Below are 144,179 nucleotides of genomic sequence, written 5' to 3' on the forward strand. Positions count from 1 at the left end.
CTGAACATATGATCAAAAGACAATGTGGGACAAGAGAATTTGTAGCAATAAAATACCTTTATTGACAACAAGTGGTAAAGAGTAGCACCGTATACAAGAGGTGCTCGCACCATACAAAATAAAAACACATGTGGTAAAATAAAATGTTATTAAAAACCAGGGTAGCAAATGTATTATATGCAATCTATAATAAATATAAAATAGAACATACCGTGTGAAATAATATGCACAGATGTAAATGTGTATATGTAAATGTTTGCAGCAGCCAATATTGTGCCCCAGAAAAGGATCTAAGCTCAGAGATAAGACCAGGAATAAATAATATAGAGGAGATAACCATAAATCATAATAAAATAACTGATGGTAGGTATAGTTATGGTAAGTCAATAGAGCCCTGAGTTGACACCAGGGTAGAAAAATAGTGGCGGTGAACTAAATAATTTCTGTGGAGCTTTTGACAGGTAGTCAACAGCAGTGATAAACTTGCTATGTCTTTCAAGGGCATTTAAATTGGGAATAAAATACATCATTCACTTACACTGATTGTTGAATGTCACTAAAAACCATGCACAATCCTTACAGAATCCTAAAATCACACATAATTAATAGACTTTAAAAAATCCCTTTTTATGCTTAGACCTTAGGTACTCAACCAGTGCAATGTTAGTGGTACATGCTTCATTATTAGAAGTAATCGCAGAGTCTTCATGGATTTCGTAGATGCAGCACAATGTATAATTATAGTCTTGGGGTATAACATAGTAACATAGTAACATAGTTAGTAAGGCCGAAAAAAGACATTTGTCCATCCAGTTCAGCCTATATTCCATCATAATAAATCCCCAGATCTACGTCCTTCTACAGAACCTAATTGTATGATACAATATTGTTCTGCTCCAGGAAGACATCCAGGCCTCTCTTGAACCCCTCGACTGAGTTCGCCATCACCACCTCCTCAGGCAAGCAATTCCAGATTCTCACTGCCCTAACAGTAAAGAATCCTCTTCTATGTTGGTGAAAAAACCTTCTCTCCTCCAGACGCAAAGAATGCCCCCTTGTGCCCGTCACCTTCCTTGGTATAAACAGATCCTCAGCGAGATATTTGTATTGTCCCCTTATATACTTGGCAGATGTGACAACCTACATGGTGAGCTGCAGCATGTGCTACATGTTCACAGATCGACCAGAAGAAGAATCAAATTTCACCTGTCAGAAGTGTAGACTAGTGGCCCTTTTAGAAGAAAAGGTGCGGGGTCTGGAAGAAAGAATAGCAACTTTGAAACTCATCAAAGAGAATGAAGACTTTCTAGACAGAACAGAAGCATCTCTACTGGTCACAGAAGGTGAAAAAAGTGTCAGAGAACCTCCAAAAGCAGATGAGTGGAAGCATGTGACCAAAAGAAGCAAGAAGACCATGGAGAAATCACCAACCACACAACTAAAGAACCGATATCAAATCTTTGTAGAGGATGAAAATGGCACACCTAAGGACGAAGCAATACCAGCAAGCAAAAAAGAAAAGGGCACACAGCAACAAGTGACAGCTAAAAGTACAGCCAAGAAGCAACGAAGAGTGGTGGTGGTGGGAGACTCACTACTGAGAGGCACAGAAGCAGCCATCTGCAGACCGGACATAACTGCAAGAGAAGTATGCTGCCTTCCAGGTGCGATGATCAAGGATGTGACCGATAGGATACCAAAGCTCATTAGCTCCAAAGACGTCCACCCATTTCTTCTGATACATGTTGGCACCAATGACACGGCAAGGAAGGACCTACCGACAATCTGCAAAGACTTTGAAGAGTTGGGGAAGAAAGTAAAGGAACTGGATGCACAGGTAGTTTTTTCTTCTATCCTTCCAGTAGACGGGCATGGCACCAGGAGATGGAACAGGATCCTTGATGCAAACAACTGGCTAAGATGATGGTGCAGACAACAAGGATTCGGATTCCTGGACCACGGTGTGAATTACTTGTACGATGGACTCCTCGCCAGAGACGGACTACACCTCAACAAACCTGGGAAACACACATTCGCCAGAAGACTCGCTACACTCATCAGGAGGGCGTTAAACTAGAAGAAGAGGGGACGGGAAGAAAAACATTAGACTTGAACAAAGAAGATCCAGGAAAACATACTCAGAAGGGAGGTAAGAACATTTCTAAAACAATCCACAGTGAGGAGATTGGAACAAAACAAAATCCTCTAAACTGCATGCTCACAAACGCCAGAAGCCTGACAAACAAGATGGAAGAACTAGAAGCAGAAATATCTACAGGTAACTTTGACATAGTGGGAATAACCGAGACATGGTTAGATGAAAGCTATGACTGGGCAGTTAACTTACAGGGTTACAGTCTGTTTAGAAAGGATCGTAAAAATCGGAGAGGAGGAGGGGTTTGTCTCTATGTAAAGTCTTGTCTAAAGTCCACTTTAAGGGAGGATATTAGCGAAGGAAATGAGGATGTCGAGTCCATATGGGTCGAAATTCATGGAGGGAAAAATGGTAACAAAATTCTCATTGGGGTCTGTTACAAACCCCCAAATATAACAGAAACCATGGAAAGTCTACTTCTAAAGCAGATAGATGAAGCTGCAACCCATAATGAGGTCCTGGTTATGGGGGACTTTAACTACCCGGATATTAACTGGGAAACAGAAACCTGTGAAACCCATAAAGGCAACAGGTTTCTGCTAATAACCAAGAAAAATTATCTTTCACAATTGGTGCAGAATCCAACCAGAGGAGCAGCACTTTTAGACCTAATACTATCTAATAGACCTGACAGAATAACAAATCTGCAGGTGGTTGGGCATCTAGGAAATAGCGACCACAATATTGTACAGTTTCACCTGTCTTTCACTAGGGGGACTTGTCAGGGAGTCACAAAAACACTGAACTTTAGGAAGGCAAAGTTTGACCAGCTTAGAGATGCCCTTAATCTGGTAGACTGGGACAATATCCTCAGAAATAAGAATACAGATAATAAATGGGAAATGTTTAAGAACATCCTAAATAGGCAGTGTAAGCGGTTTATACCTTGTGGGAATAAAAGGACTAGAAATAGAAAAAAACCAATGTGGCTAAACAAAGAAGTAAGACAGGCAATTAACAGTAAAAAGAAAGCATTTGCACTACTAAAGCAGGATGGCACCATTGAAGCTCTAAAAAACTATAGGGAGAAAAATACTTTATCTAAAAAACTAATTAAAGCTGCCAAAAAGGAAACAGAGAAGCACATTGCTAAGGAGAGTAAAACTAATCCCAAACTGTTCTTCAACTATATCAATAGTAAAAGAATAAAAACTGAAAATGTAGGCCCCTTAAAAAATAGTGAGGAAAGAATGGTTGTAGATGACGAGGAAAAAGCTAACATATTAAACACCTTCTTCTCCACGGTATTCACGGTGGAAAATGAAATGCTAGGTGAAATCCCAAGAAACAATGAAAACCCTATATTAAGGGTCACCAATCTAACCCAAGAAGAGGAGCGAAACCGGCTAAATAAGATTAAAATATATAAATCTCCTGGTCCGGATGGCATACACCCACGAGTACTAAGAGAACTAAGTAATGTAATAGATAAACCATTATTTCTTATTTTTAGGGACTCTATAGCGACAGGGTCTGTTCCGCAGGATTGGCGCATAGCAAATGTGGTGCCAATATTCAAAAAGGGCTCTAAAAGTGAACCTGGAAATTATAGGCCAGTAAGTCTAACCTCTATTGTTGGTAAAATATTTGAAGGGTTTCTGAGGGATGTTATTCTGGATTATCTCAATGAGAATAACTGTTTAACTCCATATCAGCATGGGTTTATGAGAAATCGCTCCTGTCAAACCAATCTAATCAGTTTTTATGAAGAGGTAAGGTATAGGCTGGACCACGGTGAGTCATTGGACGTGGTATATCTCGATTTTTCCAAAGCGTTTGATACCGTGCCGCACAAGAGGTTGGTACACAAAATGAGAATGCTTGGTCTGGGGGAAAATGTGTGTAAATGGGTTAGTAACTGGCTTAGTGATAGAAAGCAGAGGGAGGTTATAAATGGTATAGTCTCTAACTGGGTCGCTGTGACCAGTGGGGTACCGCAGGGGTCAGTATTGGGACCTGTTCTCTTCAACATATTCATTAATGATCTGGTAGAAGGTTTACACAGTAAAATATCGATATTTGCAGATGATACAAAACTATGTAAAGCAGTTAATACAAGAGAAGATAGTATTCTGCTACAGATGGATCTGGATAAGTTGGAAACTTGGGCTGAAACGTGGCAGATGAGGTTTAACAATGATAAATGTAAGGTTATACACATGGGAAGAAGGAATCAATATCACCATTACACACTGAATGGGAAACCACTGGGTAAATCTGACAGGGAGAAGGACTTGGGGATCCTAGTTAATGATAAACTTACCTGGAGCAGCCAGTGCCAGGCAGCAGCTGCCAAGGCAAACAGGATCATGGGGTGCATTAAAAGAGGTCTGGATACACATGATGAGAGCATTATACTGCCTCTGTACAAATCCCTAGTTAGACCGCACATGGAGTACTGTGTCCAGTTTTGGTCACCGGTGCTCAGGAAGGATATAATGGAACTAGAGAGAGTACAAAGGAGGGCAACAAAATTAATAAAGGGGATGGGAGAACTACAATACCCAGATAGATTAGCGAAATTAGGATTATTTAGTCTAGAAAAAAGACGACTGAGGGGCGATCTAATAACCATGTATAAGTATATAAGGGGACAATACAAATATCTCGCTGAGGATCTGTTTATACCAAGGAAGGTGACGGGCACAAGGGGGCATTCTTTGCGTCTGGAGGAGAGAAGGTTTTTCCACCAACATAGAAGAGGATTCTTTACTGTTAGGGCAGTGAGAATCTGGAATTGCTTGCCTGAGGAGGTGGTGATGGCGAACTCAGTCGAGGGGTTCAAGAGAGGCCTGGATGTCTTCCTGGAGCAGAACAATATTGTATCATACAATTAGGTTCTGTAGAAGGACGTAGATCTGGGGATTTATTATGATGGAATATAGGCTGAACTGGATGTACAAATGTCTTTTTTCGGCCTTACTAACTATGTTACTATGTTACTTATACATGGTTATTAGATCGCCCCTCAGTCGTCTTTTTTCTAGACTAAATAATCCTAATTTCGCTAATCTATCTGGGTATTGTAGTTCTCCCATCCCCTTTATTAATTTTGTTGCCCTCCTTTGTACTCTCTCTAGTTCCATTATATCCTTCCTGAGCACCGGTGCCCAAAACTGGACACAGTACTCCATGTGCGGTCTAACTAGGGATTTGTACAGAGGCAGTATAATGCTCTCATCATGTGTATCCAGACCTCTTTTAATGCACCCCATGATCCTGTTTGCCTTGGCAGCTGCTGCCTGGCACTGGCTGCTCCAGGTAAGTTTATCATTAACTAGGATCCCCAAGTCCTTCTCCCTGTCAGATTTACCCAGTGGTTTCCCATTCAGTGTGTAATGGTGATATTGATTCCTTCTTCCCATGTGTATAACCTTACATTTATCATTGTTAAACCTCATCTGCCACCTTTCAGCCCAAGTTTCCAACTTATCCAGATCCATCTGTAGCAGAATACTATCTTCTCTTGTATTAACTGCTTTACATAGTTTTGTATCATCTGCAAATATAGATATTTTACTGTGTAAACCTTCTACCAGATCATTAATGAATATGTTGAAGAGAACAGGTCCCAATACTGACCCCTGCGGTACCCCACTGGTCACAGCGACCCAGTTAGAGACTATACCATTTATAACCACCCTCTGCTTTCTATCACTAAGCCAGTTACTAACCCATTTACACACAATTTCCCCCAGACCAAGCATTCTCATTTTGTGTACCAACCTCTTGTGCGGCACGGTATCAAACGCTTTGGAAAAATCGAGATATACCACGTCCAATGACTCACCGTGGTCCAGCCTATAGCTTACCTCTTCATAAAAACTGATTAGATTGGTTTGACAGGAGCGATTTCTCATAAACCCATGCTGATATGGAGTTAAACAGTTATTCTCATTGAGATAATCCAGAATAACATCCCTCAGAAACCCTTCAAATATTTTACCAACAATAGAGGTTAGACTTACTGGCCTATAATTTCCAGGTTCACTTTTAGAGCCCTTTTTGAATATTGGCACCACATTTGCTATGCGCCAATCCTGCGGAACAGACCCTGTCGCTATAGAGTCCCTAAAAATAAGAAATAATGGTTTATCTATTACATTACTTAGTTCTCTTAGTACTCGTGGGTGTATGCCATCCGGACCCGGAGATTTATCTATTTTAATCTTATTTAGCCGGTTTCGCACCTCTTCTTGGGTTAGATTGGTGACCCTTAATATAGGGTTTTCATTGTTTCTTGGGATTTCACCTAGCATTTCATTTTCCACCGTGAATACCGTGGAGAAGAAGGTGTTTAATATGTTAGCTTTTTCCTCGTCATCTACAACCATTTAATTTATTTAATTTATTTGAATAGGCATATTTCACATAAAACTATTGAGAAACTCTAACTTCAAACTAGGCAGAAAAAATAGCCTGAACACACAAACAATGGCCCTACATATAATTATAATCCTCTCATCAGCATCACATTATAACACATTTTATTAAAGCTTTAACAATGTGAAAAGTTACAATGTATTGATTGTAATGGATGATGCAGTCGTAACTTGACATCAGCCTCTCATCAGCTATATTGTTAACTGAATGGGAATAAAAGTCATACCATTGGTAGTAATTCTAGGCAGCAAAGTAATAGATAATTCATTCCTTTGTTAGATATACATCTAAGTGACATTCAACTTTACAAATTGATGACCTTTTTAACAAAGCCTGGTTCATTTTTCTTGATTGTCCCATAGCCAAGGTCCTCAACTCAAAGACCCACATAAAAGTACTCCAAAAATTATGATTATATGCGTTGCTATACCTATTGAAACGAAAATATGAGTTCAGTAGAAGTGACATGTTCCTCTTGGAGTCATGTAACTCAGCCTGGAAAGTTGACTTTTGTAGAATGTGATATTTTGTGGGGAAGTGAAAATTTCTTATATTTTACAAATATAAAAAGTAAAACAATATGCAAAGTTATTGAAAATGATGCATGAGGTATAACAAATTCTGCATAAATAGCTAGACATGATATTTATTTTTTTTCTTTCCAATTCTACTATATGCACCAAAAAATAGCACACATCTTTAATTCCTTCCAGAGATGCAAAATACATATACAGCACACATCAGGTGTGTGAATAAGACTGTCTTTACGAGCTCTTGAGAGCACTGCATAAACAATGGGTTTCAAGTGTTTTATATAGCTGACACATGGCTTTATCTGCCATGGTAGGAGCTAGCTATGATTATGGTAGTTTAACCACTTAAATGTCATGATTAGAAGTGAGTGTAGCATCTAGGTAGTCAGACAAGATGGAATCCCTCTGTCACCTCATTAGCTCCCCTCAACATAATCTTGAAGTGCCGATAAGTTGCCATGGCACATGATGAACTACTGAAGGCCTACTATGTGCTCCTTTGAGAATTTTATTGCTTTAAGTATAAGAATACATTCTCAAGGTTTCCTAATATGAAACATGTCTAGCTGGTAAGGTTAACTGGATGATAGCATTCTCAGTAACAATGAGCACAGAAAAAGAGGGCTACAAAAATTTAACTTGTTTCCCCAAAACCTTTGTAAACACTAGGGTAGTGTCAGTGTGTTAATATACTCATTGATAATAAATAATAATAGTTTTATTTACATAGCACCAATATATTCAGCAGCACTTTACAATTACTTTTAAAGTAATTAATTAATTAATTACAATTGATCATCATCTTCTCCTGTATCCACCACTGTCCTGGTCCTCGTCTGAGTCACATGATAACAATTCAGATTTTCTGGATCACACTGAGCTGTTTTACAATGTAAGATTATCGAGCCTTGTTCTGACGCTCCATATTCTTGCATTGTAAAATTCACTTCTGAGTCACATACAGCCCAGTGTGATCTGAAAAGTCTGAATTGCCATTACGTGACTCAGAAGAGGGACAGAATGGTGCTGGATGCAGGAGAAGATGCCGGAAGGTGAGTATATTAACACAATGACACTACACCACACTAACATTACATAGGTTTAGCGGAAAAAAGGTACTTTGAGTGCTTCTTTAAGTCACATAATGAAAGTTTGGTCCATAATTTTATGCATTTCAGAAAGCTTTGCTACCTTAATCTGATAATGGAGCTCATCAGGTTCTTTCTGTACAAGTGGTTAGGGATCTGGATCTTATCTGTTTATACTAGTCAAAGAGAATTTTTATAGATTATTTCTTGGTATTAGGCAGCAACTCTAGCAGAGCAGTAAATAAATAAAGCACTAAGGTGACAACACTCTCCTGATGACATGTATTTCCATTTTTATTGTATTCTCATAAGAATTTGCTTTTTAAATATATAGTAAAATATAAATGTAAAAAATAAATCTAGTTTAGTTGACGCTTTTCAGCAATTGTTTCGCCAATATTACATTCTACTGTCCTAATAAAAATAATCTTCCTAAATCAAAATAGATAGCCTGATTAGTGAATACCGTATGTTAATTTCTAAAAACACTCTGTACTCCAATTATCTGTAATTGAATTGTGTTTTTCTTCAGTTCTTCTTTACATTTTTGCTCTTAGGAAGCACTAAAGAGAGCACGCATACATTTCTCATGAAATAATAACTGCCAGGAAAACAATTTCCATTCCTTTAATATATTCTCATAGATGTTCAAGAGCAGCTTTATTTTCAAATACCATATCAGCATTTCACTCAAAAAACGATCAATTAACTTTATGGTTCACCTCTTGAAAAGTTTAACTTGGAAATGTATATTGCCAAAAGTAACTTATTGACTGATTTCTTAATATTTTATTTTGCTATCAAGAGACATGAGCTTTGGAAGACTAATCCAGAATGTGCTTGATCAAATGGATTTAGAATTAGTTTGTCAGAGGTTATTACCTGGGGAATAATCTCATCTCTAATGGAAGTATTCCAACATAAGCTGTATAATTATCACCACTGCAAGCTATTAATGTCATTGATTTCCTGTCATACAAAAACAACAAAACTCTTTAAAATTCAGCATGATGTGAACAATGTGCTTTCAAGTCACTTCATGGCTAATGTCTCTCTTGTCTATAGATCCTTAAAAAGTGTAATGGAAGAGCTGGATTCATAAACAGAAAAATATAGTGGACAAATACAAAACACCATTTTTTCATTGTAAGTGTACTGAGGAATTAACTAAAATATTGACAGTGAACATGAATATATTGCCAATATAAATGGTTCATAAACATTAAGTTAAAGGAAACATTTCATGATGATTTTATACCTCAAATACCTCAAACTAATGGTACAGAAATACAGTGATTTCCATGATGGTTAAATCCATACATTTATTTTAAATACAATATTTTTATTAGTATTATTATTTTTCGGGACTCATCGCCCGTGTATTCGATGAGTGGTGGCAGCGTGCATGAGCGGGTGTGTGGCCTGGGTCGGTGTGTGATTTATGCTCCCTATACAGCATAAGACAGAGGTTGAATGCTGGACTGAGAGTGGGGAGATAGATTAACCCTTGCAGGCACAACCCCAAGTCACGTGTGAGAGCAGGCACGTGACGAATAAGTGACACCATGGAGAAGGGATCCGTGACAATTGGCACGGATCCCATGGCAATTTGGCAATTAAGGGCAGCACGGTGGCTCAGTGGATAGAACTGCAGCCTTGCAGCGCTGAAGTCCTGGGTTCTAATCCCACCTTGGATAACATCTGCAAGGAGTTTGTATGTTCTCCCCGTGTTTGCGTGGGTTTCCTCTAGGTACTCCGGTTTCCTCCCACATTCCAAAGACATACTGATAGGGAATTTAGATTGTGAGCCCCATCGGGGACAGTGATGATAATGTGTGCAAAACTGTAAAGCGCTATGGAATATGTTAGCGCTATATAAAAATAAAGATTATTATTATTATTATTATTTTTTGGCAAAATCTGTTTTGTGGTTTCTGAGAAATCCAGCATTGAAATCAGATGAATATGAGCCAGAATTGTTTTTGGAAGGCATTTGCAGTTCTCTTGTCCTACCTCCCTATTCACACCACCTGCATCATGTGTCTGAGTGACAAGTCATCCTTGTTTCAAAAATATGCTTTTCCTTCTGAGATCAATAACAAGCGCTGGCAGTGCCTGTGCTGATGCATGCGCATATTGTTACACTAGGTTTAGTGGACCTTACTGTTAATGCAGTACCTCAGGCGCTGACAGTGCTTGCTCCAGATCTTGGTAGGGACTGCAGGTCACTGAAACAAGAAGGACCAGTCACACAGACACAGGAAGCAACCAGTGGGTGGGTATTATGGAGGAAGTGCAGGAGAGCTGCAAATACATTGTTATACACTGAAGCACATATGGTTCACTTACATATGAGTTCAATGCAGGATTTCTCAGAAACTACATAACAGATTACATGTACATAACTCATCCAGAGTGGATGAGTTTACGATGGTCAAGAGTAGAGATGAGGAAATATTTTAATGTTCGGTTTGTATTTCGATCTTCAATTTTGCAATATTTGCCAATTTCTTCTTTGAATATTCGCCGAACATAGCCGGACATCATTATCGTCCATGGGATTCATAAACAAATGCATACACAGCACCTTCAAATGGGACCAAAAGCTGTCAAAACATACCAAAATAGGGGCAGGCACCAGGAAAGTGGCCTCAATTCACCCACAGTTCAAAGTTTAGAATGGCACAGCAGCAATCAGCCATGCACGATGTATCATTGTGTAGGTCAGCATTTACAGCTTTAAATAGAACTTAAAATTAAGACGAGGTGGGGAGGTATCCGTGTAGGCCTGCTGTCCTGGGAGCCTGATACCACGTGCAACAGCTCAACCTGCTTTTATGCTCAGCCACAATCAGGTGGCATAAATATTAGTTTCACAGACTACTATTGTCAGAAAAATGTAAGGATAGTAATATGGGTAGATGACACTGAGGGAATGGAGGGCTGCCGGTCTCAGAGGCTTACTGTTACAGGCAACACACAAGAAGGACACCCAACCAGGAGTCTACACATTTCAAAAAATTAATGACAGACACTACCAAAGTGGCATTAATTTCATCAGAGTAGAACTAGTATAATGGGGGCTGACACGTCTTCCACTACAGCCAACCCAGCAGATAAAGGCTATAATGGGCGGCTAGGCTTTTACAGCCTGAAGGAGGAATGAAGAATGCAGACAGGCAGTGTAGGGACACTGGAGCCATGGGTGCACTTGGGACTGGTCGAGGAACAGAAAAGAACTGGCAGGTAAGGGCTTGACCGGGTGTTGTCATGTCGGACGCTATTCACACTAGGGCGTCCGACAGACAGCGGTAGTTCTGCATTCGTCCACTATTCGCTCAGTGGCGCCGGTTAGATTTTATCTAGGTTGTCCGGGGTTAATCTAGCTGGTACTTGGATTGGAGGCTGGGTCATGCCCACGGCCTTTAAATAGTTATTCTGAACTTTGGGCGTCGCCGATTATAGCTTGTGTCTTGTGCCTGGTGCTCTCGGTTCAGAGTGGTGGTCTTGGAGTGGAAATATTATATCTGGTGGTGTATGATCCTTTGTCATATTTCTCCTTCCTATATTTGTGTTTTGTTTTGCCCTGTGCACATTATAGTGTTTTCCTGAGTGTGTTTGCGGCGAGGTGCATTTTTGGTTTTCCCTGTCTGTGCTTTCTGTAGGGGTTGGTGTGAGGAATTATCACTGGGTGGAGGGTGGAGGTTTCAGATTAGTACTGAAACAGGAATCAGGGTCAGGCCTGGTGGCCCAGACAAGCACACCATCAGTGTAATCTCTGGGAGAGGGACAGACAGGGTTTCCCTAGTCTGAGGGATATCGCAGGGGCCTGGGTTATTAGCTTTAGCCTACCTAGGCTCCCCGTGACAGGTGTTGCACAAATGGGCACTGGCAGGTGCAGGCTGGACCGGGTGTTATGCAGATGGGCCTGCTGGACTGGGTCTCAGGAGAGCCTAGCAGATGTGGACTGGACCGGATGTTAGACAGATGGACCCAGGCAGGTGTGATATGCACCAGCAGTTAAACAGATGAGCACTGGCAAGTGTGATTTGGACCATCAGTTAAACAGATGAACACTGGCAGGTGTGGGCTAGACCAGCTGAGGAAAAGAAGAGCCCTGGCAGGTGCAGACTGGATTGGATGTTAGACAGATGGGCACTGGTAGGTGCGATCTAGACTGGGTGTTACATAGATGGGCACTGTCAGTAACAGTCTAGACTGGCTGTTACAGAGATGGGCACTGCCAGTTATGGTCTAGACCAGATGTTAGACAAATGAGCACTGGCAGATGCAATCTGGACCTGCAGTTGAACAGATGAGCACTGACAGGTGTGGTCTGGACTGGCTATTAGACAGATGGGTGCTGGCAATTGTGGACTGGACTGAGTGCTACACAGATGGACACTGGCAGGTGCGGGCTGGACCAGGTGTTAGACAGATGTTCACTGGCAGGTGTGGCCTGGACCAGGTGTTAGACAGAGCAACGCAAGAAGCTACAGGCTGGACCAGCTGATGGACAGAAGAGCACAGATGGGAAAAAGCAAATGAGTACAGGGTAGACAAGCAGATGGGTGTACCTGGGGAACCTGACAACTAGCAAGCATGCAAGGCAAACTAACAACATTGCTCAGGCACCTCCATGCTGGAGCAGGTGCCTTAAATAGAAGGTGTTGGCCAACTATAGGCTGGGAAAACCTTATGGTGATGTGCATGGTCACTTTAAGAGGGAGGGAGCATGCATGCGTGTCCCAAGCATAGTGCCCAAGCATACAACTGATCTTTGGGGGACACTGACACATAGAGTGAGTTGAGGAGAAAGTGTGTGAGTGGGAGACACTGAATGTCCTGTCTATTAGGTATGAGGAGATACAGCAGTCATTTTGTAACTTTAGTTTGTGCAGCTTCAGAGGAATGGTGCTGTCAGAAGCCATATGGTAAGCGGTCAAAGAAAGAAGACAAGGAGATGTGGGAGGACAGTTTAAAATGATGTGTTGTTCCTGTAGTTTGGAGACAAAGAGGAGAAGTGAGATGGGGCAATAGCTAGACACAGAGAGGATGGATCAAGGGAGGGTTTTCTGAGGATGTGTATGATTGAGGTATGTTTGTATAACGGAGGGAAGACACCAGTTCTTAGTGACAGGTTGAAGAGATGGGTTAGGCTTAGAATGAAGATTGTGGTAAGGTTTGGAATGAGGTGGAATGTTATTGGGTCAAGTTCACAGGTGGAGAGACTTGATTTAGAAAGTAAAGAGGAATGCTGATCTTCCATGATTTTGAAGTTGGTTTTGGAAGAGGAGAGTTGAGTATTTATGAGGAGGAGCTGTGGGGACTTGAAGCTAAAGTTTTACTTTACGTTACCAATGTTCTGCTTTAAGAACGAAGCAAAGTTTTCAGCTGAGATGATAGGAGAGGGAGGGAGAGCTGGTGGACAAAGGGAGAACTGAAAGTACTGAATAGCTGTTTAGGGTTGTGAGATGGGTATGAAATGAGAGATGAGAAGGTTTGTTTTGCTGCAGTGATCAATTGCTCTGCATATTTAATACTTCTGTTACTAGATGGGCTATTCCACTCCCTTTCTTTTACGGCCACTTAGGTGTATGTTTTGTAGATGATGGTCGTCAAGAAAATGTGCTCCAGTAGATGGCAAGTGCTGCATCAAGTGGCCTCTGCTCCTCTTCCTCTACCTTAACAGACACACAGTATAGCCCCCAGAGGTGGCACCCGAATTACCCTTGTTTTCCCCCACATCATAGCAACTCTCCAACCACATAACTGACTGTAGGGGACCACAGATGGCTGAGTCTGCAGATCTGTTCACACATACTATGCCATGGCCATCGAAAGTGTACTCCAAAGATTCACAGAGTCAAGAGGAGGAAATCATCTGCACCGATGCTCAAAATTTTTTGCAGTTTAATCCAGGGCTGGACGAAGTAGGGTCTAAGCAGAATTCAAAGTCAACTGGCACATACCCCAGGGGTTGGAGATCATCTTGATCAGACTCAGAAACTTGAGGTGCACGTGGACTGTACTGAACAGTCAGGGCAGGAAGAGGAGGAGGGTGACTCTCAGGGCAACAGAGAGTATGTTGAAGATGTAGTAGATCCAACTTGGAGTAAGCACAGAGGCAAGCAGCTGAGTAGCTCAGCATAGGAGGAGGAAGAAGACAAGGAGGTTACGTTTCTGCTTCCTGCAGAAACATAGTTATTCAACCACAACAAGCAATGCATCCCCAGCCCCAAATCTGGCAGTGGACAGCAGCATTTGTGGATCTGCAGTTGCCTAGTTTAGGTCTTTTTTAAGACCACCAAAAATGACAAAAATCACGCTATCTGCCAAATTTGTTACAAATGACAGAGTAGAGTTAAAAAATCCAATAATTTGAGTACTACATGCATGATCTGGCGCATGCGCGAACAAAATACATTTATAGGGAATCTCACTGTACTAAAATGCAGACTAGCGGGCCTCCCCAACTACCATCCACCCCATCAAATGTATCTCTTGTGATTCTTCCTTCTACCTCAAAGTGGCAAATGTTGTCACATAGGTCTCCGTCTGGATTGCCTCCACTTGTTTACCTGCTACAGGTCAGGGTGAGTGAGATCTGATACGGAATTGGACATTCCTGCTGTTTTTGACTGATCTTAGATACGAAGCACACCCCATCTTTCTCAATCCACCATAACATCTCCACCTGCACCTTTCTTACAGTCCAGCAGCTTGTCGTGTTCACCTTACTCCACCCTCTGTCAGAACAACAGCCAGCCTTCATTTGTGCAGTTGTGCCCACATAAAGGATTGTTTCCTCCTACATATTGTAAAGCTAAGAGCTTGATCTTCACCATCTTCAATCTACTATTAATAATAACATTTATTTATATAGCACAAACATATTTTGCCAAGCTTTACAAGTCAGCAGTTCATATAAAACAGTCGAAAGTTATAAAGTTTATGATAGTCAAATAATTAAAGCACAAATAATGACGTCCCTGCTCTTTAGAACTTAAAATCTACAATGTGGTGAGGGTATCACAAAGTAGAGGTGCTTATTTACAATGATGGTCCAACCATCTTGAGGAAGTGGGGGGTGAACAAAGGCTGCATGAGGCTTTTGCTTATGGTTGAGTTTGATGGCAAAATATGTTCAAAGAAGTAGAGAATAGGCTATATATATAAAAAGGACTTTGATTATGGAACTTGATAGGTCACCCTAGACAGATGTGTTTTTAGTGAGTGCCTAAAAATATGTAAGTTGTGATTATACTTCTAGTTTCATGGGGGAGAAAGGCTAAGAGGTGAGTTATCTAGGTAGGAGATTGAACTGAGCCGGATAAAGACCAGATCAGGGGTATTACTGCCAAAAATACCTTTTTTTACTGTGTAGTAGGTCAAATCACAGAACAATTTTACCACCACTAAATGACAATGTGGGATATGGCATGCTGTATCATGTTTAGCAACTGAAATAATAAGATTTAGAAGGGTCTATTCGTGCATGGTGCACAATAGAAGCAGTGTACAACACACTTGTATGAAATGTGCCCTGCTGTCTTTGTCTGTGGACTTCAGTAATGGCACACAAAAAATCTGCTAGAAGGTTGATTCCATAGCCACACAGGACACTATCTATGTAAACTCTCTGACTTAGAAACAATGTCTAGCTAACAAGCTAAAATCTATCAGCAACCAGGCGCAGCATGAGTAGCCTCTCTGTGCTGTGCTAGTGACAAAATGGTACTAGAATAAGATGTTCACTCTTACATAGAGAGGGACATGTGATTTCAGCAGCCAATGTCACAAGCTATTGTGTCAGGACATTGTGGCTGTTTCCTGCTCCCTGATTGGTTAGCTGTGACGTGCACACATAACAAGTTAGAAAAAACATTTTTACAAGCACAACGCTCCTCTGAGCTCCCCACCACTCCCTATCCTCATCAAACATGTGTCCCACTCTTATCATACACATCCACTATCCTAGCCAAAGTGCTCAAAATATTTTAGTGGCAGCACAAATATTTTCCCGCACTTTTTAACGAATGTTACCAATTTTTTCCAACTTTATAAAAATGTGCTCTTTTTTCAGATCACAAATCCAAATGTGCCATATTTGTGCCGAATTTATGTTTGTCTATTGTTTTTTAAACATATTCGCTCATCTGTAGTCAAATGATACATAGCTTACCCATGTGGTAGATTGACCTGTGTGCGTCCGTGGTGCCCAACGCATGTTTTGCATACACTTCGTCAGGGGGCTGTGTGGATTAGTGTGTGCGGTGGTGCCTTTTGTATATCTCCCTACAGGTGGTGTACTGACTTCCAGCTGCAGTAATCGAGTGTATAGGGCCGGGTCCCCAGCAGCGATCTATCATTTCTGGCAATCACGATGACAAAATGGGTAAAAGGAAATGTTTCTTGTGTTGTCATAGATCCACTTTGTTCCTTTTTGGATTCCTTAGGAGACATGAGCAGATCAGAGCAACGATGCCCATGTGCATCCAGCGACGGCCATTTTTGAACATGGAATAAGTGTGGGCAACCCAAGTGAGCACTGTGTGAAGATAAAATTGTTAATAAAATGATGAATGTAAATGAAATGTGAATGAAAACAGATATGTATTGAAAAGAGGTAAGTACAATAAGTGAAAAATCATTATAATCATAATAACTATATTAAATAAACAAGAATATGACAACAAAATGGGAAATGTGTCTTATAGACCAAATGCAGGCTTACCGGAGGTTTGCCGCGATGGTGGAGCAGAGTCCTTTCCTCAAGATGCTAGCTGCGGCAGAAGTGTGGCGATGCTGTGGGCCCAATGTCAGCCATAAGCAGAGCAAAGTGCATCATTGGTTTCCCAGCAACCATTTTGCTGAGGCTGTGGGATTCAGGGAAATGGCCACTGGTGTCCGTGTGTGCACAGATTGAGTTCTCGGTTTGGCAGAGATCCCATTTTGCGCCCGAGCCGCCTCTAGTGACCCACACCTTAAGGAAAATGGAGGCTGATAAACCAATGATGCACTCTGCCTCACCACGGACACCAGGCCCGCAGCATCGCACCAATGGGATACCTCCTTCTCCCACCCAGAACCCGCATCATTGCCTAACCTCTGCTGCCGGGTTCCTGAGGAAGGGACAATGCCTCCTGTGATCCCACTCCGCCACCACTGGCCCTCTGGTAAGATACATTAAATTTGGACTATAAAACAGAGCCACATCTGATAAAAATCTTGTTTTTCCTATTTTCCACTCCAAAATTTGGGTTACGTCTTATGGTCCGGTGCATCTTATATTCCAAAAAATACAGAACTATGTAGCTGGTACTACAAGAGATCTAAAATTTGACCTGGACTGGAAAGTTAAATCAGACTTGGGGGTGAAGGGGTTAATGTGAATATGTTTTTTGTTGTTTTTTTTACCGCACAGATTATGTACATTTGTAATAGAATACCAAATGCAGGTGTCTTATGTGGCAGAGGTTCTGTGGGCCATTTCAGGAAAAAGGGACCATGTGCATCTGCTGCCTCTCTATATCATAGAGCGTGTGATATTATATTTTCTTTTGGGTTACTCATTCTTTTCAATTGGTAATCATGCAGGATTTCCAGAATTATAATAATTCCTTTTATAATGTATACAAAAATATTGGCCAGTTTTCTACTTGATCAAAAAGTACATGGATGCATAAAATGTATAAGGGCAAATTGGCAAAACACAAATGAGTAAGGTTTGTTAACATTATTTATAGCGGAAGTGACAAATGAATATGTCAGCATAGCACCACCTATTATGTATGATAAAAGTATAATAGTAATCATATAATCTTCCTATCCTGATTAAAAAAAATCAAAGTTGCAAATCTATTTTACTTTACTTACACGACAAAAAGTCCTCTTTTTAGACTGTCTCAAATATTTGTAAACTCTGAACGTGCTTTGATAATTTTGCAATTTCTGAAATTCTATTTTATACATAAAAATTGATTGATTCCTTCAAACTTAATCAATACGTTTAAAATATAAAATAAAGCCAAATTAACAGAAAAAAATGTTCATCTCAAGTTAACATCAGACACTTATGCTCCAAAGCCAATATTTCAATAATATTAACTTTTTTCATGTTGACTACAACTGTCAATCATTTCTGAGTTCTCTTATGTCCTCAAGGAAGACTGAACACAATGGTTTAAAAAATTGATTGATTTGGAGAACTGTCAGCCATAAATATCATTCCTTCAAACAGATATTAGTTTTACCTTCTTTTGAAGTTATTAAACATTTTAGATACTTTGATTGATTTTATGATATAGAGCCTACACAAAAAAAAATATTCAGTGAGGTCAGATAGATGGGAAGCCACAAGGGGAATACAAATAACATGATCCAGGGGATGAGAAGATGTTTCCTGAGGAATGTTATTGTAGAGCTAAATGAAAATTTATATCAACATGGAGGGGAGACTTCAATGACATCTGAAGTTGCAATTTCACATAAAATATCACAGTTTAAAAGCTATAAATATACTATAGGAAACACAGATGGAATAAGCATCTAAAATGTGAAACAGCATTTCCATTTTATTCATAAAATATATTAGAAGTCATTTACGGTGATTAAGGGACATCCGTAAACCTAAGAAATATCATTCAACTCATTTAGAAGATTGTGTGTACCTTCTAAAATATGAAAAGCTGTCCTTGATAAAAAAGAACTGAAATATATTAACCCCTTTCTGACATCAGACGTACTATCCCGTCGAGGTAGGGTGGGCCCCTATGATATATGCGATCGGCAGCGCTCACGGGGGGAGCGCCGCCGATCGCGGCCGGGTGTCAGCTGCTTATCGCAGCTGACATCCGGCACTATGTGCCAGTAGCGGTCACGGACCGCCCCCGGCACATTAACCCCCGGCACACTGCGATCAAAGATGATCGCGATGTGCCAGCGGTACAGGGAAGCTTCCCGCAGGGAGGGGGCTTCCCTGAGCCCCCTGCAGCAACGCGATGTGATCGTGTTGCTGCGAGGGTCTTACCTCCTTCCCTGCCTGCTCCAGCCCCGGATCCAATATGGCCGCGGATCCGGATCCTGCAGGGAGGGAGGTGGCTTCACAGAGCCTGCTCAGAGCAGGCACTGTGAAGCCTGCAGCGCTGCAAGTCAGATCAGTGATCTGACAGAGTGCTATGCAAACTGTCAGATCATTGATCTGTGATGTCCCCCCCGGGACAAAATAAAAAAGTAAAAAAATTTTTTTCCAAATGTGTAAAAAAAAAATAAAATATTCCTAAATAATGAAAAAATATATATATATTATTCCCATAAATACATTTCTTCATCTAAATAAAAAAAAACAATAAGAGTACACATATTTAGTATCGCCGCGTCCGTAACGACCCGACCTATAAAACTGGCCCACTAGTTAACCCCTTCAGTAAACACCGTAAGGAAAAAAAAAAACGAGGCAAAAAACAACGCTTTATTATCATACCACCGAACTAAAGGTAGAATAAAACGCGATCAAAAAGACAGATATAAATACCATGGTACCGCTGAAAGCGTCATCTTGTCCCGCAAAAAACGAGCTGCCATACAGCATCATCAGCAAAAAAATAAAAAAGTTATAGTCCTCAGAATAAAGCGATGCAAAAATAATTATTTTTTCCGTAAAATAGTTTTTATCGTATAAAAGCGCCAAAACATAAAAAAATTATATAAATGAGGTGTCGCTGTAATCATACTGACCCGAAGAATAAAACTGCTTTATCAATTTTACCAAACGCGGAACGGTATAAACGCCTCCTCCAAAAGAAATTCATGAATAGCTGGTTTTTGGTCATTCTTCCTCACAAAAATCGGAATAAAAAGCGATCAAAAAATGGCACATGCCCGAAAATGTTACCAATAAAAACGTCAACTCGTCCCGCAAAAAACAAGACCTCACGTGACTCTGTGGACCAAAATATGGAAACATTATAGCTCTCAAAATGTGGTAACGCAAAAAATATTTTTTGCAATAAAAAGCGTCTTTCAGTGTGTGACGGCTGCCAATCATAAAAATCCGCTAAAAAATTCGCTATAAAAGTAAATCAAACCCCCCTTCATCACCCCCTTAGTTAGGGAAAAATAAAAAAAAATGTATTTATTTCCATTTTCACATTAGGGCTAGGGTTAGGGCTAGGGTTAGGGCTAGGGTTAGGGTTAGGGCTAGGGTTAGGGCTAGGGTTAGGGCTAGGGTTAGGGTTAGGGTTAGGGCTAGGGTTAGGGTTAGGGCTAGGGTTAGGGTAGGGCTAGGGTTAGGGCTAGGGTTAGGGTTAGGGCTAAGGTTAGGGTTAGGGCTAGGGTTAGGGCTAGGGCTAGGGTTAGGGTTAGGGTTAGGGTTGGGGCTACAGTTAGGGTTGGGGCTAAAGTTAGGGTTAGGGTTTAGATTACATTTACAGTTGTGAATAGGGTTGGGATTAGGGTTAGGGGTGTGTCAGGGTTAGAGGTGTGGTTAGGGTTACCGTTGGAATTAGTGTTAGCTGTGTGTTTGGATTAGGGTTTCAGTTATAATTGGGGGGTTTCCACTGTTTAGGCACATCAGGGGCTTTCCAAACACGACATGGCGTCCGATCTCAATTCCAGCCAATTCTGCGTTGAAAAAGTAAAACAGTGCTCCTTCCCTTCCGAGCTCTCCCGTGTGCCCAAACAGGGGTTTACCCCAACATATGGGGTATCAGCGTACTCAGGACAAATAGGACAACAACTCTTGGGGTCCAATTTTTCCTGTTACCCTTGGGAAAATACAAAACTGGGGGGCTAAAAAATAATTTTTGTGGGAAAAAAAAAGATTTTTTCTTTTCACGGCTCTGCGTTATGAACTGTAGTGAAACACTTGGGGGTTCAAAGTTCTCACAACACATCTAGATGAGTTCCCTGGGGGGTCTAGTTTCCAATATGGAGTCACTTGTGGGGGGTTCTACTGTTTAGGTACATTAGGGGCTCTGCAAACGCAATGTGACGCCTGCAGACCATTCCATCTAAGTCTGCATTCCAAATGGCGCTCCTTCCCTTCCGAGCCCTCCCATGCGCCCAAACGGTGGTTCCCCACACATATGGGGTATCAGCGTACTCAGGACAAATTGGACAACAAATTTTGAGGTCCAATTTCTCCTGTTACCCTCGGGAAAATACAAAACTGGGGACTAAAAAATAATTTTTGTGGGAAAAAATTTTTGTTTTATTTTTATGGCTCTGCATTATAAACTTCTGTGAAGCCCTTGGTGGGTCAAAGCGCTCACCACACATCTAGATAAGTTCCTTAGGGGGTCTACTTTCCAAAATGGTGTCACTTGTGGGGGGTTTCTACTGTTTAGGTACATTAGGGGCTCTGCAAACACAATGTGACACCTGCAGACCATTCCATCTAAGTCTGCATTCCAAATGGCGCTCCTTCCCTTCCGAGCCCTCCCATGCGCCCAAACAGTGGTTCCCCCCCACTTATGGGGCATCAGCGCACTCAGGACAAATTGGACAACCAATTTTGGGGTCCAATTTCTCCTGTTACCCTCGGGAAAATACAAAACTGGGGGCTAAAAAATAATTTTTGTGGGAAAAAAATTTTGTTTTATTTTTACGGCTCTGCATTATAAACTTCTGTGAAGCCCTTGGTGGGTCAAAGCGCTCAAAACACATCCAGATAAGTTCCTTAGGGGGTCTACTTTCCAAAATGGTGTCACTTGTGGGGGGTTTCAATGTTTAGGCACATGAGTGGCTCTCCAAACGCAACATGGCGTCCCATCTCAATTCCTGTCAATTTTGCATTGAAAAGTCAAACGGCGCTCCTTCCCTTCCGAGCTCTCCCATGTGCCCAAACAGTGGTTTACTCCCACATATGGGGTATCAGCGTACTCAGGACAAATTGTACAACAACTTTTGGGGTCCAATTTCTTCTCTTACCCGTGGGAAAATAAAACATTGGGGGCGAAAAATTAATTTTTGTGAAAAAATATGATTTTTTATTTTTACGGTTCTACATTATAAACTTCTGTGAAGCACTTGGTCGGTCAAAGTGCTCACCACACCTCTAGATAAATTCCTTAGGAGGTCTACTTTCCAAAATGGTGTCACTTGTGGGGGGTTTCAATGTTTAGGCACATCAGGGGCTCTCCAAACGCAACATGGTGTCCCATCTCAATTCCAGTCAATTTTGCATTGAAAAGTCTAACGGCGCTCCTTCGTTTCCGAGCTCTGTCATGCGCCCAAACAGTGGTTTACCCCCACATATGGGGTATCGGTGTACTCAGGACAAATTGTGCAATAACTTTTGGGGTCCATTTTCTCCTGTTACCCATGGTAAAATAAAATAAATTGGAGCTGAAGTAAATTTTTTGTGAAAAAAAGTTAAATGTTCATTTTTATTTAAACATTCCAAAAAATTCTGTGAAGCACCAGAAGGGTTAATAAACTTCTTGAATATGGTTTTGAGCACCTTGAGGGGTGCAGTTTTTAGAATGGTTTCACACTTGGGTATTTTCTTTCATATAGACCCCTCAAAATGACTTCAAATGAGATGTGGTCCCTAAAAAAAATGGTGTTGTAAAAATGAGAAATTGCTGGTCAACTTTTAACCCTTATAACTCCCTAACAAAAAAAATTTTGATTCCAAGATTGTGCTGATGTAAAGTAGACATGTGGGAAATGTTACTTATTAAGTTTTTTTGTGACATATCTCTGTGATTTAATTACATAAAAATTCAAAGTTGGAAAATTGCGAAATTTTCATAATTTTCGCCAAATTTCCGTTTTTTTCACAAATAAACGCAGGTAATATCAAAGAAATGTTACCACTGTCATGAAGTACAATATGTCACGAGAAAACATTGTCAGAATCACTGGGATCCGTTGAAGCGTTCCAGAGTTATAACCTCATAAAGGGACAGTGATCAGAATTGTAAAAATTGGCCCGGTCATTAACGTGCAAACCACCCTTGGGGGTAAAGGGGTTAATATCAGTATATAAGATAAAGATTTTTTTCTCTTTAGGAAAAAGAATATTATTGGGCTATGAATACCTTTGTTTCTGATTTGTGAATAATATAATCGACCTAACTAGTGCATTTACACCTACTTTAAATATAAAAAGATGCAAGGATCCAACTTATTACAATGACTTTGAATCATTTTCTGTCTTTTCTTCAACTACAAGGAGTACACAGGAGTAAGCGAAAGGATGGATAATGATAAAGCATAAAGCTTGTCTTGACTCTTTGTCTTGTTTATTATCTTTAATTAAATACAATGAAGGTAATGTTATGCGACAGAAGGGCGTTTCAGTCCTCATAAGTTCCAGAGATAGATGGATTTGATAACTACCTCTGAAACCTTTAGAGGTAAAACGTTGCAATATAAGAATTTGAACAACTTCCATTACTCTATCTATCTATCGATCTATCTATCTATCTATCTATCTATCTATCTATCTATCTATCTATCTACCTATCCACTGTACAGATATGCAAAATAATCCAATACAGTTGAAAGCAATGATGAAAGAGGGGGAATCAGCTGATGCTCTCTCCCCTGTCATTCTTCCTCGGCATCTGACATCTCAGCTCAGAGGGCACGATGATATCACTACATTGCACCCGCTGTGCAGTATACTAAATGGAGATGTATGAGGAGTGCATTATATTCTATGGAATACTATGAGGAATGCATTATACTATATGGAGGGAGGACAATGGGGAGTGCATATACTGTATAGAGGAAAATGGGGCATGCAGTATACTATATGGAGGACTTTGGGGTGCAATATACAATAGGCAAAGGGCTATATGTAATGCATTCTAGTATATGAAGTACTATGGGGTGTTACATTATACTATATGGAGGACTATGGAGTGTATTAATCTACATGAAGGACTATGGGGAGTGCCTTGCACTATACGGAGGACTATTGCTAGTACAGTATACTAAATGGAGGACTATGGGGACTGTAGTATACTATATGGGGAACTATATGGAGTGCAGTATACTCTATGGAGAACTATGGGAAGTTCAGTATACTACAGTCGGGAATATAAGCATTTGACACACTGCCGATTTTGCAAGTTTTCCCACCTACAGAAAATGAAGAAGTCTGTGTTTTTATAGTAGGTACACTTCAACTGTGAGAGTGTGAGAGACAGAATCTTAAAAAAATCAAGGAAATCACATTGTATGATTTTTACATAATTACTTTCCAATATTTATATACACAAGTGGGAAAATAATTGTTTGATTCACTTCCAATGTTGCCAGTTTTGCCACCTACAAAGGAAGGAGAGGTCTGTAATTTTTATTTTAGGTACACTTCAACTATGAGAGACAGAATGTAAAAATAAAAAACAGAAAATCAGATTGTATAATTTTTACATAATTGCATTGCATTTTATTGCATGAAAAAGTATTTGATCACCTACCAACCAGCAAGAATTCTGGCTCTGTTGTTTTTTTTGTTGTTTTTTTTAAGAAGTCCTCCTACTCTGCATTTATTTATTTATTATTACCTGTAATATCTGCACCTGTTTCAACTTTTTACCTGTATAAAAGACACACTCAATCACACTGCATCCTCTCCATGGCCGACACCAAAGAGCTGTCTAAGGACACCAGGGACAAAAAATGAAGACCTGCACAAGGCTGGGATGTGTTACAGGATAATAGGCAAACAGCTTGGTGAGAAGGCAACAACTGTTGGCACAGTTTTAAGAAAATGGAAGAAACACGAGATGACTGTGAATCTTGCTCTGTCTGGGGCTCCATGCAAGATCTTGCCTCCTGGGGCAAGGATGATTCTGAGAAAGGTCAGAATTCTGCCCAGAACTACATGGGAGGACATGGTCAATGACCTAAAGATAACTGGGACTACAGTTTCAAACATTGCCAATAGTAACACACTATGCCATCATGGATTAAAATCCTTCAGGGCACACAAGTTCCCCATGCTCATTCCAGCACATGCCCAGGCCTGTTTTAAGTTCACCAATGATCATCCTAATAATCCAGAAGAGGCTTGAGAGAAGGTCATGTGGTCAGATGAGACCAAAATAGAACCTTTTGGTATCAACACCTCTTGCCATGTTTGGAAGATGAAGAAGGATAAGTACAACTCCAAGAACTCCATCCCAACTGTGAACCATGGCAGGGGGAAACATCATGCTACCGGCTGTTTTTCTGCAAAGGGGAGAAGACAACTGCGGGATGGGATCTTGTGTTGCAAAATTTTGTCCAACCACCTATTCCCTCAGTAAGAGCAGTGAAAATGGGTTATCGTTGGATCTTCCAGCATGACAATGACCAAAAACACACAACCGGGGCAACTAATGAGTGGCTCCATAGAAGTATTTCAATGTCCTGGAGTGGCCTAGCCAGTCTCCAGACTGAACCCAATAGAAAATTGTTGGAGGGAGAGGAAATATTGCCAAGCAACACCCCCAAAATTTGAAAGGTCTGGAAAAGATCTCTATGGAGGAGTAGGCTAAAATCCCTCCTGGAGTTTGTGCAAACTTGATCAAGAACTATAGGAAATATATGACCTTTGTAATTGCAAAGGTTTCTGTACCAAATATTAAGTTCTGTTTTTCTATCATTTCAAATACTTATTTCATGCAGTAAAATGCAAATTAATTATGTAAAAATCAGACAAGGTGATTTACCTGGATTTTTTTTTTAGTTCTGTCTCTCACAGTTGAAATGTACCTACTATAAAAATTACAGACCTCTCCATTCTTGGTACTGTAGGTGCGAAAACTTGGAAAATAGGCACTGTATCAAATATTTATTTTCCTCACTGTACATGGATGATTTTGGGAAATGCAGGGTACTATACGGAACTGTGGGGAGTGCAGTATACTATATGTATGATTATGGTGGGTGCATTATTCAGTATGGAGGTCTATGGGATGAATTATGCTATATTAATGACAAAAAGGAGTGTATTATACTATATTGATATGTACTTGAAATTTTGCGCACACAGGGGCCTGCACCACTCCTGGCAGTTTAACCCACTAAATTCTGCAATTGCTAGTGATTGCTTGATTTAGAAGGCAGGCAGAGGGAGGGAGTCCGCTCTGCCCTCCGATTAGCACCCTTGATCGCTGCCATGGTGACCTGATGTACTAATGACTGCATCCAGTTCACCAGGCTCCAGCAAATTTGATAGATTATACTCAGTGCATGATCAAACAAGATTGTATGAGAGTATACTGTCAGTTCTAATGGGCAAAAAATGGGAAAAGGATTCATAAGTTGTGATGAGCGAATAGCATTGTTGATCGGGTCTCCCCTAGCATGCTTGGGTAATCTCCGAGTATTTGTTAAAGGGAACCTGTCACCTGAATTTGGCGGGACTGGTTTTGGGTCATATGGGCGGAGTTTTCGGGTGTTTGATTCACCCTTTCCTTACCCGCTGGCTTCATGCCGGCTGCAATATTGGATTGAAGTTCATTCTCTGTCCTCCATAGTACACGCCTGCACAAGGCAAGATTGCCTTCCGCAGGCATGTACTACAGAGGACAGAGAATGAACTTCAATCCAATATTGCAGCCAGCATGCAGCCAGCGGGTAAGCAAAGGGTGAATCAAACACCCGAAAACTCCGCCCATATGACCCAAAACCAGTCCCGCCAAATTCAGGTGACAGAGTCCCTTTAATGCTTGGAGATTTAGTTTTTGTCGTCTCAGCTGCATGATTTGCGCCTGCTAGACAGGCTGAATACATGTGAGGAATGCCTGTTTGTTAGGGAATTCCCACATGTATTTAGGCTGTCCAGCAGCCATAAATCATGCAGCTGAGGCGACAAAAACTAAATCTCTGAGCACTAACAAATACTTGGAGATCACCTGAGCATGCTCGGGGAGACCCAAGCAACAATGCTAATCACTCATCACTATTCATAAGCTGAATATGAATAAAATTTTATTTTTATTTCCGTCCATTAAAAGGGGAAAGTGTTGTCCAGACAGGTTAAAAAGAATCCAACATTCTAACTCATTTCTGGCTGTTGCCCTTAGTCGTAAAATGTAGCAATGTTAGACAAGGGAAGTAATATATAGAGGTTTTATCCCTTATGACATCATGGTATAAATAACATTATGCAAAGTGGTTATAATTAACATAAAAAGGGAATGCAAGCAAACATCACTAAAATTGTTTGCCAATAATACATATATTTGCTGAATAGATATGAAATTTAATCTGATAGTTAATATAAGAAAATGCTAGAACATGATGGGTACATAATAAAGATAAATAACCCCAAAAAGTTTGTGGCATCTGGTTTATGCAAATAATCAGAAATACATGATGGCAAAATTCAAAGGCATTGAGAATTAATGTCTTGGTGTATATAACTTGTCCATTTAACTCTAGGCTGATAGCTCAAGAGAGGTATGTACAGTAGAACAGTAACCCAACAGAGGTTGGTCACCTTGCCATAGTTGATGGGCATACATGTATTGGCTAATTTATGCACTAAAAACCTTCATTTTTGTAAGTACATCTTACTGAGTATAACATAGTTTAATTTCAATGTTTTCAGTGTCTACATATATCTTGGCTTATATAGAATGCTGCTGTGTTTTCTTTTTCTAGATAGATAGATAGATAGATAGATAGATAGATAGATAGATAGATAGATAGATAGATAGATAGATAGATAGATAGATAGATAGAAAAATGTTTTTTATTGGTATGTCAACTGTCAAAATTATATTTTTATTTGGCTATATTATGAATATTTAAACATTTAAAATCTAAAATGCTCATACTTTTCTCCCATATTTAGGCAACACTTTTTACTAGTTTTGAGTTATCAAATTACATGCTTAATGTGTAAGAGGTACAGGTTAGAAATATTAAGGCATTTCAATGCAAGGCACTAATGAATCAATTTGCTGTATGTCCACATGCATTTCACTTGCTGCCATCAACAATTAAGAAAGGCCATCATTAGGTCATTCTAAATGAATCCACTGTTTTTGTGTGCATGCAGATAGAACTAACACTGACTAATCACAAGAACGAATTAAATACTTTTTTGTATTGAAATATAAAACAAAAAGTTAATGATATATACAGTATATTTGTTTTTATAGAATAAATGGCTATATTATTTTGTTTATATTGGTAATATGCGTATAAAGGAAACTCTCAACTGGTTTCAGAGGAAGAATATAAAGCTGCTAGAATGGCTCAGCCAATAACCTGACCTGAATACAATAGAAAATGTATGTAATGAGCTAAAGCTCAGAGTTCATAGAAGGAGCCGATGGAACCTTAAGAGTTTTTGTGTGGAAGAATAGCTCAAAATCACACTTAAGCAATGCATGCGACTAGTTTCTCCATACAGGTGTCATCACCAGCAAAGGCTTTTGTACAAAATATTAAATACATTTCAGTAAGCATGTTCAATACTTTTTCCTGTGTTTGATTTTGTTGCCTGTGTGGATTGGATGGGTTGTTACCAACATCTGGTGAGAGTTTCACGTCAATAGCTGTTTTATAAATATATTTACTTTGAAAATTGGTTAGGAGTTCAATTCCTTATTGCTACATGTTTTTCCATTCTTCATGAATGACCTCTTTTGGAGCCTGGATATTCAATGAAGAGTAAAGCTCAACTTTTCTCTTTAGAATTTCCCATTGATATTTTGGTATTTTTGTTGGGTTCAGTTTGGGACTAGTGATGAGCGAGTATACTCGTTACTCGGGTTTCCCCGAGCACGCTCGAGTGATCGCCGAGTATTTGCTATTGCTCGGAGATATAGTTTTCATCGCCTCAGTTGCATGATTTACGACTGCTGGACAGGCTAAATACATGTGGGAATTCCCTAACAAACAGGCATTCCTCACATGTACTCAGCGTTTCTGGCAGCTGTAAATCATGCAACTGAGGTGATGAAAACTATATCTCCGAGCAATAACAAATACTCGGAGATCACCCGAGCGTGCTCGGGAAAACCCAAGCAACAAATACACTCGCTTATCACTATTTGGGACACATACTTAGCCACTGAATCACTTTCACACTGCATTTCTTCAGAAATGCAACATGTGTATGTTTTGTATCATTGCCATGCTGGAAAAGTAAATATCTATTAAGGACACAGTGTGATGGTAGCATCTTCTCTTTCAATACATAGCAGTACATCTGTGAATTCATGTTTCCATCAATGAAATTTAGCTTCCCGAACACAGGAGCACTCATGCAGCCCCATAGAACGTCACTGCTTCCACCATACTTCACTTTAGGAAACATACATTTAGAAAAACTAGAACATACATGGTGCCTACAGTGAAATATGGTGGTGACAGTGTCTTTATGTGAGGCTGCATGCATGCTTCTGTTGGAAGATACCTTTCATTGATGATATCTTGTTTCACATATGTACTTCTCTGAATTGAAAAATAAGTTGCTGCTATCAGTCTGTGTCCTTGGTATGCATGTCTGTTTCCAACATGACAATGATCCAAAACAAACATCTGTTGTATTTCTGAAAGAGAACAGGGTAATACTTAATCAGTGGCCAAGCATGTTTCCTGATCTGAACTCTACTGAACGCCTGGGTACAAAATTTGTGTTTGAGGGTGAAACCACTGGCCCTTCCCTTGTGTTAAGTGTTTCCCAATCTGTTGTCCAGGAAGAAGGTGCTGATGCCTCTTGCCCACAACCTACAGTTGCACAGACACAACAGTCAGCAAACACATCCAGTTCAGTTGTCCTTTGTCAGCACATATGTCTGTTCCCAAATTGGTAGTTAAATAGAGATTCAGGCTGAAAAAGCTTTATTGGCTCTCTCTCAGGGGCAAGATGAAGCAGAAATATATTGTCAGAAATTTCGGAAATGGTCGGTGCTTACTCAGTGGAATGAGTGCGCTCTGGCTGCAAAATTCAGAGATGGCCTTTCTGAGGCCATTAAAGATGTTATGGTGGGGTTCCCGGCGCCTACAGGACTGAATGAGTCCATGACTATGGCTATTCAGGTTGATCGGCATTTACGGGAGCGCAAACCTGTGCACCATTTGGCGGTGTCTTCTGAACAGGCACCTGAGATAATGCAATGTGATAGAATTCAGTCCAGAAGTGAACGGCAAAATTATAGGCGGAAAAATGGATTGTGTTTTTATTGTGGTGATTCAGCTCATGTTATATCAGCATGCTCTAAACGCACAAAAAAGGTTGATAAGTCTGTTGCCATTGGTACTTTACAGTCTAAGTTCATTCTGTCTGTGACTCTGATTTGTTCATTATCATCCATTTCCGTCGATGCCTATGTGGATTCAGGCGCTGCCCTGAGTCTTATGGATTGGTCATTTGCCAATGGGTTTAGTCTGGAACCTCTGGAAGTTCCTATTCCTTTGAAAGGAATTGACTCTACACCTTTGGCTATGAATAAACCTCAGTACTGGACACAAGTGACCATGCGTATGACTCCCGTTCATCAGGAGGTGATTCGCTTCCTGGTACTGTATAATTTACATGATGTCTTAGTGCTTGGTCTGCCATGGTTACAAACTCATAACCCAGTCCTGGACTGGAAAACAATGTCTGTGTTAAGCTGGGGATGTCAGGGGGTTCATGATGATGCATCTCCGATTTCTATCGCTTCATCTACTCCTTCTGAGGTTCCGGTATTTTTGTCTGATTATCGGGAGGTTTTTGAGGAGCCTAAGCTCAGTTCGCTTCCTCCTCACAGGGATTGCGATTGTGCTATAGATTTGATTCCTGGCAGTAAATTCCCTAAAGGTCGTTTGTTCAATCTGTTAGTGCCAGAGCATACTGCTATGCGGAATTATGTTAAGGAGTCCTTGGAAAAGGGACATATCCGTCCATCTTCTTCCCCTTTGGGAGCAGGTTTTTTTTTTCGTGGCCAAAAAAGATGGTTCCTTGAGGCCTTGCATAGATTATCGTCTTTTGAATAAGATTACAGTCAAATATCAGTATCCTTTGCCATTGTTGACTGATTTGTTCGCTCGCATTAAGGGGGCTAAATGGTTCACTAAGATTGATCTTCGGGGTGCGTATAATCTTGTGCGGATAAGGCAGGGTGATGAGTGGAAAACCGCATTTAATACGCCTGAGGGCCATTTCGAGTATTTGGTGATGACTTTTGGACTTTCTAATGCTCCTTCTGTCTTCCAGTCTTTTATGCACGATATTTTCCGTGAATATCTGGATAAATTTATTATCGTGTATTTGGATGATGTTTTGGTTTTTTCTGATGACTGGGAGTCTCATGTTCAGCAGGTCAGGAAGGTGTTTCAGGTCCTGCGGGCCAATTCTTTGTTTGTAAAGGGTTCTAAATGTCTCTTTGGAGTCCAGAAGATTTCTTTTTTGGGGTATATTTTTTCCCCTTCTACTATTGAGATGGATCCCGTCAAGGTTCAGGCTATTTGTGACTGGACGCAGCCTACATCTCCTAAGAGTCTACAGAAGTTCTTGGGCTTTGCTAATTTTTATCGTCGCTTCATAACTAATTTTTCTAGTGTTGTTAAGCCTTTAACAGATTTGACTAAGAAGGGTGCTGATGTTACTGATTGGTCTCCTGCGGCTGTGGAGGCCTTTCAGGAACTTAAGCGCCGGTTTTCTTCTGCTCCTGTGTTGCGTCAGCCAGATACGTCGCTTCCTTTTCAGGTTGAGGTTGATGCTTCCGAGATCGGAGCGGGGGCGGTTTTGTCACAGAGAAGCTCCGATGGCTCAGTGATGAAGCCATGTGCGTTCTTTTCTAGAAAATTTTCGCCCGCTGAACGGAATTATGATGTTGGTAATCGGGAGCTTTTGGCCATGAAGTGGGCATTTGAGGAGTGGCGTCATTGGCTTGAGGGTGCTAGACATCGTGTGGTGGTCTTGACTAGAGTTGAGCGACCTTGACCTTTTTAGAGTCGAGCCGGGTTTCGCGAAACCCGATTATCTCAAAAGTCGGGTCGAGTGAAATCGGCCGATTATGACGTAAAGTCGGGATCGACCGAAACACGAAACCCAATGCAAGTCAATGGGGCAGCATAGTCGGCAGTGAGTGGGGGCCAGGAAAACACCTAGAGTGCCCATTTTAATGTCAAAACCATCCATTCTTCTTAATGAAGCTTGTCAAGCGTAATTTACCTTATAATAATTGGAAGGCATTTGAAATTGGGGGTCATTTGGCTAAAGTTGTGGTGGGTAGGGCTGGTTCAAGTAATTAGTGGGCCCAGGAAATCTGGACCACGTCACGGCAGTGGAGCAGGGAGAGGTAAGTATTTCAACTTTGCAAGTGCTGTGAACCTGAGCAAGCAGGGGGGGCCCACTTATTGGCATTGGCACTGGCACAGGGCCCCTCAAAGTACAGCGGTGTGTTTGCACGGCGGGGGCGCCTCCCACCGGCAGCAACACTTTTGCGTACCATGAGAGGCCCTGTGCCAGTGACGTCGCCAACTAGTATTCCTCCCCCCACCTGATGAAGGAACCTGCACTTTCATCTGCACCTTCCTGTTTGTCCCCGTGTAAGGTGGTATGGTATGCGGGAAGGGGGACCTGACTTTCAGCAGGGTCACAATCTTGCAGTGTAGTGTGCACGGGAAATGTTGCGTTATGGGTCAATGTACCAGCAGACTCATCTATCACTGGCTGGGCAATGGGCAGGATGAGGAGGAAACACAGATATAGGCCCAAAGAATAAAGTGGGCTAAATGCAGTTCAAAATTGGTAACACAGGACTAATCAGGGGGCATTGCAGTGGAGGACAACTGGAATGAGAGGCTGACACAGAGAGTAGGCCCAAATCAGTAAGTAGTCGAAATGCAGTTCAAAATTGGCAACAGTAGTAAACAGGCGGCACAGCTTTGTTCAGTGGAGGAGAACAGCAAGGAGTGGCAGACACCGATAGTAGGCCCCAACCCAACTAGTAGGCCAAATGCAGTCTAACATTAACAACTACTTAACGAGCGCCTGAAAACGGAATTTCAGGACAGGAAACCAGGAGAACAGCAAGGAGCGGCAGACACCGATAGTAGGTCCCAAACCAACTAGTACGCCAAATGCAGTTGTTCCGTTTAACCACAATTTAATGAGAGCCTGAAGATAGAAGTTCAGGAAAGGCAACCTGGAGAACACCTTGGAGTGGAACACACCATCTCTCTACACCCCATACCCAATTTGTAGGTCTAATGCAGCGTAGTTTCCAACAACTACTAAACGAGAGCATGATGATCGAAGCATTGGCGAGGAAACCTGGGGAACACCTTGGAGTGGAACACACCATCTCTCTACAGTGGAACACACCATCTCTGTACACCCCATACCCAATTTGTAGGCCTAATGCAGCGTAGTTTCCAACAACTACTAAACGAGAGCCGGAAGATCGAAGCAATGGAGAGGAAACCTGGGGAACACCTTGGAGTGTAACACACCATCTCTCTACACCCCATACCCAATTTGTAGGCCTAATGCAGCGTAGTTTCCAACAACTACTAAACGAGAGCATGATGATCGAAGCATTGGCGAGGAAACCTGGGGAACACCTTGGAGTGGAACACACCATCTCTCTACAGTGGAACACACCATCTCTCTACACCCCATACCCAATTTGTAGGCCTAATGCAGCGTAGTTTCCAACAACTACTAAACGAGAGCCGGAAGATCGAAGCTCAGGAAAGGCAACCTGGAGAACACCTTGGAGTGGAACACACCATCTCTCTACACCCCATACCCAATTTGTAGGCCCAATGCAGCGTAGTTTCCAACAACTACTAAACGAGAGCCGGAAGATCGAAGCAATGGAGAGGAAACCTGGGGAACACCTTGGAGTGTAACACACCATATCTCTACACCCCATACCCAATTTGTAGGCCTAATGCAGCGTAGTTTCCAACAACTACTAAACGAGAGCCGGAAGATCGAAGCAATGGAGAGGAAACCTGGGGAACACCTTGGAGTGTAACACACCATCTCTCTACACCCCATACCCAATTTGTAGGCCTAATGCAGCGTAGTTTCCAACAACTACTAAACGAGAGCCGGAAGATCGAAGCTCAGGAAAGGCAACCTGGGGAACACCTTGGAGTGTAACAAACCCTCTCTCTACACCACGGAAGGGCTGATTCTTAGGAAGGAAGGCTGTCGGAAAGAAGCAGGGCGCGTCCGAGGGTGATTATATTCTTATTAGGTATATACTCACCCTCGGACGCGCCCTGCTTCTTTATTTGTAATGAATGTTTATTTGCAATGTGGTTTTGACTTACTCTATTTTTTTGGTAAATAATGATTTTATTATTTTCATTGTTTTGCATCTTCTTGGCAATAATATAAAGAAGACGCGACAGGACAACACTCGGTGGATGCCATATCTGTGTTTAAAATTGAAAAAACCTTTCAGTTAACTACTTGCAGGAGAAAGTTATTGTAGCTGGTGGCCATTTTTAGTACTGTACCAGATTTTTGTTGTATGTGTTTGTTTTTAATGTTAAAATGTCTGCATTTGATATCTCTCCAGTATTTTCTTTTTTATAAGCAAAATACTTATTTTTATATTTTCTGATGTTGGTTCCAGGGGTACACGGGCAGCAGTGGTGTGGTCAGTGGAGGCCTAGTGGAAGGAGTGACCGCAGACAGGCATCGAAGGCCTAAAATAATAACACATGGCTGTAGGCAATTTTAAATTGGTTCCAGGGGTACACGGGCAGCAGTGGTGTGGTCAGTGGAGGCCTAGTGGAAGGAGTCACCGCAGACAGGCATCGAAGGCCTAAAATAATAACACATGGCTGTAGGCAATTTTAAATTGGTTCCAGGGGTACACGGGCAGCAGTGGTGTGGTCAGTGGAGGCCTAGTGGAAGGAGTGACCGCAGACAGGCATCGAAGGCCTAAAATAATAACACATGGCTGTAGGCAATTTTAAATTGGTTCCAGGGGTACACGGGCAGCAGTGGTGTGGTCAGTGGAGGCCTAGTGGAAGGAGTCACCGAAGACAGGCATCGAAGGCCTAAAATAATAACACATGGCTGTAGGCAATTTTAAATTGGTTACAGGGGTACACGGGCAGCAGTGGTGTGGTCAGTGGAGGCCTAGTGGAAGGAGTGACCGCAGACAGGCATCGAAGGCCTAAAATAATAACACATGGCTGTAGGCAATTTTAAATTGGTTCCAGGGGTACACGGGCAGCAGTGGTGTGGTCAGTGGAGGCCTAGTGGAAGGAGTGACCGCAGACAGGCATCGAAGGCCTAAAATAATAACACATGGCTGTAGGCAATTTTAAATTGGTTCCAGGGGTACACGGGCAGCAGTGGTGTGGTCAGTGGAGGCCTAGTGGAAGGAGTGACCGCAGACAGGCATCGAAGGCCTAAAATAATAACACATGGCTGTAGGCAATTTTAAATTGGTTCCAGGGGTACACGGGCAGCAGTGGTGTGGTCAGTGGAGGCCTAGTGGAAGGAGTCACCGCAGACAGGCATCGAAGGCCTAAAATAATAACACATGGCTGTAGGCAATTTTAAATTGGTTCCAGGGGTACACGGGCAGCAGTGGTGTGGTCAGTGGAGGCCTAGTGGAAGGAGTGACCGCAGACAGGCATCGAAGGCCTAAAATAATAACACATGGCTGTAGGCAATTTTAAATTGGTTCCAGGGGTACACGGGCAGCAGTGGTGTGGTCAGTGGAGGCCTAGTGGAAGGAGTGACCGCAGACAGGCATCGAAGGCCTAAAATAATAACACATGGCTGTAGGCAATTTTAAATTGGTTACAGGGGTACACGGGCAGCAGTGGTGTGGTCAGTGGAGGCCTAGTGGAAGAAGTGACCGCAGACAGGCATCGAAGGCCTAAAATAATAACACATGGCTGTAGGCAATTTTAAATTGGTTCCAGGGGTACACGGGCAGCAGTGGTGTGGTCAGTGGAGGCCTAGTGGAAGGAGTGACCGCAGACAGGCATCGAAGGCCTAAAATAATAACACATGGCTGTAGGCAATTTTAAATTGGTTCCAGAGGTACACGGGCAGCAGTGGTGTGGTCAGTGGAGGCCTAGTGGAAGGAGTGACCGCAGACAGGCATCGAAGGCCTAAAATAATAACACATGGCTGTAGGCAATTTTAAATTGGTTCCAGGGGTACACGGGCAGCAGTGGTGTGGTCAGTGGAGGCCTAGTGGAAGGAGTGACCACAGACAGGCATCGAAGGCCTAACATAACAAAAATGTCAATACAATGGTATTGTCAGTGGCAGGCATTGAAGGATGTCAGCGCATAGACTAAACATTGGTGGAGCTGTGAGATAATTTTGCAAGTGGTAGAGCACTGTTTGAGCTGGGGTGGGGGGAAACTGTCTTGTGGCCGGCGGTACAGGCCCAGGGCCCCTCATATTACAACGGTGTGTCTGACGTTGGGTGCGCACCACCACCGCCAGAGACACTTTATTGTACTAGGAGGGACCCAGTGGCAGTGCCGTCGACCAAAAGCGGGCTCACCCACCTCTTCAGACAAACTGCACTCTCACGGGTGCTGTCGCCAAGTGTCGATACCACGGCCCCGTGTGGGGAGTTTGGCCATTTAGTGAGGTGTAAACATGTCGTATGCTGGACAATCAGGTGCAGAAAATTACGAGATTGGAAAAGGCATTCAGAATAGTCCACAGGCAAGACCTTTTCATAGGAAAGCTAGGTGTCAGCCGGGCAAGGTGGGGCAAAAGATTTCGAAATCCAGTTGTGGTTCATTTTAATGAAGGTTAGATCATCTACATTTTGGGTAGCCAGACAAGTCCTTTTTTCTGTTAGTATTGAACCTGCAGCACTGAATACTCTTTCTGATAGGACACTAGCTGCCGGGCAAGCAAGCTCCTGCAATGCATATTCTGCCAATTCTGGCCAGGTGTCTAATTTTGATGCCCAGTAATCAAATGGGAATGACGGTTGAGGGAGAACATCGATAAGGGATGAAAAATAGTTTGTAACCATACTGGACAAATGTTGTCTCCTGTCACTTTGAATTGATGCTGCAGTACCTGTCCTGTCTGCGGTCATAGCAAAATCACTCCACAACCTGGTCAGAAAACCCCTCTGGCCAACGCCACTTCTGATTTCTGCCCCTCTAACTCCTCTGGTCTGCTGGCCCCTGCAGCTCGTGTGAGAACGATCACGGGCGCTGTGTGCAGGGAATGCCAGAAGCAAACGGTCAACAAGAGTTGATTGTTTGGTTGCTAATATTAGTTCCAAGTTCTCATGTGGCATTATATTTTGCAATTTGCCTTTATAGCGAGGATCAAGGAGGCAGGCCAACCAGTAATCGTCATCATTCATCATTTTAGTTATGCGTGTGTCCCTTTTGAGGATACGTAAGGCATAATCCGCCATGTGGGCCAAAGTTCCAGTTCTCAAATCTGCGGTTGTGCTTGGTTGAGGGGCAGTTTCAGGCAAATCCACGTCACTTGTGTCCCTCAAAAAACCAGAACCCGGCCTTGCCGCGCCACCAATTTCCACTGGCCCCGGAAAAGCTTCCTCATTAAAAATATAATCATCCCCATCATCCTCCTCGTCCTCCTCCTCCTCTTCGCCCGCTACCTCGTCCTGTACACTGCCCTGGCCAGACAATGGCTGACTGTCATCAAGGCTTTCCTCTTCCTCAGCTGCAGACGCCTGATCCTTTATGTGCGTCAAACTTTGCATCAGCAGACGCATTAGGGGGATGCTCATGCTTATTATGGCGTTGTCTGCACTAACCAGCCGTGTGCATTCCTCAAAACACTGAAGGACTTGGCACATGTCTTGAATCTTCGACCACTGCACACCTGACAACTCCATGTCTGCCATCCTACTGCCTGCCCGTGAATGTGTATCCTCCCACAAAAACATAACAGCCCGCCTCTGTTCACACAGTCTCTGAAGCATGTGCAGTGTTGAGTTCCACCTTGTTGCAACGTCTATGATTAGGCGATGCTGGGGAAGGTTCAAAGAACGCTGATAGGTCTGCATACGGCTGGAGTGTACGGGCGAACGGCGGATATGTGAGCAAAGTCCACGCACTTTGAGGAGCAGGTCGGATAACCCCGGATAACTTTTCAGGAAGCACTGCACCACCAGGTTTAAGGTGTGAGCCAGGCAAGGAATGTGTTTCAGTTGGGAAAGGGAGATGGCAGCCATGAAATTCCTTCCGTTATCCCTCACTACCTTGCCTGCCTCAAGATCTACAGTGCCCAGCCACGACTGCGTTTCTTTCTGCAAGAACTCGGACAGAACTTCCGCGGTGTGTCTGTTGTCGCCCAAACACTTCATAGCCAATACAGCCTGCTGACGTTTGCCAGTAGCTGCCCCATAATGGGAGACCTGGTGTGCAACAGTGGCAGCTGCGGATGGAGTGGTTGTGCGACTGCGGTCTGTGGACGAGCTCTCGCTTCTGCAGGAGGACGAAGAGGAGGAGGAGGGGGTGCGAACGGCTACAGCCAATTGTTTCCTAGACCGTGGGCTAGGCAGAACTGTCCCAAACTTGCTGTCCCCTGTGGACCCTGCATCCACCACATTTACCCAGTGTGCCGTGATGGACACGTAACGTCCCTGGCCATGCCTACTGGTCCATGCATCTGTTGTCAGGTGCACCTTTGTGCTCACAGATTGCCTGAGTGCATGGACGATGCGCTCTTTAACATGCTGGTGGAGGGCTGGGATGGCTTTTCTGGAAAAAAAGTGTCGACTGGGTAGCTCGTAGCGTGGTACAGCGTAGTCCATCAGGGCTTTGAAAGCTTCGCTTTCAACTAAGCGGTAGGGCATCATCTCTAACGAGATTAGTCTAGCTATGTGTGCGTTCAAACCCTGTGTACGCGGATGCGAGGCTAAGTACTTCCTTTTTCTAACCATAGTCTCATGTAGGGTGAGCTGGACTGGAGAGCTGGAGATCGTGGAACTAGCGGGGGTGCCGGTGGACATGGCAGACTGAGAGACGGTGGGAGATGGTATTGTTGCCACCGGTGCCCTAGATGCAGTGTTTCCTACTACGAAACTGGTGATTCCCTGACCCTGACGGCTTTGGCCTGGCAAAGAAACCTGCACAGATACTGCAGGTGGTGCGGAAAATGGTGGCCCTACACTGCCGGAAGGGATGTTGCGTTGCTGACTAGCTTCATTGGCCGAGGGTGCTACAACCTTAAGGGACGTTTGGTAGTTAGTCCAGGCTTGCAAATGCATGGTGGTTAAATGTCTACGCATGCAACTTGTATTGAGACTTTTCAGATTCTGTCCTCTGCTTAAGGTAGTTGAACATTTTTGACAGATGACTTTGCGCTGATCAATTGGATGTTGTTTAAAAAAATGCCAGACTGCACTCTTTCTAGCATCGGATACCTTTTCAGGCATTGCAGACTGAGCTTTAACCGGATGGCCACGCTGACCTCCAACAGGTTTTGGCTTTGCCACGCGTTTCGGGCAAGATACGGGCCCGGCAGATGGAACCTGTTGCGATGTTGATGCCTGCTGCGGCCCCTCCTCCTCCGCTTCAGAACTGCTGCCGCCTGCACCCTGTTCCCCCAATGGCTGCCAATCGGGGTCAAGAACTGGGTCATCTATTACCTCTTCTTGTAGCTCGTGTGCAACTTCGTCTGTGTCACCGTGTCGGTCGGTGGTATAGCGTTCGTGATGGGGCAACATAGTCTCATCAGGGTCTGATTCTTGATCAGCACCCTGCGAGGGCAATGTTGTGGTCTGAGTCAAAGGACCAGCATAGTAGTCTGGCTGTGGCTGTGCATCAGTGCACTCCATGTCAGATTCAACTTGTAATGGGCATGGACTGTTAACTGCTTCACTTTCTAAGCCAGGGACGGTATGTGTAAAGAGCTCCATGGAGTAACCCGTTGTGTCGCCTGCTGCATTCTTCTCTGTTGTTGTTTTTGCTGAAGAGGACAAGGAAGCGACTTGTCCCTGACCGTGAACATCCACTAACGACGCGCTGCTTTGACATTTACCAGTTTCACGAGAGGAGGCAAAAGAGCTAGAGGCTGAGTCAGCAAGATAAGCCAAAACTTGCTCTTGCTGCTCCGGCTTTAAAAGCGGTTTTCCTACTCCCAGAAAAGGGAGCGTTCGAGGCCTTGTGTAGCCAGACGACGAACCTGGCTCCACAGCTCCAGACTTAGGTGCAATATTTTTTTTCCCACGACCAGCTGATGCTCCACCACTACCACTACCCTCATTACCAGCTGACAATGAACGCCCCCGGCCACGACCTCTTCCACCATACTTCCTCATTGTTTTAAAAACGTAAACAAACTAACGGTATTTGTTGCTGTCACACAAATTACACGGTGAGCTATAACTTCAGTATGATTTAGCTACCCCTTTACAGGTGAGTGAGACCACAACGAAAATCAGGCACAATGTTACACACTCTGTTGTTGGTGGCAACAAATGAGAGAGATGCCACACACGCAGGACTGTCACTGAAGCACAAATGTAAATATTAATCTCCCACTGATTTGATTTTTTTTTTTTTTTAAGGGAGACTTTAGGGAAAAAAAATAATAGAATAAAATGATTTTTTCAGGAAGAATTTATAAACCAAATAAATTGAAATGATTGTTTCAGGGAGAATTTAGAAAACAAATAAAACAAAAAAAGGCTTTCTATGGCCCACTGAGTGAGAGATGACGCACACAGGAGTCAGGAGTGGCACACAAGCCCAGAGGCCAATATTTATCTCCCACTGATTGATGTAGTGATTTTTTCAGGTAGATTTTGGAACCCAAATCAAGCTAAAAAAAATAATAGGCTTTCTATGGCCCACAATTGGAGAGAGAGAGAGAGATGGCACACCCAGGAGTCAAGACTGGCACACAAGCAGAAAGGGCAATATTAATCTCCCACTGATTTGTTTTTTTTTTTTTTTTTTCAGGGAGACTTTAGGAAAAAAAAAAATAGAATGAAATGATTTCTTGAGGAAGAATTTAGAAACCAAAGAAAATAAAATGATTTTTTCAGGGAGAATTTAGAAAAGAAATAAAACAAAAAAGGCTTTCTATGGCCCACTGAGTGAGAGATGACGCACACAGGAGTCAGGAGTGGCACACAAGCCCAGAGGCCAATATTTATCTCCCACTGATTGATGTAGTGATTTTTTCAGGTAGATTTTGGAACCCAAATCAAGCTAAAAAAATAATAGGCTTTCTATGGCCCACAATTGGAGAGAGAGAGAGAGAGATGGCACACCCAGGAGTCAAGACTGGCACACAAGCAGAAAGGGCAATATTAATCTCCCACTGATTTTTTTTTTTTTTTTTTTCAGGGAGACTTTAGGAAAAAAAAAATAGAATAAAATGATTTTTTCAGGAAGAATTTAGAAACCAAAGAAAATAAAATGATTTTTTCAGGGAGAATTTAGAAAACAAATAAAACAAAAAAAGGGCTTTCTATGGCCCACTGAGTGAGAGATGACGCACACAGGAGTCAGGAGTGGCACACAAGCCCAGAGGCCAATATTTATCTCCCACTTTTTTTTTTTTGTTCCAGGGAAAATTTATAAACCCAATAAAAAAAATAATAAATAGGCTTTCTATGGCCCACTATCTGAGAGACAGAGAGAGATGGCACGCTTAGGACTGGCACACAAGCCCAAAGGCCAATATTAATCTCCCTTTTTTTTTAAGGGAGAATTTATAAAACCAAAAAAAAATAAATAAATAGGCTTTCTATGGCCCACTATTTGTGAGAGAGATGGCACGCTCAGGACTGGCACACAAGCCCAGAGGCCAATATTAATCTCCCACTTTTTTTTTTTTTTTCCAGGGAAAATTTATAAACCCATTAAAAAAATAAATAAATAAATAGGCTTTCTATGGCCCACTATCTGAGAGAGAGAGATGGCACGCTTAGGACTGGCACACAAGCCCAAAGGCCAATATTAATCTCCCTTTTTTTTTAAGGGAGAATTTATAAAACAAAAAAAAAATAAATAAATAGGCTTTCTATGGCCCACTATTTGTGAGAGAGATGGCACGCTCAGGACTGGCACACAAGCCCAGAGGCCAATATTAATCTCCCACTTTTTTTTTTTTTTTCCAGGGAAAATTTATAAACCCATTAAAAAAAAAAAAAAATACATAGGCTTTCTATGGCCCACTATCTGAGAGAGAGAGATGGCACGCTTAGGACTGGCACACAAGCCCAAAGGCCAATATTAATCTCCCACTGATTGATTTATTGATTTTTTCAGGTAGAATTTAGAACCCAAATAAAGCAAAAAAAAAAAAAAAAGGGCTTTCTATGGCCCACTGAGTGAGTGATGATGCACACAGGAGTCAGGAGTGGCACGCAAGCCCTGAGGCCAATATTTTTCTCCCACTGATTGATGTAGTGATTTTTTCAGGTAGATTTTAGAACCAAAATCAAGCAAAAAAATAAATAGGCTTTCTATGGCCCACTGAGTGAGTGATGATGCACACAGGAGTCAAGAGTGGCACACAAGCCCTGAGGCCAATATTTTTCTCCCACTGATTGATGTAGTGATTTGTTCAGGTAGATTTTATAACCCAAATCAAGCAAAAAAATAAATAGGCTTTCTATGGCCCACTGAGTGAGAGATGACACAGACAGGGATGGCACTCTAGCAGAAATGTCAATCTTAATCTCCCACAAAAAAACAAAACAAAACAGGGAGTGTCCTTCAATTACTATCTCCCTGCAGTAATCTCAGCCAGGTATGGCAGGCAGCAATAAGGAGTGGACTGATGCACAAATTAAATAAAAAGTGTGTACAAACCAAAAAGATAGCTGTGCAGAAAGGAAGGAACAAGAGGATTTGTGCTTTGAAAAAAGCAGTTGGTTTGCACAGCGGCGTACACACAGCAATGCAGCTATCAGGGAGCCTTCTAGGGCAGCCCAATGAGCTACAGCGCTGAGGGAAAAAAAAAAAAAATGTAGCTTCCACTGTCCCTGCACACCGAAGGTGGTGTTGGGCAGTGGAAATCGCTACAGCACAAGCGGTTTGGTGGTTAATGGACCCTGCCTAACGCTATCCCTGCTTCTGACGAAGCGGCAGCAACCTCTCCCTAAGCTCAGATCAGCAGCAGTAACATGGCGGTCGGCGGGAACGCCCCTTTATAGCCCCTGTGACGCCGCAGACAGCAAGCCAATCACTGCAATGCCCTTCTCTAAGATGGTGGGGACCAGGACCTATGTCATCACGCTGCCCACACTCTGCGTTTACCTTCATTGGCTGAGAAATGGCGCTTTTCGCGTCATTGAAACGCGACTTTGGCGCGAAAGTCGCGTACCGCATGGCCGACCCCGCACAGGGGTCGGATCGGGTTTCATGAAACCCGACTTTGCCAAAAGTCGGCGACTTTTGAAAATGAACGACCCGTTTCGCTCAACCCTAGTCTTGACTGATCACAAAAATCTGATGTACCTTGAGTCTGCCAAGCGTCTGAACCCTAGACAGGCTCGTTGGTCACTGTTTTTCTCCCGTTTCAATTTTGTGGTTTCATACCTGCCAGGTTCAAAGAATGTGAAGGCGGATGCTCTTTCTAGGAGTTTTGTGCCTGACTCCCCTGGAAATTCTGAGCCCACTGGTATCCTTAGGGATGGGGTGATTTTGTCGGCTGTCTCCCCAGACTTGCGACGTGCTTTGCAGGAGTTTCAGGCGGAGAAACCTGATCGTTGTCCGCCGGAAAGACTGTTTGTTCCGAATAATTGGACCAGTAGAGTCATCTCCGAGGTCCATTCTTCTGTGTTGGCAGGTCATCCTGGAATATTTGGTACTAGAGACTTGGTGGCCAGGTCTTTCCTTGTCGAGGGATGTGCGTTCTTTCGTGCAGTCTTGTGGAGTTTGCGCTCGGGCTAAGCCTTGCTGTTCTCGGGCCAGTGGATTGTTGTCACCTTTGCCTATCCCGAAGAGGCCTTGGACGCACATTTCCATGGACTTTATTTCGGATCTCCCTGTCTCTCAAAAAATGTCCGTCATATGGGTTGTGTGTGACCGCTTTTCTAAGATGGTTCATCTGGTACCCTTGCCTAAGTTACCTTCCTCCTCTGAGTTGGTCCCTCTGTTTTTTCAAAACGTGGTCCGTTTGCATGGCATTCCGGAGATCATCGTTTCTGACAGGGGATCCCAGTTTGTGTCTAGATTTTGGCGGACGTTCTGTGCTAAGATGGGCATTGATTTGTCCTTTTCGTCTGTATTCCATCCCCAGATGAATGGCCAGACGGAACGAACTAATCAGACTTTAGAAACTTATTTAAGGTGTTTTGTTTCTGCTGATCAAGATGACTGGGTTTCCTTTTTGCCGCTTGCCGAGTTTGCCCTTAATAATCGGGCTAGTTCTGTTACCTTGGTTTCTCCTTTCTTTTGTAATTCGGGGTTTCATCCTCGTTTTTCCTCTGGTCAGGTGGAGCCTTCTGATTGTCCTGGAGTGGACATGGTGGTGGATAGGTTGCATCAGATTTGGAGTCATGTGGTGGACAATTTGAAGTTGTCCCAGGAGAGGGCTCAGCAGTTTGCTAATCGCCGTCGCCGCGTGGGTCCTCGACTTCTTGTTGGGGACTTGGTGTGGTTGTCTTCTCGTTTTGTTCCTATGAAGGTCTCTTCTCCTAAGTTCAAGCCTCGGTTCATCGGTCCCTATAGGATCTTGGAAATTCTTAACCCTGTGTCGTTTCGTTTGGATCTCCCGGCATCGTTTGCTATTCATAATGTGTTCCATCGGTCGTTGTTGCGGAAGTATGAGGTACCTGTTGTTCCTTCGCTTGAGCCTCCTGCTCCGGTGCTGGTGGAGGGTGAATTGGAGTATGTTGTGGAGAAGATCTTGGATTCTCGTGTTTCCAGACGGAAACTCCAGTATTTGGTCAAGGGGAAGGGTTATGGTCAGGAGGATAATTCTTGGGTGATTGCCTCTGATGTTCATGCTGCCGATTTGGTCCGTGCTTTTTATAGGGCTCATCCTGGTCGCCCTGGTGGTTCTCGTGAGGGTTCGGTGACCCCTCCTCAAGGGGGGGGTACTGTTGTGAGTTCTGTTTTTGGGCTCCCTCTGGTGGTTACTGATGGTACTGGGTGACTTGTGTTCTCTGCGGTCTCTGGTGTCCACCTGTTCCATCAGGTTATGGGAGTTTCCTATTTAACCTGGCTTTTTTGTCATTTCCTCGCCGGCTATCAATGTAATCAGCGTGTCTTTTTACCTCTGCTCCCTGCGTCTGTTATCTTCAGGACAAGCTAAGTTTTTATTTTCCTGTTCCACGTTTTGCTTTATTTTTGTCTTAGTCCAGCTTGCAGATATGTGATTCCTTGCTGCTGGTTGCTCTAGTGGGCTGAAATTACTCCTCATGTTCCATGAGTTGGCACATGAGTTCAAGTAATTTCAGGATGGTTTTTTGAAGGGTTTTTCGCTGACCGCGCAGTTTACTTTTGTATCCTCTGCTATCTAGCTTTAGCGGGCCTCATTTTTGCTGATTCTATTTTCATAACTACGTATGTGCTTTCCTCTCATTTCACCGTTATTACATGTGGGGGGCTGCTATTTCTGTGGGGTGTTTCTCTGGAGGCAAGTGAGGTCTGTGTTTCTTCTAATAGGGGAAGTTAATCCTTCGACTGGCACGAGACGTCTAGGAATCATCGTAGGCACGTTCCCCAGCTACTGCTAGTTGTGTGTTTAGGTTCAGGATCGCGGTCAGCTCAGGTTCCATCACCCTAGAGCTTGTTTGGTTTTTGTGCTTGTCCTTTTGTGATCCCCTGCCATTGGGATCATGACAGTGAACATATGCTAAAGGGGAGGTATAATTTTTTTTTTAATTATTTTTATTTTGCGCTATATACATGGAATTATGAAGGAAAAAATGTTTCTTAGCATTTTTCCCTTTAAAAATGTATTGGTTTGGTTTGATAGGTGTTCTTATAAATCCGTAAAATGCAAATCCGGCGCAATAGTATGACAACATTATTCCCAGATACCATATATGAGCCAGAAAGGCATGCAGGCATCTCCTCCAAGCTGTTCACATTTACTTTTTGCACTTTCTCATCCATTTCAACTTTTTTCCTAGGTCCCCAGACCTGTTTGTGGGGTAAATATTTAGGTTTCCCATTGACTTGCATTGGATTCGTTATTCAGTACAAATACACGGATATTAGAAATTATTTGTGCCGATTTTCCTGAATGCGAATATTTCAGTATTCGCTCATCACTAGTTATTAGGTATAGGTTGCGATCACTTTTTCACACTAGGCCCTGTAAGTATGGATTTCATTTTCTATTAATAATGAAAACTGCATTTTGTCTTTACTTGTGCTATCTTTGTCTAATATTTAAATGTTGTTGGTGATCTGAAACATTTATGTGTGACAAACATGTAAAAAAAAATAGGAACTTTTTCAGACAACTGTATATAGTTAGGTCCAGAAATATTTGTACAGTTACACAAGTTTTGGCTTGTTAGCTATTTAGTAGTGATGAGTGAATACGTTCGGCATTATTCGTTACTCTCACGAATAGTACGCTATTCGTGCTATTTCTTACGGTTCGGCGAGTAATTTGCTATTCACCTTGGGATATTCAAGTGACCCACCCAGCATGCTTGGCGCTTTATTTGCAACAACTGAACATGCTGGGCTTGCTTGTCAATCACAGTAACGCCAGCGCTAACTTTGGTGTGGCATTACTGTGATTGGCTGGCCTTAAAGCGTCATAGCGAATACAGTGGGGGAAATACGTATTTGATCCCTTGCTGATTTTGTAAGTTTGCCTGCTGACAAAGATATTAACAGTCTATAATGTTAAGGATAGGTTAATTTTAACATTGAGAGATAGAATATGAAAAATAAAATCCAGAAAATCACATTGTATAAATTTTATAAATTTATTTGCATTTTGCAGTGAGAAATAAGGATTTAATCCCTCTGGCAAACAAGACATAACCCCTTTCTGACCTCGGACGGGATGGTACGTCCGAGGTCAGATCCCCTGCTTTGATGTGGGCTCCGGCGGTGAGCCCGCATCAAAGCCAGGACATGTCAGCTGTTTTGAACAGCTGACATGTGCCCGTAATAGGCGCGAGCAGAATCGCGATCTGCCCGCTCCTATTAACTAGTTAAATGCCGCTGTAAAACGCAGACAGCGGCATTTAACTACCGCTTCCGGCCGGACGGCTGGAAATGACGTCATCGCCGACCCCCGTCACATGATCGGGGGTCGGCGATGCTTCAGAATTGTAACCATAGAGGTCCTTGAGACCTCTATGGTTACTGATCGCCGGCAGCCGTGAGCGCCACCCTGTGGTCGGCGCTTACAGCACACCTGATTTTCAGCTACATAGCAGCGAACAGCAGCTCGCTCCTATGTAGCAGACGCGATCGTGCTGTGCCTGCTTCTAGCCTCCCATGGAGGCTATTGAAGCATGGGAAAAGTAAAAAAAAAAAAGTAAAAAAAAATGTGAAAAAAAATGTGAAAAAAAATATAAAAGTTTAAATCACCCCCTTTCGCCCCAATCAAAATAAATCAATAAAAAAATATCAAATCTACGCATATTTGGTATCGCCGCGCTCAGAATCACCCGATCTATCAACTAAAAAAAAGCATTAACCTGATCGCTAAACAGCGTAGCGAGAAAAAAAATAGAAACGCCAGAATTACGTTTTTTTGGTCGCCGCAACATTGCATTAGAATGCAATAACGGGCGATCAAAAGAATGTATCTGCACCAAAATGCTATCATTAAAAACATCATCTTGGCACGCAAAAAATAAGCCCTCAACTGACCCCAGATCATGAAAAATGGAGACGCTACGGGTATCGGAATATGGCACTTTTTTTTTCTTTTTTTTTTACTTAGGTAAAAAATAACCTAGTCATGTTAGGTGTCTATGAACTTGTACTGACCTGGAGAATCATAATGGGAGGTCAGTTTTAACATTTAGTGAACCTAGCAAAAAAGCCAAACAAAAAACAAGTGTGGGATTGCACTTCTTTTTGCAATTTCACCGCACTTGGAATTTTTTTCCCGTTTTCTAGTACATGACATGCTAAAACCAATGATGTCATTCAAAAGTACAACTCGTCCCGCAAAAAATAAGCCCTCACATGGCCAAAGTGATGGAAAAGTAAAAAAGTTATGGCTCTGGGAAGGAGAGGAGTGAAAAACGAACACGGAAAAACGAAAAATCCCAAGGTCCTGAAGGGGTTAAAGGGAACCTGCAACCCCCCTCAGGCGTCTGTAACTAAAAGAGCCAACTTGTGCAGCACAAATGCTGCATTCTGACAAGGTGGCTCTTTTAGTAATGCTCCCTGCACACGCTGAAATAAAAGTTTATAAAATGCGCGCTTCATACCCTGAAATCGCCAGGGTGCAGCTCTTTCCTTCCTAAGCCAGATGCCTCCCAGCTGTCACTCCAGGCCTGTGCGTGCCGGGCACTGCCTCCTCTTGCTTCATTATCGTCCCCGGCGCCTGCATTGTAAGTACGAAGGGCTGCGTAACTGCGCATGCCCGAAAAACACTTAATGCGCAGGCGCCGGGAATGATAATGAAGCTAGAGGAGACGGCGCTCGGTGCGCACAGGCCCAGAGTGATGGCTGGGAAGCGTCTGGCTTAGGAAGGAAAGACCTGCACCCTGGCGATTTCAGGGTATGAGGGGGCACATTTTATAAACGTTTATTTCAGCATGTGAAGGGAGCATAACTAAAAGAGCCACCTTGTCAGAATGCAGCATTTGTGCTGCACAAGGTGGCGCTTTTAGTTTCAAACGCCTGAGGGGGTCACAGGTTCCCTTTAATACTTGGTGGCAAAACCCTTGTTGACAAGCATGGCAGTCAGATGTTTTATGCATGATGATGGTTTGGGCACATGTCAGGAGGTATTTTGGTCCACTCCTCTTTGCAGATCATCTCTAAGTCATTAAGATTTTGAGACTGTCACTTGACAACTCAGAGCTTCAACTCCCTCCATAAGTTTCTATGGGATTACGGTCTGGAGACTGGATAAGGCCACTTAATGTGCTTCTTTTTGAGCCACTTCTTTGTTGCCTTGGCTGTGTGTTTATGGTCATTTTCTTTCTGGAAGACCCAGCAACGACCCATTTTTAATGCCCTGGCTGAGGGAAGGAGGTTGTCACTCAGGATTTTATGGTACATGGCTCCATCCATTCTCCCATTGATGCGGTGAAGTAGGACTGTGCCCTTAGCAGAGAAACACCCCAAAACATAATGCTTCCACCTCCATGCTTTCAGTGGGGACGGTGTTCTTTGGGCAGCATATCTCTTCCTCCAAACATGGCAGGTTGAGTCAATGCCAAAGACCTCAATTTTTGTCTCATCTGCCCACAGCACCTTGTCCCAATCACTTACAGAATCATCCAGGTGTTCATTGGCAAACTTCAGATGGGCCTGCACATGTGCCTTCTTGAGCAGGGGGATGTTGCAGACACTTGAGTTTTTTTTGCATTTTTTCATGATAAATAAGCGATAAAACTGCTTTAGAAACTGCAGACATATGCATCCTATCATTTAGAATGCATTCTGTAATTGTTGTGCACATGATGCGTTTTTTTCGCGGTAAAAAAAGCAGCATGTTCATTAATTTTGCATTTTTTTCGCGTTTTTCCGGCTATTCTATGCATTTGAAAAAAACGCAAGAAAAAAACTTATCAAAAACGCATCAAAAACGCGCAAAAAACGCATCAAAAATGCGTAAAAAATGCAAAAAAAAATGCATGCGGATTTCTGGCAGAAATGTCAGGTTTTTGTCAGGAAAATTTCTGCCAGAAATCCTGACGTGTGCACATAGCCTTAATGTGTTAGCAATGGTTTCTTGGTGACTGTGGTCCCAGCACCTTGACATCATTAATGTAACGATCTATGTTTGGATCTGTGGCAGATCTGGTTTCCTTCAGACTAAAATGTTTTTTCCTTTCTGGTCATTGGGGGTTAATACAGTTTTCTTCCCCCGGTGGCCGCTGGTGATGTCAAGGTGAAAATATATATCTTTATACTCTTTTGTAATTTTATATATTCTTATGCTGTGAAACAATAAGTTTTTCCCTTTATGCTTGCTAATGCAAATTTAACTGTATTTAAGATGGCTGCCAGTATTCACCTTTGCCCCAGATTCGCTCTGCTGAAGAAGCAAGTTACACATTTCAGAAGGACAAGTATCATTTCTCTTGAAATGATACTTAAAGCGACGTGGAGAAAGGAAGATTCATCAGATGATGTCAGAGCCAACCAGAAAGACTGAATACTAGATACATTGCTTAAACCCTGCTTATCCCCGCCCTCTGCACACCTTCCCCCAATAGATCATATAATGTTGTGTATTAGAAAATAAAGTCAGTTGCTGTGACGTTGCTACACTACGTAGACACGAGCATGCAATGAGTTTGAACCAGCCTTTGTCTGACTCATTCTTATCCGGTACCACTGCTCTTATTCTGATTTGGAATGACTGGTGAAGGAAGGGTATTGTCGTGACGACCCCGACAATTTGGCGCAACCAACGTGGGGCGTGGCCGGCGATCCGAGACCCCCTGGACTCATGCCTGGACGTCCGTGGACGACACCCGTAGTGGCTGACCTCGAGGACTGATCACCCTCCAAACACGGTAAGTGGAGATCACATACTATGTATGTGTCACACTTGCTAGTGTTTCAGCCGTTATTGGTTAGTCTGTGGTCTCCTTGGGTCTGGGGAGTGACCGGTCGAGTGGTGAGACCGAGCGCGATCCTGTGCCACGCTTCGAACCAGCAACTGAGAGACGTCGCATTCTGTGCGTCCTCGTGTACACCACACCTCCTCCACCGGTCCTTGTACTCCATTCAACCACCCTACCCGTGACTATTGTCTAGTAGTGATAGAGTGAAAGATTGAAGAAGTTGTGGATTGGGGGCGGCTGAGAGAAAGGGATAGGAGACGCAGCCTCTGTGATATTGTACACATTGGTAATTAAGACGTCCCAAGTGGGGGGACCACCAGAATCACATTGGTAATTAAGATGTCCCAAGTGGGGGGACCACCAGAATCACATTGGTAAATAAGACGTCCCAAGTGGGGGGACCACCAGAATCACATTGGTAATTAAGACGTCCCAAGTGGGGGGACCACCAGAATCACATTGGTAATTAAGACGTCCCAAGTGGGGGGACCATCAGAATCACATTGGTAATTAAGACGTCCCAAGTGGGGGGACCACCAGAATCACATTGGTAACTAAGACGTCCCAAGTGGGGGGACCACCAGAATCACATTGGTAATTAAGACGTCCCAAGTGGGGGGACCACCAGAATCTCAGTGGAGGGGTCTCACTAGGAGACCGCCTCCCAACGTTTAGAATATCATGACAGGGCAGACTGTAATCACTGGTTTTCAGGTTAGGGAAAAATATCGAGCGTGAGGTTCTTTATTCATAACACGTCGAACGCGAGGCTCCGTGTTGTTTTTTTGTTGGGAATACAGTGTTGTTATTGCTGTCAGCGGCCTACTGCAGAAGGGCGTAGTATTCTGTGAGTCATGTTGCGTCTCTTATAGCAGAAGAAGTCCGTGCCCCATGAGTTAAGTGAGGATGCTGTGGAAGTCAAGACAATAGTAGAGTCACGGGAGGGCAAGAAGGCAGTCAAGAATGTTGAGAGGTTGTACAAGTATGTAGGATTGCCCTCGACAGGGAGATTGCAGCCGTCTACATGGCACCATCTCATAGAGAACAAAAAGGGCATATTGAAAGATAAAGGACTGTTAGAACAAGCACGAGTTGCGAGTTGCGCGAGGTTTAAAGAATGAGGAATGGAAAAAGGTTGATGGAGAGGAAAGATGAAAGGATGCAGAGCCCGTGTTTGGTTATAAAATACCTCAATCATTAGTTTTTCTAGGGTGTTCTGGTATATGAGTTGTGTGAAGGTTTTGTAGAAATTAATTAAGTCTGAGAACTGCTGTATTCCGTTACTCTGTGTGGTTTTCCGAGACGAGGGGTCAGACAGCTGCGCTGTGCCTTTCTTCTTTTGTGTTGAGGAATGCTGTAAATTCGTATCTCTGTGTTTCTGGTATGGAGGGGGCGAGGCCCTGCGTTCTCTCAGAATTTTCTATCCTTGTGTAGTATGCGCTATAGTACAATGTTGTATTGAATTAGAAAGAATTATTGTAAGTTTAAAGTGAAATGTGTTTTGTTTTAGGAGATTGTTTGGTTATCAGTGTAATTAAAAAATTGGTAAAAGATTCACCTGTTTCAAGTTGAATGGTTGATATATAGCAAATTAAGGATTAACAGAGAAAGTGAATTCGGATCTGTTTTGTTACGTTGAAAAAAAAAGGAAAGTTGTCTATTGCTATGACAAAAAAACTTGATGTTTTGTGGTGCAAGAAGGAACCGAGAAAGTGACTGAGATTAATGTGTTGGGAAAGCAAACAATAAGAAATTTGGTACAGGGGGGCTCCCTGTTAGGTAATATGGTCCCTCCCCAGGAAATTAAGTCTCTTCTCCCGACTGTAAGTTCCAGAAGAACTTAACCCATTCTGTATCAGCAGCTGCGCTCTCTAGCCCCCACCGCTCTCAGCCCCCCCCCCACAACTGCAAGGACACAGCTCCCTTCCTTATCAGTGGCCCAAGCAGAAGACTCCAGCTCCAGCCCCCCTCCATTACACAAATCCAATCTCATACTCCAATATTCATTTTAACCCTGTGTCTGGAAATCTCCCTCGCCATGTTAATTCTCAAACCAAGACAAGACAGATGGATTTGTAAATATTGCGGTCAGACAAACCCAGACTGGACAAATACTTGTATAATCTGTGCTGCAACCCAACCTAAGTGAATTACACTGAATCCTGTCCAAGACAGGACAAGACAAGATCACATGTAGTGAAATAAGAAGCTGACACAGGATTGTGGTTAGTGGGTAGTGGGGACATTAACTTTTGGGAGTAAGCTGACAGTAATCCTTTTGGGAAGGAGCTGTAGACCAGCATGTCATGTCACCCCCAACCGGTCATCATGTCACCCCCACCACCAGAGAACCAACCACATCAGGTAGTGTAAGACAGATACAGGAGTGTTATCCCTGGAAGCCCTCTGACTAGCTAGCTACGCTAAAATAATTGGCTGACCCTGAGAACAAACCTTTCCCATTTTACAGACAAAGATAATATGATGGACGTATAAGTGCACCTGAGCAGACCTAGAGAGTTGGTGAGCCAAGATGATGGTCAGATGGTCCTTACGTTATATAACCCCTATGTAGATGAACATAATGAGATGTGTATCTTACATGCCCTTTCCCAATCAGTTTGCAAAAAAAAAAAAAATATGGGAGAGTGTCTTTAACCTTGTCAGTTAGAATATCCTTATGTTATGCTGCTTCAGTATGTGGGTATTTTTTTTGTTTTGTGCACAGACAGAGCAGGAAGCCATTGTTGCCACTGTTAGTTTTCACAAGTATCTGGCAGATCTGAACTGTCGGGTTTCGGCCTCGAAACTTCGGTTCTGCCTTGGTCAAGTGATATTTTTGGGTCACTGTCTCCTTGAGGGTGCCAGGCACCTCACAGAAGAAAGAAAAATAGCCGTCAGCTACAAAAGATGTGACTGAGCTCCAGCGTATCCTTGGACTATGTACTTATTGTTGTCAGTGAATACCGGACACATCCCGCATAATGCTACCTCTCTACAAGGCCCTGAAAGACTGTTCAAGATATGCTGATGATTTTGGCAGATTCCACACAGGATACGCTGTTACTACGGAAGATACTGTAGTGCACGGAGCTGCACTCTCTCCCTCCCTGTCAGGACAAGAAGCAGAACGTCAGGCTCTGTCTACTGCATGTGTTCTGGCCAAAGACAGGCGGGCTAATATACACGGACTCACAGTATGCATTTGGTATTGCTCATGATTTCGGAGCCCTATGGGCCAATCGAGGGTTTGTTACTACCGCCGGGACTCAGTGAAGAATGTTGAAGCTGTTAAAACCCTCATGGACTCAATCGAATTACCTACTCAGGTGGCCATTATCAAAGTTAAGGAGCACGGTCCTAGGAACAGTCCACAGACTGGTGGTAACGCCTTTGCGGATATGCAAGCAAAAGCCGCTGCTCTTCTACCCGTTGAACTGACCATACCAGCTATGGTGACCACACGCTCTCAGCGTAAACAGTTACAAGAAACACTGACTCTACAGGAACCTGATGATCTATGCCAGACTGAGGTTTTCTGTCGGAACCCGCGAGACCGCTTAATGACGATGCAGAGAATGTCTCCAAAGGAAGAAGTGAAGCACAGGAAAGCTGATGGAGCATGTATGGACATGGTCGCTGGAAAAAGGACCAACTTGCGTGTCTCCCTAAGTGGATGTACCCTGCTATTGCCACGTGGGCGCATGGGCCCACACATCAAGGTATCTGTCAGACCTGCAATTCAGCCGTGGGAGAACCCACTAAAACTGATAAAAGATTACCCGACATTTTCACAAGATCTAAAGCTCTACGTACCCCAGTGGACCAATTGAAGGTAATCAACTTATCTAGATATGAATTATCTATGGCTGAGGTGAGACTCCTGGAGAGAGGTCTAACTTTTTCACCAACATGCCGGTTGGATCCTTTTACTGCAGTTCGTGATTTACACCTTTTCTCCAGGAAACTCATTCTCAAAAAATTCCATTATAAAAGTGACATCAATGATACATTTTCTACAGTGGAAGAAGAGCAAACACTGAGAAATCTTGAGGAGCTCCTACAGGAGAACGAGCCGCTCCAGGTAAGCAAATTCCCTCACAACCTATTTAATAAGTCTCGGAAATTTCCTCCAATTAACACATGCCCTGCCATTGACGTGTTTACGAGGGTCATTACAGCTGAGATTGAGTCTTTATCCGAAAAACCGGCCTGGTTTTCGAACCTTAATAAAGAGGAGAAAAAAGCCTTGGTCCATCTACAGTCATTAAACGACGTACTATTCAAACCAGCGGACAAAGGCGGTAACCTAGTAATATGGCCAATAGGCATGTATGAAAAACAAGCCTATAAATTACTCAATGCACCTGGCTGTTACAAGAAATTAGCATACAATCCCCTTCCCAAATATCATGCTGATCTCCTATTAATAATTGAAGAGGCCTTTGAACAAGGTATTATAACTAAAAAAATGGTAGAAACCGTCCAGAAACTACACCCTCGGTTACCCACTCTGTATCTAATGCCCAAACTCCATAAGGATCCGCTGGATCCCCCAGGAAGGCCTATCATCTCTGGAAATGGTGGCCTATGTGAGATCATTTCGGACTTTATAGATTTTTTTCTTAAGCCATTGGTATCCACTCTACCGTCCTATATTCAGGACACCACGTCGGCGCTCCAGAGACTTAACAACCTGTCTCTGGGTGACCACATGACTATGGTCACCGCCGACGTGGAAGCTCTATACACATCAATTAGGCATATCGATGGGCTTAAAGCAGTCGAATGGTATTTACAATCTAGTGACTTGGATAGAACAATTATTCCTCTCATTCTCACCCTTTTGGAATTTGTTTTAACCCACAACATTTTCACTTTTAATAAGCATACCTACTTACAGACGCAAGGCACTGCCATGGGGGCCTCTTGTGCCCCCTCTTATGCTAATCTTTTTTCGGGGGCCTGGGAAAGGGAAATTTTTCAAGGGGATTCTATCCCAGAGATACAGTGGGTTCAGGGGTGGATGCGTTACATCGATGACGTGTGGTTTATTTGGGAAGGACCACCCCAGGAACTCCAAAACCTCATGTCGAAACTCAACAACAATAATCGCAACATCTTTCTGACCTACAAGTCTGGACGGGATTTAGAATTCCTAGATATAAACATCAGAGTATCCAATGGCATGGTTTGTACAGATTTATACAGAAAACCCACGGCAACAAATTCGTTGTTACATACCAGCTCCTCCCATCTACCCACTATCATCAAAGGAATCCCAATAGGGCAATTTCTAAGAGCTAAACGCATTTGCTCAGAAAACTCTGATTTTGAAAAACAAGCAGCTGACCTTACCGGTAGGTTTCTTCAACGGGGATATAGCAAAAGAAACATTCGGAGAGGTTACAGAAGAGCTCAGAATACTCCCAGAGATTGCCTTCTCTATTCTTCACAAAAAAAGCCCAAAGAAACTAGGAACCAGGTAAGATTCATCACAACATACAATAATCACTGGAATGATCTTAAAACAATTTTCAAAAAACATTGGAACATTCTCCTAACTGACCCCATTCTCCAAAAGATCCTCCCTTCGGGTCCATCTATGGTGGCAAAAAGAAGTAGGAACCTACGGGACTTATTAGTACGTAGCCATTATGACCATATCCTTGAATCCCAGCATAGGCCACCTCAACAGGGATTTTTTCCATGTGGTATATGTAAAGCCTGCCTCAATATGAAAAAAGCCTTTTTCTTTACCAACGCAGAGGGATCCAAAAACCTGGAAATTCGCAAACATCTCACATGTTCCTCCACGGGTGTCATATACCACGCCACATGCCCATGTGGCTTAATATATATCGGCATGACTACCCGGGAGGTAAAACTTCGTGTACGTGAACATGTTAGGGACATAGAAAAGGCCAAAACCATTCAGGACCCATTCCTCTTAAAGACTCTACTGCGTCATTTTAAAGCCAGACACAACTGTAACCCTAAAGGTTTACTCTTTAAGGCCATTGATCAGATCAATTTGGGGACACGAGGAGGTGATTTGGCCAGGTCCCTGGCACAATTGGAAAGTAAGTGGATTTATAGACTTGGCACAATCACCCCACGTGGCCTCAACGAAAGCTTTGGCTTCAATTCCTTCTTATAACTGCATACCTTTATTTTAGGGACCGGTTTTTAGGTGTTTTTATATTTTTCTACATTTTTGTTTTTTAAGTGGTTTTAATACCCTTCTCTGGGGATTTTTTCTATGTTAGTGTATGTATTAATTGTGCCTTTCTTACCTTAGGTTGTTCTGTGTATGTGTGGCGTTGTTCACGCTCGTTGTGCCTTGTCGTCCTGGTTTTCCGTGTGTGCCGTCTTTGGATCCGGCTGGATGTCTTGTTCCGGTGCTTCAGTTCATTTTCGTTCAGACTGGATTCTGGTTGTTCCAAGTATGGCTGCATCTTTGGAAAGAAACGAGTGGATGGAGTTCCAATATTCGGACTATAAAGCACTTAGTTCAATATATCCGGACTATAAAGCACTTAGTTCAATATATCCGTTATTTCTCGGTGTCTTGCCATCTTTAATAATTTGTTATTATAATCACTTTGTTTTTGATTTATAGTCTCTATTATTGTATTTATATTTCTGGGCCTGAGCCCCTGGGCAGGTGTTTTTCCCTCCCCTCCCCCTCCCCTCCTTTTTCCTAAGTGCACTAATATTCATAGTTTTTACTCAGGGGCCTGAGAACCCTATTCTTAGCTTTCACCTTTATTGAGTATGGTTCTAGACCATACACTCTGGTCCCCGCCATGGTGGTACTATGTATCTTATTATCCTCATCCTCTCTACATTATTTCTGTTGCATCACTGTCCCCTTCACTTTTTGCTTCACTTCACGGTTTTTCGGATATTACTATTTCCGGTTCCATTCATTGGAATGGCCTTTTAATACTAATTAATATATTATATATGGTTATTACGTTTCTTTGTGCCCCCTCTCCCCCCCCCCCATTTCCCCCTGCCCATTGCAGCTCCACACCTGTGAGCTCTCTGTAGAGGCATGGGGGTATAAGTGGGTTTAGGTGAGTACATTTGTGCCTTTATATATGGCTATGTATGTATTTGGTCATGAGTATCATCTAATTAGCTCCACTCACTCTGCCCTTATGATGTTTCTCTTTTAGTCTCCCCATAGTTCACTTCTATTCCCTATAGTTCTGTCATGGGTACTTAGTTATATTACTATTTAACTAGCTCCACTTATTCATAAAATATGGCTATTTTCCCGGTATGTCACCTTTATCCACTTAGTTGTTAACCCCCTCTTCTCTTTTTTTACTCTAGTCCGGTATTACTGCCCGGTACATTCCTCTTATTTTATAATTTGTGTCCCGGTCCCCATAGGCATACTGATTTCGGTTCGTAGATGCGTGCCCGGCCCCCCTTCCCCATGGTGTACCTGGGAGTGGTACTGCGCACGCGCAGGGCCCGTTCTCTCCCCCTGACTCCCGAGGGGCGCCGATCACGTGACCGCAGTGCGCTCCACGGTGCGCACGCTCGGGAGTCCCTTTCGGTTGGTGGGACGGCCCCTGTGTGCGCGCGCAGTTACAACCCTCCCAGAACACTTGCTTTACCTCTCCCTCCATCTTTTTGGTTCCCGGGCGGCACGGCGCACGCGCGGGGTCCGTACCCTGCCTCTGACTTCCGAGGGGCGCGATCACGTGACCGCAGTGCGTTCCACTGCGTGTCACAGTGTGCGCAGACTCGGAAGTCCCTTTGGCTTTGGTGGGACGGCCCCATAACGCGCGCAATTAGAAGCTGCACAGGATACCTTCGGTTTAATCAGCGCCTCTCTCACACCATAAATAGCCCCTTACACCTCCTGAACCTTTGTCCTCGCCCCTATTGAAGAAGCTACGGCGAAACAGCGCTTGTCGGGCGCATGGGAACCGCGGCTGCACTTTCCCTCTTGCACTAGATACCATCGCATTTGATTACAGGTAATGTACTCCCTGGCTACTTTACCCTATTTTGGCAGGTTTTCATTGTTGCACCTTATAAAGGTAGTATTCGCCTTTACATTAGCAGGTCCTTTCTTGCCTTGTATTTGGGATAGATTGATACTTACCTGTTACCTGGTGCCTGGTTATTTCTATCCATTTATAGGATATTTCTATGCCTTAGGGGGTCGCACCTTGTACTACATCAAAATAACTTTGCATGAGGTCATCTAGTTTGCTCTATTTTCATACTTTATTACCATCTTATAGTACTGTTAGTGATCTAAACATTTGTCTAGTCCCTTTTGGGTCAGTGCAGTCTCGTTCTCTCTAGTCTGGTGGTTTAAACCCCCTCCTTCCCTTTGCGTTTTCTCCCCATGTCTAATGTTTTATATTACTGTTTAAATTGTGTTTCAATAAAATTACTACTTTTTTATAATATCATCCCCTTTTTTCATTTCGGTTTCTGTTGTGGTACTACACGATAGAATATGTGATTTATTTGAGTTTTTGAAGTGACTTATAGCCTGTGTTCTTGCTAGGACTATGATAACACAGACCTGCAATTCAGGTCAACTTCAACTTGTAACCCCGAAGCACCTTGCTAAGCCCGACTATCCTTTCCAAAAGTTCCAGGTGGACCATATTACGTTGCCTAAGTCTGGAAGGTATGAATATTGTCTGGTGGTTGTCGATATGTTCTCCAGTTGGCCAGAAGTATTCCCCGTTACCAACGTGATTGCAAAGACCACAGCAAAGAAACTGGTGACGGAAGTTATATGCAGATATGGTGTTCCAGAAGTTGTTGAAGGTGACCAAGACCCGGCCTTTCCTTCTCATGTGTATCAGGAGGTTCTGACAATGCTTGGATCCACTGTAGCCCTCCATACTCCGTACCATCCACAATCTAGTGGGAAAGTTAAGAGGCTGAACGGCACACTGAAGGGACAATTGACCAAAATGATGCAGGAGACTACGGCTCCATGGCCAGGGCTCTTACATATTCGTACTACCCCTATTGCAAAACATGGCCTGTCCCCATATGAGATATTGTTTGGTGCTAGGTTCTCAGTTGCAAATTTTCAGTCTCAGTAGTTGTCAGAAGAAACTTACCGTGCTGTTTAATATGTTATTCAACTTAGTAAAAATGTTGCTAACACCTATGTTTTAGTTTCTTCTTCCCTTCCAGATTCAGCAGAAACCGATATTGGTCACAATTTGAAGCCTGGTGGTTTAATGGTCGTGAAAAGCTATGTCAGAAAACACGGACTAAAACCCTTGTATGATGGTCCCTACCAAGTCCTCATTACTCCTATGTCAGTAAAGCTGGAAGGAAGGCCGACATGGATCCACGTATCGCACTGCAAGCTGGTCAAACAGACTAGTAGCAAATAAGGGGACATAATGTTTTAGTTTTTCGTATTTCCATATAATAATATTGGTAACCGCATGGGACAGTTTAAATTCCCCAATAACCTTGGATAATAAGTTTGTACAATATCATGAAAGATTAGTAGTACAGATGGGTATAGCCAATAAAATTGTCTGTTATACAAATGTGGGATAAATTGGTTAGGGCCACAGATTGTCCAGATGATCAAATTTGGGATATATTGGATATACTTAATACTACTGCCTGTGTTATGAATCTGTTGAAGGGTTTAAAGCCCACTGATTGCTCAGATTATGTCCCACTAATTCATGAAGCACCTAAACTAAAGGTCCCAGGAGGGATAACTGTGTTAGCTGATAATTATACCTGCTATAATACCCACGACACTACAGGTACACCAGTAGGGGTCTTTGAAACAGGTTTCTGCAAAGAGAACAGTTCCCTAGATACTGATTTGCTAGTTAATCATACACTGTATATGTACGACATTTATTGGTTATGTGGAGATGGTAAGCTCCGTCCTAGGTTGGCTAATGCCTGGACAGGTCAATGTACCCTTGTTAAACTAGCTATGCAGTTCAAGGTTTTACCTTGGGATCCGGAGACACCTGATGAATATACCAGAAAGAGGAGAAGTTTCGATCAGCTCCACATGAGTAATGAAGAAGATCCATTGATATATGTCGATGGCATTGGAGTGCCAAGGGGGGTGCCTGACCAATTTAAAGCCCAGAACCAGATCTATGCTGGCTTTGCTTCTTTAATCCACAAGTGAAGATTAATACAAATGTTGATGGGATCAATTATATATATATATTACAGTGAACAAAGGTTTGTCAATTTTATCTGTGATGCTTTCCAGGGTATAGTTGAGGAATTGAGCCCTAACACTAGAATGAGCCTCCAAAACCGACTTGCCCTTGATATGATCTTAGCTGAGAAAGGAGGAGTCTGTGGGATGGTGGGAGAGGAGTGTTGTACCTATATCCCTCAGACCTCTGGGGTAAATGGAAAGACCATGATAGCCCTTAAAAAGATAAATGGGTTAGCAGCAGAATTAAAAACTAATGCTGGAGTAGACACATCTTTCTTTTCCGGTTGGTTGGGTGGGCTCAAAGGATTCCTTCAACAAGCTTGTCTGGTACTGATTGCTCTCCTTGTAGTTGGATCGATAATTCTCTGTTGTGTTATTCCCTTGTAAAAAAGGGTTATTGCTGAAGCAACTCCGACTGTCACCTTCCTCAACCAAGATGTAGACCCACCAGAGTACGATGGCACTGATCCAGGGGAGATCCCTGAGCACGTCCCCCTTAAGAAATTAGACAAAACCCCTTATTCTCAGATGTTGCTAAGAGATTTAGTCTAGGGACAGCGGGAGAACTCCATGTGAAGCTAGTGAAGGGTTCAGCTGCCAGGAGGCCTCTCACAAGGGGAGAGCTTCTGAGGTGTCTGGATGAAGAAATCCACCTCCCCTTTCCCCATCACATGGACAGTCTCGAAGGATCTTTATTTTAGGGAAAAACTTAGTGTTTAGGGGGGATTGTCAAGGTGAAAATATATATCTTTATACTCTTTTGTACTTTTATATATTCTTATGCTGTGAAACAATAAGTTTTTCCCTTTATGCTTGCTAATGTAAATTTAACTGTATTTAAGATGGCTGCCAGTATTCACCTTTGCCCTAGATTCGCTCTGCTGAAGAAGCAAGTTACACATTCCAGAAGGACAAGTATCATTTCTCTTGAAATGATACTTAAAGCGACGTGGAGAAAGGAAGATTCATCAGATGATGTCAGAAAGACTGAATACTAGATACATTGCTTAAACCCTGCCTATCCCCGCCCTCTGCACACCTTCCCCCAATAGATCATATAATGTTGTGTATTAGACAATAAAGTCAGTTGCTGTGACATTGCTACACTACGTAGACACGAGCATGCAATGAGTTTGAACCAGCCTTTGTCTGACTCATTCTTATCCGGTACCACTGCTCTTATTCTGATTTGGAATGACTGGTGAAGGAAGGGTATTGTCGTGGCGACCCCGACAGTGATATTGCATTGCATTGCTGCTGGGTCAGCTGAAGTTTGTTACCACTCCCACCTTCCTTTAAAAGGTCACCTGGTGCATCAGCTGACTGTTGGTTATACAGGTCCTTTGGATGCTGACCTTTCTGGAAGTGCAGCTTGCTAAGTTTTTTGGTTCTGCAGCTGAATCCTCATTCCTGGTGCCTTACTCTGCTGTGCGGTGCATTGCAGCAGAGAAAGCTAAGTGTGGTGTTATTGTTTCTTTGTCCCTTTGTTGTGTAACTTTCCTTGTGTTGTATTAGTGCAGCGGTGGGACCAGTGCTCTCACTTGCCAGTTCCCTACATAGGGATTAGAGCAGGGCAAGTGAGGGACAAGGTATCCTGGTCGGCGATGGGTTGAAAGAACCCGTATAGGGACGGTAGTAAGATCAAGGCACAGCCTCAGGTGAGTGCAGGAGTTGCCCATTCTCCGTTCCCTACCGTCAGGGCCCACCGATGTTAAAGTGTCCCCGGTGTACCCTTGTGTGTTCCGTCGTTTTGTGACCGACCCGTCAGGTCGTGTTACACCAGGACAGTCACTTTGAGACATTATAACCAACTAATACTTTTTTTCTTTTCAGCTATTGCTCAAATGCAGGCCTATGCCCAACTGCTTCAGACCCTCACCGACGAGTTTAAGGTGCTGCGTGTTGAGGTGGTGCAGCAGCTGCAGCAGTTGGTGGGGTTTTGGGCTTCGGCCCAGGTAAATGCTCAACCTGAGCCCAAGTTATCTTTTCCTGACAGGTTCTCTGGTGGGAGAGATAAATTTAGGGTTTTTAAGGAAGCCTGTAAGTTATACTTCAGGCTCCGCCCTCGTCCATCAGGGAGTGAGGAACAATTGGTGGGAATCATCGTTTCCCTTCTTAAGGGTGATCCCCAATCCTGGGCCTTCTCCCTGCCGACCGGTTCTCCATCTCTACGGTCAGTGGACAAGTTTTTTGCGGCTCTAGTGCTGGTGTATGGTGACCCGGATGGCGTCTCCTTGGCGGAATCCCGTCTCCGTAAGATCAAGCAGGGGGCTCGGCCGGCGGAGGAGTACTGTTCAGAGTTCAGGAGGTGGGCCACTGACACACAGTGGAATGACCCGGCCCTTAGGAGTCATTTTGTGCAGGGTCTGTCCCCTAGGTTGCAAGATACTTTGGTACAGTATGCCGCTCCCATGTCATCGGAGGCCGCCATGTCCCTTGCCATCCGGGTGGATAGACGTTTGAGGGAGAGGCATTCACCAAATGTGCCCCCGGTAGTCCTTGCTAGGGAAGAGGACACACCTGACCAGGTGGACGAGCCCATGCAGGTGGGAGGAGTTGCTTCCCAAACGGGGTTGTCTGGGCTTCGCCATGGTGTGGGGGCATGTTTTTACTGCAGGCAGACTGTTCATTTTATCAATGTCTGCCCAGCTCGCTCCAAGATATCTGTTCCATCTAAAAAGCCACGTCCCCCTGGTTGTGTGGAAGGAAGCGACCAGGGAGTGTATATTTCCTCCATTTTTTCATCTCAGTGTACCTTACCTGCTGAGGTGGTTGTAGGTGGGGTAACTGAGAATATTCCGGTGCTTGTGGACAGTGGAGCAGGAGTCAATTTGGTGGATGCTCATTTTGTCCAGAACCATGGCCTTATGAGTAGGACGCTAGCTAGACCCCTAAGCGTCCAGGCCATTGACTCTGCCCCACTCAGTCAGGGGAGCATAACCCAAGTCGTAGACAATATACATCTGCGTATAGGGGCTTGTCATAAAGAGTCCCTGTCATGCTACGTCTTGGAGGGCATACCAACTCCCATGGTCTTAGGTCTCCCTTGGTTGAAAAAACACAACCCGGTCATAGACTGGCGGTCCAGAGAAGTAGTCAGCTGGGGTCAGTCGTGTGAGGACTGCTGCCCAGGAGCTACGATCTCAGCCGTCCTTCTACAACCTACCCCTTCTTCTCCTGCGGGGGCAGTAGAGATGCTCGAAGGGAGTAGGGGCAAGACTCTACCCTCACTACGTTCTAACCCGGTATGTCAAAGACCTCTTACGAGGAAGGGTCAGAGGAGGGTGGTGGTTCCCTCGGTGCATAGTGGGGGGGTGAGTTTGGTGACACAGGGGGACGCCTCTGTTGTCGGTTCTGTAAAGAGTTCACCATTTTGTGACAGACGCATGCGTGAAAATAAACATTCAGGTCCGGACCTGTGTGTGAATGATTACGTATGGGTGTCCACCAAAAATATCAGGCGGAAGTGTGGAAGTGGAATCTGGAGTTCCAGGGTAATCGGGCCATATTGGGTGTCAGCCATTGTCAGTCCAAAGACTTACCAGTTGGAATTACCCTCTGTAATGCCCATACACAACTCATTCCACAAGTCGGCACTCTGGAGATTTGTGCAGCCTACGTTGTCATCTCCATTGTGCTGTGTTCACCGTAAACCTGTGGGTCAGGTGACTGAGGAGGTGAACTCAGATGAATCGAGACGTTCTCACTGTAGGTTGTTTACTGGTGAGTAGGGTTGAGCGACCTTGACCTTTTTAGAGTCGAGTCGGGTTTCGCGAAATCCGACTATCTCAAAAGTCGAGTCGAGTGGAATCGGCCGATTATCGCGAAAAGTCGGGGATCGACCGAAACACGAAACCCAATGCAAGTCAATGGGGGAGCATAGTCGGCAGTGAGTAGAGGCCAGGAAAACATGTACAGAGCCCATTTTAATGGCAAAAACATCCATTCTTGTTACTGAAGCTTGTCAATCTTAATTTAGCTTATAATAATTGTAAGGCATTTGAAATTGGAGGTCATTTGGCTAAAGTTGTGGGGGGTAGGGCTGGTTCAAGTAATTAGTGGGCCCAGTAAATCTGGACCACGTCACGGCAGTGGAGCAGGGAGAGGTAAGTATTTCAACTTTGCAAGTGCTGTGATCCTGAGCAAGCAGGGGGGGCCCACTCGTTGGCATTGGCACTGGCACAGGGCCCCTCAAAGTACAGCGGTGTGTTTGCACGGCGGGGGCGCCTCCCACCGGCAGAAACACTTTTGCGTACTATGAGGGGCCCTGTGCCAGTGACGTTGCCAATGAATATTCCTCCTTCCACCTGATGAAGAAAGGAACCTGCACCTTCATCTGCACCTTCCTCTTTGTCCCCGTGTAAGGTGGTATGGTATGCGGGAAGGGGGACCTGACTTTCAGCAGGGTCACAATCTTGCAGTGTAGCGTGCATGGGGAATGTTGCATTATGGGTCAATGTACCAGCAGACTCATCTACCACTGGCTGAGCAATGGGCAGGATGAGGGGGAAACAGATATGGGCCCAAAGAATAAAGTGGGCTAAATGCAGTTCAAAATTGGTAACAGGACTAACCAGGGGGCATTGTTTTGTTCAGTGGAGGACAACTTTAATGAGAGGCTGACACTGAGAGTAGGCCCAAATCAATAAGTATTCTAAATGCAGTTCAAAATTGGCAACAGTAGTAAACCGGCGGCACAGCTTTGTTCACTGTAGGAGAACAGCAAGGAGCGGCAGACACAGATAGAAGGCCCCAACCCAACTAGTAGGCCTAATGCAGTGTTGTTTTCAACAACTACTAAACGAGAGCCAGAAGATCGAAGCAATGGAGAGGAAACCTGGGGAACACCTTGGAGTGGAAGACACCGTCTCTACACCCCAGACCCAACTTGTAGGCCGAATGCAGTGTTGTTTTCAACAACTACTAAACAAGAGCTTTAAGATTGAAGCAATGGAGAGGCAACATGGGGAACACCTTGGAGCGGAAGACACCGTCTCTACACCCCAGACCCAACTTGTAGGCCGAATGCAGTGTTGTTTTCAACAACTACTAAACGAGAGCTAGAAGCTCTAAGCTATGGAGAGGAAACCTGGGGAACACCTTGGAGCAGCAGACACCGTTAGTAGGCCCTACCGAAGTATTAGTAGTAGCCCCAATGCAGTTTTCAAATTCCTATAGGCTGAAAACCAGACTATTGACGCTCAGCTTTTTTAAAAGGAGGACAGCTGTATTGAGTAGCACAGACAGACACAGGTAGTAGGCCTTAAACACAACATTTGGCTCATTGCAGTTTAAAAAAGGTTACAGGGTTACACAGGCAGCATTGGTCTGTTCAGTGGAGGACAATTTCAATTATGGACCACAGACAGAGTTTGTATGCCTACTATTAAAAAAAGGATGCTCTATGCAATTTAAAATAGGTTCCATGGGTACACGGGCAACAGTAGACAGGATACTGGAGTACTAGTGGAAGGAGGGACCGCAGACAGGCGTAGTAGGCCTAACATAACAAAATTTGGCTGTAGGCACTTTTAAATTGGTTCCAGTGGTACACGGGCAGCAGTGGTCTGGTCAGTGGAGGACTAGTGGAAGGAGGGACCGCAGACAGGCGTAGTAGGCCTAACATAACAAAATTTGGCTGTAGGCACTTTTAAATTGGTTCCAGGGGTACACGGGCAGCAGTAGCAGGACACTGGAGGTCTAGTGGAAGGAGGGACCGCAGACAGGCGTAGTAGGCCTAACATAACAAAATTTGGCTGTAGGCACTTTTAAATTGGTTCCAGGGGTACACGGGCAGCAGTGGTCTGGTCAGTGGAGGACTAGTGGAAGGAGGGACCGCAGACAGGCGTAGTAGGCCTAACATAACAAAATTTGGCTGTAGGCACTTTTAAATTGGTTCCACGGGTACACGGGCAGCAGTGGACAGGTCACTGGAGGACTAGTGGAAGGAGGGACCGCAGACAGGCGTAGTAGGCCTAACATAACAAAATTTGGCTGTAGGCACTTTTACATTGGTTCCAGGGGTACACGGGCAGCAGTGGTCTGGTCAGTGGAGGACCAGTGGAAGGAGGGACCGCAGACAGGCGTAGTAGGCCTAACATAACAAAATTTGGCTGTAGGCACTTTTAAATTGGTTCCAGGAGTACACGGGCAGCAGTAGACAGGACTCTGGTGGACTAGTGGAAGGAGGGACCGCAGACAGGCGTAGTAGGCCTAACAACAAAATTTGGCTGTAGGCACTTTTAAATTGGTTCCAGTGGTACACGGGCAGCAGTGGTCTGGTCAGTGGAGGACTAGTGGAAGGAGGGACCGCAGACAGGCGTAGTAGGCCTAACATAACAAAATTTGGCTGTAGGCACTTTTAAATTGGTTCCAGGGGTACACGGGCAGCAGTGGACAGGTCACTGGAGGACTAGTGGAAGGAGGGACCGCAGACAGGCGTAGTAGGCCTAACATAACAAAATTTGGCTGTAGGCACTTTAAAATTGGTTCCAGGGGTACACGGGCAGCAGTGGTCTGGCCAGTGGAGGACTAGTGGAAGGAGGGACCACAGACAGGCGTAGTAGGCCTAACATAACAAAATTTGGCTGTAGGCACTTGCAATTCTCTTGCAGGGGTACGCAGGCAGCATTGGTGTTGTCAGCGGAGGCCGATTGTAATGAGTGTCTGCCAGTTAGTACTCCAAAAAAATAAATAGATATTAATGTCTCGCATTACAACAAAACCACAACACAACACAAAAGGGTGGAATACTTAGGTACAGGGGTGGGCTACTCTACTGAGTTTTAGACCTAGTAATTTGGCGCTAATTATTTACTGGTGTAAATATAGGACACTGCCCCTGACTATTTTAAGTACCATCATACATGTCAACACAATGGTATTGTCAGTGCCAGGCATTGAATGATGTCAGCGCATAGACTAAACATTGGTGGAACTGTGAGAGATAATTGTGCAAGTGGTAGAGCAATGTTTGAGCTGGGGGAGGAACTGTCTTGTGGCCGGCGGTACAGGCCCAGGGCCCCTCATGTTACAACAGTGTGTCTGACGTTGGGTGCGCACCACCACCGCCAGAGACACTTTATTGTACTATGAGGGACCCAGTGGCAGTGCCGTCGACCAAAAGTGGGCACACCCACCTCTTCAGACAAACGGCACTCTCACGGGTGCTTGCGCCAAGTGGCGAGACCACGGCCCCGTGGGGGGAGTTTGGCCATTTAGGGAAGTGTAAACATGTCGTATGCTGGACAATCAGCTGCTGCAAATTACGCGATTTGAAAAGTCAGTCAGAGTAGTCCACAAGCAAGACCTTTTCATAGGAAAGCTAGGTGTCAGCCGGGCAAGGTGGGGCAAAAGAATTCGAAATCCAGTTGTGGTTCATTTTAATGAAGGTTAGATCATCCACATTTTGGGTAGCCAGACGAGTCCTTTTTTCGGTTAATATTGAACCTGCAGCACTGAATACTCTTTCTGATAGGACACTAGCTGCCGGGCAAGCAAGCTCCTGCAATGCATATTCTGCCAATTCTGGCCAGGTGTCTAATTTGGATGCCCAGTAATCAAATGGGAATGACGGTTGAGGGAGAACATCGATAAGGGATGAAAAATAGTTAGTAACCATACTGGACAAATGTTGTCTCCTGTCACTTTGAATTGATGCTGCAGTACCTGTCCTGTCTGCTGTCATAGCAAAATCACTCCACAACCTGGTCAGAAAACCCCTCTGTTCAATGCCACTTCTGATTTCTGCATCTCTAACACCTCTGGTCTGCTGCCCCCTGCAGCTCGTATGAGAACAATCAAGGGCGCTGTGTGCTGGGAATGCCTGAAGCAAACGGTCAACAAGAGTTGATTGTTTGGTTGCTAATATTAGTTCCAAGTTCTCATGTGGTATAATATTTTGCAATTTGCCTTTATAACGAGGATCAAGGAGGAAGGCTAACCAGTAATCGTCATCGTTCATCATTTTAGTAATGGGTGTGTCCCTTTTGAGGATACGTAAGGCATAATCCGCCATGTGGGCCAAAGTTCCAGTTGTCAAATCTGCGGTTGTGCTGGGTTGAGGGGCTGTTTCAGGCAAATCTACGTCACTTGTGTCCCTCAAAAAACCAGAACCCGGTGCGGAAAATGGTGGCCTTACACTGACGGAAGGGATGTAGCGTTGCTGACTAGCTTCATTGGCCGAGGGTGCTACAACCTTAAGGGACGTTTGGTTGTTAGTCCAGGCTTGCAAATGCATGGTGGTTAAATGTCTATGCATGCAACTTGTATTTAGACTTTTCAGATTCTGAACTCTGCTTAAGGTAGTTGAACATTTTTGACATATGACTTTGCGCTGATCAATTGGATGTTGTTTAAAAAAATGCCAGACTCCACTCTTTCTAGCATCGGATCCCTTTTCAGGCATTGCACACTGAGCTTTAACCGGATGGCTACGCTGTCCTCCAACAGGTTTTGGCTTTGCCACGCGTTTTGGGCCATCTATGGGCCCGGCAGATGGAACCTGTTGATGTTGATGCCTGCTGCGGCCCCTCCTCCTCCGCTTCAGAACTACTGCTGCCTGCACCCTGTTCCCCCAATGGCTGCCAATCGGGGTCAACAACTGGGTCATCTATAACCTCCTCTTCTAGCTCGTGTGCAACTTCGTCTGGGTCCCCGTGTAAGTCAGTGGTATAGCGTTCGTGACGGGGCAACATAGTCTCATCAGGGTCTGATTCTGGATCAGTACCCTGCGAGGGCAATGTTGTGGTCTGAGTCAAAGGACCAGCATAGTAGTCTGGCTGTGGCTGTGCATCAGTGCACTCCATGTCAGATTCAACTTGTAATGGGCATGGCCTGTTAACTGTTTCACTTTCTAAGCCAGGGACGGTATGTGTAAAGAGCTCCATGGAGTAACCCGTTGTGTCGCCTGCTGCATCCTTCTCTGTTGCTGTTTTTGCTGAAGAGGACAAGGAAGCGACTTGTCCCTGACCGTGAATATCTACTAAGGATGCGCTGCTTTTACATTTACCAGTTTCAGAAGAGGAGCCAAAAGAGCTAGAGGCTGAGTCAGCAAGGTAAGCCAAAACTTGCTCTTGCTGCTCCGGCTTTAAAAGCGGTTTTCCTACTCCCAGAAAAGGGAGCGTTCGAGGCCTTGTGTAGCCAGACGACGAACCTGGCTCCACAGCTCGAGACTTAGGTGCTATATTGTTTTTCCCACGACCACCCGATGCTCCACTACCACTACCATCATTACCAGCTGGCAATGAACGCCCACGGCCACGACCTCTTCCACCAGACTTCCTCATTGTTTTAAAAACGTCACCAAACTAATGGTATTTGTTACTGTCAAACAACTTACAAGGTGAACTCTAACTTCTGTATGATTTAGATATCCCTTTATTGGTGGGTGAGACCGCAAGGAAAATCAGGCACGATGTTACACACTGTTTTCTGTGGCACCAAATGAGAGAGATGCCACACATGCAGGAATGTCACTCAAGCACAAAGGCCAATATTAATCTCCCACAGTTTTTTTCTTCAGGGAGAATTTAGATACCAAATTAAAAAAAAAACACTAGGCTTTCTATGGCCCACTATTTAAGAGAGATGGCACACTCAGGACTGGCAGACAAGCAGAAAGGCCAATATTAATCTCCCACGTTTTTTTTATTTTTTCAGGGAGAATTTAGATACCAAATTTAAAAAAAAAACACTAGGCTTTCTATGGCCCACTATTTAAGAGAGATGGCACACTCAGGACTGGCACACAATCAGAAAGGCCAATATTAATCTCCCACTGTTTTTTTTCTTCAGGGAGAATTTAGATACCAAATTTAAAAAAAAAAACACTAGGCTTTCTATGGCCCACTATTTAAGAGAGATGGCACACTCAGGACTGGCAGACAAGCAGAAAGGCCAATATTAATCTCCCACTGTTTTTTTTTTTTTCAGGGAGAATTTAGATACCAATTTAAAAAAAAAACACTAGGCTTTCTATGGCCCACTATTTAAGAGAGATGGCACCCTCAGGACTGGCAGACAAGCAGAAAGGCCAATATTAATCTCCCACTGTTTTTTATTTTTCAGGGAGAATTTAGATACCAATTTTTTTTTTTTTAAACACTAGGCTTTCTATGTCCCACTATTTAAGACAGATGGCACACTCAGGACTGGCACACAAGCAGAAAGGCCAATATTAATCTCCCACGTTTTTTTTTATTTTTTCAGGGAGAATTTAGATACCAAATAAAAAAAAAAAAAACACTAGGCTTTCTATGGCCCACTATTTAAGAGAGATGGCACACTCAGGACTGGCAGACAAGCAGAAAGGCCAATATTAATCTCCCACGTTTTTTTTATTTTTTCAGGGAGAATTTAGATACCAAATTTAAAAAAAAAACACTAGGCTTTCTATGGCCCACTATTTAAGAGAGATGGCACACTCAGGACTGGCACACAATCAGAAAGGCCAATATTAATCTCCCACTGTTTTTTTTCTTCAGGGAGAATTTAGATACCAAATTTAAAAAAAAAAACACTAGGCTTTCTATGGCCCACTATTTAAGAGAGATGGCACACTCAGGACTGGCAGACAAGCAGAAAGGCCAATATTAATCTCCCACTGTTTTTTTTTTTTTCAGGGAGAATTTAGATACCAATTTAAAAAAAAAACACTAGGCTTTCTATGGCCCACTATTTAAGAGAGATGGCACCCTCAGGACTGGCAGACAAGCAGAAAGGCCAATATTAATCTCCCACTGTTTTTTATTTTTCAGGGAGAATTTAGATACCAATTTTTTTTTTTTTAAACACTAGGCTTTCTATGTCCCACTATTTAAGACAGATGGCACACTCAGGACTGGCACACAAGCAGAAAGGCCAATATTAATCTCCCACGTTTTTTTTTATTTTTTCAGGGAGAATTTAGATACCAAATTTAAAAAAAAACAGTAGGCTTTCTATGGCCCACTATTTAAGAGAGATGGCACACTCAGGACTGGCAGACAAGCAGAAAGGCCAATATTAATCTCCCACTGTTTTTTTTTCAGGGAGAATTTAGATACCAAATTTAATTAAAAAAAACACTACGCTTTCTATGGCCCACTATTTAAGAGAGATGGCACACACAGGACTGGCACACAAGCAGAAAGGCCAATATTAATCTCCCACGTTTTTTTTTTCAGGGAGAATTTAGATACCAAATTTAATTAAAAAAACACTAGGCTTTCTATGGCCCACTATTTAAGAGAGATGGCACACTCAGGACTGGCAGACAAGCAGAAAGGCCAATATTAATCTCCCACTGTTTTTTTTTTTTCAGGGAGAATTTAGATACCAAATTTAAAAAAAAAACACTAGGCTTTCTATGGCCCACTATTTAAGAGAGATGGCACACACAGGACTGGCACACAAGCAGAAAGGCCAATATTAATCTCCCACGTTTTTTTTTTCAGGGAGAATTTAGATACCAAATTTAATTAAAAAAACACTAGGCTTTCTATGGCCCACTATTTAAGAGAGATGGCACACTCAGGACTGGCAGACAAGCAGAAAGGCCAATATTAATCTCCCACTGTTTTTTTTTCAGGGAGAATTTAGATACCAAATTTAATTAAAAAAAACACTACGCTTTCTATGGCCCACTATTTAAGAGAGATGGCACACACAGGACTGGCACACAAGCAGAAAGGCCAATATTAATCTCCCACGTTTTTTTTTTCAGGGAGAATTTAGATACCAAATTTAATTAAAAAAACACTAGGCTTTCTATGGCCCACTATTTAAGAGAGATGGCACACTCAGGACTGGCAGACAAGCAGAAAGGCCAATATTAATCTCCCACTGTTTTTTTTTTTTCAGGGAGAATTTAGATACCAAATTTAAAAAAAAAACACTAGGCTTTCTATGGCCCACTATTTAAGAGAGATGGCACACTCAGGACTGGCAGACAAGCAGAAAGGCCAATATTAATCTCCCACTGTTTTTTTTTTTTCAGGGAGAATTTAGATACCAAATTATTTTTAAAAAAAACACTAGGCTTTCTATGGCCCACTGTTTAAGAGAGATGGCACACTCAGGACTGGCACACAAGCAGAAAGGCCAATATTAATCTCCCACGTTTTTTTTTTATTTTTTCAGGGAGAATTTAGATACCAAATTTAAAAAAAAACAGTAGGCTTTCTATGGCCCACTATTTAAGAGAGAAGGCACACTCAGGACTGGCACACAAGCAGAAAGGCCAATATTAATCTCCCATGTTTTTTTTTATTTTTTCAGGGAGAATTTAGATACCAAATAAAAAAAAAAAACACTAGGCTTTCTATGGCCCACTATTTAAGAGAGATGGCACACTCAGGACTGGCAGACAAGCAGAAAGGCCAATATTAATCTCCCACTGTTTTTTTTTCAGGGAGAATTTAGATACCAAATTTAATTAAAAAAAACACTACGCTTTCTATGGCCCACTATTTAAGAGAGATGGCACACACAGGACTGGCACACAAGCAAAAAGGCCAATATTAATCTCCCACGTTTTTTTTTTTCAGGGAGAATTTAGATACCAAATTTAATTAAAAAAGCACTAGGCTTTCTATGGCCCACTATTTAAGAGAGATGGCACACTCAGGACTGGCAGACAAGCAGAAAGGCCAATATTAATCTCCCACTGTTTTTTTTTTCAGGGAGAATTTAGATACCAAATTTAAAAAAAAAACACTAGGCTTTCTATGGCCCACTATTTAAGAGAGATGGCACACTCAGGACTGGCAGACAAGCAGAAAGGCCAATATTAATCTCCCACTGTTTTTTTTTTTCAGGGAGAATTTAGATACCAAATTATTTTTAAAAAAACACTAGGCTTTCTATGGCCCACTGTTTAAGAGAGATGGCACACTCAGGACTGGCACACAAGCAGAAAGGCCAATATTAATCTCCCACTTTTTTTTTATTTTTTCAGGGAGAATTTAGTTACCAAATTTAAAAAAAAAACACTAGGCTTTCTATTGCCCACTATTTAAGAGAGATGGCACACTCAGGACTGGCAGACAAGCAGAAAGGCCAATATTAATCTCCCACTGTTTTTTTTTTTCAGGGAGAATTTAGATACCAAATTTAAAAAAAAAAACTAGGCTTTCTATGGCCCACTATTTAAGAGAGATGGCACACTCAGGACTGGCACACAAGCAGAAAGGCCAATATTAATCACCCACGTTTTTTTTATTTTTTCAGGGAGAATTTAGATACCAAATTTAAAAAAAAAACACTAGGCTTTCTATGGCCCACTATTTAAGAGACATGGTACACTCAGGACTGGCAGACAAGCAGAAAGGCCAATATTAATCTCCCACTGTTTTTTTTATTTCAGGGAGAATTTAGATACCAAATAAAAAAAAAACTAGGCTTTCTATGGCCCACTATTTAAGAGAGATGGCACACACAGGACTGGCACTCTAGCAGAAATGCCAATCTTAATCTCCCACAACTTATTTTTTTAGGGAGAATTAAAAAAAAAAAAAGGGACTGTCCTACAATTACTATCTCCCTGCAGTAATCTCAGCCAGGTATGGCAGGCAGCAATAAGGAGTGGACTGATGCACAAATTAAATAAAAAGTGTGGACAAACAAAAAAGATAGCTGTGCAGAAAGGAAGGAACAACAGGATTTGTGCTTTGAAAAAAGCAGTTGGTTTGCACAGAGGCGTACACACAGCAATGCAGCTATCAGGGAGCCTTCTAGGGCAGCCCAATGAGCTACAGCACTGAGGAAAAAAAATGTAGCTTCCACTGTCCCTGCAAACAAAAGGTGGTGTTGGACAGTGGAAATCGCTGCAGCACAAGCGGTTTGGGGGTTAATGTACCCTGCCTAACGCTATCTCTGCTTCTGACGAAGCGGCAGCAAGCAACCTCTCCCTATGCTCAGATCAGCAGCAGTAAGATGGTGGTCGGCGGGAACGCCTCTTTATAGCCCCTGTGACGCCGCAGACAGCAAGCCAATCACTGCAATGCCCTTCTCTAAGATGGTGGGGACCAGGACCGATGTCATCACGCTGCCCACACTCTGCGTCCACCTTCATTGGCTGAGAAATGGCGCTTTTAGCGTCATTGAAACATGACTTTGGCGCGAAAGTCGCGTACCGCATGGCCGACCCCACACAGGGGTCGGGTCGGGTTTCGTGAAACCCAACTGTGCCAAAAGTCGGCGACTTTTGAAAATGAACGATCCGTTTCGCTCAACCCTACTGGTGAGGTCCAGTGTTGAGGGTCCAGAGGCCCCTCATTGAAAGGGAGGTACTGTCATGATCTATGTTTGGATCTGTGGCAGATCTGGTTTCCTTCAGACTAAAATGTTTTTTCCTTTCTGGTCATTGGGGGTTAATGCAGTTTTCTCCCCCCGGTGGCCGCTGGTGATATTGCATTGCATTGCTGCTGGGTCAGCTGAAGTTTGTTACCACTCCCACCTTCCTTTAAAAGGTCACCTGGTGCATCAGCCGACTGTTGGTTACACAGGTCCTTTGGATACCGACCTTTCTGGAAGTGCAGCTTGCTAAGTTCTTTGGTTCTGCAGCTGAATCCTCATTCCTGGTGCCTTACTCTGCTGTGCGGTGCATTGCAGCAGAGAAAGCTAAGTGTGGTGTTATTGTTTCTTTGTCCCTTTGTTGTGTAACTTTCCTTGTGTTGTATTAGTGCAGCGGTGGGACCAGTGCTCTCACCTGCCAGTTCCCTACATAGGGATTAGAGCAGGGCAAGTGAGGGACAAGGTATCCTGGTCGGCGATGGGTTGAAAGAACCGTATAGGGACGGTAGTAAGATCAGGGCACAGCCTCAGGTGAGTGCAGGAGGTGCCCATTCCCCGTTCCCTACCGTCAGGGCCCACCGTTGTTAAAGTGTCCCCGGTGTACCCTTGTGTGTTCGGTCATTTTGTGACCGACCCGTCAGGTCATATTACACCAGGACAGTCACTTAGTGACATTTAACAAGTTCCCTCATGTAGTTTTAGGCTCATCTCTCACCTTCCTCATGATCAAGGATACCACATGAGGTGAGATTATGCATGGTGCCCCAGGACAGTATCGATTGACAGTCATTTTGCATTTCTTCCATTTGCTTACTATTGCAGCAATGGTTTTCTCCTTCTCACCCAGTGTATTATTTATGGTTTCATAGCCCATTCCAGCTATGTACAGGTATATGATATTGTCCCTGACATCCTTAAAAAGCTCTTTGGTCTTGTCCATGTTGTAGAGCTTAGAATCTGACTGATTAATAGAGTCTGTGGACAGGAGTCTTTTATAAAGGTGACTATGTAAGACAGCTGTCTTTAATGCAGGTAACAAGTTGATTAGGAGCATCTAACTGGTCTGTAGGAGCCAGAACTCTTAATTAGGGTTGAGCGAAACGGATCGTTCATTTTCATAAGTCACCGACTTTTGGCAAAGTCGGGTTTCATGAAACCCGATCCCTGTGTGGGGTCGACCATGCGGTAGGCGACTTTCACGCCAAAGTCGCGTTTCAATGATGCGAAAAGAGCCATTTCTCAGCCAATGAAGGTGGACGCAGAGTGTGGGCAGCATGATGACATAGGTCTCAGTCCCCACCATCTTAGAGAAGGGCATTGCAGTGATTGGCTTGCTGTCTGCGGCGTCACAGGGGCTATAAAGGGGCGTTCCCGCCGACCGCCATCTTACTGCTGCTGATCTGAGCATAGGGAGAGGTTGCTGCCACTTCGTCAGAAGCAGGGATAGCGTTAGGCAGGGTCCATTAACCCGAAACCGCTTGTGCTGTAGCGATTTCCACTGTCCAACACCACCTTTTGTGTGCAGGGACAGTGGAAGCAACATTTATTTTTCCTCAGCGCTGTAGCTCATTGGGCTGCCCTAGAAGGCTCCCTGAGAGCTGCATTGCTGTGTGTACGCCGCTGTGCAAACCAACTGCTTTTTTCAAAGCACAAATCCTGTTGTTCCTTCCTTTCTGCACAGCTATCTTGTTTGTTTGTCCACACTTTTGATTTAATTTGTGCAGCAGTCCACTCCTTATTGCTGCCTGGCATACCTGGCTGAGATTACTGCAGGGAGATAGTAATTGTAGGACAGTCCCTTTTTTTTTTTTTTTTATTACATCTCTTCAAGCCACTGTCTGCCACAGAAAATATACTCTAATACAGTGGCCCAGATTTATTCACTAGTCTCCCTGAATAAAAAGAAAAAGGGTGCAGATTAAAATTGGCAAATCTGCATCAGTGGCAGTCCTGTGTGTGGCATCTGTGTCTCATTTTCTGGCACAGAAAACATACAGTCTAACAGTGGGCCTGATTTCTTGCCAATTCTCCCAGAAATAAAAATAAAAATAGTGGGAGATTAATATTGGCAATTGTGCTTGAGTGCCAGTCGTGTGTGCCATCTCTCTCAAATTGTGGGGCACAGAAACTCTAGTGTCTAATACTGTTTTTTTTTTTTAAATTCTCCCTGAAAAAAAATAAATAGTGGGAGATTAATATTGGCATTTGTGCTTGAGTGCCAGTCGTGTGTGCCATCTCTCTCAAATTGTGGGGCACAGAATGCCTAGTGTCTAATACTGTTTTATTTTTATTTTTTAAATTCTCCCTGAAAAAAAATAAATAGTGGGAGATTAACATTGGCATTTGTGCTTGAGTTACAGTCCTGCGTGTGTGGCATCTCTCTCATTTTGTGCCACAGAAAACCTAGTGTGTAACATTGTGCCTGATTTTCCTTGCAGTCTCACCCACATATAAAGGGATATCTAAATCCTACAGAAGTTAGAGTTCACCTTGTAAGTTGTTTTACAGTAACAAATACCGTTACTTTGGTTACGTTTTGCAAACAATGAGGAAGTCTGGTGGAAGAGGTCGTGGCCGTGGGCGGTCATTGCCAGCTGGTAATGATGGTAGTGGTGGTGGAGCATCAGGTGGTCGTGGGAAAAGCAACTAAGTCTCGAGTTGTGGAGCCAGGTTCGTCGTCTGGCTACACAAGGCCTCAAACGCTCCCTTTTCTGGGAGTAGGAAAACCGCTTTTAAAGCCGGAGCAGCAAGAGCAAGTTTTGGCTTTCCTTGCTGACTCAGCCTCTAGCTCTTTTGCCTCCGCTTCTGAAACTGGTAAATGTAAAAGCAGCGCGTCATTAGTGGATGTTCACGGTCAGGGACAAGTCGCTTCCTTGTCCTCTTCAGCAAAAACAACAACCGAGAAGGATGCGTCAGGCGACACAACGGGTTACTCCATGGAGCTCTTTACACCTACCGTTCCTGGGTTAGAAAGTGAAACAGTTAACAGGCCATGCCCATTACAAGTTGAATCGGACATGGAGTGCACAGATGCACAGCCACAGCCAGATTACTATGCTGTTTCTTTGACTCAGACCACAACATTGCCCTCACAGTGTACTGATTCAGAATCAGACCCTGATGAGACTATGGTGCCCCGTCACGAACCCTATACCACCCGCTTACACGGTGACACAGACGAAGTTGCACATGAGATAGAAGAGGAGGTCATAGATGACCCAGTTGTTGACCCCGATTGGCAGCCATTGGGGAACAGGGTGCAGGCGGCAGTAGTTCTGAAGCGGAGGAGGAGGGGCCGCAGCAGGCATCAACATCGCAACAGGTTCCATCTGCCGGGCCCGTATCTGGCCCAAAATGCATGGCAAAGCCAAAACCAGTTGGAGGACAGCGTGGCCATCCGGTTAAAGAAGCTCAGTCTGCAATGCCTGAAAAGGTATCCGATGGTAGAAAGAGTGCAGTCTGGCATTTTTTTAAACAACATCCAAATGATCAGTGCAAAGTCATCTGTCAAAAATGTTCAACCACCTTAAGCAGAGGTCAGAATCTGAAAAGTCTAAATACAAGTTGCATGCATAGACATTTAACCACCATGCATTTGCAAGCCTGGACTAACTACCAAACGTCCCTTAAGGTTGTAGCACCCTCGGCCAATGAAGCTAGTCAGCAATGCTACATCCCTTCCCTCACTGTAAGCCCACCATTTCCCGCACCACCTGCAGTATCTGTGCAGGTTTCGTTGCCAGGCCAAAGCAGTCAGGGTCAGGAAATCACCAGTTTTGTAGTAGGAAACACTGCATGTAAGGCACCGGCAAGAATACCGTCTCCAACCGTCTCTCAGTCTGCCATGTCCACCGGCACCCCCGCTAGTTCCACGATCTCCAGCTCTCCAGTCCAGCTCACCCTACATGAGACTCTCGTTAGAAAAAGGAAGTACTCATCCTCGCATCCGCATACACAGGGTTTGATCGCCCACATTGCTAGACTAATCTCGTTAGAGATGATGCCCTACCAGTTAGTTGAAAGCGAAGCTTTCAAAGCCCTGATGGACTACGCTGTACCACGCTACGAGCTACCCAGTTGACACTACTTTTTGAGAAAAGCCATCCCAGCCCTCCACCAGCATGTTAAAGAGCGCATCGTCCATGCACTCAGGCAATCTGTGAGTACAAAGGTGCACCTGACAACAGATGCATGGACCAGTAGGCATGGCCAGGGACGTTACGTGTCCATCACGGTACACTGGGTGAATGTGGTGGATGCAGGGTCCACAGGGGACAGCAATATTGGGACAGTTCTGCCTAGCCCACGGTCTAGGAAACAGTTGGCTGTAGCCGTTCGCCCCCATCCTCCTCCTCCTCGTCCTCCTGCAGAAGCGAGAGCTCGTCCACAGACCGCAGTCGCACAACCACTCCATCCGCAGCTGCCACTGTTGCACACCAGGTGTCCCATTATGGGGCAGCTACTGGCAAGCGTCAGCAGGATGTATTGGCAATAAAGTGTTTGGGCGACAACAGACACACCGCGGAAGTTCTGTCCGAGTTCTTGCAGAAAGAAACGCAGTCATGGCTGGGCACTGTACATCTTGAGGCAGGCAAGGTAGTGAGTGATAACGGAAGGAATTTCATGGCTGCCATAGCCCTTTCCCAATTGAAACACATTCCTTGCCTGGCTCACACCTTAAACCTGGTGGTGCAGTGCTTCCTGAAATGTTATCCGGGGTTATCCGACCTGCTCCTCAAAGTGCGCGGACTTTGCTCCCATATCCGCCGTTCGCCCATACACTCCAGCCGTGTGCAGAACTATCAGCGGTCTTTGAACCTTCCCCAGCATCGCCTAATCATCGACGTTGCAACAAGGTGGAACTCAACACTGCACGTGCTTCAGAGACTGTGCAAACAGAGGCGTGCTGTTATGTATTTGTGGGAGGATACACATAAACGGGCAGGCCGTTGGATGGCAGACATGGAGTTGTCAGGTGTGCAGTGGTCGAAGGTACAAGACATGTGTCAAGTCCTTCAGTGTTTTGAGGAATGCACACAGCTGGTTAGTGCAGACAAAGCCATAATAAGCATGAGCATCCCCCTAATGCGTCTGCTGATGCAAAGTTTGACGCACATAAAGGAGCAGGCGTCTGCAGCAGAGGAAGAGGAAAGCCTTGATGACAGTCAGTCATTGTCTGGTCAGGGCAGTGTACAGGACGAGATAGTGGGCGAACAGGAGGAGGAGGATGAGGAGGATGATGGGGATGAGTATTTTTTTAATGAGGAAGCTTCTCCGGGGCCAATGGAAATTGGTGGCGTGGCAAGGTCGGGTTCTGGTTTTTTGAGGGACACAAGTGACGTACATTTGCCTGTAACTGCCCCTCAACCCAGCACAACCGCAGATCTGACAACTGGAACTTTGGCCCACATGGCGGATTATGCCTTACGTATCCTCAAAAGGGACCCACGCATTATTAAAATGATGACCGATGACGATTACTGGTTGGCCTGCCTCCTTGATCCTTGCTATAAAGGCAAATTGCTAAATATTATGCCACATGAGAACCTGGAACAAATATTAGCAACCAAACAATCAACTCTTGTTGACCGTTTGATTCAGGCATTCCCAGCACACAGCGCCCGTGATTGTTCTCACACGAGCTGCAGGGGGCAGCAGACCAGAGGTGTTAGAGGTGCACAAATCATATGTGGCATTGGACAGAGGGGTTTTCTGACCAGGTTGTGGAGTGATTTTGCTATGACCGCAGACAGGACAGGTACTGCAGCATCAATTCAAAGTGACAGGAGACAACATTTGTCCAGTATGGTTACTAACTATTTTTCATCCCTTATCGATGTTCTCCCTCAACCGTCATTCCCATTTGATTACTGGGCATCCAAATTAGATACCTGGCCAGAATTGGCAGAATATGCATTGCAGGAGCTTGCTTGCCCAGCAGCGAGTGTGCTATCAGAAAGAGTATTCAGTGCTGTTGGTTCAATATTAACCAAAAAAAGGACTCGTCTGGCTACCCAAAATGTTGATGATCTAACCTTCATTAAAATGAACCACTCCTGGATTTCGAATTATTTTGCCCCACCTTTCTCGGCTGACACCTAGCTTTCCTATGAAAAGGTCTTGCTTGTGGACTTGTCTGACTGAGTTTTCCAATCTCGTAATTTGCAGCAGCTGTTTGTCCAGCATACAACATGTTTACACCTCCCTAAATGGGCAAACTCCCCCCACGGGGCCGTGGTCTCGCCACTTGGTGCAAGCACCCGTGAGAGTGCCGTTTGTCTGAAGAGGTGGGTGTGCACGCTTTTGGTCGACGGCACTGCCACTGGGTCCCTCATAGTACAATAAAGTGTCTCTGGCGGTGGTGGCACGCAACCAACGTCAGACACACCGTTATAACATGAGGGGCCCTGGGCCTGTACCGCCGGCTACAAGACAGTTCCCCCCCAAGTTCAAACAGTGCTCTACCACTTGCAAAATTATCTCTCACAGCTCCACCAATGTTTAGTCTATGCGTTGACATCCTTCAATGCCTGGCACTGACAATACCAATGTGTTGACATGTATGATGCTACTTAAAATAGTCAGGGGCAGTGTCCTATATTTACACCAGTAAATACTTAGCGCCAAATTACTAGGTCTAAAACTCAGCAGAGGAGCCCACCCCTGTACCTAAGTATGCCACCCTTTTGTTTTTTGGTTTTGTTGTATTGCGAGACATTAACATCTATTTATTTTTTGGGAGTACTAACTGTCAGACACTCCTTACAATCGGCCTCCGTTGACAACACCAATGCTGCCTGTGTACCCCTGCAAGAAAATTCCAAGTGCATAGAGCCTACTTTTGTTATGTTAGGCCTACTAAGTCTGTCTGCGGTCCATAATAGAAATTGTCCTTCACTGACCACACCACTGCTGCCCGTGTACCCCTGGAACCTATTTTAAAGTGCCTACAGCCTACTTTTCTTATTTTAGGCCTACTAAGCCTGTCTGCGGTCCCTCCTTCCAATAGTCCTCCACTGACCAGACCAATGCTGGCCGTGTACCCCTGGAACCTATTTTAAATTGCATAGTGCATCCTTTTTTTAATTGTAGGCGTACTAAGTCTGTCTGCGGTCCATAACAGAAATTGTCCTTCACTGACCACACCACTGCTGCCCGTGTACCCCTGGAACCTAGTTGAAAGTGCATAGAGCCTACTTTTTTCTTTATTTTATATTTATAAAGCCCAGATGAACTACGCTGTACCATGGTACGAGCTACCCAGTCGACACTTCTTTTGCGAGAAAAGCCATCCCAGCCCTCCACCAGCATGTAAAAGTCCGCATTGTCCATGCACTCAGGCAATCTAAGAGTAGAAAGGTGCAACTGACAACAGACACATGGACCAGTAGGCATGTCCACGGAAGGTTACGTGTCCATTACGGCGCAATGGGTTTATGTGGTGGATGCATGGTCCACAGGGGACAGCCTACTAAGTCTGTCTGCAGTCCCTAATTCAAATTGTCCTCCGCTGACCACACCAATGCTGCCTGTGTACCCCTGTAACCTTTTTTAAACTGCATTGAGCCAAATTTTTTGTTTAAGGCCTACTACCTGTGTGTTGTGAATTCTGTTGTTAAGCTCCCTCCTGTGGTCATGAATGGTACTTCGGCTGGTTCTGTCCATGGGCTTCCTCTGGTGGTTGTGAGTGGGGCTGCGGCTTCTGAGGTTCCTTCCACAGGTGACGAGGTTAATTCGTTAGCTGGCTGCTCTATTTAACTCCACCTAGATCATTGCTCCATGCCACCTGTCAATGTTCCAGTATTGGTCTAGTTCGCTCCTGGATCGTTCTTGTGACCTGTCTTCCCAGCAGAAGCTAAGTTCCTGCTTGTTTTTCTCTGTTTGCTATTTTTTCTGTCCAGCTTGCTATTTTGATTTTTGTCTTGCTTGCTGGAAGCTCTGGGACGCAGAGGGAGCGCCTCCGCACCGTGAGTCAGTGCGGAAGGTCTTTTTGCGCCCTCTGTGTGGTCTTTTTGTAGTTTTTTGTGCTGACCGCAAAGTTACCTTTCCTATCCTGTCTGTTCAGTAAGTCGGGCCTCACTTTGCTAAATCTATTTCATCTCTGTGTTTGTAATTTTCATCTTAACTCACAGTCATTATATGTGGGGGGCTGCCTGTTCCTTTGGGGAATTTCTCTGAGGCAAGGTAGGTTTTATTTTTCTATCTTTAGGGCTAGCTAGTTCCTTAGGCTGTGACGAGGCGCCTAGGGAGCGTCAGGAGCGCTCCACGGCTATTTCTAGTGTGTGTGATAGGATTAGGGATTGCGGTCAGCAGAGTTCCCACGTCTCAGAGCTTGTCCTGTATTATTAGTAACTATCTGGTCATTCTGTGTGCTCTTAACCACCAGGTTCATTATTGTCCTCACCACCAGGTCATAACAGTACAGGTGGCCAAAAGTATTAATGCATCTCAATAGAGGGATAAGAGAAGTTCTGAGACCATTTTTTTTTCTTTGCAGTGTGTTTTGTCTCTCTTTTCCCCTTTACCTCTGGGTGGTTCAGGATACAGGTGTAGATATAGACATTCAAGGTCTGTCCTCTTGTATGCATAATCTCACTGCAAGGGTACAAAACATTCAAGATTTTGTGGTTCAGAATCCGATGTTAGAGCCTAGGATTCCAATTCCTGATTTGTTTTTTGGGGATAGATCTAAGTTTCTGAATTTCAAAAATAATTGTAAATTGTTTCTTGCTTTGAAACCTCGCTCCTCAGGTGACCCTGTTCAACGGTGTCTGCCGCTCCAAGGTGTTCTCCTGGTAGCATTTCCTGAGCTTCAGTTTTCAGGCTCTCGATGAAGAGTTTTTTAATTTAAAAACTGCAGTGGGCCCACTTGTTTGGTTGGGTTCTAGAAACGGTGTCTGCCGCTCCAAGGTGTTCTCCAGGTTGCCTTTCCTTAGCTTCAATTTTGAGGCTCTCGTTAAATTTTGTAATATAACAATGCATTTGGCCTACTTGTTTTGTTGGCCCTACTAATGGTGTCTGTTGTGAATTCTGCTCTTGGGCTCCCTCCGGTGGTTATGAGTGGTAGTGCTGCGGTAGTTGGATCGCAGCATTTATCAGGTGTATCCATTTTTTGTAATTTGGGCTGGGCTATTTGAGTCCTGCTTTATCCTTTGTCAGTGCCAGTTGTCCATTGTTTTTGGAGGATTCACATCCATTCTTGGTCTCTCCTGGTCTGCTGTTTATTTCTTATACTGACCGCATAGTACTCTGTCCTATTCTTCCTTTTTAGCTAGTATGGCCTCCTATGCTAAATCCTGATTTCATGTCTGCGTATGTTATTTCCCTCTCCTTTCACAGTCAATATTTGTGGGCGGCTGTCTATCCTTTGAGGATTTTCTCTGAGGCAAGATAGTTTTCCTGTTTCTGTCTTTAGGGGTAGTTAGTTCTTAGGCTGTGTCGAGGGGTCTAGGGAGTGTTAGGTACCCCCCACAGCTACTTCTAGTTGCGCTGCTAGTTCAGGGTTTGCGGTCAGTAAAGGTACCACCTTCTCCAGAGTACGTCTCATGCTGCTCCTAGGCCACCAGATCATAACAGGTGTCTGACGCTCCTTGCTGTTCTCCACTGAACAAACCAGTGCCGCCTGTTTACTTCTGTTTCCAATTTTGAACTGCATTTAGCCTACTTACTGATTTGAGCCTACTTACTGTGTCAACCTCTCATTACAGTTGTCCTCCACTGAACAAAGCAATGCCCCCTGGTTAGTCCTGTTACCAATTTTGAACTGCATTTAGCCCACTTTATTCTTTGGGCCTATATCTGTGTTTTCTCCTCATCCTGCCCATTGCCCAGCCAGTGATAGATGAGTCTGCTGGTACATTGCCCCAGACCACTACATTCCCCTTGCACACTACACAGCCAGAATCTGACCCTGCTGAAATTTAGGTTCCCCTTCCCACATACTATACCACCTTACAAGGGGACAAAGAGTAAGGTGAAGATGAAAGTGCAAGTTCCATCATCAGGTGGGGGGGCATACTCGTTGGCGACGTCACTGGCACAGGGCCCCTCATAGTACGCAAAAGTGTCGCTGCCGGTGGGAGGCGCCCCCGCCATGCAAACACACCGCCGTACTTTGAGGGGCCCTGTGCCAGTGCCAATGCCAACAAGTGGGCCCCCCCCTGCTTGCTCAGGATCACAGCACTTGCAAAGTTTAAATACGTACCTCGCCCTGCTCCACTGCCGTGATGTGGTCCAGATTTCCTGGTCCCACAAAATACTTGAACCAGCCCTACCCCCAACAACTTTAGCCAAATGACCCCCAATTTCCAATGCCTAACTATTATTGTAAGGGAAATTAAGATTGACAAGCTTCATTAAGAAGAATGGATGTTTTTGCCATTAAAATGGGCACTCTAGGTGTTTTCCTGGCCCCCACTCACTGCCGACTATGCTGCCCCATTGACTTGCATTGGGTTTCGTGTTTCGGTCGATCCCGACTTTACGACATAATCGGCCGATTTCACTCGACCCGACTTTTGAGATAGTCGGGTTTTGTGAAAAGTCAAGGTCGCTCAACCCTACTTGTCACTTTTTTCCCCGAAGCCAGTGTCATCCGTAAAAAAATATGAAAATAACAAACAACCAATATACTCCCTGTCCGCAGAAATCCACGAGTGTGTCAAGTGTAAGATACAGTCTGTATAGAGTCTTGTGCGTGGGTGCCAGGAAACACAGAAGACACAGGCTTGTTTAAGTAGTTCTTTTATTACTTCATACAAGTAAGGGTTAACACAGTTGCAGGCAGGATACAAGACAGGCAGGAATAAACCTTAAGTCCATCTAGTTACAGAAACAGGTTAAAGATTCTCTCTCTACTTCCCTTGCCAATGTTGATGGTAAGCTGAGAGATTCCTGAGTCCACACATGTCCAAGGATCTGAAGTAGAAGGTGGTAGGATAATAAGTCCAAGTCTTCCAGGAGCAAGGTGTCAAGTAAACTGCAGACTTGATTCTGAAGCACTGATTAAACAGCTGATGCTGCTTAAAAGGGCAAGTGGCAGAGAACAGGGCGGAAACATTGAAACTGAGAACTCCATGCAGGTTAAGGGCAAAGTAGATACAGCAGAACAGAAAGCAAAATGGCCGACAGGAAAAACTTGGTTCTACAAAAAATAACAGCAGATATAGCAAATCGTCTAAAACCTTACATTACTCCCCTCTTAGGGACAGCCTCCGGATGACCCCAGACCCGGCTTGTCTGGGTACCTCTGATGGAACTGGCGAAGTAAGCGAGGAGCATTAATGTTATCAACCGGTTCCCATGAGTTGTCTTCAACTGAGTAGCCTTGCCACTTAATCAGGTATTGTAGCTGATTTCTATGCAACCTAGAATCCAGAATCCTTTCCACTACAAATTCCTCCTGACCATCAATCAGCACTGGGTCAGGATGAGGAGAAGAACGTCCAGGAAACATATTGGGTACTGCTGCCTTTAGTAGGGAAATGTGAAAAACAGGGTGAATTCTCATGGTTCTGGGCAGACGAAGACGACAAGCCACGGCACTTACAATCTTATTGATCCTGTAGGGACCAATGTACTTATGTCCCAATTTGGATGATGGAATCCTTAACTTAAGGTTCTTAGTTGACAGCCAGACCAAGTCTCCTACCTTGAAGGCTGGTGCGGGTTTACGAAATTTATCAGCTGCTCTTTTATATTTCTCCTGAGCCGATTCCAGATTCTCTTTTAGAAGATCGACATTCCGTTGTAGGGAAGCGATTCTGTCGGTCACAGCTGGCAGAGGCATATCTATAGGAAATCGAGGAATTATGTTAGGATGATAACCTAGATTAGCATAAAAAGGAGACTGCTTAGTGGAGGCATTCTGAGCGTTATTATAAGAAAATTCAGCCAAAGGAAGTAAATCCACCCAATCATCCTGTAGGTGGCAGATAAAGCAGCGGAGATACTGCTCCAGGGTCTGGTTGGTCCGTTCTGTCTGGCCATTTGTCTGAGGATGAAAGGCAGAAGAAAGATTTACTTTAATGTCCAATGCAGCACAGAAGTTCTGCCAAAACCTTGAAGTGAATTGCACCCCTCGATCAGAAATGACCTCATCCGGTAGTCCATGCAAACGAAACACCACTTGAATTATTAAATCTGCGGTCTGTTTAGCAGTGGGTAAGCCGCTACAGGGAATAAAGTGAGCCATGACGATCTCCCATAGAGAACGGCAGCATCAGCTGATGCGACCACTCTCTAGGGGCTCCAGGAACATAATGACGGGAGGAAGGTACCCTTCCGCACTGTATTCCTCTGCCGCTGTAAAAAAAATTGTCCCTAGTCTCACTTTTGGCATTGCTGTATGAAAAATTTTCCCACGCAGCAATTGCCATAAAGTGAGACTTTGTCCTAAGGTAACCCCTCAGTGATGCACTGCAGGAGCCATTGTCTCCTGTCAGTGTGTCACTGAGGGTCCTATAGAGCAGTGACATCACCCGATGTCACTGTTCTATAGGGGAGATCGTCGTGGGACACTCATTATTAATTGGACTACAGTGCGTGCCTGCCGGATCTCTGTGCGGGCTTGCCGTGGCTCTGTGCGGGCTTGCTGGGGCTCTGTGCGATCTTGCCAGGGCTCTGTGCAGGCTTGCCGGGGCTCTGTGGTGGCTTGCTGGGGCTCTGTGTGGCTAGCGGGGGCTCTGTGCGGGCTTTCCGGGGTTCTGTGTGGCTTGCGGGGGTCTGTGCGGCTTGCGGGGCCGCTGTGTGGGCTTGTGGGGGCTCTGTGTGGGCTTGCCGGGGCTCTGTGTGGGCTTGCCGGGGCTCTGTGCGGCTTGTGGGGGCACTGTGCGGCATACGGGGGCTGTTGTGCGGGCTTGCCGGGGCTGTTGTGCGGGCTTGCCGGGGCTGTTGTGGGGGCTTGCCGGGGCTCTGTGTGGCTTGCCGGGGCTCTGTGCGACTTGCGGGGGGCTCTGTGAGGGATTGCTGGGGCTCTGTGCGGGCTTGCCAGGGCTGTGTGCGGGCTCGCCAGGGCTCTGTGTGCCTTGCGGGTGCTCTGTGCGGGCTTGCCGGGGTTCTGTGCGGCGTGTGGGGGCTCTGTGCAGGCTTGCCAGGGCTCTGTGCGGGCTTGCCGGGGCTCTGTGCGGGCTTGCCGGGGCCCTCTGCGGGCTGCCGGGGTCTGTGCAGGCATCGTCTGATGGGACTACAAGTCCCATCGGATGATGCCTGCAACAGTGACAGTGATTGACACATTAGCCAATGATGGGAGAGTAGTAGTCCCATCATCCGGCTAATGTGTTCAATGTAAAAAAAAAAAAAATACTACATACATGCTACATACATGCTACATACATACTACATACATACTACAACAATACATTCATATATTACATACAATACATACATACAGACATACAGTACATTAAACACAGAGTTCATACTCACCATTACTTGACACTTTGATCCCCAAAGCCAGTGTCATCTGTAAAAAATGTGAAAATAACAAACAACCAACATACTCCCTGTCTGCAGAAATCCACGAGTGTCCCACGACGATTTCCCGTAGAGAACGGCAGCATCAGCTGTTGTGACCGCTCTCTAGGGGCTCCAGGAACACAATGACGGGTGGAAGGTATTTTTTCCGCACTGTATTCCTCCGCCGCTGTAAAAAAAATAGTCCCTAGTCTTACTTTTGGCATTGCTGTATGAGAAATTTTCCCACGCAGCAATTGCCATAAAGTGAGACTTTGTCCTATGGTAACCTCTCAGTGATGCACTGCAGGAGCCATTGTCTCCGGTCAGTGTGTCACTGAGGGTCCTATAGAGCAGTGACATCACCTGATGTCACTGTTCTATAGGGGAGATCGTCTTGGGACACTCGTTATTAATTGGACTACAGCAGACAGGTAGTATACGGTTTATTATTTTATGTTTTTTGCCGGCGCTGAAGTATGGTAAGTATGGTTAAATGAAGAATATTAAAATACTTTTTCCTACTTTTTTGTCTCCCCTATAGAACAGTGACATCGGGTGATGTCACTGCTCTATAGGACCCTTGGTGACACACTGACAGGAGACAATGGCTCCTGCAGTACATTACTGAGAGGTTACCTTGGGACAAAGTCTCACTTTATCGCAATTGCTGCATGGGAAAATTTTTCATACAGCAATGCCAAAAGTGAGACTAGAGACTATTTTTTTTTTACAGTGGCGGAGGAATACAGTGCGGAAGGATACCCTCCTCCCGTCATTATGTTCCTGGAGCCCCTAGAGAGCGGTCGCATCAGCTGATGCTGCTGTTCTCTACGGGAGATCGTGGGACACTCGTGGATTTCTGTGGACAGGGAGTATATTGGTGGTTTGTTATTTTCATAATTTTTTTACAGATGACACTGGCTTCGGGGAACAAAGCGACAAGTAATGGTGAGTATGAACTCTATGTTTAATGTACTGTATGTCTGTATGTATGTACTGTATGCAGCTTGTATGTAGTATGTATGTAGCATGTATGTAGTATGTATGTTTTTTTTTTCATTCAACACATTATCCGGATGATGGGACTACTACTGTCCCATCATTGGCTAATGTGTCAATCACTGTCACTGTTGTAGGCATCGTCCGATTGGACTTGTAGTCCCATTGGACGATGCCTGCACACAGGCACAAACCCCCGGCACGCCGCACAGAGCCCTGGCACGTCACACAGAGCCCCACACGCCGCACAGAGCCCTGCACACTGCACAGAGCCCCGGCACGCGGAAAAGAGCCCCGCACACTGCACAGAGCCCCAGCACGCCGCACAAAGCCCCGCATGCCACATAGCCCCAACACGCCGCACAGAGCCCCGGCACACACGCACAGAGCCCCGGCACGCCGCACAGAGCCCCGGCACGCCGCACAGAGCCCCGGCACACACACACACAGAACCCCGCACACTGCACAGAGCCCCGGCACGCTGCACAGACCCCCAGCAGGCACGCACTGACCCCCGAGAGGCCCGTACAGATCCCCGGCAGGCACGCACAGACCCCACCCGCACGCACAGATACGCACACACAGACACGCACAGTGGCCACCCACGCACCGCCCACACTCTTCTCCCACTCCGGTACCGGATGTAGAAGGACAGAAAGGGCTTATTTACATTCCAATATTTGTGTTCTATTGACTTGCATTGGTATCGGGTATCGGTATCGGCGATATCCGATATTTTTTGGATATTGGCCGATCCAATCCGATACCGATACTTCTGGATATCGGAAGGTATCGCTCAACACTAGTTATAACTGTACATAGAATATTTGAGGTTTGACATTATCTGGACTTCTTAACTGTTGTGAAGCTAATCTTCCTTGGTATTGTTTGCCTTGTATGTTTGTAGTATATTTTGTTCTTGTATTGTGAAATATCTTTTCAATCTGTACAGTGTAAAATAAATTTAATAAGGCATGAATACTTTGTGAAGACATGCTGACCAAAGAGGAATTGGCAGCTGAGCAGAAACTAAGGCTCAGTGGTTGTGACAAGCAATTAGAAAACAGTTCATAACAGATGTAATAGAATATATCATGAATTTGAGAATGTTTGATTTTGTTGTGTTATTATCCATTTACCAATAATATTTATTAGTTTTGTTTTTTACAAAAGCAAATGAAGCAAGGTCAGCCTATCATTTTCATTCTGTGATTAACAAGAGAAAAGCAAAGAAAAACAAAAACATGTCTGCAAAGGGATACACAAACGGCTTAGCCACTGATTCATTATTTGATTCATCACTTTTTTTGTCTTATAACACTCATCATTTTTGTGACAAATTCTTCAAAATATTGTGCATGGTTCATGAATTTTGCCAAATGTCAAAATGGTCTATATTTTTGTCTTTACTTTTTTGCAGCATTTAGGTTAAAAAATGTCTGGTTCTGCAAAATGTTGCAAAATGTATACAAAAATATCTGTTGCGTAAAAAAAAAAATCACTCCACATGAGGATTTGGAAGCAGAACTTGCAGAAAGTAACATAGTAACATAGTTATTAAGGTTGAATGAAGACTTTAAGTCCATCTAGTTCAACCCATAGCCTAACGTTACATGCCCTAAAATGTTGATCCAGAGGAAGGCAAAAAAACCCATATGGCAAAGAGTAAGCTCCACATTGGGGAAAAAAATTCCTTCCCGATTCCACATACGGCAATCAGACTAGTTCCCTGGATCAACACCCTATCAAGGAATCTAGTATATATACCCTGTAACATTATACTTTTCAAGAAAGGCATCCAGTCCACTCTTAAATTTAGGTAATGTATCACTCATTATCATTACAACATCATATGGCAGAGAGTTCCATAGCCTTACTGCTCTTACAGTAAAGAATCCATGTCTGTTATTATGCTTAAACATTCTTTCCTCCAGACGTAGAGGATGCCTCCTTGTCCCTGTCTCAGGTCTATGATTAAAAAGATCATCAGAAATGTCTTTGTACTGTCCCCTCATATATTTATACATTAAAATAAGATCACCCCTTAGTCTTCGTTTTTCCAAACTAAATAGCCCCAAGTGTAATAACCTATCTTGGCATTGCAGACCCCCCAGTCCTCTAATAGCCTTGGTCGCTCTTCTCTGCACCCGCTCCAGTTCAGCTTTGTCTTTCTTATACACCAGAGACCAGAACTGTGCACAGTATTCTAAGTGTGGTCGAACTAGTGACTTGTATAGAGGTAAAATTATGTTCTCCTCATGAGCATCTATGCCTCTTTTAATGCATCCCATTATTTTATTTGTCTTTGTAGCAGCTGCCTGACACTGGCCATTAAATGTGAGTTTGTCATCCACCAATACTCCCAGGTCTTTTTCATTGACAGTTTTGCCCAGAGTTTTAGAATTAAGCACATAATTATACATCTTAATACTTCTACCCAAGTGCATGACCTTACATTTATCCCTATTAAAGCTCATTTGATTGATTACCCTGCAGAGTTTAGTGTCCTCAGCAAATATTGAAATTCTACTCTGTATGCCCCCTGAAAGGTCATTAATAAATATGTTAAAAAGAAGAGGGCCAAATACTGACCCCCTGCGGTACCCCACTGCTAACCGCGACCCAGTCCGAGTGTGCTCCATTAATAACCACCCTTTGTTTCCTATCCCTGAGCCAGCTCTTAACCCACTTGCACATATTTTCCCCTATCCCTATTATTCTCATTTTATGTATCAACCTTTTGTGATTCAGTAACCACCATAGAGTTTTAATTAAGGAAGGTTTGGGATATATATTACACTCTTTATCAGGCACTAATGTCAGAGGTTGTACTTTGAGTAGTGATGAGTTTTACTAAGGAGAGTGCTGAGGTGTTTTCCAATGTACACTATGTCTGTATGAAAGAGTCTGAATTAACTAAAAAGTACATGTCTAGGAAAAAAATGTAAGAGAAAAATGGTTACTGAATAACATCTGCTATTGGCTACTGAAGAAACAAGAAAAGATGTTAAATGGCTTGACTGCCACCAAAATAGGATACTTTTCTTGCCATTTCTGTGCGGACAGACACCACAAGTCTCGTAAGGAGAGTGAATCCTAAAATGGTCTTCAGTACAAAGTGAATTGGCACTGACAACAACCTCACCCTGGTATATGAATGAAATACAGCAACCACTGTTATGACTGTGACTATCAGGCACAAGAGAGCCAGGTAGGTGGTAGCTGGAAAAACCTGTCTGCTGAGGCAAAGATAGCAAACAGCAATTATTGACCACGTTACCACTTTCGGTATTTGGTCAGTATTTTTCATTTGCATTGGTAAGCTAAAGCCAGGAGTGGATGAAAAATGCAGAAATGGTGATTAGGGTTGAGCGAAACGGGTCGAACATTTTCAAAAGTCGCCGACTTTTGGCTAAGTCGGGGTTTCATGAAACCCGATCCGACCCCTGTGCGGGGTCGGCCATGCGGTACGCGACTTTCGCGCCAAAGTCGCGTTTCAATGACGCGAAAAGCGCCATTTCTCAGCCAATGAAGGTAAACGCAGAGTGTGGGCAGCGTGATGACATAGGTCCTGGTCCCCACCATCTTAGAGAAGGGCATTGCAGTGATTGGCTTGCTGTCTGCGACGTCACAGGGGCTATAAAGAGGCGTTCCCGCCGACCGCCATCTTACTGCTGCTGATCTGAGCTTAGGGAGAGGTTGCTGCCGCTTTGTCAGAAGCAGGGATAGCGTTAGGCAGGGTCCATTAACCACAAAACCGCTTGTGCTGCAGCGATTTGCACTGTCCAACACCACCCTCGGTGTGCAGGGACAGTGGAAGTTTTTTTTTTTTTTTTTTTCCCCTCAGCGCTGTAGCTCATTGGGCTGCCCTAGAAGGCTCCCTGATAGCTGCATTGCTGTGTGTACGCCGCTGTGCAAACCAACTGCTTTTTTCAAAGCACAAATCCTCTTGTTCCTTCCTTTCTGCACAGCTATCTTTTTTGTTTGTCCACACTTTTTATTTCATTTGTGCATCAGTCCACTCCTTATTGCTGCCTGCCATACCTGGCTGAGATTACTGCAGGCAGGGAGATAGTAGCTGCCTGCCATACCTGGCTGAGATTACTGCAGGCAGGGAGATAGTAGCTGCCTGCCATACCTGGCTGAGATTACTGCAGGCAGGGAGATAGTAATTGTAGGACATTCCCTGTTTTTTTTTTTGTTTTTTTTTTGGTGGGAGATTAAGATTGGCAATTTGGCATTTCTGCTAGAGTGCCATCCCTGTGTGTGCCATCTCTCTCACATAGTGGGCCATAGAAAGCCTTTTCATTTTTCTGTATTTTTTTTTGTGGGGTGTATAAATTCTCCCTGATAAAAATACAGTGGGAGATTAATATTGGCCTTTGGGCTTGTGTGCCAGTCCTGAGTGTGCCATCTCTCTCACAAATAGTGGGCCATAGAAAGCCTATTTTATTTTTTTTGGGGTTTTATAAATTCTCCCTGAAAAAAAGGGAGATTAATATTGGCCTCTGGGCTTGTGTGCCAGTCCTGAGCGTGCCATCTGTGCCAGCCCTGAGCGTGCCATCTCTCTCACAAATAGTGGGCCATAGAAAGCCTATTTATTTTTTTTTTTTGTTTTATAAATTTTCCCTGAAAAAAGGGAGATTAATATTGGCCTCTGGGCTTGTGTGCCAGTTGTGAGCGTGCCATCTGTGCCAGTCCTGAGCGTGCCATCTCTCTCACAAATAGTGGGCCATAGAAAGCCTATTTATTTTTTTTTTTTGTTTTATAAATTTTCCCTGAAAAAAGGGAGATTAATATTGGCCTCTGGGCTTGTGTGCCAGTTGTGAGCGTGCCATCTGTGCCAGTCCTGAGCGTGCCATCTCTCTCACAAATAGTGGGCCATAGAAAGCCTATTTAAATTTTTTTTTGGTTTTATAAATTCTCCCAGAAAAAAAGGGAGATTAATATTGGCCTCTGGGCTTCTGTGCCAGTCCTGAGCGTGCCATCTGTGCCAGTCCTGAGCGTCCCATCTCTCTCACAAATAGTGGGCCATAGAAAGCCTATTTTATTTTTTTTGGGGGTTTTATAAATTCTCCCTGAAAAAAAGGGAGATTAATATTGGCCTCTGGGCTTGTGTGCCAGTCCTGAGCGTGCCATCTGTGCCAGCCCTGAGCGTGCCATCTCTCTCACAAATAGTGGGCCATAGAAAGCCTATTTATTTTTTTTTTTTGTTTTATAAATTTTCCCTGAAAAAAGGGAGATTAATATTGGCCTCTGGGCTTGTGTGCCAGTTGTGAGCGTGCCGTCTGTGCCAGTCCTGAGCGTGCCATCTCTCTCACAAATAGTGGGCCATAGAAAGCCTATTTAAATTTTTTTTTGGTTTTATAAATTCTCCCAGAAAAAAAGGGAGATTAATATTGGCCTCTGGGCTTCTGTGCCAGTCCTGAGCGTGCCATCTGTGCCAGTCCTGAGCGTCCCATCTCTCTCACAAATAGTGGGCCATAGAAAGCCTATTTTATTTTTTTGGGGGGTTTTATAAATTCTCCCTGAAAAAAAGGGAGATTAATATTGGCCTCTGGGCTTGTGTGCCAGTCCTGAGCGTGCCATCTGTGCCAGCCCTGAGCGTGCCATCTCTCTCACAAATAGTGGGCCATAGAAAGCCTATTTATTTTTTTTTTTTTTTTTATAAATTTTCCCTGAAAAAAGGGAGATTAATATTGGCCTCTGGGCTTGTGTGCCAGTTGTGAGCGTGCCATCTGTGCCAGTCCTGAGCGTGCCATCTCTCTCACAAATAGTGGGCCATAGAAAGCCTATTTAAATTTTTTTTTGGTTTTATAAATTCTACCAGAAAAAAAGGGAGATTAATATTGGCCTCTGGGCTTCTGTGCCAGTCCTGAGCGTGCCATCTGTGCCAGTCCTGAGCGTCCCATCTCTCTCACAAATAGTGGGCCATAGAAAGCCTATTTTTTTTTTTTTTTGGGTTTTAGAAATTCTCCCTGGAAAAAAAAAGGGAGATTAATATTGCCCTTTGGGCTTGTGTGCCAGTACTAAGCGTTCCATCTCTCTCTCTCTCTCTCTCAGTCAGTGGGCCATAGAACGCCTATTTTTGGTTTTATTTGTTTTCTAAATTCTCCCTGAAAAAATCATTTTATTTTATTTGGTTTCTAAATTCTTCCTGATAAAATCACATTTTTTTTATTATTTTTTTTTCTAAAGTCTCCCTGAAAAAAAAAAAAAAAAACAGTGGGAGATTAATATTGGCCTTTCTGCTTGTGTGCCAGTCTTGACTCCTGGGTGCGTCATCTCTCAGTCAGTGGGCTATAGAACGCCTATTTTTGGTTTTATTTGTTTTCTAAATTCTCCCTGAAAAAATCATTTTATTTTATTTGGTTTCTAAATTCTTCCTGATAAAATCATATTTTTTTTATTATTTTTTTTTCTAAAGTCTCCCTGAAAAAAAAAAAAAAAAAACAACCAAAAAAAACAGTGGGAGATTAATATTGGCCTTTCTGCTTGTGTGCCAGTCTTGACTCCTGGGTGCGTCATCTCTCAGTCAGTGGGCTATAGAACGCCTATTTTTGGTTTTATTTGTTTTCTAAATTCTCCCTGAAAAAATCATTTTATTTTATTTGGTTTCTAAATTCTTCCTGATAAAATCATATTTTTTTTATTATTTTTTTTTCTAAAGTCTCCCTGAAAAAAAAAAAAAAAAAACAACCAAAAAAAACAGTGGGAGATTAATATTGGCCTTTCTGCTTGTGTGCCAGTCTTGACTCCTGGGTGTGCCATCTCTCTCTCTCTCTCTCTCTCTCTCTCTCTCTCTCTCTCTCCAATTGTGGTCCATAGAAAGCCTACATTTTTTTTCCTTGATTTGGGTTCCAAAATCTACCAGAGAAAATAACTCCATCAATCATTGGTAGAAAAATATTGGCCTCTGGGCTTGTGTGCCACTCCTGATTCCTGTGTGCGTCATCTCTCACTCAGTGGCCCATAGAAAGCATATAGTTTGTTACATTTGTTTTCTAAATTCTCCCTGCAAAAATCTTTTTTTTTTTTTGGGGGGGGTTTCTAAAGTGTTCCTGAAAAAAATAAAAATAAAAAAAAAATAATAGTGTGACATTAATATTAACATTTGTGCTTCAGTGACAGTCCTGCGTGTGGGGCATCTCTCTAATTTGCAGCCACCAAAAAAAGAGTGTGTAACATTGGGCCTGATTTTCGCTGTGGTCTCACCAACCTGTAAAGGGGTAGCTAAATCATACTGAAGTTATAGCTCACCGTGTAAGTTGTGTGACTGCAACAAATAACGTTAGTTTGGTTACGTTTTTAAAACAATGAGGAAGTCTAGTGGAAGAGGTCGTGGCCGGGGGCGTTCATTGTCAGCTGGTAATGAGGGTAGTGGTAGTGGTGGAGCATCAGGTGGTCGTGGGGGAAAAAATATTGCACCTAAGTCTGGAGCTGTGGAGCCAGGTTCGTCGTCTGGCTACACAAGGCCTCGAACGCTCCCTTTTCTGGGATTAGGAAAACCGCTTTTAAAGCCGGAGCAGCAAGAGCAAGTTTTGGCTTATCTTGCTGACTCAGCCTCTAGCTCTTTTGCCTCATCTCGTGAAACTGGTAAAAGTAAAAGCAGCGCGTCGTTAGTGGATGTTCACGGTCAGGGACAAGTCACTTCCTTGTCCTCTTCAGCAAAAACAACAACAGAGAAGAATGCAGCAGGCGACACAACGGGTTACTCCATGGAGCTCTTTACACATTCCGTCCCTGGCTTAGAAAGTGAAGCAGTTAACAGTCCATGCCCATTACAAATTGAATCTGACATGGAGTGCACTGACGCACAGCCACAGCCAGACTACTATGCTGGTCCTTTGACTCAGACCACAACATTGCCCTCGCAGGGTGCTGATCAAGAATCAGACCCTGATGAGACTATGTTGCCCCATCACGAACGCTATACCACCGAACGACACGGTGACACAGACGAAGTTGCGCAGGAGGTACAAGAAGAGTTATTAGATGACCCAGTTCTTGACCCCGATTGGCAGCCATTGGGGGAACAGGGTGCAGGCGGCAGCAGTTCTGAAGCAGAGGAGGAGGAGGGGCCGCAGCAGGCATCAACATCGCCACAGGTTCCATCTGCCGGGCCCGTATCTTGCCCAAAACGCGTGGCAAAGCCAAAACCTGGTGGAGGACAGCGTGGCCATCCGGTTAAAGCTCAGTCTGCAATGCCTGAAAAGGTATCCGATGCTAGAAAGAGTGCAGTCTGGCATTTTTTTAAACAACATCCAATTGATCAGCGCAAAGTCATCTGTCAAAAATGTTCTACTTCCTTAAGCAGAGGTCAGAATCTGAAAAGTCTCAATACTAGTTGCATGCATAGACATTTAACCACCATGCATTTGAAAGCTTGGACTAACTACCAAACGTCCCTTAAGGTTGTTGCACCCTCGGCCAATGAAGCTAGTCATCAACGCAACATCCCTTCCGGCAGTGTAGGACCACCATTTAGCGCACCACCTGCTGTATCTGTGCAGGTATCTTTGCCAGGCCAAAGCAGTCAGGGTCAGGGAATCACCAGTTTCGTAGTAGGAAACACTGCATCTAGGGCACCGGCGGCAACAATACCATCTCCCACCGTCTCTCAGTCTGCCATGTCCACCGGCACCCCCGCTAGTTCCACGATCTCCAGCTCTCCAGTCCAGCTCACCCTACATGAGACTATGGTTAGAAAAAGGAAATACTTAGCCTCGCATCCGCGTACACAGGGTTTGAACGCCCACATAGCTAGACTAATCTCGTTAGAGATGATGCCCTACCGGTTAGTTGAAAGCGAAGCTTTCAAAGACCTGATGGACTACGCTGTACCACGCTACGAGCTACCCAGTCGACACTTTTTTTCCAGAAAAGCCATCCCAGCCCTCCACCAGCATGTTAAAGAGCGCATCGTCCATGCACTCAGGCAATCTGTGAGCACAAAGGTGCACCTGACAACAGATGCATGGACCAGTAGGCATGGCCAGGGACGTTACGTGTCCATCACGGCACACTGGGTAAATGTGGTGGATTCAGGGTCCACAGGGGACAGCAAGTTTGGGACAGTTCTGCCTAGCCCACGGTCTAGTAAACAGTTGTCTGTAGCCGTTCGCACCCCCTCCTCCTCCTCCTCCTCGTCCTCCTGCAGAAGCAAGAGCTCGTCCACAGACCGCAGTCGCACAAACACTCCATCCGCACCTGCCACTGTTGCACACCAGGTCTCCCATTATGGGGCAGCTACTGGCATACGTCAGCATGCTGTATTGGCTATGAAGTGTTTGGGCGACAATAGACACACCGCGGAAGTTCTGTCCGAGTTCTTGCAGCAAGAAACGCAGTCGTGGCTGGGCACTGTAGATCTTGAGGCAGGCAAGGTAGTGAGTGATAACGGAAGGAATTTCATGGCTGCCATCTCCCTTTCCCAACTGAAACACATTCCTTGCCTGGCTCACACCTTAAACCTGGTGGTGCAGTGCTTCCTGAAAAGTTATCCGGGGTTATCCGACCTGCTCCTCAAAGTGCGTGGACTTTGCGCACATATCCGCCGTTCGCCTGTACACTCCAGCCGTATGCAGACCTATCAGCGTTCTTTGAACCTTCCCCAGCATCGCCTAATCATAGACGTTGCAACAAGGTGGAACTCAACACTGCACATGCTTCAGAGACTGTGCGAACAGAGGCGGGCTGTTATGTTTTTGTGGGAGGATACACATACACGGGCAGGCAGTAGGATGGCAGACATGGAGTTGTCAGGTGTGCAGTGGTCGAAGATTCAAGACATGTGTCAAGTCCTTCAGTGTTTTGAGGAATGCACACGGCTGGTTAGTGCAGACAACGCCATAATAAGCATGAGCATCCCCCAAATGCGTCTGCTGATGCAAAGTTTGACGCACATAAAGGATCAGGCGTCTGCACCAGAGGAAGAGGAAAGCCTTGATGACAGTCAGCGATTGTCTGGTCAGGGCAGTGTACATGACGAGGTACCGGGCGAAGAGGAGGTGGAGGATGAGGAGGATGATGGGGATGAGTATATTTTTAATGAGGAAGCTTTCCCGGGGGCACGGGAAATTGGTGGCGTGGCAAGGCCGGGTTCTGGTTTTTTGAGGGACACAAGTGACGTAGATTTGCCTGCAACTGCCCCTCAACCAAGCACAACCGCAGATTTGACAACGGGAACTTTGGCCCACATGGCGGATTATGCCTTGCGTATCCTCAAAAGGGACACACGCATTACAAAAATGATGAACGATGACGATTACTGGTTGGCCTGCCTCCTTGATCCTCGCTATAAAGGCAAATTGCAAAATATTATGCCACATGAGAACTTGGAACTAATATTAGCAACAAAACAATCAACTCTTGTTGACCGTTTGCTTCTGGCATTCCCTGCACACAGCGCCCGTGATCGTTCTCACACGAGCTCCAGGGGCCAGCAGACCAGAGGTGTTAGAGGGGCAGAAATCAGAAGTGGCGTTGGCCAGAGGGGTTTTCTGACCAGGTTGTGGAGTGATTTTGCTATGACCGCAGACAGGACAGGTACTGCAGCATCAATTCAAAGTGACAGGAGACAACATTTGTCCAGTATGGTTACAAACTATTTTTCATCCCTTATCGACGTTCTCCCTCAACCGTCATTCCCATTTGATTACTGGGCATCCAAATTAGACACCTGGCCAGAATTGGCAGAATATGCATTGCAGGAGCTTGCTTGCCCGGCAGCTAGTGTCCTATCAGAAAGAGTATTCAGTGCTGCAGGTTCAATACTAACAGAAAAAAGGACTCGTCTGGATACCCAAAATGTAGATGATCTAACCTTCATTAAAATGAACCACAACTGGATTTCAAAATCTTTTGCCCCACCCTGCCCGGCTGACACCTAGCTTTCCTATGAAAAGGTCTTGCCTGTGGACTATTCTGAATGACTTTTCCAATCTCGTAATTTTCTTCACCTGATTGTCCAGCATACGACATGTTTCCACCTCACGAAATGGCCAAACTCCCCACACGGGGCCGTGCTATCGCCACTTTGCGCTTGGACCCTTGAGAGTGCTGTTTGTCTGAAGAGGTGGGTGTGGCCGCTTTTGGTCGACGGCACTGCCACTGGGTCCCTCATAGTACAATAAAGTGTCTCTGGCGGTGGTGGTGCGCACCCAACGTCAGACACACCGTTGTAATATGAGGGGCCCTGTGCCTGTAACGCCGGCCACAAGACAGTTCCCCCCCCCAGCTCAAACAGTGCTCTACCACTAGCAAAATTATCTCTCACAGCTTCACCAATGTGTAGTCTAGGCGCTGACATCCTTCAATGCCTGGCACTGACAATACCATTGTTTTGACATTTTTGTTATGTTAGGCCTTCGAAGCCTGTCTGCGGTCCCTTCTTTCTACAACTACTACACTGACCAGGCCACTGCTGGCCGTGTTACCCTGGAACCAATTTAAAAGTGCCTACAGTCAGCCCAATTTTGTTATGTTAGGCCTTAGAAGACTGTCTGCCGTCACTCCTTCCACTAGACTTCCACTGACCATACACTGCTGCCCATGTACCCCTGGAACCAATTTAAAGTGCCTACAGCCAGCCCAATTTTGTTATGTTAGGCCTTGGAAGCCTGTCTGCGGTCACTCCTTCCACTAGACTTCCACTGACCAGACCACTGCTGCCCGTGTACCCCTGGAACCAATTTAAAAGTGCCTACAGCCAGCCCAAGTTTGTTATGTTAGGCCTTGGAAGCCTGTCTGCGGTCACTCCTTCCACTAGGCCTCCACTGACCACACCACTGCTGTCCGTGTACCCCTGGAACCAATGTAAAATTGCCTACAGCCATGTGTTATTATTTTAGGCCTTCGATGCCTGTCTGCGGTCACTCCTTCCACTAGGCCTCCACTGACCACACCACTGCTGTCCGTGTACCCCTGGAACCAATTTAAAATTGCCTACAGCCAGCCCAATTTTTTTATTTTAGGCCTTCGATGCCTGTCTGCGGTCCATTCTTTCAACTACTACTACACTGACCAGGTCACTGCTGCCCGTGTACCCCTGGAACCAATGTAAAATTGCCTACAGCCATGTGTTATTATTTTAGGCCTTCGATGCCTGTCTGCGGTCACTCCTTCCACTAGGCCTCCACTGACCACACCACTGCTGCCCGTGTACCCCTGTAACCAATTTAAAATTGCCTACAGCCAGCCCAATTTTTTTATTTTAGGCCTTCGATGCCTGTCTGCGGTCCATTCTTTCAACTACTACTACACTGACCAGGTCACTGCTGCCCGTGTACCCCTGGAACCAATTTAAAATTGCCTACAGCCAGCCCAATTTTTTTATTTTAGGCCTTCGATGCCTGTCTGCGGTCCATTCTTTCAACTACTACTACACTGACCAGGTCACTGCTGCCCGTGTACCCCTGGAACCAATTTAAAAGTGCCTACAGCCAGCCCAAGTTTGTTATGTTAGGCCTTGGAAGCCTGTCTGCGGTCACTCCTTCCACTAGACTTCCACTGACCAGACCACTGCTGCCCGTGTACCCCTGGAACCAATTTAAAAGTGCCTACAGCCAGCCCAAGTTTGTTATGTTAGGCCTTGGAAGCCTGTCTGCGGTCACTCCTTCCACTAGGCCTCCACTGACCACACCACTGCTGTCCGTGTACCCCTGGAACCAATTTAAAATTGCCTACAGCCATGTGTTATTATTTTAGGCCTTCGATGCCTGTCTGCGGTCACTCCTTCCACTAGGCCTCCACTGACCACACCACTGCTGCCCGTGTACCCCTGGAACCAATTTAAAATTGCCTACAGCCAGCCCAATTTTTTTATTTTAGGCCTTCGATGCCTGTCTGCGGTCCATTCTTTCAACTACTACTACACTGACCAGGTCACTGCTGCCCGTGTACCCCTGGAACCAATTTAAAATTGCCTACAGCCATGTGTTATTATTTTAGGCCTTCGATGCCTGTCTGCGGTCACTCCTTCCACTAGGCCTCCACTGACCACACCACTGCTGTCCGTGTACCCCTGGAACCAATTTAAAATTGCCTACAGCCAGCCCAATTTTTTTATTTTAGGCCTTCGATGCCTGTCTGCGGTCCATTCTTTCAACTACTACTACACTGACCAGGTCACTGCTGCCCGTGTACCCCTGGAACCAATGTAAAATTGCCTACAGCCATGTGTTATTATTTTAGGCCTTCGATGCCTGTCTGCGGTCACTCCTTCCACTAGGCCTCCACTGACCACACCACTGCTGCCCGTGTACCCCTGTAACCAATTTAAAATTGCCTACAGCCAGCCCAATTTTTTTATTTTAGGCCTTCGATGCCTGTCTGCGGTCCATTCTTTCAACTACTACTACACTGACCAGGTCACTGCTGCCCGTGTACCCCTGGAACCAATTTAAAATTGCCTACAGCCAGCCCAATTTTTTTATTTTAGGCCTTCGATGCCTGTCTGCGGTCCATTCTTTCAACTACTACTACACTGACCAGGTCACTGCTGCCCGTGTACCCCTGGAACCAATTTAAAAGTGCCTACAGCCAGCCCAAGTTTGTTATGTTAGGCCTTGGAAGCCTGTCTGCGGTCACTCCTTCCACTAGACTTCCACTGACCAGACCACTGCTGCCCGTGTACCCCTGGAACCAATTTAAAAGTGCCTACAGCCAGCCCAAGTTTGTTATGTTAGGCCTTGGAAGCCTGTCTGCGGTCACTCCTTCCACTAGGCCTCCACTGACCACACCACTGCTGTCCGTGTACCCCTGGAACCAATTTAAAATTGCCTACAGCCATGTGTTATTATTTTAGGCCTTCGATGCCTGTCTGCGGTCACTCCTTCCACTAGGCCTCCACTGACCACACCACTGCTGCCCGTGTACCCCTGGAACCAATTTAAAATTGCCTACAGCCAGCCCAATTTTTTGATTTTAGGCCTTCGATGCCTGTCTGCGGTCCATTCTTTCAACTACTACTACACTGACCAGGTCACTGCTGCCCGTGTACCCCTGGAACCAATTTAAAATTGCCTACAGCCATGTGTTATTATTTTAGGCCTTCGATGCCTGTCTGCGGTCACTCCTTCCACTAGGCCTCCACTGACCACACCACTGCTGTCCGTGTACCCCTGGAACCAATTTAAAATTGCCTACAGCCATGTGTTTTTATTTTAGGCCTTCGATGCCTGTCTGCGGTCCATTCTTTCAACTACTACTACACTGACCAGGGCACTGCTGGCCGTGTTACCCTGGAACCAATTTAAAAGTGCCTACAGTCAGCCCAATTTTGTTATGTTAGGCCTTCGAAGACTGTCTGCCGTCACTCCTTCCACTAGACTTCCACTGACCATACACTGCTGCCCATGTACCCCTGGAACCAATTTAAAGTGCCTACAGCCAGCCCAATTTTGTTATGTTAGGCCTTCGAAGCCTGTCTGCGGTCACTCCTTCCACTAGGCCTCCACTGACCACACCACTGCTGCCCGTGTACCCCTGGAACCAATTTAAAATTGCCTACAGCCAGCCCAATTTTTTTATTTTAGGCCTTCGATGCCTGTCTGCGGTCCATTCTTTCAACTACTACTACACTGACCAGGTCACTGCTGCCCGTGTACCCCTGGAACCAATTTAAAATTGCCTACAGCCATGTGTTATTATTTTAGGCCTTCGATGCCTGTCTGCGGTCACTCCTTCCACTAGGCCTCCACTGACCACACCACTGCTGTCCGTGTACCCCTGGAACCAATTTAAAATTGCCTACAGCCATGTGTTATTATTTTAGGCCTTCGATGCCTGTCTGCGGTCCATTCTTTCAACTACTACTACACTGACCAGGTCACTGCTGCCCGTGTACCCCTGGAACCAATTTAAAAGTGCCTACAGCCAGCCCAAGTTTGTTATGTTAGGCCTTGGAAGCCTGTCTGCGGTCACTCCTTCCACTAGACTTCCACTGACCAGACCACTGCTGCCCGTGTACCCCTGGAACCAATTTAAAAGTGCCTACAGCCAGCCCAAGTTTGTTATGTTAGGCCTTGGAAGCCTGTCTGCGGTCACTCCTTCCACTAGGCCTCCACTGACCACACCACTGCTGTCCGTGTACCCCTGGAACCAATTTAAAATTGCCTACAGCCATGTGTTATTATTTTAGGCCTTCGATGCCTGTCTGCGGTCACTCCTTCCACTAGGCCTCCACTGACCACACCACTGCTGCCCGTGTACCCCTGGAACCAATTTAAAATTGCCTACAGCCAGCCCAATTTTTTTATTTTAGGCCTTCGATGCCTGTCTGCGGTCCATTCTTTCAACTACTACTACACTGACCAGGTCACTGCTGCCCGTGTACCCCTGGAACCAATTTAAAATTGCCTACAGCCATGTGTTATTATTTTAGGCCTTCGATGCCTGTCTGCGGTCACTCCTTCCACTAGGCCTCCACTGACCACACCACTGCTGTCCGTGTACCCCTGGAACCAATTTAAAATTGCCTACAGCCAGCCCAATTTTTTTATTTTAGGCCTTCGATGCCTGTCTGCGGTCCATTCTTTCAACTACTACTACACTGACCAGGTCACTGCTGCCCGTGTACCCCTGGAACCAATGTAAAATTGCCTACAGCCATGTGTTATTATTTTAGGCCTTCGATGCCTGTCTGCGGTCACTCCTTCCACTAGGCCTCCACTGACCACACCACTGCTGCCCGTGTACCCCTGTAACCAATTTAAAATTGCCTACAGCCAGCCCAATTTTTTTATTTTAGGCCTTCGATGCCTGTCTGCGGTCCATTCTTTCAACTACTACTACACTGACCAGGTCACTGCTGCCCGTGTACCCCTGGAACCAATTTAAAATTGCCTACAGCCAGCCCAATTTTTTTATTTTAGGCCTTCGATGCCTGTCTGCGGTCCATTCTTTCAACTACTACTACACTGACCAGGTCACTGCTGCCCGTGTACCCCTGGAACCAATTTAAAAGTGCCTACAGCCAGCCCAAGTTTGTTATGTTAGGCCTTGGAAGCCTGTCTGCGGTCACTCCTTCCACTAGACTTCCACTGACCAGACCACTGCTGCCCGTGTACCCCTGGAACCAATTTAAAAGTGCCTACAGCCAGCCCAAGTTTGTTATGTTAGGCCTTGGAAGCCTGTCTGCGGTCACTCCTTCCACTAGGCCTCCACTGACCACACCACTGCTGTCCGTGTACCCCTGGAACCAATTTAAAATTGCCTACAGCCATGTGTTATTATTTTAGGCCTTCGATGCCTGTCTGCGGTCACTCCTTCCACTAGGCCTCCACTGACCACACCACTGCTGCCCGTGTACCCCTGGAACCAATTTAAAAGTGCCTACAGCCAGCCCAAGTTTGTTATGTTAGGCCTTGGAAGCCTGTCTGCGGTCACTCCTTCCACTAGGCCTCCACTGACCACACCACTGCTGTCCGTGTACCCCTGGAACCAATTTAAAATTGCCTACAGCCATGTGTTTTTATTTTAGGCCTTCGATGCCTGTCTGCGGTCCATTCTTTCAACTACTACTACACTGACCAGGGCACTGCTGGCCGTGTACCCCTGGAACCAACATCAGAAAATATAAAAATAAGTATTTTGCTTATAAAAAAGAAAATACTGGTGAGATATCAAATGCAGACATTTTAACATTAAAAACAAACACACAACTAAAATCTGGTACAGTACTAAAAATGGCCACCAGCTACAATTACTTTCTCCTGCAAGTAGTTAACTGAAAGTTTTTTTAAATTGAAAACACACATATGGCATCCACCGAGTGTTGTCCTGTCGCGTCTTCTTTATATTATTGCCGAGAAGATGCAAAATAATGAAAATAATAAAATCATTAATTACCAAAATAATAGAGAAAGTCAACACCACATTGCAAATAAACATTCATTCCAAATAAAGAAGCAGGGCGCGTCCGAGGGTGAGTATATACCTAATAAGAATCTAATCACCCTCGGACGCGCAATGCTTATTTCCAACAGCCTTCCTTCCTAAGAATCAGCCCTTCCGTCGTGTAGAGAGACGTTGTGTTACACTCCAAGGTGTTCCCCAGGTTGCCTTTCCTGAGCTTCGATCTTCCGGCTCTCGTTTAGTAGTTCTTGGAAACTACACTGCATTAGGCCTTCAAATTGGGTATGGGGTGTAGAGAGAGGGTGTGTTACACTCCAAGGTGTTCCCCAGGTTGCCTTTCCTGAGCTTCGAAATTCCGGCTCTCGTTTAGTAGTTGTTGGAAACTACACTGCATTAGGCCTACAAATTTGGTATGGGGGAAACATTGGCGCATCTGCGGTCCCTCCTTCCTCTAGGCCTCCACTGACCTGTCTACTGCTGCCCGTGTTCCCCTGGAACCAATTTTAAATTGCCTACAGGCAGCCCAATTTATTATGTTAGGGCTTCGAAGCCTGTCTGCGGTCCCTCCTTCCACTAGGCCTCCACTGACCTGTCTACTGCTGCCCGTGTACCCCTTGAACCAACATCATAAAATAAAAAAAAAAGGATTTTGCTTATAAAAAAGAAAATACTGGTGAGATATCAAATGCAGACATTTTGACATTAAAAACAAACAAACAGCTAAAATCTGGTACAGTACTAAAAATGGCCACCAGCTACAATTACTTTCTCCTGCAAGTAGTTAACTGAAAGGTTTTTTAAATTGAAAACACACATATGGCATCCACCGAGTGTTGTCCTGTCGCGTCTTCTTTATATTATTGCCGAGAAGATGCAAAATAATGAAAATAATAAAATCATTAATTACCAAAATAATAGAGAAAGTCAACACCACATTGCAAATAAACATTCATTCCAAATAAAGAAGCAGGGCGCGTCCGAGGGTGAGTATATACCTAATAAGAATCTAATCACCCTCGGACGCGCAATGCTTATTTCCAACAGCCTTCCTTCCTAAGAATCATCCCTTCCGTGGTGTAGAGAGACGTTGTGTTACACTCCAAGGTGTTCCCCAGGTTGCCTTTCCTGAGCTTCGATCTACCGGCTCTCGTTTAGTAGTTGTTGGATACTACGCTGCATTAGGCCTTCAAATTGGGTATGGGGTGTAGAGAGATGGTGTGTTCCACTCCAAGGTGTTCCCCAGGTTGCCTTTCCTGAGCTTCGATCTTCCGGCTCTCGTTTAGTAGTTCTTGGAAACTACACTGCATTAGGCCTTCAAATTGGGTATGGGGTGTAGAGAGAGGGTGTGTTACACTCCAAGGTGTTCCCCAGGTTGCCTTTCCTGAGCTTCGAAATTCCGGCTCTCGTTTAGTAGTTGTTGGAAACTACACTGCATTAGGCCTACAAATTTGGTATGGGGGAAACATTGGCGCATCTGCGGTCCCTCCTTCCTCTAGGCCTCCACTGACCTGTCTACTGCTGCCCGTGTTCCCCTGGAACCAATTTTAAATTGCCTACAGGCAGCCCAATTTATTATGTTAGGGCTTCGAAGCCTGTCTGCGGTCCCTCCTTCCACTAGGCCTCCACTGACCTGTCTACTGCTGCCCGTGTACCCCTTGAACCAACATCATAAAATAAAAAAAAAAGGATTTTGCTTATAAAAAAGAAAATACTGGTGAGATATCAAATGCAGACATTTTGACATTAAAAACAAACAAACAGCTAAAATCTGGTACAGTACTAAAAATGGCCACCAGCTACAATTACTTTCTCCTGCAAGTAGTTAACTGAAAGGTTTTTTAAATTGAAAACACACATATGGCATCCACCGAGTGTTGTCCTGTCGCGTCTTCTTTATATTATTGCCGAGAAGATGCAAAATAATGAAAATAATAAAATCATTAATTACCAAAATAATAGAGAAAGTCAACACCACATTGCAAATAAACATTCATTCCAAATAAAGAAGCAGGGCGCGTCCGAGGGTGAGTATATACCTAATAAGAATCTAATCACCCTCGGACGCGCAATGCTTATTTCCAACAGCCTTCCTTCCTAAGAATCAGCCCTTCCGTCGTGTAGAGAGACGTTGTGTTACACTCCAAGGTGTTCCCCAGGTTGCCTTTCCTGAGCTTCGATCTTCCGGCTCTCGTTTAGTAGTTCTTGGAAACTACACTGCATTAGACCTTCAAATTGGGTATGGGGTGTAGAGAGAGGGTGTGTTACACTCTAAGGTGTTCCCCAGGTTTCCTTGCCATTGCTTCGGTCTTCCGACTCTCGTTTAGTAGTTGTAGAAAAGTACACTGCATTAGGCCATACAAAATGGGTATGGGGTGGAGAGAGATGGTGTGTTACACTCCAAGGTGTTCCCCAGGTTGCCTTTCCTGAGCTTCTATCTTCAGGCTCTCATTAAATTGTGGTTAAATGGAACAACTGCATTTGGCGTACTAGTTGGTTTGGGGCCTACTATCGGTGTCTGCCACTCCTTGCTGTTCTCCTCCACTGAACAAAGCTGTGCCGCCTGTTTACTACGGTTGCCAATTTTGAACTGCATTTCGACTACTTACTGATTTGGCCCTACTCTCTGTGTCAGCCTCTCATTCCAGTTGTCCTCCACTGCAATGCCCCCTGGTTATTCCTGTGTTACCAATTTTGAACTGCATTTAGCCCACTTTCTTCTTTGGGCCTATATCTGTGTTTCCACTTCATCGTGCCCATTGCCCAGCCAGTGATAGATGAGTCTGCTGGTACATTGACCCATAACGCAACATTCCCCGTGCACGCTACACAACAACATTGTGACCCTGCTGAAAGTCAGGTTGCTCTTCCCGCATACCATACCACCTTACACGGGGACAAAGAGGAAGGTGCAGATGAAAGTGCAGGTTCCTTCATCAGGTGGGGGGAGGAATACTAGTTGGCGACGTCACTGGCACAGGGCCTCTCATAGTACGCAAAAGTGTTGCTGCCGGTGGGAGGCGCCCCCGCCGTGCAAACACACCGCTGTACTTTGAGGGGCCCTGTGCCAGTGCCAATGCCAACGAGTGGGCCCCCCCTGCTTGCTCAGGTTCACAGCACTTGCAAAGTTGAAATACTTACCTCTCCCTGCTCCACTGCCGTGACGTGGTCCAGATTTCCTGGGCCCACTAATTACTTGAACCAGCCCTACCCCCCACAACTTTAGCCAAATGACCCCCAATTTCAAATGCCTTCCAATTATTATAAGGTAAATTACGCTTGACAAGCTTCATTAAGAAGAATGGATGGTTTTGACATTAAAATGGGCACTCTAGGTGTTTTCCTGGCCCCCACTCACTGCCGACTATGCTGCCCCATTGACTTGCATTGGGTTTCGTGTTTCGGTCGATCCCGACTTTACGTCATAATCGGCCGATTTCACTCGACCCGACTTTGGACATAGTCGGGTTTCGCAAAACCCGGCTCGACTCTAAAAAGGTCAAGGTCGCTCAACTCTAATGGTGATGTGTTTCTGTTATACTTTCCACTCCTAATTTTGGCTTACAAATACTGATGTAAAATACTGGCGAAATACTGAACGTGTGAACAAGGCCTTATATTGATGTACTAAGTGATCACAACGACAGGTATGAATAATCGTCTATACATATATGTGGTACACCAGTTCATGTTAAAAAGTTAATCATATATGCATGTTGCATGATATGCATTACATAAAATTTTCTCATTTTATTTTCTTTGGATTATTCAGTTACTACATGGTATCACTCATACTGCAACATTACCTTAACAAAAAAATAAGACAGTGTTTTTGTTACACTTGATTAAAACTACTGATGACAAATGTAGCTATGTAAATTAATAAAAGAAACCCAAAAAATACAAGAATACAGACACACACCAGTTATATTTGTTTAGTTTAATATAATTCTTTTGTAGCGCTTTCTAGCATGACTTCTAAGCCTTACTGTATTAAGCATGAAATCCAAATGATAATCATTAATCTAAAATGAAACAAATATGTTATGCTACTTAGTGAATATTTGCATATGAAATAATTTTAATGAATATTATTTGAATATATTAAGAAGTTATAAACTAGCTTGGATAATCTGATTAAATAAAAGATACCCCTGTGAAATCCTTTTTGCTACAGATGCACAAAATTGAATGGTATGTGTCCCGAAAGACCACATGAAATCACAAATACAGATGCATGTACTAGAAAAGAAAACTGGTTAAAATACAAACAAGTTCAAAAAAATTTATTTTCAGACACAGTGAATAGTAAAAAGATATTTGTTCATGTGGAAGGTAACACATTAATTTTAAAAGTAATTGTAGAGGATTAGACATAAATAGCTGGTAGTTTCCTTCAGTAATAGTGCCACTATTCACTAATGGCCATGTTTATATTACAATTCAGCCTCCAGTTACCAGAGTACTAAATGCTCTTCTTCGGTATATATCATTTGCTAGAAAAATATCAAGTTGTAAAATAAAATACTATTGTTCTCTTTATCACATCTTATGGCAGTCATCAGCCTATTGGATACATCAGGTAAGTGTAAATAACCGAAACTTTCAAAAGTAAGCAATTTCCTTGACAAGTGGGTAAGGCATGCGTATTTTTTTTTTTTGCATGATTTGTATGAGTACACATTAGAGATGATCCAATCAATTTTTTGAAATTCAAATTCACTAAGTTAGACAAATTTTCTCAAATGCTTCAATTTGTAATGTATTGATTTGCCACAAACCTCAATAATGCAAAGTTATTGACTTGAAAAAAATGTGTAACACTCTGAGGTCTCCTGGGTCTTTATTGAATTCCTTTCAAGTTCTTTAATTTAAACACAGTCTTAGAAATTTCCAAGAGAACATAATATATCGGATTAGGAAAAAACTGATGGCTTCTGGTGGTAATTAACAACTTACTACACTAACGATTTTTTAGACTTCTTCTATTGTAAAAAATGATTTAACAATTATCCCTTTTTGTGGGCAGAAGCCTGACTGGCTGCTGTTCATACACAGACAGTACAAACTTAGGGTGGTTTCACACTTGCGTTTTTGTCTGCAGCGTTTTTTGCACAAAAAAAGCATGCGTTTTTTTCCCTATATTTAACATTGAAAATGCATGTGTTTTTTTGTGTACGCGTTTGGTCGCGTTTTCAATCGCATGTGTTTTTTTTCTGCCTGCGTTCATTTTCAAAAATGCAACTTGTAGTATTTTTGAGAGGCGTTTTTTTGGGGGTCAAAAAACACATTGGAGTCAATAGGAACGCATGCGTTTTTTTGTGCATGCGTTTGCATGCGTTAAAAACGCATGCGTTTTAAAAAAAAAAAACATAAAAACACACTGATAAACCACCTCACTGTTGTGAATTCCGTTCTTGATTGTAAGTAGTATTTTAGTGAGTTCTGCTCTTGGGCTCCTCCTGTGGTCTTTAGTGGTATTGCTGCTTTTTGGATTTAGCTTCTCAGCTGTTTCCTTTGATTGTCTTTTGGGCTCAGCTACATTAGTCTGGCCTTAGCCCTCATTCAATGCCAGTTGTCAATTGTCTCTGCCTGGAGTCATTGCTCTTTGGATTGTCCTGACACTCTGACCTATTTCTGCTAAGCTAAGTCCTTTCATGTCCTTTGCAGTTCACTTATTGTGGACTTGTTGTTTTGTACTGTCTTGTTTTGCTCATTTGTCCAGTTTATCAGTATGGATCTATTTAGCTAAACTGGAAGCTCTGGGCAGCAGAGTTTGCCCTCCACACCTTTAGTTAGGTGTGGAGATTTTTGCATTCCTCTGCGGTGGACTTTTTCTAGTTTTTATTACTGACCGCACAGTGTTCTGTCCTGTACTTTTTCTATCTAGCCAGAAGTGGCCTCCTGTGCTTAATCTTGTTTCATACTACGTATGTCATTTCCTTCTCCTCTCACAGTCATTACATGTGGGGGGCTGTCTTTCCTTTGGGGATTTTCTCTGAGGCAAGATAGTTTTCATGCTTCTATCTTTAGAGGTAGCTAGCTCTTAGGCTGTGACGAGTTGCATAGGGAGCGTTAGGAGCAATCCACGGCTGCTTCTAGTTGTGTGTTTAGCTTAGGGTCTGCGGTCAGTATAGATACCACCTGCTCAGAGCTAGTCTCATGTCGCTCCATAATCACCAGACCATAACACCCCACACCATAAAATTGATAAAGGGATCCTACCCCTACCCCTAACCCTACCCCTACCCCTAACCCTAACCCTACCCCTAACCCTAATCCCTTTAAGGGTAGGGTTAGGGGTAGGGTTAGGGTTAGGATCCCGTTAGGGTTAGGGGTAGGGTTAGGATCCCTTTAGGGTTCGGGTTAGGGTTAGGATCTCTACCCCTAACCCTACCCCTAACCCTAGCTCTTTCTGTTTATAGTGGGTTTTTTACTTTATTTTGATGATTGGCAGCTGTCACACATTTATCTGCATGTGTTTAAAAAACGCAAACGCATGAAAAAATGCATGTAACGCGTCAAAACGCCGCGTTTTTATCACCACATGCAAAAACGCATGCGTCAAAAAAACGCAGCGTTTGCACGCGTTTACATGCGTTTTTTCACCATGCGTTTTTTTTAAAATGCATGCGTTTTGAAACGCAAGTGTGAAACCAGCCTTAAGGAACAGTTAATGATTTTAAACCCTTCGCCCGAAGCCTGTTTTCACCTTCCTGACCAGGCCAATTTTTACAATTCTGACCACTGTCAATTTATGAGGTCATTACTCTGGAACGCTTTAATGTGTCCAACTGATTCTGAGACTCTTTTCTTGTGACATATTGTATTCCATGATAGAAGTAAAATTTCTTTAATAAGACTTGTTTATTTATGAAAAAAAATGAAATTTTACAATTTTCACATTTTTTATTTTTATGCCCTTAAATCAGAGTCAAATCGCACAAAATGTTTAATAAATAACATTTCCAACATATCTACTTGACATCAGCACAATTTTTGAAACATCATTTTTTTGTTATGAACTGATGTGTTAACATTTGACCAGCAATTTCTCATTTCTCAAAATGCGGAATAAAACGTGATCAAAAAGAAAAATAAATAAAAATGGTACAACTGAAAGCAAAAAGCAATCCATCATACAGCTCCATCAGCAGAAAATAAAAAAAATATTGCTTTCATAATACAGCGATGCAAAAATAATTGCTTTTTAAATAGTTTTATTGATTAAAATGACGTTAATGACCAAGACAAATGTTTTGAATTCTGATCAGTGCCACTTTATGTTGTTATAAATGTGAAATGCTTCAACATATCCTACTGATTCTGGCATTGTTTTTTCATGACTTATTGTACTTCATGACAGTGGTAAAATTTCTTCTATATGACATGTGTTTAATTGTTAAAATATCAGAAATTTGCAGAAAAATTAGAAAACTTTGCCATTTTCAAACATTTAATTTGATGCCCTTAAATTAGAGAGGTATGTCACACAAAATAGTTCATAAATAACATTTCCCACATGACTACTTTACATCAGCACAATTTTTGAAACTTTTTTTTGCTCAGAAATTATAAGGGTTAAAGGTCTACCTGTGATTTCTCATTTTTACAACAAAATTTGCAAAACCATTTTCTTAAGGACCATCTCACATATAAAGTGACTTTGGGGCCTATATGTCAGAAAATATCAAAAAGTTAAATCATTCTAAAAACTGCACCCCCATGGTACTCAAAACCACATTCAAGAATTTTATTAACCCTTCAGGTGCTTCACAGGAATTTTTGGAGTGTGGAAGGAAAAAATAAACTTTACTTTTCTTACACTAAAAATTTCCTTTAGATCTAATATTTTTTTTACTTTCACAAGGGTCACAGTAGAAAATGGACCAAACAATTTGTTGTGCAATTTATCCTGAGCATGTGGATTCCGCATATGTGGGGGAAATCTACGATTTGGGCACATGGCAGGGCTTGGAAGGGAAGGAGCGCCATTTCACTTTTTGAATGTAAAATTTGCTGGCATATTTAGTGAACAACATCATGTTTGGAGAGCCCCTGATGTGCCTAAATAGTCTAAACTCCTGACAAGTGACACCATGTTGGAAAATAAACTCCTTAGGGAACTTATAAAGATTGTGTATTGAGCACCTTGAACCCACAGGTGCATCTCAGAAATTGATAACATTAAGACATGAAAATAAAAAAATCACATTTTTCCCAGATAAATAATAATAATTTTATTTCCATAGTGCCAACATATTCAGCAGCACTTTACATTTTAGAGGAGACTTGTACAGGCAATAGACATTACAGCATAGCAATAAACACATAGATCAAATCAGATACAAAGGGGGATGAGGGCCCTGCTCGCAAGCTTACAATCTATGGATAAATCATTTTAGTGCCAATGTTTGTATTTTCACAAGGGTAGCAGGAGAAAATGGACCCCAAAATTTGTTGTGCAATTTCTCCTGAATACAATTATGTCATTGAAAACTACATTTGAGGCACAGTGCAAAGCTCAGAAAGGAAGAAACACCAGATTACAGTGCAAATTTTGCTGCACTTGTTTGAGGGTTCCATGTTACATTGGCAGAGCCCATGAGGTGCCAACACAGTGGAACAGCCCATTAATGACCCCATTTGACAAACTAAACCTCTTAATGAATTCATCTAGGGGTGCAGTGATTATATTGACACCATAGGTGTGGCACACACTTTCATAACTTTGAGCAGTGAAGATAAAATAATTTACATTTTTACCACCAAGATTGTGTATTCGCCCCAAGTTCTAAATTTTCATACTGGCAAATGGGTGAAAATGGTACCAAAATGTGTCTCATAATTTCTACTGAACATTTTAATACCCCATATGTGGCTGTACAGTGCTACTTAGCCATACACAGAGATTCAGCAGTGGATGTTGTTGAGTGAAAATTGTAAACTCCTGTTGCAGAGACCAGTATGTTGTAGTGACCAGTAAGTTATTCAGTACCCAGCTCATGCTTCTGGAGACATGCACCCGTAAGTTAGGAGGGCCCTCATCACTACAGAAATGCCAAACATGCAGGCGCTAAATGTGGTTTAAGCACACTGGGGCTCAGAAGGGTGGGGGGGGGGCATTTGGATTTGAGAGTGGAGAATTTGCTGAATTTAAGTTTTCCAGAGCCTATGTACTACCAATGATATGGAAGCTCCTATATTTTCCATTAACCTTAGTGAGGACTTGCTTTTTTGTGGTTTGAGTTGAAGCTTTTATTGGGAACTTTTTACATAACATTTATGATCACATTTATCAGGCACTCTACACTGACCAGTTACTTTGGGATTACCATCTAAATCTCTGAGTGATGCAATTCAGATGAAACCCCTGAGGGATCCATTCACTATAATGAGGCAGCAGAGTTACTCTGGACTCTGTCTATCCTCTGTTCAGCGGTGTTCTTCCTTTCAGAAGTGCACAAAACTGTGGCAGACGGCACTTTTATGCAATCCTAAAGAGATGGGCACCGCTGGATCACAGGTCAGATGGCAGCCACAGTGCCTCCATATGCCTCATTATAGGGAATCTTACACCAGAGGTTCCGTTTGAATCACATATTTCAGAGATATAAACCTTGATGCAAGAGCTCAGCGCAGAGCACAGGATAAATGTGCGCCGAGCCTTATGGCGATCTTTGGGAGGCAGAATGAAAAAAATCAACAGCAAGTGAATAATTGGTTGTATTTATTTTTTACACCATTCCTCGAGCAGTGTAAGTGATTAGGCGACTTTATTCTTCAGGTCGGTGCAATTACAGCGATACCAGATTTATATTGGGTTTTTATGTTTGGTGTCACACACTAAAAGATGCTTTTTATTGCAAAAAATAGTCTCTGCATTACCATATTTTGAGAGATATATTTTTTCCACATTTTGGCCAACAGAGTCATGTTATGACGTTTTTTTTTGTGGGACGAGCTGACGTTTCTATTGGTACATTTTCGGGCACATGACATTTTCTATACCGATTTTTGAGAGACAGAATGGACAAAAACCAGCAATTCAGAAATTGCTGTTTGTTCTTTGGGTTAGTATGATTACAGCTATACCTAACTTATGCCTTTTTTAAGTTTTGGCACTTTAATATAATAAAAACTTGTTTAGAGAACAAATAATTATTTTTGCATTCTTTATGCTTTATGCTCATTTATTCTGAGAGCTATAACTTTTTTCCCGCTGATGAAGCTGTATGGCAGCTTGTTTTTGCGGAACAGGATGACATTTTCACCTGTACCATTTTTATTTACATTTGTCTTTTTGATCGTGTTTCATTTACTTAAGGTACCTTCACACATAACGATATTGTTAACGATATCGTTGCATTTTGTGACGTAGCAACGATATCGTTAAGGAAATCGTTATGTGTGACAGCGACCAACGATCAGGCCCCTGCTGGGAGATCGTTGGTCGCTGAACAAAGTCCAGAACTTTATTTCGTCGCTGGATCTCCCGCGGACATCGCTGGATCGGCGTGTGTGACACCGATCCAGCGATGTCTTCACTGGTAACCAGGGTAAACATCGGGTAACTAAGCGCAGGGCCGCGCTTAGTAACCCGATGTTTACCCTGGTTACCATGCTAAAAGTAAAAAAAAACAAACACTAGATACTTACCTACAGCTGTCTGTCCTCCAGCGCTGTGCTCTGCACTCCTCCTGTACTGGCTGTGAGCCGGAAAGCAGAGCGGTGACGTCACCGCTCTGCTTTCTGGCTCACAGACAGTACAGGAGGAGTGCAGAGAAGCAGAGCGCCGGGGACAGACAGCGTTAGGTAAGTATGTACTGTTTGTTTTTTTTACTTTTAGGATGGTAACCAGGGTAAACATCGGGTTACTAAGCGCGGCCCTGCACTTAGTTACCCGATGTTTACCCTGGTTACCGGCATCGTTGGTCGCTGGAGAGCTGTCTGTGTGACAGCTCTCCGGCGACCAAACAGCGACGCTGCAGCGATCCGGATCGTTGTCGGTATCGCTGCAGCGTCGCTTAATGTGAAGGGGCCTTTACTTTATTTACTTTTTGTTCGACAGTATGATGATAAAGCATTGCTTTTTGCCTTGTTTTTTTTCTTTAACGGTGTTCTCTGAAGGGGTTAACTAATGGGTCAGTTTTATATATCGGCGTTGCTACAGACACGGCAATACCAAACACAATATGTGTACTTTTATTGTTTGCTTTTCTCTTACCCCATGACGGCACTAACGAGAGAGAGGGATCCGCCCTCAGGGACAGGAAACCCACAGGTTAAAAAGGCGGGACCTCTCCTCCACCTCAGTTCGGTTTCCTGTCCCCGATGGGGATCCCACAGCTCACCATCCAGGAGTCCAGGGACCATCGGGCCGAGTTCAGGCAGCGGGGGGCCCTGCCACGGTCTCAGGTGGATTCCTCCCTGAAGGCGCGTTCCGGGGTCGGCGGGCCTCGTGCATATGCGCGGAGGGGAGGCAGTGAAGAGGAGAAGACAGCCTGCCTCTTCCCCTTTCATTTACTTAAGGTACCTTCACACATAACGATATTGTTAACGATATCGTTGCATTTTGTGACGTAGCAACGATATCGTTAAGGAAATCGTTATGTGTGACAGCGACCAACGATCAGGCCCCTGCTGGGAGATCGTTGGTCGCTGAACAAAGTCCAGAACTTTATTTCGTCGCTGGATCTCCCGCGGACATCGCTGGATCGGCGTGTGTGACACCGATCCAGCGATGTCTTCACTGGTAACCAGGGTAAACATCGGGTAACTAAGCGCAGGGCCGCGCTTAGTAACCCGATGTTTACCCTGGTTACCATGCTAAAAGTAAAAAAAAACAAACACTAGATACTTACCTACAGCTGTCTGTCCTCCAGCGCTGTGCTCTGCACTCCTCCTGTACTGGCTGTGAGCCGGAAAGCAGAGCGGTGACGTCACCGCTCTGCTTTCTGGCTCACAGACAGTACAGGAGGAGTGCAGAGAAGCAGAGCGCCGGGGACAGACAGCGTTAGGTAAGTATGTACTGTTTGTTTTTTTTACTTTTAGGATGGTAACCAGGGTAAACATCGGGTTACTAAGCGCGGCCCTGCGCTTAGTTACCCGATGTTTACCCTGGTTACCGGCATCGTTGGTCGCTGAAGAGCTGTCTGTGTGACAGCTCTCCGGCGACCAAACAGCGACGCTGCAGCGATCCGGATCGTTGTCGGTATCGCTGCAGCGTCGCTTAATGTGAAGGGGCCTTTACTTTATTTACTTTTTGTTCGACAGTATGATGATAAAGCATTGCTTTTTGCCTTGTTTTTTTTCTTTAACGGTGTTCTCTGAAGGGGTTAACTAATGGGTCAGTTTTATATATCGGCGTTGCTACAGACACGGCAATACCAAACACAATATGTGTACTTTTATTGTTTGCTTTTCTCTTACCCCATGACGGCACTAACGAGAGAGAGGGATCCGCCCTCAGGGACAGGAAACCCACAGGTTAAAAAGGCGGGACCTCTCCTCCACCTCAGTTCGGTTTCCTGTCCCCGATGGGGATCCCACAGCTCACCATCCAGGAGTCCAGGGACCATCGGGCCGAGTTCAGGCAGCGGGGGGCCCTGCCACGGTCTCAGGTGGATTCCTCCCTGAAGGCGCGTTCCGGGGTCGGCGGGCCTCGTGCATATGCGCGGAGGGGAGGCAGTGAAGAGGAGAAGACAGCCTGCCTCTTCCCCTTTCAAGGAGTCGATCGGTAATAGGTAGCGGCGGCTACCTGGAGGTTTCCTCCGCCGATCCATAAGGCGCACAGGGGGTGGTGACGCCGGTCACCGACAAGCGGCAGATCGCAGAGAGCAGCAGCGGCTGCGGAAGCTCCGTCCCTCCTGTGAGCCGGTAACTAATGGGCGCGCGCGTGAGGTTCAGCGTCTTACTGCGCAGGCGCGGGGGGTCACTTCCGGGGCGGCGCAGGGTACCTCTGGGTAAACCGGAAGTTACCTGGCGCCGCTCTGTCAGTATATATCCGGAAGGAAAGGGGCATACCGCTGCTCAGTGATTACCGCCATGAGTGGAATAGAGCAGTCGGTGGAAGAAATTTCACAGGCCCCTGTGACAAAGAATCCGAAGGAGCGCCATTCGTCACGGAAACCTACGCAGCGCAGCAGCTCAGGATCCCAGCGCAGCAGAGGCTCTGGTGGATCCAGGAGGGAGACGGTGGTTCAAGTGGAGGAGGCATCCTCAAAGCCACAACCGGTATCTTCCTCACATTAGGAGGGTAAGTGACCTCCGTGAAAGTGTATATTCTAATAGGGGTTTATTGTTTCCTAGGGAAAGAAATGCCAAGGGAAAAGTAAACATAAAGTGTGCCCACTTTGTTCAGCAGATTTGCCAGATTCGTGGGTTAAAAAACTCTGTGCGTCATGTATTAGGAACACCATTAATGAGGAGACGCCGAGTTTTACATCTGAATTAAAAGACTTAATTAAAACCCAAGTGGCAGACGCACTAAAAAGCGTAAAAAATCGTAAAAGAAAACGAAAAGAAAAAACTCCAGATTACAGCTCCAGCGAGGGAGATAGCACGAGTGAGGATTCAGATAGCTCTACAGCTTCAGCATCCTCCTCCGTATCTTCAGAAAGCGGTCGCAACTGTTTCCCAATAGACGAAACGGATGCGCTGGTAAAAATGGTTAGGGCGACAATGGGTCTGGTGGACACTCGTTCCAAAAAGTCCGTACAAGATCTAATGTTTAGTGGCCTGGAACAAAAGAAGTACAGAGTATTCCCATTAAACGAAAAAATACAAGCCCTAATAAAAAAGGAGTGGAAAAGACCAGACAAAAAAGTACTGTTGACACACAAAAGGAAATACCCATTTGACGACCAAGCCTGCGCATCATGGGGAAAGGCGCCAAAATTAGACGTCGCCATTGCGAAAGCCTCCAAAAAATTTGCTCTGCCTTTTGAGGACATGGGAACCCTCAAGGATCCTATGGATAAAAAGGCCGATGTCTTTTTAAAGGGGTCCTGGGAGGCCGCCAGCGGGGGGCTAAAACCCGGTATAGCTGCTACTTGTACAGCAAGAGCTCTGATGGTCTGGCTAGATCATTTAGAAACTCAATTAAAAAATAAAACCCCGAGAGAGTCTATACTGGACTCAGTGTCAGCAATGAGAGGTGCCGCTGCGTATCTAGCAGATGCCTCAATAGACTCAGTTAGGCTGACGGCAAGATCAGCTTCTTTCTCAAATGCGGCTAGGAGAGCATTATGGCTGAAGTGCTGGCCGGGGGATCTGCAAACTAAAGCCAAGCTGTGTTCCATACCGTGTGAAGGGGAATATTTGTTCGGTACCACCCTAGACGATGTCCTCAAAAAAGCGGTGGATAAAAAGAAAGCCTTTCCAGGATTCTCAAATCAGTCTTACAGGCGGCCCTTTCGAGGGAGAAGGTTCACACAAAGACGCCCCCCAAAAAACCAAAAGGAGGGGTGGGAAGACAGAAAATTCAAAAAAGGAGGGTTTATGTTTAACAAACCGGATAATAAAAAACAGCCACAATGAGGGTGCGCCCCAGGTAGGAGGGAGACTGACTCACTTTCTTCAAACCTGGGAAAAAATTTCTGGAAGTGCCTGGACTTTAAACATCATAAAGACGGGCCTAAAACCAGCCTTTCACACAATGCCACACAGTCAGTTTGTGGTTACACCACAAAGAAAGTCGGAGATCGAGCAACTGAGTATCCAGAGGGAAGTTCTCAGTCTTCTGGAAAAGAAAGTCTTACAGGAAGTTCCACGACAGGAAGAGACGAGGGGATTTTATTCTCCACTTTTTCTTCGAACGAAGCCGGACGGAACTTTCAGGGTGATAATAAATTTGAAACAACTAAACAAATACCTGGTGATAGAGAAATTCAAAATGGAAACAATAAAATCATGTGTCAGATCCCTTATCCCGTCTTGTTTCATGACTGTAATAGACTTAAAAGACGCGTATTATCATGTGCCAATACATCCGGAGTCCCGAAAGTACCTCAGAGTGGCAGTGATGATACATGGGAGATTAAAACATTACCAATACAGAGCTCTTCCGTTTGGTCTAGCCATTGCCCCAAGGGTATTTAGAAAATTAATGGCGGAAGTAATGGCCCATATAAGGGAACAAAACATATTGATTGTGCCTTATCTGGACGACCTACTAGTGATGGGCAGTTCCTCTCTTCATTGCAGCCAGCAACTAGACAGAGTGATGGTAGCCCTATCAAATCTAGGATGGTTTCTGAACCTGGAAAAGTCCAGGCTTATCCCGTCTCAAGTGCAGCTGTACTTAGGGATAGTAATAGACTCGACAAAGCAAGAGTGTCGTCTACCAGAAGAGAAAGTATCCAATATGATACATCTAGTGAATCAGTTGAGTGTTTCTCCTCTGATCACTCTAAGGAAAGCCATGTCCATACTGGGATCAATGACATCTTGTATCCCAGCGGTCCAGTGGGCTCAGAGCCACTCAAGAGATATCCAGTGGGAAATACTAGAAGCAGTATCCCACGCAGGAGGAAATTTAGAGACGCAATTAAAAATATCCTCTCGAACAAAAACTTCCTTAAGCTGGTGGACAAATCCATCCAACCTCAGGAGGGGGGTTCCATGGGTGTGGCCGGTCTCGATAATCCTGACCATAGACGCAAGTCCTTGGGGGTGGGGGGCCCACCTAAACAGGCAAATTGCCCAAGGTCCTTGGTCAGGGGAAGAAAAAGACCTTACTTCGAAAATGAAAGAGCTTTTAGCAGTTCAGTACGCCATCAATCATTTTTTAACATCCCTCCGTTCCCACCACGTGAGAGTACTGACGGACAACAGGGTGGTAGTAGCATATTTAAATCATCAGGGAGGGACGAGGTCTCAATCCCTTATGAAAGTGACAAATTTCATCATGTCGCAAGCAGAAGCCAACTTGTCCTCCCTGACAGCCCTTCACATAAAAGGGTCAGAAAATCAAACTGCAGATTTTCTAAGCAGAACCCAATTAAAACAGGGGGAATGGGAGTTAAATACAAAAATATTCAAACGCATAGTGGATCTTTGGGGGGCCCCGGATATAGATCTATTTGCAAACAATCAAAATCGGAAAACGGAGGCCTTCTGCTCGATAGATCCTCGGGGGAGTCCAGTGGCTATAGACGCGTTGTTAATTCCATGGAAATTCCATCTAGCTTATGTGTTTCCTCCGATAGCTCTAATTCCCTTAGTCTTCAAGAAAATCAGGGAAGACAGAGCCAAAGTGATATTGATAGCTCCGTTCTGGCCGAAAAGAGTATGGTTCCCATGGCTACGCCTAATGTCCATAGCGGATCCATGGGTACTCCCAGATATCCCAGACCTTCTGCATCAAGGGCCAGTGAATCACCCACAAATAAAAAGTTTGCACATGACGGCCTGGCTTTTGAAAGGGAACTGTTAACAAAAAAGGGATTTTCTTCAAATTTAATTTCTACCCTGCTGGCCAGTAGAAAACCTATAACTACCAGAGCCTATGGCAAAGTCTGGAAAAAGTTCCTCTCCACGTCAGGGGTTATCCTATCAAATCAGATGCCAATTCAGGAAATTTTAGAATTTCTTCAAAAAGGATTAGAGAAAGGCCTAGCAACAAACACTCTGAAAGTTCAGATTGCCGCATTGGGTGCCCTTTACAACCAGGATTTGGCGGGGAATCACTGGGTAAAAAGATTTATTAGAGCATCTACTAGGTCCAGACCAGTTATACATCTCACCGCTCCTCCCTGGGATCTGAACTTAGTCCTTTCAGCACTAACTAAGACACCGTTCGAACCTTTATCTCAGGCTTCACTGAAAATAATATCTTGGAAAACCTGTTTATTGGTGGCCCTAACCTCAGCTCGCAGGATTAGTGATCTGCAGGCCTTATCAGCTTACCCACCTCTAACCCAAATATTAGATGACAGAGTAATCCTTAAAACTGACCCTTCTTACCTTCCCAAAGTGGCATCAAAATTCCACAGATCTCAAGAGATAGCGTTACCATCTTTTTGCCCCAATCCAAAAAACAAAAAAGAGGAGGCTCTACACACACTAGACGTAAAGAGATGTCTAACTGTTATGAAGGCAATCGAGTAATACAGTGTGCCAGTAATCAGAGCACATACAGTGATTTCACAAAAACCCAAAAACAATAGAACGAGCTCTGAGACGTGGAATCTCTGTAGACCGCAATACCTGAATCTATCCTACACACAACTTAAGGCAGCTGTGGATTGCGCCTGACACTACCTATGCAACTCGGCACAGCCTGAGGAACTGACTAGCCTGAAGATAGAAATACAAGCCTGACTTGCCTCAGAGAAATACCCCAAAGGAAAAGGCAGCCCCCCACATATAATGACTGTTAGCAAGATGAAAAGACAAAACGTAGGGATGAAATAGATTCAGCAAAGTGAGGCCCGATATTCTAGATAGAGCGAGGATAGCAAAGAGAACTTTGCAGTCTACAAAAAACCCTAAAGCAAAAAACCACGCAAAGGGGGCAAAAAGACCCACCGTGCCGAACTAACGGCACGGCGGTACACCCTTTGCGTCTCAGAGCTTCCAGCAAAAACGAATAGACAAGCTGGACAGAAAAAACAGCAACAAAAGCAAAGAAGCACTTATCTAAGCAGAGCAGCAGGCCACAGGAAAGACCCAGAAGCTCAGATCCAACACTGGAACATTGACAAGGAGCAAGGAAGACAGAATCAGGTGGAGTTAAATAACAAGGCAGCCAACGAGCTCACCAGAACACCTGAGGGAGGAAGCCCAGAAGCTGCAGTACCACTTATGACCACAGGAGTGAATTCAGCCACAGAATTCACAACAGTACCCCCCCCTTGAGGAGGGGTCACCGAACCCTCACCAGAGCCCCCAGGCCGACCAGGATGAGCCACATGAAAGGCACGAACAAGATCTGGAGCATGGACATCAGAGGCAAAAACCCAGGAATTATCTTCCTGAGCATAACCCTTCCATTTAACCAGATACTGGAGTTTCCGTCTAGAGACACGAGAATCCGAAATTTTCTCCACAATATACTCCAATTCCCCCTCCACCAAAACAGGGGCAGGAGGCTCAACAGATGGAACCATAGGTGCCACGTATCTCCGCAACAACGACCTATGGAATACATTATGTATGGAAAAGGAGTCCGAGAGGGTCAGACGAAAGGACACAGGATTGAGAATCTCAGAAATCCTATACGGACCAATAAAACGAGGTTTAAATTTAGGAGAGGAAACCTTCATAGGAACATGACGAGAAGACAACCAAACCAGATCCCCAACACGAAGTCGGGGACCCACACGGCGTCTGCAATTAGCGAAAAGTTGAGCCTTCTCCTGGGACAAGGTCAAATTGTCCACTACCTGAGTCCAGATCTGCTGCAACCTGTCCACCACAGAATCCACACCAGGACAGTCCGAAGACTCAACCTGTCCTGAAGAGAAACGAGGATGGAACCCAGAATTGCAGAAAAATGGAGAGACCAAGGTAGCCGAGCTGGCCCGATTATTAAGGGCGAACTCAGCCAACGGCAAAAAGGACACCCAATCATCCTGGTCTGCAGAAACAAAACATCTCAGATATGTTTCCAAGGTCTGATTGGTTCGTTCGGTCTGGCCATTAGTCTGAGGATGGAAAGCCGAGGAAAAAGATAGGTCAATGCCCATCCTACCACAAAAGGCTCGCCAGAACCTTGAAACAAACTGGGAACCTCTGTCAGAAACAATATTCTCAGGAATGCCATGCAAACGAACCACATGCTGGAAGAACAAAGGCACCAAATCAGAGGAGGAAGGCAATTTAACCAAGGGCACCAGATGGACCATTTTAGAAAAGCGATCACAGACCACCCAAATGACTGACATCTTTTGAGAAACGGGAAGGTCAGAAATGAAATCCATCGAAATATGTGTCCAAGGCCTCTTCGGGACCGGCAAGGGCAAAAGCAACCCACTGGCACGTGAACAGCAGGGCTTAGCCCTAGCACAAATCCCACAGGACTGCACAAAAGTACGTACATTCCGTGACAGAGATGGCCACCAGAAGGATCTAGCCACTAACTCTCTGGTACCAAAGATTCCTGGATGACCAGCCAACACCGAACAATGAAGTTCAGAGATAACTTTACAAGTCCACCTATCAGGGACGAACAGTTTCTCGGCCGGACAACGATCAGGTTTATTCGCCTGAAATTTTTGCAACACTCGCCGCAAATCAGGGGAGATGGCAGACACAATGACTCCTTCCTTGAGGATACTCGCCGGCTCAGATAAACCCGGAGAGTCGAGCACAAAACTCCTAGACAGAGCATCCGCCTTCACATTTTTAGAGCCCGGAAGGTACGAAATCACAAAATCGAAGCGAGCAAAAAATAACGACCAACGGGCCCGTCTAGGATTCAAGCGCTTGGCAGACTCGAGATAAGTAAGGTTCTTATGATCAGTCAATACCACCACGCGATGCTTAGCTCCTTCAAGCCAATGACGCCACTCCTCGAATGCCCACTTCATGGCCAGCAACTCTCGGTTGCCCACATCATAATTACGTTCAGCAGCAGAAAACTTCATGGAAAAGAACGCACATGGTTTCAACACTGAGCAACCAGAACCTCTCTGTGACAAAACCGTCCCTGCTCCAATCTCAGAAGCATCAACCTCGACCTGGAACGGAAGAGAAACATCTGGTTGACACAACACAGGGGCAGAACAAAAATGACGCTTCAATTCCTGAAAAGCTTCCACAGCAGCAGAAGACCAATTAACCAAATCAGCACCCTTCTTGGTCAAATCAGTCAATGGTTTGGCAATGCTAGAAAAATTACAGATGAAGCGACGATAAAAATTAGCAAAGCCCAGGAACTTTTGCAGACTTTTCAGAGATGTCGGCTGAGTCCAATCCTGGATGGCTTGGACCTTAACCGGATCCATCTCGATAGTAGAAGGGGAAAAGATGAACCCCAAAAATGAAACTTTCTGCACACCGAAGAGACACTTAGATCCCTTCACGAACAAAGAATTAGCACGCAGGACCTGGAAAACCATTCTGACCTGCTTCACATGAGACTCCCAATCATCTGAGAAGATCAAAATGTCATCCAAGTAAACAATCAGGAATTTATCCAGATACTCACGGAAGATGTCATGCATAAAAGACTGAAAAACAGATGGAGCATTGGCAAGTCCGAACGGCATCACTAGATACTCAAAATGACCCTCGGGCGTATTAAATGCCGTTTTCCATTCATCTCCTTGCCTGATTCTCACCAGATTATACGCACCACGAAGATCTATCTTAGTGAACCAACTAGCCCCCTTAATCCAAGCAAACAAGTCAGATAACAATGGCAAGGGATACTGAAACTTAACGGTGATCTTATTAAGAAGGCGGTAATCAATACACGGTCTCAGCGAACCATCCTTCTTGGCTACAAAAAAGAACCCTGCTCCCAGTGGTGATGACTAGAGTTGAGCGACCTTGACCTTTTTAGAGTCGAGCCGGGTTTCGCGAAACCCGACTATCTCAAAAGTCGGGTCGAGTGAAATCGGCCGATTATGACGTAAAGTCGGGATCGACCGAAACACGAAACCCAATGCAAGTCAATGGGGCAGCATAGTCGGCAGTGAGTGGGGGCCAGGAAAACACCTAGAGTGCCCATTTTAATGTCAAAACCATCCATTCTTCTTAATGAAGCTTGTCATGCGTAATTTACCTTATAATAATTGGAAGGCATTTGAAATTGGGGGTCATTTGGCTAAAGTTGTGGTGGGTAGGGCTGGTTCAAGTAATTAGTGGGCCCAGGAAATCTGGACCACGTCACGGCAGTGGAGCAGGGAGAGGTAAGTATTTCAACTTTGCAAGTGCTGTGAACCTGAGCAAGCAGGGGGGGCCCACTCGTTGGCATTGGCACTGGCACAGGGCCCCTCAAAGTACAGCGGTTTGTTTGCACGGCGGGGGCGCCTCCCACCGGCAGCAACACTTTGGCGTACTATGAGAGGCCCTGTGCCAGTGACGTCGCCAACTAGTATTCCTCCCCCCACCTTATGAAGGAACCTGCACTTTCATCTGCACCTTCCTCTTTGTCCCCGTGTAAGGTGGTATGGTATGCGGGAAGAGCAACCTGACTTTCAGCAGGGTCACAATGTTGTTGTGTAGCGTGCACGGGGAATGTTGCGTTATGGGTCAATGTACCAGCAGACTCATCTATCACTGGCTGGGCAATGGGCAGGATGAGGAGGAAACACAGATATAGGCCCAAAGAATAAAGTTGGCTAAACGCAGTTCAAAATTGGTAACACAGGAATAACCAGGGGGCATTGCAGTGGAGGACAACTGGAATGAGAGGCTGACACAGAGAGTAGGCCCAAATCAGTAAGTAGTCGAAATGCAGTTCAAAATTGGCAACCGTAGTAAACAGGCGGCACAGCTTTGTTCAGTGGAGGAGAACAGCAAGGAGTGGCAGACACCGATAGTAGGCCCCAACCCAACTAGTAGGCCAAATGCAGTCTAACATTAACAACTACTTAACGAGCGCCTGAAAACGGAATTTCAGGACAGGAAACCAGGAGAACAGCAAGGAGCGGCAGACACTGTTAGTAGGCCCCAAACCAACTTGTACGCCAAATGCACTTGTTCCATTTAACCACAATTTAACGAGAGCCTGAAGATAGAAGCTCAGGAAAGGCAACCTGGAGAACACCTTGCAGTGGAACACACCATCTCTCTCCACCCCATACCCATTTTGTAGGCCTAATGCAGTGTAGTTTTCTACAACTACTAAACGAGAGTCGGAAGAACGAAGCAATGGCAAGGAAACCTGGGGAACACCTTGGAGTGTAACACACCATCTCTCTCCACCCGATACCCATTTTGTAGGCCTAATGCAGTGTAGTTTTCTACAACTACTGAACGAGAGTCGGAAGACCGAAGCAATGGCAAGGAAACCCGGGGAACACCTTGGAGTGTAACACACCATCTCTCTCCACCCGATACCCATTTTGTAGGCCTAATGCAGTGTAGTTTTCTACAACTACTAAACGAGAGTCTGAAGACCGAAGCAATGGCAAGGAAACCTGGGGAACACCTTGGAGTGTAACACACCATCTCTCTCCACCCGATACCCATTTTGTAGGCCTAATGCAGTGTAGTTTTGTACAACTACTAAACGAGAGTCTGAAGACCGAAGCAATGGCAAGGAAACCTGGGGAACACCTTGGAGTGTAACACACCATCTCTCTCCACCCGATACCCATTTTGTAGGCCTAATGCAGTGTAGTTTTCTACAACTACTAAACGAGAGTCGGAAGACCGAAGCAATGGCAAGGAAACCTGGGGAACACCTTGGAGTGTAACACACCATCTCTCTCCACCCGATACCCATTTTGTAGGCCTAATGCAGTGTAGTTTTCTACAACTACTAAACGAGAGTCGGAAGACCGAAGCAATGGCAAGGAAACCTGGGGAACACCTTGGAGTGTAACACACCATCTCTCTCCACCCGATACCCATTTTGTAGGCCTAATGCAGTGTAGTTTTCTACAACTACTAAACGAGAGTCGGAAGACCGAAGCAATGGCAAGGAAACCTGGGGAACACCTTGGAGTGTAACACACCATCTCTCTCCACCCGATACCCATTTTGTAGGCCTAATGCAGTGTAGTTTTCTACAACTACTAAACGAGAGTCTGAAGACCGAAGCAATGGCAAGGAAACCTGGGGAACACCTTGGAGTGTAACACACCATCTCTCTCCACCCGATACCCATTTTGTAGGCCTAATGCAGTGTAGTTTTGTACAACTACTAAACGAGAGTCGGAAGACCGAAGCAATGGCAAGGAAACCTGGGGAACACCTTGGAGTGTAACACACCATCTCTCTCCACCCGATACCCATTTTGTAGGCCTAATGCAGTGTAGTTTTCTTCAACTACTAAACGAGAGTCGGAAGACCGAAGCAATGGCAAGGAAACCTGGGGAACACCTTGGAGTGTAGCACACCATCTCTCTCCACCCGATACCCATTTTGTAGGCCTAATGCAGTGTAGTTTTCTACAACTACTAAACGAGAGTCGGAAGACCGAAGCAATGGCAAGGAAACCTGGGGAACACCTTGGAGTGTAACACACCATCTCTCCCCACCCGATACCCATTTTGTAGGCCTAATGCAGTGTAGTTTTCTACAACTACTAAACGAGAGTCGGAAGACCGAAGCAATGGCAAGGAAACCTGGGGAACACCTTGGAGTGTAACACACCATCTCTCTCCACCCGATAACCATTTTGTAGGCCTAATGCAGTGTAGTTTTCTACAACTACTAAACGAGAGTCTGAAGACCGAAGCAATGGCAAGGAAACCTGGGGAACACCTTGGAGTGTAACACACCATCTCTCTCCACCCGATACCCATTTTGTAGGCCTAATGCAGTGTAGTTTTCTACAACTACTAAACGAGAGTCGGAAGACCGAAGCAATGGCAAGGAAACCTGGGGAACACCTTGGAATGTAACACACCATCTCTCTCCACCCGATACCCATTTTGTAGGCCTAATGCAGTGTAGTTTTCTACAACTACTAAACGAGAGTCTGAAGACCGAAGCAATGGCAAGAAAACCTGGGGAACACCTTGGAGTGTAACACACCATCTCTCTCCACCCGATACCCATTTTGTAGGCCTAATGCAGTGTAGTTTTCTACAACTACTAAACGAGAGTCGGAAGACCGAAGCAACGGCAAGGAAACCTGGGGAACACCTTGGAGTGTAACACACCATCTCTCTCCACCCGATACCCATTTTGTAGGCCTAATGCAGTGTAGTTTTCTACAACTACTAAACGAGAGTCGGAAGACCGAAGCAATAGCAAGGAAACCTGGGGAACACCTTGGAGTGTAACACACCATCTCTCTCCACCCGATACCCATTTTGTAGGCCTAATGCAGTGTAGTTTTGTACAACTACTAAACGAGAGTCTGAAGACCGAAGCAATGGCAAGGAAACCTGGGGAACACCTTGGAGTGTAACACACCATCTCTCTCCACCCGATACCCATTTTGTAGGCCTAATGCAGTGTAGTTTTGTACAACTACTAAACGAGAGTCGGAAGACCGAAGCAATGGCAAGGAAACCTGGGGAACACCTTGGAGTGTAACACACCATCTCTCTCCACCTGATACCCATTTTGTAGGCCTAATGCAGTGTAGTTTTCTACAACTAGTAAATGAGAGTCAGAAGACCGAAGCAATGGCAAGGAAACCTGGGGAACACCTTGGAGTGTAACACACCATCTCTCTCCACCCCATACCCAATTTGTAGGCCTAATGCAGCCTTCTTTCCGACAACTACTAAACTAGAGCATGAAGATCGAAGCTCAGCAAAGGCAACCTGGGGAACACCTTGGAGTGTAACACACCCTCTCTCTACACCACGGAAGGGCTGATTTTTAGGAAGGAAGGCTGTCGGAAAGAAGCAGGGCGCGTCCGAGGGTGATTATATTCTTATTAGGTATATACTCACCCTCGGACGCGCCCTGCTTCTTTATTTGTAATGAATGTTTATTTGCAATGTGGTTTTGACTTACTCTATTTTTTGGGTAAATAATGATTTTATTATTTTCATTGTTTTGCATCTTCTTGACAATTATATAAAGAAGACGCGACAGGACAACACTCGGTGGATGCCATATCTGTGTTTTAAATTGAAAAAAACTTTCAGTTAACTACTTGCAGGAGAAAGTTATTGTAGCTGGTGGCCATTTTTAGTACTGTACCAGATTTTTGTTGTATGTGTTTGCTTTTAATGTTAAAATGTCTGCATTTGATATCTCTCCAGTATTTTCTTTTTTATAAGCAAAATACTTATTTTTATATTTTCTGATGTTGGTTCAAGGGGTACACGGGCAGCAGTAGACAGGTCAGTGGAGGCCTAGTGGAAGGAGGGACCGCAGACAGGCTTCGAAGCCCTAACATAATAAATTGGGCTGGCTGTAGGCAATTTAAAATTGGTTCCAGGGGAACACGGGCGGCAGTAGACAGGTCAGTGGAGGCCTAGTGGAAGGAGGGACCGCAGACAGGCTTCGAAGCCCTAACATAATAAATTGGGCTGGCTGTAGGCAATTTAAAATTGGTTCCAGGGGAACACGGGCAGCAGTGGCCTGGTCAGTGTAGTAGTAGTGGAAAGAACGGGCCGCAGACAGGCTTCGAAGGCCTAGCATAACAAAAATTGGGATGTAGGCAATTTACAATTGGTTCCAGGGGAACACGGACAGCAGTAGACAGGTCAGTGGAGACCTAGTGGAAGGAGGGACCGCAGACAAGCTTCGAAGCCCTAACATAATAAATTGGGCTGGCTGTAGGCAATTTAAAATTGGTTCCAGGGGAACACGGGCAGCAGTGGCCTGGTCAGTGTAGTAGTAGTGGAAAGAACAGGCCGCAGACAGGCTTCGAAGGCCTAACATAACAAAAATGTCAATACAATGGTATTGACAGTGCCAGGCATTGAAGGATGTCAGCGCATAGACTAAACATTGGTGGAGCTGTGAGAGAAAATTTTGCAAGTGGTAGAGCACTGTTTGAGCTGGGGGGGGGACTGTCTTGTGGCCGGCGGGACAGGCCCAGGGCCCCTCATATTACAACGGTGTGTCTGACGTTGGGTGCGCACCACCACCGCCAGACACTTTATTGTACTATGAGGGACCTAGTGGCAGTGCCGTCGACCAAAAGCGGGCACACCCACCTCTTCAGACAAACAGTACTCTCACGGGTGCTGGCGCCAAGTGGCGATACCACGGCCCCATGTGGGGACTTTGGCCATTTAGGGAGGTGTTAACATGTCGGATGCTGGACAATCAGGTGCTGCAAATTACGAGATTGGAAAAGTCGTTCAGAATAGTCCACAGGCAAGACCTTTACATAGGAAAGCTAGGTGTCAGCCGGGCAAGGTGGGGCAAAAGATTTTGAAATCCAGTTGTGGTTCATTTTAATGAAGGTTAGATCATCTACATTTTGGGTAGCCAGACGAGTCCTTTTTTCTGTTAGTATTGAACCTGCAGCACTGAATACTCTTTCTGATAGGACACTAGCTGCCGGGCAAGCAAGCTCCTGCAATGCATATTCTGCCAATTCTGGCCAGGTGTCTAATTTTGATGCCCAGTAATCAAATGGGAATGACGGTTGAGGGAGAACGTCGATAAGGGATGAAAAATAGTTAGTAACCATACTGGACAAATGTTGTCTCCTGTCACTTTGAATTGATGCTGCAGTACCTGTCCTGTCTGCGGTCATAGCAAAATCACTCCACAACCTGGTCAGAAAACCCCTCTGGCCAACGCCACTTCTGATTTCTGCCCCTCTAACACCTCTGGTCTGCTGGCCCCTGCAGCTCGTGTTAGAACGATCACGGGCGCTGTGTGCAGGGAATGCCAGAAGCAAACGGTCAACAAGAGTTGATTGTTTGGTTGCTAATATTAGTTCCAAGTTCTCATGTGGCATTATATTTTGCAATTTGCCTTTATAGCGAGGATCAAGGAGGCAGGCCAACCAGTAATCGTCATCGTTCATCATTTTTGTTATGCGTGTGTCCCTTTTGAGGATACGTAAGGCATAATCCGCCATGTGGGCCAAAGTTCCAGTTCTCAAATCTGTGGTTGTGCTTGGTTGAGGGGCAGTTTCAGGCAAATCCACGTCACTTGTGTCCCTCCGAAAACCAGAACCCGACCTTGCCGCGCCAACAATTTCCACTGGCCCCGGAAAAGCTTCCTCATTAAAAATATAATCATCCCCATCATCCTCCTCGTCCTCCTCCTCCTGTTCGCCCGCTACCTCGTCCTGTACACTGCCCTGGCCAGACAATGGCTGACTGTCATCAAGGCTTTCCTCTTCCTCAGCTGCAGACGCCTGATCCTTTATGTGCGTCAAACTTTGCATCAGCAGACGCATTAGGGGGATGCTCATGCTTATTATGGCGTTGTCTGCACTAACCAGCCATGTGCATTCCTCAAAACACTGAAGGACTTGACACATGTCTTGAATCTTCGACCACTGCACACCTGACAACTCCATGTCTGCCATCCTACTGCCTGCCCGTGTATGTGTATCCTCCCACAAAAACATAACAGCCCGCCTCTGTTCACACAGTCTCTGAAGCATGTGCAGTGTTGAGTTCCACCTTGTTGCAACGTCTATGATTAGGCGATGCTGGGGAAGGTTCAAAGAACGCTGATAGGTCTGCATACGGCTGGAGTGTACGGGCGAACGGCGGATATGTGAGCAAAGTCCACGCACTTTGAGGAGCAGGTCGGATAACCCCGGATAACTTTTCAGGAAGCACTGCACCACCAGGTTTAAGGTGTGAGCCAGGCAAGGAATGTGTTTCAGTTGGGAAAGGGAGATGGCAGCCATGAAATTCCTTCCGTTATCACTCACTACCTTGCCTGCCTCAAGATCTACAGTGCCCAGCCACGACTGCGTTTCTTTCTGCAAGAACTCGGACAGAACTTCAGCGGTGTGTCTGTTGTCGCCCAAACACTTCATAGCCAATACAGCCTGCTGACGTTTGCCAGTAGCTGCCCCATAATGGGAGACCTGGTGTGCAACAGTGGCAGCTGCGGATGGAGTGGTTGTGCGACTGCGGTCTGTGGACGAGGTCTCGCTTCTGCAGGAGGACGAGGAGGAGGAGGAGGGGGTGCAAACGGCTACAGCCAACTGTTTCCTAGACCGTGGGCTAGGCAGAACTGTCCCAAACTTGCTGTCCCCTGTGGACCCTGCATCCACCACATTTACCCAGTGTGCCGTGATGGACTCGTAACGTCCCTGGCCATGCCTACTGGTCCATGCATCTGTTGTCAGGTGCACCTTTGTGCTCACAGATTGCCTGAGTGCATGGACGATGCGCTCTTTAACATGCTGGTGGAGGGCTGGGATGGCTTTTCTGGAAAAAAAGTGTCGACTGGGTAGCTCGTAGCGTGGTACAGCGTAGTCCATCAGGGCTTTGAAAGCTTCGCTTTCAACTAACCGGTAGGGCATCATCTCTAACGAGATTAGTCTAGCTATGTGGGCGTTCAAACCCTGTGTACGCGGATGCGAGGCTAAGTACTTCCTTTTTCTAACCATAGTCTCATGTAGGGTGAGCTGGACTGGAGAGCTGGAGATTGTGGAACTAGCAGGGGTGCCGGTGGACATGGCAGACTGAGAGACGGTGGGAGATGGTATTGTTGCCGCCGGTGCCCTAGATGCAGTGTTTCCTACTACGAAACTGGTGATTCCCTGACCCTGACTGCTTTGGCCTGGCAAAGAAACCTGCACAGATACTGCAGGTGGTGCAGAAAATGGTGGCCCTACACTGCCGGAAGGGATGTTGCGTTGATGACTAGCTTCATTGGCCGAGGGTGCTACAACCTTAATGGACGTTTGGTAGTTAGTCCAAGCTTGCAAATGCATGGTGGTTAAATGTCTATGCATGCAACTTGTATTGAGGCTTTTCAGATTCTGCCCTCTGCTTAAGGTAGTTGAACATTTTTGACAGATGACTTTGCGCTGATCAATTGGATGTTGTTTAAAAAAATGCCAGACTGCACTCTTTCTAGCATCGGATACCTTTTCAGGCATTGCAGACTGAGCTTTAACCGGATGGCCACGCTGTCCTCCAACAGGTTTTGACTTTGCCACGCGTTTTGGGCAAGATACGGGCCCGGCAGATGGAACCTGTTGCGATGTTGATGCCTGCTGCGGCCCCTCCTCCTCCGCTTCAGAACTGCTGCCGCCTGCACCCTGTTCCCCCAATGGCTGCCAATCGGGGTCAAGAACTGGGTCATCTATTACCTCTTCTTGTAGCTCGTGTGCAACTTCGTCTGTGTCACCGTGTCGGTCGGTGGTATAGCGTTCGTGATGGGGCAACATAGTCTCATCAGGGTCTGATTCTTGATCAGCACCCTGCGAGGGCAATCTTGTGGTCTGAGTCAAAGGACCAGCATAGTAGTCTGGCTGTGGCTGTGCATCAGTGCACTCCATGTCAGATTCAACTTGTAATGGGCATGGACTGTTAACTGCTTCACTTTCTAAGCCAGGGACGGTATGTGTAAAGAGCTCCATGGAGTAACCCGTTGTGTCGCCTGCTGCATTCTTCTCTGTTGTTGTTTTTGCTGAAGAGGACAAGGAAGCGACTTGTCCCTGACCGTGAACATCCACTAACGATGCGCTGCTTTTACTTTTACCAGTTTCACGAGAGGAGGCAAAAGAGCTAGAGGCTGAGTCAGCAAGATAAGCCAAAACTTGCTCTTGCTGCTCCGGCTTTAAAAGCGGTTTTCCTACTGCCAGAAAAGGGAGCGTTCGAGGCCTTGTGTAGCCAGACGACGAACCTGGCTCCACAGCTCCAGACTTAGGTGCAATATTTTTTTTTCCCACGACCACCTGATGCTCCACCACTACCACTACCCTCATTACCAGCTGACAATGAACGCCCCCGGCCACGACCTCTTCCACCAGACTTCCTCATTGTTTTAAAAACGTTACCAAACTAACGGTATTTGTTGCTGTCACACAACTTACACGGTGAGCTATAACTTCAGTATGATTTAGCTACCCCTTTACAGGTGAGTGAGACCACAACGAAAATCAGGCACAATGTTACACACTCTGTTGTTGGTGGCAACAAATGAGAGAGATGCCACACACGCCGGACTGTCACTGAAGCGCAAATGTAAATATTAATCTCCCACTGATTTGTTTGTTTGTTTTTAACAGGGAGACTTTAGAAAAAAAAAAATAATAAAAAAAAATGATTTTTTAAGGAAGAATTTATAAACCAAATAAAATGAAATGATTGTTTCAGGGAGAATTTAGAAAACAAATTAAAAAAAAAATAGGCTTTCTATGGCCCACTGAGTGAGAGATGACGCACACAGGAGTCAGGAGTGGCACACAAGCCCAGTGGCCTATATTTATCTCCCACTGATTGATTTAGTGATTTTTTCAGGTAGATTTTGGAACCCAAATCAAGCAAAAAAATAAATAGGCTTTCTATGGCCCACAATTGGAGAGAGAGAGAGAGATGGCACACCCAGGAGTCAAGACTGGCACACAAGCAGAAAGGGCAATATTAATCTCCCACTGATTTGATTTTTTTTTTTTTCAGGGAGACTTTAGAAAAAAAAAAATACAAAAAAATGAATTTTTCAGGAAGAATTTAGAAACAAAATAAAATAAAATGATTGTTTCAGGGAGAATTTAGAAAACAAATAAAAAAAAATTAGGCTTTGTAGGGCCCACTGAGTGAGAGAGGACGCACACAGGAGTCAGGAGTGGCACACAAGCCCAGAGGCCAATATTTATCTCCCACTGATTGATTTAGTGATTTTTTCAGGTAGATTTTGGAACCCAAATCAAGCAAAAAAATGAATAGGCTTTCTATGGCCCACAATTGGAGAGAGAGAGAGATGGCACACCCAGGAGTCAAGACTGGCACACAAGCAGAAAGGGCAATATTAATCTCCCACTGATTTGATTTTTTTTTTTTTTTTCAGGGAGACTTTAGAAAAAAAAAAAAATGATTTTTTCAGGAATAATTTAGAAACCAAATAAAATAAAATGATTTTTTCAGGGAGAATTTCGAAAACAAATAAAACAAAAAATAGGCTTTCTAGGGCCCACTGAGTGAGAGAGGACGCACACAGGAGTCAGGAGTGGCACACAAGCCCAGAGGCCAATATTTATCTCCCACTAATTGATTTAGTGATTTTTTCAGGTAGATTTTGGAACCCAAATCAAGCAAAAAAATTAATAGGCTTTCTATGGCCCACAATTGGAGAGAGAGAGATGGCAAACCCAGGAGTCAAGACTGGCACACAAGCAGAAAGGGCAATATTAATCTCCCACTGATTTGATTTTTTTTTTTTTTTCAGGGAGACTTTAGAAAAAAAAAAAAAAAAAAAATGATTTTTTCAGGAATAATCTAGAAACCAAATAAAATAAAATGATTTTTTCAGGGAGAATTTCGAAAACAAATAAAACAAAAAATAGGCTTTCTAGGGCCCACTGAGTGAGAGATGACGCACACAGGAGTCAGGAGTGGCACACAAGCCCAGAGGCCAATATTTATCTCCCACTGATTGATTTAGTGATTTTTTCAGGTAGATTTTGGAACCCAAATCAAGCAAAAAAAAAAATAGGCTTTCTGTGGCCCACAATTGGAGAGAGAGAGAGAGATGGCACACCCAGGAGTCAAGACTGGCACACAAGCAGAAAGGGCAATATTAATCTCCCACTGATTTGATTTTTTTTTTTCAGGGAGACTTTAGAAAAAAAAAATACAAAAAAAATGATTTTTTCAGGAATAATTTAGAAACCAAATAAAATAAAATGATTTTTTCAGGGAGAATTTAGAAAACAAATAAAACAAAAAATAGGCTTTCTAGGGCCCACTGAGTGAGAGAGGACGCACACAGGAGTCAGGAGTGGCACACAAGCCCAGAGGCCAATATTTATCTCCCACTGATTGATTTAGTGATTTTTTCAGGTAGATTTTGGAACCCAAATCAAGCAAAAAAATTAATAGGCTTTCTATGGCCCACAATTGGAGAGAGAGAGATGGCAAACCCAGGAGTCAAGACTGGCACACAAGCAGAAAGGGCAATATTAATCTCCCACTGATTTGATTTTTTTTTTTTTTTCAGGGAAACTTTAGAAAAAAAACAACAAAAAAAATGATTTTTTCAGGAATAATTTAGAAACCGAATAAAATAAAATGATTTTTTCAGGGAGAATTTCGAAAACAAATAAAACAAAAAATAGGCTTTCTAGGGCCCACTGAGTGAGAGATGACGCACACAGGAGTCAGGAGTGGCACACAAACCCAGAGGCCAATATTTATCTCCCACTGATTGATTTAGTGATTTTTTCAGGTAGATTTTGGAACCCAAATCAAGCAAAAAAATAAATAGGCTTTCTATGGCCCACAATTGGAGAGAGAGAGAGAGATGGCACACCCAGGAGTCAAGACTGGCACACAAGCAGAAAGGGCAATATTAATCTCCCACTGATTTGATTTTTTTTTTTTTTTCAGGGAGACTTTAGAAAAAAAAAATACAAAAAAAATGATTTTTTCAGGAATAATTTAGAAACCAAATAAAATAAAATGATTTTTTCAGGGAGAATTTAGAAAACAAATAAAACAAAAAATAGGCTTTCTAGGGCCCACTGAGTGAGAGATGACGCACACAGGAGTCAGGAGTGGCACACAAGCCCAGAGGCCAATATTAATCTCCCACTGATTGATTTATTGATTTTTTCAGGTAGAATTTAGAACCCAAATCAACCCAAAAAATAAATAGGCTTTCTATGGCCCACTATTTGTGAGAGAGATGGCACGCTCAGGACTGGCACACAAGCCCAGAGGCCAATATTAATCTCCCACTTTTTTTTTTTTTTCTCCAGGGAAAATTTATAAACCCAATAAAAAAATAAATAAATAGGCTTTCTATGGCCCACTATCTGAGAGAGAGAGATGGCACGCTTAGGACTGGCACACAAGCCCAAAGGCCAATATTAATCTCCCACTGATTGATTTATTGATTTTTTCAGGTAGAATTTAGAACCCAAATCAAGCAAAAAAATAAATAGGCTTTCTATGGCCCACTGAGTGAGAGATGGCACACACAGGAGTCAGGAGTGGCACACAAGCCCTGAGGCCAATATTTTTCTCCCACTGATTGATGTTGTGATTTTTTCAGGTAGATTTTGGAACCCAAATCAAGCAAAAAAATAAATAGGCTTTCTATGGCCCACTGAGTGAGAGATGGCACACACAGGAGTAAGGAGTGGCACACAAGCCCTGAGGCCAATATTTTTCTCCCACTGATTGATGTAGTGATTTTTTCAGGTAGGTTTTGGAACCCAAATCAAGCAAAAAAATTAATAGGCTTTCTATGGCCCACAATTGGAGAGAGAGAGATGGCACACCCAGGAGTCAAGACTGGCACACAAGCAGAAAGGGCAATAATAATCTCCCACTGATTTGATTTTTTTTTTTTTTTTTTCAGGGAGACTTTAGAAAAAAAAAATACAAAAAAAAATGATTTTTTTCAGGAATAATTTAGAAACCAAATAAAATAAAATGATTTTTTAAGGGAGAATTTCGAAAACAAATAAAACAAAAAATAGGCTTTCTAGGGCCCACTGAGTGAGAGATGACGCACACAGGAGTCAGGAGTGGCACACAAGCCCAGAGGCCAATATTTAGCTCCCACTGATTGATTTAGTGATTTTTTCAGGTAGATTTTGGAACCCAAATCAAGCAAAAAAATAAATAGGCTTTCTATGGCCCACAATTGGAGGGAGAGAGAGAGATGGCACACCCAGGAGTCAAGACTGGCACACAAGCAGAAAGGGCAATATTAATCTCCCACTGATTTGATTTTTTTTTTTTCAGGGAGACTTTAGAAAAAAAAAATACAAAAAAAATGATTTTTTCAGGAATAATTTAGAAACCAAATAAAATAAAATGATTTTTTCAGGGAGAATTTAGAAAACAAATAAAACAAAAAATAGGCTTTCTAGGGCCCACTGAGTGAGAGATGACGCACACAGGAGTCAGGAGTGGCACACAAGCCCAGAGGCCAATATTTATCTCCCACTGATTGATTTATTGATTTTTTCAGGTAGAATTTAGAACCCAAATCAACCCAAAAAATAAATAGGCTTTCTATGGCCCACTATTTGTGAGAGAGATGGCACGCTCAGGACTGGCACACAAGCCCAAAGGCCAATATTAATCTCCCACTGATTGATTTATTGATTTTTTCAGGTAGAATTTAGAACCCAAATCAAGCAAAAAAATAAATAGGCTTTCTATGGCCCACTGAGTGAGAGATGGCACACACAGGAGTCAGGAGTGGCACACAAGCCCTGAGGCCAATATTTTTCTCCCACTGATTGATGTTGTGATTTTTTCAGGTAGATTTTAGAACCCAAATCAAGCAAAAAAATAAATAGGTTTTCTATGGCCCACTGAGTGAGAGATGGCACACACAGGAGTAAGGAGTGGCACACAAGCCCTGAGGCCAATATTTTTCTCCCACTGATTGATGTAGTGATTTTTTCAGGTAGATTTTAGAACCCAAATCAAGCAAAAAAATAAATAGGCTTTCTATGGCCCACTGAGTGAGACATGACACAGACAGGGATGGCACACTAGCAGAAATGCCAATCTTAATCTCCCACAAAAAAAAAAAAAAAAAAAAAAAAGGAACTGTCCTTCAATTACTATCTCCCTGCAGTAATCTCAGCCAGGTATGGCAGGCAGCAATAAGGAGTGGACTGATGCACAAATTAAATAAAAAGTGTGGACAAACAAACAAGATAGCTGTGCAGAAAGAAAGGAACAAGAGGATTTGTGCTTTGAAAAAAGCAGTTGGTTTGCACAGCTGCGTACACACAGCAATGCAGCTATCAGGGAGCCTTCTAGGGCAGCCCAATGAGCTACAGCGCTGAGGAAAAAAAAAAAATTTAGCTTCCACTGTCCCTGCACACCGAAGGTGGTGTTGGGCAGTGGAAATCGCTACAGCACAAGCGGTTTGGTGGTTAATGGACCCTGCCTAACGCTATCCCTGCTTCTGACGAAGCGGCAGCAACCTCTCCCTAAGCTCAGATCAGCAGCAGTAACATGGCGGTCGGCGGGAACGCCCCTTTATAGCCCCTGTGACGCCGCGGACAGCAAGCCAATCACTGCAATGCCCTTCTCTAAGATGGTGGGGACCAGGACCTATGTCATCACGCTGCCCACACTCTGCGTTTACCTTCATTGGCTGAGAAATGGCGCTTTTCGCGTCATTGAAACGCGACTTTGGCGCGAAAGTCGCGTACCGCATGGCCGACCACGCACAGGGGTCGGATCGGGTTTCATGAAACCCGACTTTGCCAAAAGTCGGCGACTTTTGAAAATGAACGACCCGTTTCGCTCAACCCTAGTGATGACGATGGGCGAATATGTCCCTTCTCCAGGGATTCCTTCACATAACTGCGCATAGCGGTGTGTTCAGGCACGGATAAATTAAATAAACGACCTTTAGGGAATTTACTACCAGGAATCAAATTGATAGCACAATCACAAACCCTATGCGGAGGTAGGGCATCGGACTTGGGCTCTTCAAATACATCCTGATAATCAGACAAGAACTCTGGGACCTCAGAAGGAGTGGATGACGAAATAGACAAAAATGGAACATCACCATGTACCCCCTGACAACCCCAGCTGGATACCGACATAGAGTTCCAATCCAATACTGGATTATGGGTTTGTAGCCATGGCAACCCCAACACGACCACATCATGCAGATTATGTAGCACCAGAAAGCGAATAACTTCCTGATGTGCAGGAGCCATGCACATGGTCAGCTGGGCCCAGTACTGAGGTTTATTCTTGGCCAAAGGTGTAGCATCAATTCCTCTCAACGGAATAGGACACCGCAAAGGCTCCAAGAAAAACCCACAACGTTTAGCATAATCCAAATCCATCAGATTCAGGGCAGCGCCTGAATCCACAAACGCCATGACAGAATACGATGACAAAGAGCATATCAAGGTAATGGACAGAAGGAATTTGGATTGTACAGTACCAATGACGGCAGACCTATCGAACCGCTTAGTGCGCTTAGGACAATCAGAAATAGCATGAGTGGAATCACCACAGTAGAAACACAGACCATTCAGACGTCTGTGTTCTTGCCGTTCAACTCTGGTCATAGTCCTATCGCACTGCATAGGCTCAGGTTTAATCTCAGACAATACCGCCAGATGGTGCACAGATTTACGCTCGCGCAAGCGACGACCGATCTGAATGGCCAAAGACATAGACTCATTCAAACCAGCAGTCATAGGAAAACCCACCATGACATCCTTAAGAGCCTCAGAGAGACCCTTTCTGTTGTGAGTTCTGTTTTTGGGCTCCCTCTGGTGGTTACTGATGGTACTGGGTGACTTGTCTTTCCTGGGTCTCTGGGTTCCACCTGTTCCATCAGGATATGGGAGTTTCCTATTTAACCTGGCTTTGCTGGCATTTCCTCGCCGGTTATCAATGTATCCAGTGTGTCTTGTTACCTCTGCTCCCTGCTCCTAGAACCTTCTGGTCAAGCTAAGTTTGGATTTTCCTGTTTTGGTGTTTTGCTTTATTTGGTTTTTTAGTCCAGCCTGCAGATATGTGATTCTTTGCTGCTGGTTGCTCTAGTGGGCTGAAATTGCTCCTCATGTACCATGAGTTGGCACATGAGTTCAAGTAATTTCAGGATGGTTTTTTGAAGGGTTTTTCGCTGACCGCGCAGTTCACTTTTGTTTCCTCTGCTATCTAGCTTTCGCGGGCCTCATTTTGCTGAAACTGTTTTCATACTGCGTATGTGCTTTCCTCTCATTTCACCGTCATTATATGTGGGGGGCTGCTATTTCTGTGGGGTATTTCTCTGGAGGCAAGAGAGGTCTGTGTTTCTTCTAATAGGGGAAGTTAGATCTTCGGCTGGAGCGAGACGTCTAGGATCATCGTAGGCACGTTCCCCGGCTACTTTTATTTGTGTGTTAGGTTCAGGGTCGCAGTCAGCTCAGGTTCCATCGCCCTAGAGCTTGTTTGTATCTGTGCTTGTCCTTTAGTGATCCCCTGCCATTGGGATCATGACACCTTTCTGAACAAAGCTGCCAGCGCAGATTCATTCCACAGAGTGAGTACTGACCACTTCCTAAATTTCTGACAATATATTTCTATATCATCCTGACCCTGGCACAAAGCTAGCAAATTTTTCTCAGCCTGATCCACTGAATTAGGCTCATCGTATAGCAATCCGAGCGCCAGGAAAAACGCATCGACACCACTCAATGCAGGGTCTCCTGGCGCAAGAGAAAATGGCCAGTCCTGAGGGTCGCCGCACAAAAAAGAAATAATAATCAAAACCTGTTGAACTGAATTACCAGAAGAATGAGGTTTCAAGGCCAGAAATAGCTTACAATTGTTTTTGAAGCTCAGAAACTTAGTTCTATCACCAAAAAACAAATCAGGAATAGGAATTCTTGGTTCTAGCATAGATTTCTGATCAATTGTATCTTGAATCTTTTGTACATTTATAACGAGATTATCCATTGAAGAGCACAGACCCTGAATATCCATGTCCACAGCTGTGTCCTGAAGCACCCTAATGTCTAGGGGAAAAAAAAGACTGAACACAGAGCTGAGAAAAAAAAATGACGTCAGAACTTCTTTTTTCCCTCTATTGAGAATCATTAGTTTTGGATCCTTGTACTGTTATGAAGGCAATCCAGTAACACAGTGTGCCAGTAATCAGAGCACATACAGTGATTTGACAAAAACCCAAAAACAATAGAACGAGCTCTGAGACGTGGAATCTCTGTAGACCGCAATACCTGAACCTATCCTACACACAACTTAAGGCAGCTGTGGATTGCGCCTGACACTACCTATGCAACTCGGCACAGCCTGAGGAACTGACTAGCCTGAAGATAGAAATACAAGCCTGACTTGCCTCAGAGAAATACCCCAAAGGAAAAGGCAGCCCCCCACATATAATGACTGTTAGCAAGATGAAAAGACAAAACGTAGGGATGAAATAGATTCAGCAAAGTGAGGCCCGATATTCTAGATAGAGCGA

This window comes from Ranitomeya imitator, chromosome 3, assembly GCF_032444005.1.
Source record: "Ranitomeya imitator isolate aRanImi1 chromosome 3, aRanImi1.pri, whole genome shotgun sequence".
In the NCBI taxonomy this organism is placed as follows: Eukaryota; Metazoa; Chordata; class Amphibia; order Anura; family Dendrobatidae; genus Ranitomeya; species Ranitomeya imitator.